Below are 139,033 nucleotides of genomic sequence, written 5' to 3' on the forward strand. Positions count from 1 at the left end.
GTTCAAAACCAGTAGCAAGCACACTCCTTGAAACGTGAAATAGTGATACAAATTACCCCACCATATGATACAACTCACCCAAGCCATGGGGCAAGTTGTATCAAAAACATTGTTCTATTCGGCAGACTGTAGAAGAAAAACTGGTAGAGGTAGCGGAAAAGTTTCTTTGCACAAAAAAGCAGAAGAATCAAGGAAGGAGATAGTATGGAAATAATGAGTTTATCACGGATAGTTACGAGGTTATGGGTCTCGGAGTAAAAACTGATACAACCCACCCCACTCTCCCCTAAAGTTTTCTTAAATTTTAAGTAAACTTAAATTAATAAATTAAGTTAAAGATAACCAAATTGCATCATATCGCATATCATTCGATTCGGCTGATCACCAGGAACACAATGATACCATTTTTTAAGCTCTAGCATCATTATGTGCCAAGTTATTGGCAAAAACGTCATTTGACCTCAGTTGACGTCATTTGACCTGACCCATGGATAAGTAGGTACATCAAACAAAGAAGCACCAAGTGACCTGCTGTTAATTACTGTGGTTTCAAAGCACAAAAGTGATAGAACGAAGCGGATATCTCCAGTATTTTCCGAATTTAGTATTTTCCCTTAGGCTTAACATTACGACCTAATGACCTCTAACTGACCTCAGGTCAGTGACCTCAAAAAACCCGAACTATATGTTATACAACTCGGTGAACTTAGCACATCCTGAAAGTTTGAAGGAAATCAGTGCAAAACTGTGAGTTGGACAGGTGCAAAAAGAAAATTGAAATTTTACCATGACCTTGTACCGGTTTTTCTGACCTGGTGACCTGACCCAAGGTCACCCACACCTGAAATTTTCAGGTCATATGTAAAAAGGTTGCCCCATAGGCTGTGCCAAATTTAGCGGCGCTGCGCGCCGCCGTTTTTACGCTATCTTCGAAAAACCTTAGGGGGGGTCGCATCGAACCCCCCCCCCTGCCAGGGCGAGGGTTAACCTTGAAATTTGACCTTTTTCGACCTGAAAGTGGCCTGACCTAAGCTATCAGCTCAAAATGACCTCGAATGACATAAATGACATTGAAATCGAAATCTATGGGCTAAATGGACCTTAAAACATATGGCACGTGACCGGTGCATGATATAAGATTTCCGTCACCACTCACCTGTGATCACCTGACCCTGACCTGAAAATCAAAATACAAGTTTGGTACACTCAGGGTATCTAAAGCATCTGTTCACGAGTGTGTAAACCAAAAATGAGCCTGATGTGACTTGTAAGCAGGCGGCTAGAGCCCAAAATGTGAACAAGCCAAACATGAATAATTTTTACTTAGGCCTGACCTGTGACGTCATCGGTGACCTCGAGGTCAATGAAAGTAGGTTTCGCATGACAGTTTTTCCGGGACTATCAGATGCCGTTTGAACTTTGACGATCGTCCCAGTAGTGTCGGAGTTAGGAGGGGGCTATAAAGAGCCCCCCCCCCCTCCCCCAGTATACGCAGTTATACGCAGAACATTTCAGGTAGAGCGGGCGCGGGTGAACATTTGACATTTTTGTTGCAAGCGTTTTTTTTTTTTTGGCAATTGCTTTCGCCACCAAGCTTTTACTACGTCGACAGTTTTACCCAGCATCGTGTTTCACTCAATGAGACAGTCGAATGAACCTATGTTGACCTTAAAAGGTCATCTTAAAAAGTTCGATCTCAGGTACGCGTCGAGAAGAACGCTCCTCTCCTCCCCACCCGCTCTGAGGTGGTTGCAATTACCCCCGGCCGGGTTAAAGTTCGACCTATTGTGTTCTCCAGGCGCCCTGGGTGACCGCTGCTGCTCGGCTGACGACTGCGGACTGGTCTCGGGACGGCACCTCTGTGACACCGCCGGCCGGTGCGCCTGTCTGGACGGACTGCGCGGCCTGTTCAGCGCCTGTCTGCTGGATCCGGAGCGCGGACAGTTCACCGACCGCGTGGCCGGCGCGCCGCCGAGGCTGTGGTCGTCCGCTCTCATGTCCACCTCCAGCTCCTCGGCGCAGGAGTGCCGCCGACTCTGCCTGGACACGCCGCGGTGCCTTTCGCTGCTGGTAACCAGCCACAGTGACTGCAGGCTGTTCGACGCTGTGGCCGTCCCCGCGACCGAGCCAGTCCAGTACGTGACTGGCTTTGAAGTGTTTTTGTTTCACGGCGAGTCGCAGCCCGGGGACGGGTTTCACGAGGACGACCATGGGCGGCTTTTCAGGTACCTGTCGCAGCCGATGACCGTTTACGAGGCACACGCCGCCTGCACGGAGCTGAACGCCATTCTGTACCCGGCTGTCAACGTGTCAGACATGCAGTACGTCTTCAACCTCCTGAATCTGACGGCCGGGCTGGATCCGGAGCCGAGCGCGTCGCCGGAGAACGGCTCGGCGACGACGCCTGGCTGGGAGCTGGAGTCGGTGCCGGTGGATCGCGGAGTGCTGGTCGGCCTCGACCGGCAGCTCTACCTGCAGCAGCTGCACACCGCACACCCGGTGGTGGCCGTCACCGAGCTGCCGCACCTCTGGGACGCCAATGACGAGGCGCACCGCCACGACACGCCGCTGTTCGCCAGCGACGGACAGGTGGTGAGCGAGGCGCCGTGGCGCCCCGGCGCGCCGTTCGCCTTCGACTTCATCGCGGCCGACCTGCGCCCGGAGCCGCCGCGGCTGCTGGACGTGCCCGACTTTATGCTGCTGCCGGCCGTCTGCCAGCGCGTCCCCGGCTACATCGACACGTTCTCTCCGATTGACGGCACCATGAACACCACGCTGCAACTGCCGGGGGAGCGCGCGTACCAGCTGAGGGCTGTTCTGGTGGCGGGCGGCGCCGGCCGGCCGCTGCCGCTCCGCGTCACCGGTTCTCTGAACCGCCTCACCATGGGGTCGCTGTGCGCCGAGCTTGGGCCGCTCCAGGCGCCGCCGCGCGGCGTCAGCCGACTGGTCAGCTGCACGCGGGCCGTCTACGCCCACTTCGTCCATCTCCGCTATGAGGACGACTTTTCGGGCGAGCCCGTCCACTGGCCTCCCATCTCTGTGTACGGTGCTATAGTGGAATAGCCGCACGGCGGTGGCGTGGCATATGCATCATGCAACCTGCCAGTCCGGTTGCATCAACAGGTGGTTTGTCAAAGTGTGCATTATTCTGACCTGTTATCACGTTTATGGGCTCGTCAGGGCGAACGTGTCGTTCTAGCCAGTCGCATAATTATTTTATATTTCTTCATTGGTTCATACGTATGAAGCACATGAGTAGATTGGTCCGGGTCGGCATTTTAGGGTGGGTATCGCCCATTTTTCGCTAATGCCCCGTTGCGTTGTGCCAGTGCCTGGTTACATAAGATTTTTTTGCGAGTCTCTAGATCAGGTAATCTGCCATAATTTCGATGCAGTGCTCTTCGTAGCGTTGAATGAAATGATTATATTTATTTCAAGACACCATTGGCATGTTTTGCAACATTTCGGGCCAAGTTAGGCGGGTTCGCAACAAACGCTATGTAAACTTGGCTGGTGTACCTACGCTTAGCTCACTTAGCTCGTAAGCCGCTCACGTGACGATCCGCATCAGATCAGTGGTCAGTGTCTACAAGTAGGTAAATATTATGTTGAAAGAGACACATCTACTCGCGTCGTTGGCTTATTTGTGTGGTGTGTAGATGTATCCACATCAAGACCGCGTAGTAGGGTGTCCCAAAAAAAACTTTTTTGATAATTTTTGACCGGCTGAAGGCAGGGGTGAAAAATTGTATCGTTTTGTCGTTGACGACGACAACCGATAAGACGATCTTATAGCGACCACACCACGCGCAGCGCCTGAACTGATTAACTCCTTCCGCTTAATGCGGTTAGAAGCGCACAATCCATCCGCCTCTGCCCACGCAACCCAATCGCCTCTGCCCACGCAAACCATTATCTGTCCCTCCCCATCACAGCTACTCACGCAGTTCTCGAGTCCGTTACCTCCCGTACGCGGCGGCATCCCAGTGGAAAATTTCCTGGTAGCTACAGACATATTCCAACTCCCCGTAGCTATTTAGTATATACTGCGTCGTTCGACCATCGTTCGGACGGCCGATCGGCGACCCTCATAAAGACGACCAATGGCATACCAAGTGGTCGCCGTGGTTGTCCGCTGGCAACACGTGTCTGGCAAATCTAGTACATTCCAGGACTCGGCCGGCCCCTGCCCGCACCCTTCAGCGCCGCCCCCGCCCGGCGGCCAGTTAGCGTCCCCTCCAATCCGCCGGGGCTCCTTTTGTGACGTCAAAACCCACCCCGGTGGCGCCTGAGGGTAGGTCCGCGGCGGGACATCTTGAGTGGGACCGTGTCAGTGCCGGACGCCGGTAATGTTTTGATGAGGCCGAGGGGAGGGCACGCCATGTCATGCCCACGAGGATAAAGGACTTCCGAGGTCGAGGGACACGGATCGTCGGGCAATTGAGCCTGACGGCTGAGCGCCCTGCGCGAACAAAAAGGAGGGGAATTATAATATATTCGCACGCAGGGTCCGTGGCGTCTGCACGACTGAAGTGTACCAACCTGAGCACGTTTTGTTCAAAGGTGAGAGAAGTCGACCAGTCGCACTATCGAAGGGTCACCGAAAGGGTCAAAAGGGTCAAATATTTTCCGCGGCGCTGTATAGCTCTATATAGAGGTTGGCTCCCGAGTTGTGCGTCCGGTGTTATAAAAAAATTGAAAGGCAATATCTTTCAAATACTTTGTGAATGACCTCTCCTTGAAATCGTATGTAGGATATATTTTACAAAAATATATCATTTTGAATTTTGAATGTGATTTGACAAAGATCCGTGATCGAAAATTTATCATTTCTGTATTTGACTTTTTGTAAAATATATCCTACATACAATTTCAAGGAGAGGTTATTCACAAAGTATTTTAAAGTACAAATGCTCCTTGCACAAGCACTAAGAAGGCAATATCTTTCATTTAATGACCTCTGGTGACCTGACTTTTGACTTAGCCTAAAAAATAAATGTCACATTTTCGCCCTTATTTAAGACGTTCTTTCGAATGCCGTTTACTGCTTGTCACTACGTGACCCAGTATCCGAGTTAACACTATTAGTGGCAGGCTCCTGGCTACCCCTATTAGTGGCAGGGGGGGGGGGCTGTTTACGACCCCCCCTTGATATCTCGAGATCTAACGGGCCGATTTTCAAAATTCAAACGGCATTCGATTTCGCTCAACGTGATCTACATTTCTACAAAATAAAAATTACAAAAATGTCAATAGGGGGGTAGAGGGGGGTAAAAACGGGTAAATTGCAGACACATTTTAGACTGTTTATCACGGTCAGGTTTTTGAACCAATCTTAACGCAACTTTTGCCGATCGATAGAGAATGAACCAGGAATTCACATGGATCCTAAAAATATGCATTTTCAAAAATCATAGGCGGATACAGATCATTGAGATTGGGGGTACACAAAAAGTATAGTAAATAAGGTTTTTGTTGGTACTGTTTCTAAAAAGGGTGGTAATGGTCTTGTTATGTTACAATTTTCTTATGAGAGAACGACTACAATTGTATTGGTCATGCATAGGCGGTGTCAGGGCACCTATGTTGGGAGGTAAAACATAACCCCCCTTTTTGGACGCCTGGATCCGCCTATTATAGCAAAAACGTGTCAAAAGAGGATGCACAATAACTTTGTATATGTTATCACATGATACCTTTCATTCACTGTTCGTAAAACTGGTGCATACAGTTATAATACATCAGCATCGTGATCTTCGCCCAAATGACTCGCCTCACGAAAAGGACCCCCCGATTCCCAGTGCTCTGGAGCCGCCCCTGGTAAAGTTATGAACTTGAAATTTTCAGGGAATGTGCCCAATTAAGTTTTAGGAAAAGTCAGAAAATTTCAGCATCGTAGCTTCAGCGGTTTCGGAGATATTCCCGAAAAACCTGAGGGGTGGATGAAAACAACCCCCCTGCCACTAATAGGGTTAAAAGGGCGGGTGTCTGACCCCCCCCCCCTCCCGAGCAGTGCGTCGAAATCAAGGACCCTCAGCGGGGCGCGGGTTAGACATCTTGAGTTGACAACCAAATAAGCCCGTTTGCCTTTGGACGACAACCACCGAAAAACTTTTTTCAGCCCTGGCTGAAGGCTGCCCCCATTCCACTTGGCTGGGATATGATGCTGACAAAATTTCAAGTGAATCCGAGTACGTTTAGAGGTTGCGAGCAAATGAACATTTTTATCTCTTCGTAGGTGCATTTTAACATGGCTACTAGGATCGCATGCATGGCATGATTCAGACGGGACAGAATCGTTCGCACTTTTTCCCTCCAGTCGTTTCAGCTGTTTCTTTGGTGGTTTCCGGAGGTTGGCCACAATTTTCATCTTCAAACTGTCCGCAAGGCGACCATCGACGAGCATCATTCCAGAAACCATCGTTAGGCTCCTGATGGTGCCTGAAGTCGCGGGCAAGGCCGCGACCACTTCCCTTCTCTGCAGCTGCGTCTCGGTCGCATCTTTGTTGCCGGTTAACTTAAGATGAAGATCGTCCAGGCACATACACCGGATCAGGATATGGTCAGGTGTGTCGTCTCCTTGCAAACAGCGCACCTCACCGCTGAGTACCGCAGGTCGGGACACCCTGGGCACTGGGCAGGTCCGCGCCGGGAGGCGGCCGATCCGGTGGATGTACTGGTACGACATACCTACTGCAGTATCCAGCACGTAGTTGATGCCGATAGGCATCCACCGCCTAGCCCTTGCTTACGCCAGAGACTGAGGTGGAGGTCGGCATCCGGTCTCCCCAGATCCTCTTGAAGAAGGAGTCTGGCCATGTCATGCGTCAAGCAGTTGCAGCCGCCCCTGCTCCGGCACTTGTGATGGCCTTTGCTTCTGCCGGCACCTCCTGCGGGAAGCCGGCTGCTTCTCTGACCAGCTCGTCGTCCCTCTTACGGTCCTACTGCCTAGGCTGAGACGGAATATGACGATCTCCAATTGCCGCCATGTTGAAGCAGCATTGGCATTCCTCTCGAAGACTTTGTAACCTCCTGGTCCATCCATGTTCCTGCTGACGACTCTGGTGGTGGACCCAGGTTTCATCGCGAATTAAACCAAGGAGTTTAAGGAAAGACGACGCAGCCTGTCACATGGTCAGCCATAGAGCAAGGGCTCTTAATATCGTCAATGATGCCGCCGAACGGGGAATCTCGCTTATCTAGCGGTACAACACCACCACCAAGTCAGAAGAGCAGAAGCAATACCTGCTTCAGCTAGTGCATCACCATCAGCAGGCGCAGCCCAAGAAAATCAAGGATGGATAGACAAAGAAAGTGTTTCATAGATAGTGCAGTGCTACCTTCTGCTGTAAAATTGTCTAAATGCCCTGACTTGTCATGCTTGTTCAATCGGTATATACCTACACATATTATGGAATGGGGTTTGCTCAGTTAAAAAGTGCACAAGCTCGCAACCTCTAAATATACTCTGATTCCTCTGAAACTCGACCAGTGTCTTCCTTACCGGTAGTGGAACCGGGGCAAACTTCAGCCCCTTGAATATTTCATAGTTTTGTTTTTCCCATGTATGCTTGGGACACCCTACCGCGTAGGTATGTATGCCTATGTACGGTATCTACCTACCTACAGTACTTACCTACATACATCACTGCATCTCATATAGGTGGAATTTGGAGCGTTGTGCCGGGGTGGGGAAGCCAAGGCGCGACAAATCCCCCGCTACCCTAGCGATGACCTTGTCATGCGCCGTCTATTGCGGCTCCAAAGCCAAGCTGGCGTGGAATTAGGAGAGCTCGGGCACCCTCAGCTGGGCACAAACTTCCATCTATGCCTATCTGTGTACATGTATGGGCTACGGCTAGCAACACAAAATGAGTCACTCTCTGGTCACGCCTAATTTAGGCACGATAAGCGAACCCTGAAGGCTCATAGATAATTGTACACTGTATGCCAATAGGTACGCGAACGGAACCAACGGCATTGTGCAGCGAACGTCTTTCGCTCAGTATAATATAACACCAAAATACGTGTCCTTGGGACGTGGCCTTGCTTTAGCAAAGGTGATGCAAAGCATGGCTCCTGCGTGATGTTTTCCATAGACTTCGCAGACCCCATCCAGCCCTACCAATTCATTAGCCCTATGGCGCTGCATGGTGAGAGCGGCTTTATTGCTATTGAATATGATATTGCTCCGTTGTCCATACAAAATTCGTGCTCGGTTTACATTTATGTGTATATGCGTAAATTAACCCTCGCACATTATATGGGGTCGAACGGACCCCTTCGGTTTTTCACAAATGTGTCGCGCAAAAAGCAGCTCATCGAGACGAATCTTGCAGTACCCCTGAGGCCCTGAGGCCCTGAGCTAACCCTCGCCCATATTGGAGTTTTGCCAACCGCGAACGTATGAGGGGAGGGGGGTCCGCTGCTCACTCCCTTGCCGTTTCGCCCCTGATCGAGATAGGGCTTCGCGGAAAAAACGAGCGTGTTGCTCGTAACGAGCAACACGCCAATGATACCCATTTCAAGTTTCTAGGTCATTGGTTGACCTTCCAGGTCAGGTCAATGACCAAAAATTTGGGGAAATCGGGACCTGTTAGAAAGTGTGGTGGCAAAGCGTGGCTGCCATGTGGTTTTTCGGGGTGCTGATCACGAATATCATGTTAGTTTTGATCACAGATGATGTCTTCATGTATTTAGACCAGGTCGGGTGATCGTTGGGCCGTAAACGCTTTTGATTTGCGCTAGTCTCAGCTCAAGCTACAAAACTGCTATTACTGTTCAAAACCACCATATTAAAAGTGAACTATTTCCTTTGAGCGGCTGGCAAAACACCATTACAGGGGAGGGTTTAATATATATAAAACGTTTTTATACGACGTTTCGTATATTTTCTATAAAAATATGGCTAAATTAGATGGTTAAAATTTTCATGACGTCATTGAAACAATCAGGAAATGTAAAAGATATAATTTTTGTTAACCTTGATCTCTTTCGTGGTGTGCTTGGCTGTTTTGAAAATTCCGTGTTGTAAATGAGTTTTTCGTCGCGTCTCAGAGTGATTGGGGCGTTCTCGATGTTTTAAATTTTGTAGCCTCCTGACATATATTTACTAGTTACTCAAACGGCGGGCTCAAGGTGATATGGCTGATGCCTTAGCGTGAGTTATTTGGAAGAAAATGTCAAGATGCAAGCCATCAACAAAGTTTGTTCCAGCAACAGTTGCATGGTCGCTGCTGTTAGGATGTACAGGAATCTATTTCTATTACCCGTAAGTATGTTTATATTGCCTTGTTTTAGCTTGTACATATTGAGGCTGGGGGCATGAGCATCGGCCTTAGTGTTTTAATTGTTGTGGTAAGATGAAAGTAGGTAATTTGAATTGGTATCACAACATGCTATTATGCACTTATCTAACATTTTCTGCAAATTAGCTGCAACATCTTGCCATCAAACACTGGAAAATTTGATGCTAAAACACCTCTTGGACAGTACACCAACCTGAGCTATGGAGCCTGGAGCCCAAGGTACACTACCCGTGATCCTCCAGGAAATCGTGTGTGTCCTGCAATTTGTCAGGTTTTGCAGGAGGGCATTGGTACGCAGATCAAGGTCAGCCAATGGAAACACACTGCTTTGCTACTCTGAGCCATACTGTGGGTCACACACGCTCAGTCAAGGAAGTCACATTCAGTCCAGGAAATGGTGGATAGTCTGGATTGTCCACACATTAACCCGCGCCGGCCCGGTGCTCTGAGATTCCGCGCTGGGTGTGTGTGTGTGTGTGTGTGTGTGTGTGTGTGTCTGAACCCCCCCCATCTAACTCGGCTCCTTGGCCACGTAGCGACACGTGGTAAGCGCCAATCAAAAGAACGTCTAAAATAAGGACGAAAATATATCGGTCATTTTTTGGGTCAGGTCAAAGGGGATGAGGACACGAAGGCACTGCAGGATGACCCAAACGTACTGTCCAGATGGTCCGAGGATTGGATGCTTCATTTCAATGTGGACAAATGCAAGGTGATGCATTGTGGTCGAACGAACCAAAGGGCCAGCTACACCCTACCTCGGGATGGACTTATACACCAATTGAAGACAACAGAACAGGAGAAAGACTTGGGAGTTGGGAGTGTTAGTGGAGAGCAACTTGAAACCAACATTGCATTGTCATCAGGCGGCCAACAAAGCAGCAGCGGCACTTAGAAGGATGAAAAGAGCTTTTGTCAATTTTGACAGAAACAGCTTCAAGGTGTTATACACAACATATGTGCGGCCTCACCTAGAATACTGCATGCAAGCAGTTGGTCCCTACATGGCCCAAGACTTCAAAGAACTCGACAAGATCCAGCGCAGAGCAACCAAATTGGAACGAGGGCTGAAGAATGTACCCTACGAGGAGCGACTAGAGCGGCTGAAGATATATGACATGAAAAAGAGGTTACGAAGAGGGGATCTGATACTGCTTTTCAAAATCATGAAAGGGATGACTAGACTCGATTTCAATAAGTTCTTCGAAGAAAACAAAGATGAATGAACAAGAGGACATAGCAAGAAACTGAAAGTAAAGAGAGCCAGACACAAACCAAGAGCAATGACCTTCTCAAGACGCAGTGTGCAGCACTGGAACTCTCTGCCGCAAGGTGTGATCGAAGCTGAAACTGTCGACAGCTTCAAGAACAGACTAGACCAGCACTGGGCCACAACCATTCCTGAGTAATTGCCTTTAACCACGGTTAATGACCTATGACCGATGTGGACATCAAATAGACCATCGTCTAATCCTAGTCCACTGAACCTATACCTATACCTATACCTATACCTATACCTAAAGGTCAGGTCACCAGAGGTCACCAAAGGTAAAATGTTGACTATTTCAACATTTTGGAAACTGCCAACGGCTATCTCGGGAACCGATAGAGCTAAAGCGCCGCGGAAAAGCGCATTCGACAGCCCTTTTACAGAACTTTCTGATTAATGTTCTCAGATTTGACCTCAGGTCAACGGTTTAGCCTCCAGAGGGCAAAAACTCCAAAAATAACCATTTTTACGAAAACCGGTTTTTTGGCAATAGATTTCGACTTAAAAGAGCCATTACATTACTTTTGCCAGCATCGTGTTCCTCTCGTCGAGACGCGTCGAATGAACTATAATTTGACCTTGAAAGGTCAACTTGAAAATTTGACCTCAGGTCAAGGTCATGACCTGACCGGAAAAGGTCATGTTGCATATCAGTCGATCCGCAACGTCGAGCCGAACACATCTAAGGCGTTTTCAGCGCTCTAGCACGCCTCTATCAGAAGTTATTAGCGAAAAACTGATAGATTCTGTTCGTGACCTGAGATGACCTCGGGGACATAACGAGGGGTCACAGTTGCCATTTTCCGGTTCAGTGTGTCAGTTGTACCTATATCTCGATGTTTGAGAGTGTCTAGAATGGCGTTCGTGCAAAACAGACGCTTTTCATTTTTCTCCCATTGACTTATAATGGAGAGGCCGCAAAATTGACCTGACCTTAGGTCACCGATATCAAAATTCCGAGATATACATTTTATAGATATAGTTGCTCTTATCAATCGCTGAAAGTTTCAAGGCAATCGATCAATCGGTGTAGCTATGACGAGCATTCCTATTTTTTCTGAGGTGAGGTCACTTGGCGTGACTTGGTGACCTGACCTAAGGCGACCTGGGTCTGATATTTTCACAACATGTGCGGAAAAGATGCACGAACAGGTGTGCCAAAAACGGCGGCGCGGAGCGCCGCCGTTTTTGAGATATCTGCGAAAAACCGCAGGGGGGGGGGGTGTTCAAACACCCCCCGGCCCGGCGCGGGTTAAGTTCAGAAGTCTGAAATTTTTCAGAATCTGCATGCTTGTGTCAGACAGGAGGAGAAAGTTCACAAGATATTCTAAGACCTACTGAATTCATTTCTGATACTTATTCCTGGGAAATTCTGAAAAGCAGAAACTGACATCACTTAAATCCTGCAAGCATTGAAACAAAGAACAGGCACATATGTACAGGTCTCGCTGGTTTTAGCAGTAGGTTTTGCACCTATAAAATTTGTTGTACTTCGGGCTATATCTCCGTAGTCTTAAGCTTTTAAGTGTTGAAGATGCGATCGACTTGTTGGTTCACAAGCCGGCCACGATCGTGAAAAATGGCTTCATCGTAGATCGATTAGTTTCTGAGATAGGTATAACCGGAAATGTAAAAGTGCAAAACCTACCACTTAATCTTGCAAGAGCCGTACACACTTTCTGGATGGCCACGCATAGTGTAGCCTAGGCTTTATTCATAGCTATTTGTTGTCTTTAAGTGACATTGATGTTGAAATCCAACCAATTCATAAGAGCATGAAAGTGATGTGAATTGTTTTAAAGCTAACCAAACCTAAACTAACCTAACAGTAACCTAGCCAATGTGACTGACTTATCAGTGATCATTTGATGTCTGTCTGTTGCAGGTGCCAGTGGCTTCTGGTGAAACTTTACCCTTGGGGCTTTGTCATACCTTTGTGTCAGGGTATCCTTTCTTTTTTTGTCATAGCAAACTTTTCACTGGCTACCTTCATGAATCCAGGCATTGTTCCGAGAGGTGAGTTATTCATCCTTTTTGCATTCCTCTCATTAAATATTAACCCTTGAGTTCTGCACTTTTATTTGATGTTTATTATGGGTTAGTATACCTATTGACTAAAATAAGTTTTGCATGGGTGCATCTATGCAAGCCTTTGGAAAGTAGTTTGCTCATATTCATCATTATTATTTGTATTTGGAACTGGTGCCTTTAAGTTATTATCCACATAAGTTGTTATTTTTATCTTAATCAGTGCTTGCAACTTGTAAACAATCTGTATCTGTGGATGATTCCAACTTCAACACCCCTTCAATACCACCTGATTGGTAAAATAAGAAGTAAGTGTATCCTGTCATGGTGTGACTTGACCTTTACCCGAGTGTGTATGTGGGGGAGGGGGGCGTTTTTGGCCACACCTAGCCCTGATCGGCGGCCGGCTAGTACTCTTGCCCGCGCTCACATACGTGCACGTTACCCCGGCAACGGGCTATTGACCAATAAGAAGCGAGAAAAGTGTTACGTCACTGCGATTTTTCATATACCTGTGCCCCCCGGACGTGACGTAGTGTGCTCGCGCGCGTGCAGGGTCTCTGCGATCGAAAAAGAGCTTTTTTTTTTTTGCTCGGTCGGCCTAGTGCCATACCCGAGCAGGGGGCAGTTACTCCGGCAATTTTCGCCGGGCAGCAAGTCTTACGTTAAACCGGTTTTAGCGGCGCCACTCGACGCCGCAATTGTCAAAAGCGGCGTGTTAGTATGCTTTATTATGAATGATGTGTGTAAAAGTGAGTTTTTATGTTGTTTATTTGGAGGAAATGGTTAGAATAACTTAAGTTATTTTTATTTCTGTTGGTTGGAGTTTTTATTCAAAAGATTTCGGTCTATACCATTGATATTTACTGAAAATACCTTCGCTTGAATAAATTGCAGATATTTGGCAACTGAAGTGTTAGGTAAGCCTAAATGATATGTAAAAAGGTAAGAGACACCCTGATTATCATTTGAGAAACGAAAATATATGAATTTTCCTTGTAAGACTCGCTCAATATGCTACTCCGCGGTTTATGCCCCGAGGGTGTCCGAGGGTTCCCGTTAGTTTGTCGTTGGCGCTCGGCTCGCGCGCGAGCCGACGTCACCGCCTGTGACGTCGGCTCGCGAAATACGTCATACCCTGCACACAAAATAGCCGGCTGCCGAACAGCGCTCGGGCCAGTTTTTGTGTGTGTAAAGAAAACTGCAGCGCGCAGCGCCACGATATTTGGTACAGCTTATGATACGTCAGTTTTGCATCGTGTGTAAAACTTTTGACCCCAGGTCACACAAGTTCAGGGCCCTGTTTCACCGGTGATAGCAGCACGCTGCTATCACGTTCCGCGAGCTGACGTCATGTCATGACGCCATACTGCTGACGTTATGGGCAGTTCCGGCGCACGATGGCCGCGACCCTGGCCGCGGCATTAAGTGACGTATGAGACTAATAGTAAGAGTTTACGCAGTCATTATAGTATATTTATTTTTAATATATATTTTTTTAAATATGATGTATTTAAAAGAAGTTGGGTTTAAGGAAAATTTGGACGTAAACTTCGAACATTTAGTTGATGACGTAAAACAATATTGCGGCAATCGTGCGCCAGAATTGCCCCTTACGTCAGCAGTATGACGTCATCACATCACGTCAGCTCGCGCAATTTGATAGTAACGTGCTGCTATCACCGGTGAAACAGGGCCCAGGTCACCGGGTCAACTTAAGTGGCCATGCCTCTTAAAAAACTTTGTAATTCATTCATTCCTGCGCTTACATCCTAGAAGTCTGAAACTCTGGCTATTGCATGAGGGAATCAGTGCCAACAATTTGTATATCCCGGAATTTTTGTATCGGTGACTTAAGGTCAGGTCAACTTTGTGACCTCTCCATAAGTCAATGTGAAAAATTTAAATGCTTTTCTTATGTCTGAAAACACCCGCAGACATCGGAACACATGTGAATATGACACACTGAATAGAAAACGCACCTGTGACCCCGTTTTTGCTCTCAGGTCATCTCGGATCATGAAAAACGGTTTTTGACAGACTTTTGATAGAAACATGCTGGAGCGCTGAAAACACACCATGGATGTGTTTAGCTCAACAATACGAATCGAATGATATGCAACATGACTTTTTCTGTGACCTTGACCTGAGGTCAAATTTTTAAGCTGACCTTTCCAGGTCAACTATGGCTTATTCAACGCGTTTCAACGAGACAAACGCGATGCCGGTATAATCAGCGTTATACAAGCTTGGAGTCAAAACTTATACAGAAAAACTTTTTTTCCGCAAAACATCCAATTTTGAGTTTTTGCACTCTGGAGACTAAACCGTTGACCTTCGGTCAAAGCTGAGAACAATATTCAGAAAGGCATATGAAAGAGCTATCGAATGCGCTTTTCCACGGCGCTATAGCTCTATTGCTGCCGACTTAGGCGCCTCTTTGTGAAAGGCTGTCAAAATCGAGAACAAAAAGTCGCGATGATTTTATCTTTGGTGACCTCCAGTGACCTCAGCGAGATTGAAAACGACCTTCATAATTCTGAAAGAACTCATAGCGAGCTATCCAGTGCTTTTTTACCGTTTCTTTCTAGTTTGCTTACTTCCCAAGATAACGTGGTGTGGCCAAAATGCACCCCCTCCCCCCACACTCCACCATGGTGAAGTTGGCTGAGAGGCCCACCTGGGCGCGGGTTAATGTGAAAACTAGAGCCAATGGACTGAATATCAGGCCTGTCCTATTGTTACTTGGTTGTTATGCAATGTTAAGATGACAATCTACCTATTTTCAAATATACAGTGGATGTGCTGATTTTTATGTGATGGTTTTCTCGTTCCCTCGCGGAGCAGCGTCATCCGACGAAGACCGGGATGACGACTTCCGGATGCCGCTATACAAGAACGTGGAAATAAGCGGCATCACAGTGCGCATGAAATGGTGCGCAACGTGCCAGTTTTACAGGCCGCCGCGCTGCTCCCACTGCAGTGTCTGCAACCACTGTATAGAGGTGAGCAATGAGCATTAGTGCCCCTGCAGTGTCTAACTTCTGTACACTGTACAGTGCTGACTGAGCTTGTATTGGAGCTCGTTCCGTGCCTAACTGTTGTACACTGTACCTACAGAGGTGACTATTGATAAGGTCTGAAGACACGGTGGGCGTCGGGTTGGGTGTGTATCCTTTAGTTCAGCTGATGAAACACATATGAAGGTGGATCGATTTGGCTGTAAGGGGTGTCAATAACAACCTCTGAGATATAGATAAGTAAAATGGTAAAATGTGAGAGATTAATGCTGCGCTGTTTCAGGATATGATTGATAATGTAACAATATTACACAATTTATTGGGCTCTTTATTTTTTTTTTTTAATTATTTGACCACTTCCCGACCGACCACGCCCGTTGGAAGTGATCGTGGTACGATCGGCACGACACCCCGCCGCTGCCGACACGGGCGCTGACAGTCCGTGTTCCGCCGGCAGACGTTCGACCACCACTGTCCGTGGGTAAACAACTGTATCGGCCGGCGAAACTACCGGTTCTTCTTCCTGTTCCTGCTGTCGCTGACGCTGCACATGGTGGCCATCTTCGGCCAGTGCCTGGTGTTCGTGCTGGACAGGAGGCACGAGCTCGGATCGGTCGACGTCATCGCAACGTATCCTTTATGAACCGGACGGCAGATCTGCCGTATAAAGGCAAAACCCATTATGATCGGGTGACCTTTGACCTGAGGTAATGGCCTCTGACCCGACATAAGGGTTTTTGCCTTTGCACGGCAGAGATACGCCGGCGGATGGACGGATGGACAGACTGTTGGACTGACACTCATTCTTTTTTCCTCATTCCTCATTCTTTTCCATTGGCTCCTCATTCTTTTCCATCGGCTGTGTGTTTGCGGGGTAAGGAATGGGGGAGGGAGCGGGGTAGAGAATCGTCTTGCAATGTCAGGGGATGTACTGTAGCTAGACGTGCTGGCTGTAGAGTGTAGAGCAGGGTTGGCATTTTTGCCGGCAAAAACTAGTTTATGCCATCTGCCGGTTTAAACCGGTTTTAACCGGCAGAAAGTGGCAAAAATTGGCAAAAACTAAGAAATATCACAATGCTATGCCTGGACATGAATTTGAACATGAAAAATTTTAAGGAGAATTCGGTGAAAGCTTTATGCTTTCAAACAGAAGTGACATTGACCATTGAAATGCTTCATAACTCAGAAACATTTTCAAGGGCTTTCCATAAGGAGCTAGTAAGTCAAGTAAGATGCCTTTTGGGGGTGGCAAATGAGCCAGTGCAAGGGTGACTGGGTGCGTCCTGCACAATCAGAAGTACGAAGGGGTACCTGCCACTGATATGCGCATGGCACCGCATGGCACCCTACTTACCGTGGTCGTCTTGCCCCACTCTCCCCTGCATGGAAATACATTCCGTTGTGGATGTCTACTGAGATGCATAGACATTTTAAGCAGGGATAAGTAATGAGGCAGCTTCAGAATGTTTAGTGCATCTATATAACTACCAGAAATGCATTTGTACATTTCAAATCCATTCCTAACTAGAAAAGTTGTAGGTTTGGCCATCTGAGTTTTAGCCAGTTTTTGCCAGTTCTTGCCACCAGGGTTTCTGCCAGCCGGTTTAAACCGGTTAAAACCACTGGCAAAAACCAGTTTTTGCCACCCCCTGCCAACTCTGGTGTAGAGGTACCCTTGGGTGCCATTTTATCATTGCTGGTGTTTTTGTTGGTTCTGTTAGATCACACTCGGTTGTACTCCCCGAATCTGTGTGCCTATTTTTCACGTTTTAGGCCGGGTAAAGCAAACTGAGGTTATGTCTCGCTCAGTAATATCTACCTACCTGTAGTTCTACAATACGAGAAGGTTCGGTTTATTGTCGGCAGTGCCCCCTTAATGGAAGGTGTTCCGCCGCTACTGGCTGGGTTGTCTCCAGCGGTTTTCGAAATTTGCCGTTCTACCTGCTTTGTCACCTAGTTTTATCTATGACTGCCGTTGTAAATGGACTTCAAGGCCTGTAGTCGGCTAATACAAATACAGAATACGGAATATAGAATAGGGCGCAAAATGACCTTTGTAGTCGGCGCATCCTTAAGTCCCAATAAACAAACCAACAGAATACAACAGGCAATTAGAGCTCTGCAATGGTTTCCTGCCAGCGTGGCTAGTGAACCACCATACGAGGGCTCCAGCCTTGCCGTGTCCTGCTGGCTCATGGGCTCTGCCACGCCGGGCACGCGGTGCGGTGCTGGCGTATTTCCGGAACGATAAGAGATCGCTCACGAGGTCGGCTCACCGGTACCGGCTGCCCGGCGCGGGCGGTGGGATTAGCTCAGGAGCCGGAATTTCTGACAGGTGCCAGTCGCCACCAGAAGTCCAACTCTAGTTCGGCGTCATGCTGTCCTTTTCTCGTATATAATTGTTACAATCATATTTGAATAGTTAATTTTCTTCCTTTCGCTGTATGGGGTGACAAAATGGCTGCCGTCCATAAAATGGTTTTAGTTTTATACCATCGCTAACTACCTATTTTTTTTTTCTTAAAAATAAGTAGCGACCCTTCAGATCATGTGCTGGTTAAAGTTACACTCAATTAACAAATTGCGAGCTCACGCATCACTGCATGCACGTCTTAGGCATATCTCTGTAAACGAGTAGTATATATTTGCCATATCTGTGATACTACCTACGTCCGTCTGTATATTACATGCTCCCCTCCGCGCCTTGGGTCTCCTGGACTGTGGCCTCTGCGTCTACCGGTGTCACTTGCTCCCATCATAGCGTCGCGTTTTTCCTTGACTGTGGCCCCTCAGTCTGGCGGTGATGGTGGTGATCGGCCTGCTGTTTGTCCCCATCATGGGTCTGGCCGGCTTCCACACGGTGCTGGCCAGTCGCGGCCGCACTACCAACGAGCAGGTCACGGGCAAGTTCCGCGGCGGGTTCAACCCGTTCTCGCGCGGCTGCGGCGCCAACTTCTGCCGCACCCTCTGGGCGCCACAGTACCCCGAGTGAGTACCGGGTACCGTTAGTACAGTAGGTACCCCGATTGAGTACCGAGTACTGCGTGTACAGTAGGTACCCTGAGTGAGTACCGAATACCGTACAGTACCCAGAGTGAGTATCAAGTACCGAACAGTACCCCGAGTGGGTACCAAGTACCGTGCAGTATCCTGAGTGAGAACCCAGTACCGTACTGTACCCAGAGTGAGTACCGCGTAACGCACAGTGCCCGAGTGAGTACCGAGTACCGAACAGTAGGTACCCCAAGTGAGTACCGGGTACCGCACAGTACCCGAGTGAGTACCGAGTACCGTACTGTACCCCGAGTGAGTACCGCGTAACGCACAGTACCCGAGTGAGTACCGCGTAACGCACAGTACCCGAGTGAGTACCGAGTACCGTACAGTACCCCGAGTGAGTACCGAGTACCGAACAGTAGGTACCCCAAGTGAGTACCGGGTACCGCACAGTACCCGAGTGAGTACACTCGGGGGCAGATTGATGTTCCACCACTCCCTACCCATCGGGCTCCCATGGCTCCCGCACTGGCTGCTGCCAGTGTTGCCTGCTCTCAGCACTGGTCAGCACTGCCTGCCAGTGCCAGTGCTGCCAGTGCTGCCACTGGCAGCAGCCAGTGCTGAGCCATGGGAGCCCGATAGGTAGGGAGTGGTGGAACATCATCTGCCCCCCGAGTGTACCAAGTTCTGTACAGTACCCAGAGTGAGTACCGCATACCGCACGTATGACGTATCGCACAGTACCCCGAGCGCCACACACTGCACAGCTTCTTGAGTGAGAACAGGGTATTTCCAAAGTTTGTATTTTGTAATATTGCGACACATTGCCTGTTCTGTGAACGTCGATCGTGCCTTTTAGTGTTGCGGTGGAATTAATGCAGTGTGTGTCGTAAGAGTATTTTGACGCGCGTTTTCTGACGCGCTTTCAAAGCTATTGTCGCTGCAATAGGGACTAGGGTTTCGGTCTGAGAAGCGCAGTGGCTCCCATTTCCATTCAATCAGCGTGGTCTGTGATTAGTGTGGTGGGAAATCGGTCCGTAACGGGCTATCATCGAACCGGGCTGTGTCGCTGGTATGTGACTGGTTCCATTTGACCCGTCTGACCTGACCTGTGCGACTTTATGCGAGCCGTGTGACCGTCTAACCAGTGCGGCTATGTGTACTGTCAGACTGTCTGGCCGGTGTGGTTTGTGTCAGCTAACCGGCGCTCTCTGTGCCGCAGTGTGATGGCGCTGGCGCGGCGCGCCCAGCGGCGGAGGCACCAGTACACGCTGCCCACGTCGCCGCAGCTGCCGCCGGCTGTCGCCGCCGACCACCAGGTCAAGCTGTATATCGACAACGGTAACGGTGTACGGGGCAAAGGCCATGCCGCCCGCTACACGCAGGTACGTCAGGTACGAGCTCGGGGCACGCCACGCATGGCCGCCCTCCTCCCCGCCGATCACTGCACGCGTCGGCACGCCACAGATCGAGCCGAGCGATTCGGGAACTGTGAGCATGTGTTTCGGTCTGTGTGGGGAGTTTAGCTGTATGTCTGGACGACTAAGTTGGATTCCTAACAATGCACTCGATACCGATGCATGTGGGTGTGTGAGGTTTGTTGTGCCGCCTGTGTTGCATTGACACGGCGCAGTGCCTGGTGTCCTTTGTCGGTATTTTGCCTGGGGAGATATGAGGATTACGATTGGCCGCGAAACTGCCACCGGTGGGGACCGGAAGGCAGAACTGGTGTGTTGTTCGTGGGTCTGGATGGCCGACAGACGCTCGTTCTGTCGGTCGTCCGCGCCATCTCCCATACGTTTGGGCCAGGCTATTATTGGCCGTTGGTTTCCTGTAACTTGTTTGAGTTTTGATTGCTGCTTCGGGGCTACGCACTTCTTGATGCGATGAACAATGCCCGGAGCTAAAAGCAGCGCTTTTTGTGAAGTTGTTCGCTTGGAAAGTTTTCCTTTTTGCTTCAATTTTAATCCTCGAGCGTAAACTTGTCCAATATCCAGCCTTTGCAGTTGTGGAAGTTGAGTTTCAGCGTTAAGTGCCTGCATTCTTTCAACAGCACGTGTTTGTGGTCGTTTGCATTTATTTGCTTCGTTCAGTTAACCGGTGTGCACCATTTGTTTCGTTCCCTTCATGTTCAGCTCCGGAACGTGAAGATTTGTCATTTGTTCAGTCTTATGTTTTGTCTGCTTACAAGCATTGACGACAGGAGTGCTGGCAGCCAGCACGGCTCGTCATTCTGTGGCGTCTGCCTTGTTTGTGCCCGTCTGCCCGTCGTTCTTAGCTGTCTGTGCGTCACCTCGTCGCCTGCCTGCTGCCTGTGTTTGTCTGTCTGTCTGCCCCCGCCTGTGGAGACCGGGACCACCAGCACCCGGCCGAGCAGCCGACACCTCTGTTCGCGGCGCACGCTCAGTCCACCCCCACCCCGCCCCGCTCGTCTGCACGTTCCAGATGCGCGCTGCCGGCTCGGCGGCCCGGCCGGCCGGGCGGACCGCGTCGCCGGCGCGGTCCGCCGTGGCCGCGGCGCCGCGCCAGGCAGTGCCCCGACCGCCGCTGTCGCCGCCGCGGCCCGCCGTGCCCGAGGTCTCTCACCTGCCCATTTGGCACCAAACGGCCGTCTAACGCGCACTGCCCGCTTCCTAAATTGTGTGGTTGGCCGCCGCCCGGGTGAGTATGGGCGGTGTCCTCGACTGGAAAGCTCTGTGGCTGTTCAGTGATGTAGCGTGGAGTGGATGTCTTGCTGGTCAAGTCGGCAGTGATCTTTTTAGTAGATCCCTAAAATGTCAATTTGGATGCCATGATACACGGGTTCTTTCAGCATGTGTGAAAAGAAGCTGTGCGAAAGGCCTGTTTCACTAAAAACTTGTATTTACAAGTGTTTGTAGTTTACAATTCATAAGTATTTTTACCAACTACGTAAAAACCGATTTCACTAAGTTTCATCGCCGGTGACACCTCCGATAAGAAAATGCTTGCAAATGAACTTGTAAACAGTAAAATTGTTTTTAATCAAGAACTATAGCATGTTAAAGATATTGCTTCTTTGTATCAAATATTGTCTAGTATTCATGTCAAAAGCTGCCTAATTAAATTATAAATAATGATGCTGTTGGAAAAAGATATAAATGATAGTTCACATTATCCTATTATTGAAAGAAAATAACACGCAAAACATTTGACGGCAGAAGACTGTTGAATGCAATTATGGCGCGCGAATGACAAAACATGTCGATATTTTAATACCGATTATTTTGCTTCTTAGGGTGTGTGCTAAGTAAAAATTGAGCATGAAACGACTCAACAAAGCATAGTTGTTCTAAATATATGACTGTTTTGCATTATTGCACAAAAAGTATCAAAATTCCGAACGTCAGGACCACTGGAATTTCAGGTTTGTAATTACGATGTTTTCTTTCAAGTTTCTGGTCTTCGTGAAACAGAAAGTTTGCGATTCCCATGTTTTCTAGCAAACCTTTTCTTGTAAAAAAGTTTGCAAATTTTAAACTCAAAATTCATATTCAAAGGTTTCGTGAAATCCAAATCTCAAATGTTGGTAATTATTTCTTGAAAACTCAAGCTTTTTCTTTGTAAATACAAGTTTTATTTGTTAGTGAAACAGGCCTCAGATATGGCGAAAAAATAGATGTCCGGATAATTTCGTTACACCCTGTAGATAAATAAAGAAAGCAACTTTTTTAAATCAAATTCGTGTGGATCTGAGAAAGCAAGTTTCACCTTTTTGCCTTGCAGTATCATAGAATCTCTTACGTCAGTAATGTCTGTCTCCATCTGTACCGCAGAGGGGGTGATATCGCCCATTTGTCCCATCGGTCGCGCGCTTGCCGATGAGAAGAACCGATTGGCCATGTATCAACCGAACATGCTTGGTTTCGGCCGTGACCTTTAATTTTCATCCCCAGGCGGCTGACCTGCGCGACGCCGACCAGGACGCTGGCATGTCTCAGTCGCGCGACTGTGAGCCGTCGCCGCCGCTGCCGCACAGTGCCTCGCGGGCCAGCGTGGTCTCTGGAGGCCGGCGCTCGTGTGGTGGCGGCGGCACCGGACCGGCCGGCACGGCCGGCTCCCTGGAAAGGAGGCCGCCGCCGACGCACGGACGCACGCACGCTACGCTGCCGCGCGCCCAACATGCCAGGTAAGGCGGAGGATAGAGTCATCGCGGGGCATCAGTGTGTCTTCACTCATGCCGTTCGTGTTTGTTTGTCGTAAGGACGAGCACAGGGTGTCTGTGCGCTCTGTTGATCGGTTCGTGTGTGCTGCGTCGGAGGGACGGATGCCATCATTTTTCTCTCACCACCCCTAATGTGACTATCCATGGCACTTGGCAGGGACGGTCGCCGATCGCGCAGTCAGACGCCCGAGTCGGCGTGCTCGCCGGACGGCGCGGCGCCGCTGGTCTGGCCGGCCAGTCCGCCGCTGTACATCAGTCCGGCGCGCCGCTCCCAGCCGGGCACGCCGTGCGGCGGCCGCCGGTTCCCGCACACGGACGGCCTGCCGCCGACCATCTACAGCGGCGCACCGCGCACCACCGCCAGCGGCCTGGCCGGGGAGCCGCCGCCGCCGCCGGCCGGCGAGCCGCGCTACTGGGCCGCGCCGCCGGGCCGGCCGCCTCGCGCGCGGCGCACCGCAGACGCCGGCTACGAGATATCCGTGTAGCGGCCGCCGGGCCGGACAGTACAAACGGCCCGCCCTCCGGTCTGTCCCGCGCCGCGCCGGGTCGGCCGGGCCAATCGCGCTCGCTGTGTGTGTCGGTATGTGCGCCAGTGTGGAAGGCATGCGTGCGTTCATGCATTCTTCCATTGTAGCATACGCTTATACAGCTTCGCGCACACATCCACTCACAAACTGCCGGCATATTCGTTGATCTCACGCCGGTGTGAATGCGTGGGAAGTTGGTCTTTCGCATCGTATTAGCTTTACAGGACAATAATTTGTTGGTTGTTTTGCCGCTCCTTGCGCGTTGTACTCTGTGCGTATGTGCGCTGTTTGTTGGTGTTTGTCTGGGCGCTCAATGTCTCGGGTGGCGGCTGTCGTCGGTCGGCGACCCGACCAGGCTCGGCCAGCTCGCCACCCGGCCAACTCATCTCATTCCGCGGCGCGCCGGTGTGGTCTCCAGCGTACCTGACGCCGCTCTTGACGCCGTGCGCCGGACCGGTCAGTGTGCCATCGGCGCTATATGTGGACGCGGCCGTGCTGCCGATTGAATCCGGTCCCGGCAGCGGTTATATGTGGTCGGAGGTTGGCCGCTCGCACGTGCCATCCGGTGGGGGGATGGGTGATCTCGGGGGGGGGGGGGGGGTGTAGCGATCTGGGCCGCCGGGAGTCGTGTGATAATCGACTCAATCCTCATACTCCGGTGGGCAGCTGGCGCCCCGCCCGTCGGTGTGGTGGGGTCGGCTCGCGCGCGGTCTATAGGTGTCTGTGACTGGCTGGGGCGCTCGTCACTCGCTGTTCTGTTTCCGCAGCCCGTGAGCGGCATCTGCTGTGTACGGCCGCGCCGCCGAGACCCATCAGCTACGTGTTTTGAATATCACTAGACGAAATACATTACCTCAAGCTCATCTAGACTGAGTTTTGCTGCCGACCGGTGACGACAGATCAAAAATCGAACACCAGCTGCATTGACAGCTCGGATCGACGATTCTCCGAACAACCTCGGGCTCGATGATAACGGCGTGTATTTCTAGGAACCAACCGTTCTGTAATCAGTCTGTATCTGACATGCAACGGATTCGACAAGGGGACGAGAAACGGGCGCTGAACCCTCTGTAGCGGTTTCTCTTCCTGGCAGTGTACCCGAGATAGTCTTGCACCATACGCACACACGACCCTACGCACGGGTGTGTGTAACACAGTCTTCTGTCGCCCGTACTACTGACAACAAACCATCGCACGGCCAAATCCTTCCAGCCGATCTCGCACACCCCAATCACAGCTCTGTTCGTAGCCAGCGACCGGACTGGCCAGCTTAACCACCAATCTCATCACATTCACAGGAGCAAGGTACAGCATTACAAACTCGAAATGAAGCTAAGCTCAGGCTCCCTCTCCTTCTACAAACGTACGTCCCTGCCTCGGACATCCCGGATGACTTAACGCGCAACAAAACTCACCGGGTACCTTACTGACGTGAGATGCACTTGCCCCTGCGATAACGTTGACCCGGAAACCGCCCCAGGCGCGGCGCCTCAAAAGTCAGTGGTCCACTACCGACGACGGGCATTCCTGTTACGACCGACGCTGTCCAGCAGTCGGAACATGTCGTCATCGTCGTCCTGACGCGGCTGCCGGACACACAGAATGTGAACGTTAAATATTTAGTCGGGTGATTGTCATTAGCGGTCACAACATGAGCAAAGGACGGGATACACGAATGCGGAACGGGTTTAGCGGGCACGTATGGGTATATCACTGTAAAATGAGCACGGGAGTGGCATGGACATGGGATTGTCATGGACATTTGGACATCGGCTGACCTCAACTCGGACAATGAACACCGTATGGAAGAAACGTGGACCCGGGAAGCGTTTCAGATGGACGCTTACGAACATGGTATAGAGTATAGACACAGGGAAGTTGTTTGCGAAAAGCTGAGACGCTATAACCCGTGGTTTGAGAAACAACCAACGATCCGGTGAACGGCATAAAACACTACCGTAGACAAAGTCAAAGAACAGAAGAGGAAAACATAGGAACATAGCGAGCGGCAACACGATGTGTTTTGAACGCGTACGCTGCTCAAAGTAAACAGTACCTACCGTGTAATACGTATCATCCACTGTCAGGCATAAAGGGCATCATATTCTACTAGTAAATTTGTGCGCGACACAAATCACATACTAAGCCGCTGACCGGGACGGAAGACGAAAGGAGTAAGGACAAACAGTCACGGCACAGTAAAGGAGATCCAAACAGGTCATCTATCACCGAATAACAAAGCCCCACTTTATTTGACACTGCCATTCCCTCTGGTCAGTGATCGAGCTAAAATAGCAGGTTTGCTGAGCATGGTTTGCTTCAAGACGGCGACTGTTGGTGCACGTTTTCCCGCACCGTCAGCCAAAGTTTCAAAATCGTGCGTCACCGCCTACCGCATTATCTGACCTGTAAAACTACAGGGTGTCTGCTACAGAAGCATTTCGGCTTGTATGCGAGACTTGTTTTGGTACCGTTCGGATTCGGTCTCATCGATTTGAAGAAGACCGACATACGAGAGAACAAGCCATCCATGGTGTCTTTGATCTTTTTTGAACCGTTTACTTAACCGATCTCATATGACGGGAGCCACAAATCTGTTTTATATCTCCCACACTTTGATCTACACTGTGCCTCCGGTGGCGGTGGAACTTTTTGGCCAGCTCGGCCTCGCCCTGCCGTGCCGAGGAGACAGACCGGCGCCGCGTCCGTCCTCACCAGGATGCCCCGTCCCGGACCGCCGGTCGGAGAGGAGCTGCTCCGGGCTCCGGCTCCGGCTCCGGCTCCGGCGCGGGACGCGCTCCACCGGTGGCTGGACCTCACCTCTCTGCACGGCGCCGGCCGCCTGCTGCCGGAGACCAGCCGCTGGCGGCCGCAGCGGCTCGTCTGGCTGCTGCTCACCGCCTTCAGCCTGGCCATGGCCACGGCGCAGATCAGCCAGCGCGTGCAGTTCTTCTACTCGAACCCGGTGACGGTGGATATCGAGTCGGCCAGCCGGCGACAGCTCACGTTCCCGGCGGTGACGGTGTGCAACCAGAACTGGCTGCGGCTCTCGGCGCTGGCTAACACCAGCACCTACCACTTCTGGCGCACCTACTGGGACCCGCACCAGCCGCTCACTGAGGCAGACGTCAACCGAACGTTCGGCCCGCTGACGGACGGCGACCTGGAGTTCTACCTGTCCTTTTGGTCCCACCGGCGCCGTCACCTGGTGTTCAGCTGCAGCTGGCATGGCCAGCACAACAACTGCGGCGCGGAGCACTTTGAGCGCACGTTCACCGATTACGGCCTGTGCTACACGTTCAACTCGCACGCGGCGGCACCGCTAGTGTCGCGGCGCAGCGGCTCAAAGTTCGGACTCCGCCTGGTGCTCAACGTCGAGCAGTACGAGTACGTGCGCGGCCCCGAGATGACGGCCGGAGTGAAGGTGTTGGCCCACCACCAGCAGCAGCCGGCGCTAATGCAGAACGCCGGCTTCTACGTGCCGGTCGGCTTCAAGGCGGACGCGGCGCTGCGCCTGCGCACTCGCTCGGGTATCCGACCGCCGCACGGCCGCTGCGGCGAGCGGCCTCTGCGCTTCTACCGGCGCTACTCCAAGGCCGGCTGCGAGATGGACTGTATGTTCGAGCACATGGTGGAGCAGTGTCAGTGCCGGGACGTGTACCTGCCGGCCGGGGCCGGCGGCGCCCCGCCGCTCTGCAGCCTGCGGGACTGGCTCCTCTGCGCGCTACCGGCGCCCGACCACTACCACGCCGCCGGCCGCCAGTGCCGCTGCCCAGAGTCGTGTCACAGCCAGCGGTTCGACGCCAGTGTCACCTACTCCAAACTATCCTACCGGAACACGCCTAGCGTGGTGGCCGGTCACCCAGCCGAGTACAAGGCGGCGCGACGCCGCTTCCTCCACAGCCTCAACACACACGAACGGCTGGCCCCGGAGCGGGTGCGGCGCCGCCGGCGACTAACGGAGCGTATCACAGCCGCCCTGACCGGCTTCCAGGCCGCCCTGGACGCCTGCTTCGACCGCGCGCAAGTCACCGTCCAGGAGTTCAGCAGCACCTTCGACGGTCTCTGGCACCAGTTGGACGTGCTGCTGCAGGTGACGCGCATCCTCAAAGGCGCCTACGAGTCCTTCATCGTTTCTGAAGCGGTGGAGCCGTGCGCGCGGCTGGTGGACGCCAGTCGCTCGGCCCTTGTCACTCTCGGACGGTACGAGATACCGACCGCGGCGGCCGGGCTGGCGGCGGTCCCAGCAGAGGCGCGGCCGGCCGCCGCCGCGCCGGCCCGCACGCGGCTGGCGTTCGGCCGCGGCACGGTGGAACAGATGTCCGCCTGTCTGGCCGAGGTGCACAATCGGTCCACAGTGCGCTACCCAGGCCGGTACGGCGTGCTGCGCCGCCTGCCGCAGTACGCCGACGTCATGACTCGCATTAACGAGCGTCACTCGGCGGCTGCCGAAGCTCTGTCCACCGTCCGCGGGGCCCTTTCTGCCCTGGAGGGCGCGCTGGAGGACGACCCGGCTCTGTTGCCGCCGCTCGGAGACCGGCTGGCCGAGACGACTGAGGCGGCAGCGACGGCGGCCGACCGGCTGGCCTCACTGCTCCGACACCAGTACCTGGTGAGCGCCGTGCAGAGCGAGCTCGAGCGAGAGGTGGACGCGCGCGGCGCCGAGCTCGCCAGCCGCCTGCAGGAGTTCAGCCACACCATCGACCTAACGGAGACACTCAATACCACCCAGACTGACGCCGGGGAGCTGTCCGAGCTGCTCCGGACAGAGCTGGCCGAGTTCTGGGCCGGCCGCGTCACCAAACTCCAGCTGTCAGAGTTCTTCACGTCCAGACGCATCAGTGACGCCGTGTCGGCACTTCAAAACACCCGCACCGGCCTGCTGACCAAGACCGCCACGCTGCCGCTGACTCGTAAATCGGTGGACACGAGTCTCAGTCACCTGCTGGCCACAACGCGCACCAACAGCTTCAGTCGCTCGATCCTGGAGAACGCCACCAGCAGCACACTGCGGCAGCTGTACCACTTTAACATAACGGTGACACAGACTCTGGAGCGCGGCACACAGCGCTCTCTGGAGCAGCTGTCGGCGGCTCTGCGCACTCTCCTGGACGCGCTGCAGCTGGCGCAGACTGACGCCGCCGAGTTCCTTCAACAGACCGAATCCCACCATCAGTTCATCCAGGACAACTTCCTCGAGCTGAACGTGTTCTTTTCGGCGTTTGACGAGGAGCTAGTCAGTCAGCGGAAGGCGTACACCTTCACCAGTCTGCTAGCCGACATCGGGGGCTCGATGGGCCTGTTCGTCGGCGCCAGCCTGCTAACCTGCGTGGAAATGGTCGAGTTCGTGGCCATCTACCTGATGCAGCTGTGCAGGGCCGGCTGGCAGCGCTGTCGAGACGATCGGCACCGACGACAGCGCGCGGCGCGTGTGACCCCCGACCGACCGCGCATCATCAAAACGATCATCACTGATGTCTGGATGACGTAGACAGCGCATCCGAGGCGATTCTAGCGCGCTAGTTACTTTTCAGTGTCACATAGTCATTATAAGGTCACACTTCACAGATTCTCCTGACAGCTTTCCAGCAGCAGTCGACGTGAAAGAGCTCTCTTGAATAACCATCACTTGTGTGCTACTGTTCCCCCGGTACAGCTTATTCTATGGTATTGAGCGGTCCAGCCAAAGTTGTTTCGGCCCCGCTTACCACCAGTTAAAAAATAGTTTGCGATTTCACTGGCACGTTCCCTCGCAGTTTCTGCTGACAAGTCACAACACATATTTATCAAATCCCGCATGTCATTAGTCATGCAGTGAACTTCGAGTTAATAAACCATGCACAAACACACCAGCACAAGTAATCCCTTCTAATCCCCTCCCGATCGCGGCCCGTCAGTGACCCACCTCGTCGCCTGGAAGATCATCCTCCCCGTCTGACGCGTCGTGCCGTCCCAGACCGTTGGTGGGCCGGCCAGCCCCGTTGGTCATCGGCGCCGCCGAGCGCGGTCGGCTGCCGACGTACAGGTCGGAGCCGCCGATAATCCGCGGACACAGCGGCGCCTGCCGCGACTGGAACCAGAGGGAGGGGCAAGTGAGGTCTCCGATCACGCCGTTAGGTTGGCGGACTAACGGGGAAGGGCTGCAAGGACAAGCGGGCAAAGGTGACGAAGGCGAGCGTTAGTCCGGACCATGTCCCAGAACTGTTCCGAGAGATTACCAGTCACTGCAGCCCTTAGAAATCGGGAAAAGTCACAAATAAGCTTCTAAATGCGAGGAGTCACTCATTGTAGCATATATTCAATGTTCACCCACAGACAATATAACTTACAAGAACCGGAGCCATCGAACAATTTGTAGATACACGTTGCTCTGACAGCTGAAGCTCCCAGCGTTCTTTGATCACACCTACCCTTTTGAATCGTTTGAAGTTGGGCCCGCTGATCGAAGTGTCGGCGGCAGTCGAGTCCGTTTGCGGCCTCCGGGGACAGATGAGGTCGGAGATCTGTAGCCGAATACAGCTGTGGACCAGGCTTGAGGCGTCGCCGTCCTCCGTCACTGACATCTGGCGGTACACGAGGCGACTACATTGAAATACAGCTCCAAATGTGCGTGCATACAGTGAGCAGTGTTAACTCGATCGAATAAAAAAAATTCAGTGTAGTAATGTTAGCAAGCAAAGCGTTATGACGAGTGCACCAGCAATTTAATAAGAATATCAGAAAAAAAGTATTCATATAGAACACAGCCGAACTATCACAAGATTCAAAAACATATTGATAACAATCAACAAACGTAATTCACTCATCCCATCTCAGTTGTAACTAAATCTACATACAGCACATTTCCACCCCGTTGACAGCGCCTACACTAAGACAGCGCCGTCGCCCCCCCCCCCCCTTCTTCAACTCACCTTATCCCGTTTCGGCGGCGTCACTGTTGCGTCTTCTGCGGGCGGGGTCGGGGGCGGGGGCGGCCCCGTCCGGCGGCAGGAGCTGATCCAGCCGTCATCGTCCCCCGGTGGCTCCGTCTTTACCACAGCTGTCCGTTGTTGCTGACCTGACGAACTGGCGTTCGGCTCCCGGGAGGCAGGCGTTTCCGGCACCGGCGAGGGGCCCCTGGGGGTGGGTAGAGATAACAGACGGGCTGTCAAATGCCGAGGTTGGATTCAAGCAAACGCATGGATACGGAGAGCAAAATAAAAAAAACGACATTTCAATCTCTGATACCAGCGACCAGAGCATATTCACATGTCATTAGTTCAGTTTGATGCATAATAGAACCTGTCGTTTGCCTCACCTTTTGATATTGGATGCGGCCGCGGGGGCAGACGTAGTCGCCGGCGCAGGTGACGCTGGAGCCGGGACCCGGGCCGGGCGTGCAGGCCGGTGGCCCGACTCCAGGTCAAATTCAAACAGGTCCTCATCGGTGGCAGATGTGGAGCGCGGCCGGGCGGTCTCGGAGAGCCGGGGCTTCTTGAACAGCGGCTGCGGCTCCTCGGCAGGCGGGTCCCGGGACCTGGGGAAGGTGGCGGGGAGTCGTACAGAGCAATTTACGCAAAATAGCTACAAAATGGCACGCTTCACCTATACCGCTGGTAGTACTTATACGGCGTCTGGACGGAGTTCACGCAAAAAGTTTCAATAAACGACCTACAAGTTTCCGATACTCAGTGGACAAGGGGGGGGGGTGGGGTCAACAAGTAGCCAGCTAAACTTCATCCACTAGGGTTCCTCAATCCTCACCATCCACCACTAGTTCCAATTATCCGGAAAAATCCTATACTACCCAACAAAATCACCACTAGCTTTATCTGGTACTAACTTCACAGTTCACAGTTACACGATACACTTAAAGGAATATATCGTGTTTACTCAGCGGATTTCGTCACTGTCCAGCACCGTCTACCAGCGATCATTATCCACCACATGAGCCCATCGCTCACCTGCGCGTGACGGGGGTGGTCGCGGCCAGCATCTCCAGACTGGGCGGCGCCGGCCCGACGGCAGCCTCCAGCGTGGATGAGCCGGTCTGCTCTGGGTCCCGGCGCCGCCGTTTGGCCTCCGAGCCGGACAGCCACTCCGACTCCGACGGCCGGGAGGAGGCCGGGCTCGGAGGTATCGCGGCTGCAGCAGGAACTACTCTGGAGGCTGGAGTAGCGGGAGCGGCAGGGGCGGCAGGGGTGGCAGGAGGGGCGGCAGCAGCGGCGGCAGCAGGGGCGGCGGACGGGGTCCCAGCGCCGCCCGTGGCCGGAGTCGGAGGTGTTGGCGGAACAAACCGCCGCTTCTGATGCGGAGTGGCGGCCGCCGGTCCCTGGGACGCGGCCGGCGGCTCAAAGGCCGACTGGGTCTCCTTCGCTAACACAGTGCCGATCTGCCGAAATGACGGAATTCGTAAGTCACTGAATATAATACACCTAAATCCTGGTATATATGAAGGTAATAGGTCGAGAGAATCAATGATACCACAGGTATCACCACAGACGTCATTATGAAACTTGATTTTGTAACTTTTTCTTTTACGTCATACTCAATAGCTGAATGGGCATACGCACATGACAGAATATATAGAGGATTCTTCATGGCTCCGAGTGGAAGATAAGGATATCTTTTCCAAGCGGGTTACTGAAAAACCGAGCGACGAAGGAGCGAGGAAAAGATATCCGATCTTCCACGAGTGAGCCATGAGGAATCCTATATCTTTCTATGTTGAGGTTTATTCTTAATTTATTAAATATTATATTTAAATGTATTCATCTATGTAAAAATAGATTTAGAGTAGTTTGTTTTTAATTTCATAAGTTTCATACATTAACAGCGATTAAAAATGCCGTTCGGTTATTGACCCATCATCACTTGAACTCTTGATTTTTGACTATGAACCCTCGAGACCTTATCTTTGCATCTCAGAAAGATGCAGAGATAACAAATTCTTATCTTTGCATCTCAGAGGAGTGCGAGATAGAAATATCTTTCTAGTTGAGGTTTATTTGCCATTGGGTCTACAGTGCAGGGATATTTCTATCTCGCACTCCTCTGAGATGCAGAGATAAGAAATTGTTATCTCTGCATCCCTCTGAGATGCAAAGATAAGGTCTCGAGGGTTCATAGCGAAAAATCAAGAGTTCAAGTGATGATGGGTCAATAACCGAACGACATTTTTACTGGTTGTTTATGGATGAAACTTATGAAATAAGAACAAACTACTCGGAATCTATTTTTACATAGATGAATATATTTAAATATGATATTTTATTAATCAAAAATAAACCTCAACATAGAAAGATATAGGATTCCTCATGGCTCACTCGTGGAAGATAGGATATCTTTTCCTCGCGTGTTACAGAAAAACCTCGCTCCTTCGTCGCTCGGTTTTTCAGTAACCCGCTTGGAAAAGATATCCTTATCTTTCACTCTGAGCCATGAAGAATCCTCTATATGCACTGTACTGTAGACCCAATGGCAAATAAACCTCAACTAGAAGATAAATACATGTTTTCCGTTATTTAATGAGTTTACCAGGAGGCAACACTACAACACTCACATCCCACAAATCACCCGCCGGAGTGAAAGACATCAGTCTACCACTAACCATGCTCTGGCTCTGAGTGCTGGCGAGCGGTGGTACGAAGGAGACGCTGTAATCGAAGGCCGGGTTACAGTCGCGTTCCATGGAGATTCGCAGGATGGCCAGCCCGATCTCCTGGTCCTTCACCATCCGGCGCCGGGCCCGCTTCAGTACCGCTGCCACACGGGGGACAGCTCACGGTCATGGCGTGCGGTAGATAGGACAGAAAGATAGCGGGACGGTTCTAGTCACGAACTGATGATAGCTGGAACCAAAGCTGCAGCTGTCGGGTGATCTCGAATATGTTGTTTCATTTTAGGTAGGTACCTATTTTGGTTTTGAAAGGAAGACAAACTAATCTTTTACCATTGACGATGAATTTAACTAAAAGAGGTTATTCACTGGCATATGATATTCCCCATCTTTTTGCTATTATTGAGCTCACTAAAGGCGAGCCCTCACCTTTGAGTTTGTTGACCTCGGGTGTTTTGAGCTCGGTATGCATTATGATCACGTCACTTTCGGCGAGCTCCGCAGCCTCCAGACCACAGCTCGAGAGAAGTAATGCCGTTCCGCCTGAACAGAAGACAACACACTGAATACAGAGACATTTAGAAACCAGGGCAGCACACTATCGTCTAGCGAGAGAGACGCAGAGTGAGATTACTATATAGTACGAACACTCCCGAGACAAGGTATACAATATGACTACATGTAAATAAGAAACCAAAAGAAATAATTCAATTAGGTATTGTTTGCGATATCCTGATCCCCTGGCCGATCAGCGGTCTACTCACCGGCCATCTCGATAGCTTGCTTCATCCGCTTCAACTGTGCTTCCTCCGCGAACACAAACCGCTTCCCGAAGAACAGGGTGCTCCGCTCCTTTGCCACCTACGGAGGACAAACGGGGCATCGAAGTCCCAGCACGATCAGAAAACAACTTAATATCTTTGACAACGTAGACAGATGCCCGACAACCTTCTCGAGCTAATGAGAGACCAATGCCCTGTTCGGGTATGCGTAAGCTACCGCATAAATTAACTGAATTGTTTGTAATCAGCATTGCATTACAATCGTACACATAATGATAACCACTACACCACCATCAAACGCTCAGCATCGTCCGTCACGGCATCCTTCACTTGTTCGTCTCTCCACTGGGCACTCCACTCAAGAGTCAACAAATCAGAACCCCCTTAATCTAAGTTCTACCACTTTTTCTTCTTACCCCGATGGTGCAGCCGCTTCCGACCAGGGTCGGCTCGTCCATGACCGGCTCGAAGTCGGTCGGGTTGACGTCCGGTGACATCTTGGATCGTGCGCACGTCAGCATCTCATTCAAATACTGAGCCGTAACCACCGGAGTACCGGAGGCTAGCGCCAGCACCGCCTATCACGAGAATGGCACACAATGGGTTACACGTAACATGGAATAGCATCGGGTAACATCATAAAGTTCGCACAACGACGTTGCAAGCATCACATTGCACCATCGAACCTTTTATTGATTAGTGATTCATTGTCCATCCCCATTGAAACCAACTAACTGATGGCGGATAGAGCCGTTTTGAGTTGCAACTTGTGACTGACCTTGACGGACATTTTGAAGGAGTTCATCACCAGGTAGTTGACTGTTGGCCCCCACTCGGACAGCAGCGTACCGCCCAGCTCCTCCAGCACCGCGTTCAGAGCGGTGCGGTCGGAGGGAGACAGCAGTGAGATGACCACCGCCAGCGGACGCCAGCTCAGGCTGCCGCCGCGCACACAGAGCTCAGTCAGCGCAGCAAACACGAGCCATGGCGCCCACAGAACACGGGTCAGTGAAAAAAAAAAGATCTTTTATCAGAATGCTGCCCAGTTGAAAGCTGTTCCGACGAGCGAGGTTAAGGCTGCCCCGACGACGGAGGTCGTATCCTTTCGCCCGTAACGTATGCAAAATATCGATAAAACTGACGGTTAACGACTATTTACAAACTGATAATAGACCGCAGAACCACCAGCGCGTCGCAAGCACACCCGATGGCCGGACTGAAGTTTGTCACTCATAACCCTCATTTCACTGGTTCCTTACGTCCAGGAGTTCCACTGGAGTCCGAAGGTGACGACGTCTCCGTCTGACAGTGTGCAGTCGCCCTGAGGCTCAATACGCTGGCCGTTCACAGATGTGCCGTACTTGCTACGATCCGACAGAGTCACCCGGCCACGCGATGTGGGCGACGCCTGGAAGATGGGGCGATCCAGTGAGGTGTCAGACGGTCAGACCAGGGATATATGACCAAAGCAACTACACATTGCCAACGAATCACCCACCTTGGTGTTGGCGAGGATATCTGACAGAACCATCAGCTATCACTATGTACCAATCAATTCAAAATATGGATATGGATTAGTTATTCCTGGATGAGACACTCCGCCGATTTTCCGACCACGCACGACGGCGAGGACGTAGGCGCCATTTAGCATTGCGTGCTATGGGCGGATCGTGTCTAATGGTTCCGTATGTGATAGTGACTAAATGGAGCCATAATTATTGTCAGAAAGGACTAAAAATGTGTTCAAAGTGTATGAAATCGTGTCTTACGAGCTAAAGCTCGCTAATTTCGCTCTCAAATTACGCTGTACGCTGCTGCCTGTCCCGTAGCTCAGTTGGTAGAGCACCGGACTCCCGGTAGTGAGAGCCCGGGTTCGAGTCGCTCCGGCGCTCGATATTTGAGACTCCTGACGGGGTTGGTCTGCGGTTGGTGGGAGCATCCGCAGCCAGTTGAACTCAGTTGAGTGGGACAGGCCACGTCCGGCTTTGAAGGGCACGTTAAAACTTTGGCATCTAAATTCTCCCGTTACCCGGAATTGCGCGATCGGGCGGCAGGAGTCGGGGTCTACGCAATAAGCTCTGCTTAGGGTGGACCTCGGCTCTGTCAATCCGTCCATTCAAAGATTCGAACTAAATTTATCTAAAAAAATACCGCGTTTTCAGCACACAAGCCGGTGCGGCGGCCGCCGGTGCACTCGCCGCTGATGTTTCAGCACTCCGCCACCTCCGGCCGCTTGGTCGCCGGAGCTAGTGTTGGGGAATAGGGAGTGTCCTATCCAGGAATACTTCATCCATGATATGGACATGGGCCTGCTAGACTGACGCAGACTGAAAAAATGTGGGCACCATGTTTATGATAATTGAATAGTGTATGGACAAATTTTGATTACCTATCAAATCTTCATCAGCATGAAAAAGATATAACAGTGCTATATCTTTTCTTTATGATTATGTCACGCTGATGAAGATTTGATAATTGAATGCATCCATGCACTATTCATATTTCTACTTGTCTCTATCAATATACATGACTGATTGGTTGGACCACCAATCAAAGGCAAAATGCAATGGAAAGAACTGGAATTGAATGCATTGTAGGGAGAGCTAGTGTTTGGTTACCGTCTACAAAAATATGTCATTTCACTGCAACAAACAAATTAATTGTTAAAGAACCAGTCACCTGCTTCAATAACCAAAACTTACAGAGCAGGTGGGTAGGTATCTAAACATACTAATGGAATGAACAGCAAGGAACAACCAGCAAATATTCCACAGCTTAATCAGCTGCACTTTCTAAATTGCAACAAACCAGTTACCCTATTCATAAAAAAATAAAAGCATTCCAAAAGGAATGAACCATGCCCATCCATCTACCTACATTTCTCATGAAGCAAACCATTTAACAACAATTTCAACTTTACAAGGCACAGAAGCAGATGGCAAATCTTCAACAGGCATGAGGTGTGGCACGGCTGAGAGTAGCCGGTCGCCACTTGAACCGCTAGCAGTGTATACCGCTAGTAGTCCACCTCTCGTTGTGAGAGGGAGTGAAAGGATTGTCAAGGCAGAGACTACCATCCGCCACCGTCGGCACCACACAACTCCAAGGGAGGAGGAGACTCCCGATGTGGGCCCGTGTCGGTAGCTCTGAGCTTGACTAGGATGAACGAGTTACCGATCGTGGATCGTACTGATTTATTGAACAAAAATTGGCACACTATATTTCTAGCAAGGCTACCTTGCATAGGTAGTTTCAGCGTCTAAATGGTAATATTACAAATTCCAGTGACAGTTGGACAAAGAAAAATTACTCCACACCTGCGCTCCTAGATTACCCTCTTAAGGCGTGACAATACAACAGCTACGGTTACAAGAGATAACATATAAGGCAGAAAACAATCACAAGACATATGTGTCAATCAATCACTGACATCTGCGTGCATCAAAAGGATTTACTAGTTTACGACGCCGCCGCTGGGTTGCACACGCTACGGCGCCGTCGCTAGCAACGGAGCGCTGTTGCACAAGGTCGACTGGGCCTCGTCAGTCCAACGGACGGGCCGAGCGCTCTTGGCGTTGCGTTGTGTGATCAGCCGGTGCAGAGGGCGAAGCAGGGCGGCGGCGTCGGGCATGAATCGGTGGTAAAACGTTACCATTCCGATGAAACGCCGAAGGTCGCGCTCGGTGCGAGGCAGCGGGAAGTCCCGGACGGCTGCCACCCGGTCCGGCAGTGGGGCGATGCCGTCACAGTTGACGTCGTGTCCCAGAAAGTTCAGCCGCGGAACGCCGAAGACGCATTTGTGGACGTTCAGTACCACGCCGTACGCGTCCAGCTGTTGGATCACTTTTCGCACGTGTCCGATGTGCTCCGTCTCCGACGAGCTCGCGATCAGTATGTCATCGACATATGCGAAACAGTGGGTGCAGTCGCGCAAGACCTCGTCAATAAAGCGTTGGAAGGTCTGGCCGGCATTACGCAGGCCGAAGGGCATGCGGACCATTTCCCACAGGCCGAAGGGTGTGGTGATAGCGGTCTTCGGCACGTCGGACGGCTCCACGGGTATCTGGTTGTAGGCCCGGTGGAGGTCGAGTTTGGTGAAGATGGAGCAGCCGTGTAGCTGAGAGGCGAAGTCCTGGAGGTACGGGAGAGGGTACCGGTCGGGGACGGTGGCAGCGTTGAGAGCCCGGTAATCCCCGCACGGGCGCCACTCGCCAGGAGTGGCCTTCGGTTCCAGGTGGAGCGGCGCAGCCCAACTGCTCTGTGACGGGCGGATGACGCCGAGCCGGTAGAGCTTGTCGAACTCTCGGCGAGCGACAGCAAGCCGGTCAGGAGCGAGACGGCGAGGGCGTGACTTCCGGGGCGGGCCCGTGGTGACGATATGATGCGTCGCCGAATGGCGTACCGGAAGCGGACGGGAGGTGTCGGCCGTGACGCCCGGGAACTCCGCCAGCATCGACTGGTAGGGCGAGGCAGTGGGTCGGAGACCCAAAGAGGACACTACTGCAGTGGTGCCCCTCGCTCTGACAGTTCCATTGTCCTCACACAGCGTGCACCTCCTCACATCCACCGAGAGGTGGTGATGGGCCAGAAAGTCGGCGCCGAGGATGGGCACGCCGACTTTGGCCACCACGAAACGCCACGGCAGAGGCGAGCCACCATCCAAAGTCACACAGTGGTCAAACAGACCGATGACCGGCACGCTGGAGCCATTGGCCGCGGTCAGTCGGGGAGCCTGTCCGGCGGCTAGCACTGCGCCTCGCGGGAGCGCGTGAGGAGGCAGGGCACTCACTTGGGCCCCAGTGTCTATCAAGAATCGGCAGTTCAATTTAGTATCGTGCACATAAAAGAGCGGCGCCAAGTCCGGTGTCGGGCCTGATGCGGGAGGCGCAGGCCGGCTCAGGCCTCCGAGTTTCCCGCCGGCGTCCACGCACACGGCCCAGTGCACTTTCGGGCCCGCGCTCCGTATGTGCGGTGGTACCAGCAGTAATCCTCCCGCCCGTCGCGGGAGGGCGAGGCTGACCGGGAGCCACGCCTAGGCGTTCCTGGCCGCGAGCGGCGACCAGCAACTGCCCCCTCCAACCGCCGATGGGAGGTGTCCAGCCGGCTGATGACGGCGGACAGGGAAGCGATGGCGGCAGCCAGATCTCCGTCCCCAGTCGTGGCCGCAGGAGCCGGGCTGGAGTTCGCACCTACGGCGGAGACGGCGCCAGTGGGCCGAGACGCCTCCAGGAAGCGGTCAGCCGCCTCTGCAAGCTCTGCCAGCGGAGTGGCCTCCGGCAGGAGCGAGAGAGCGGCGCGGGCGGACTGCGGCAGCCGCTGGAGGAACAGGGTCCTCAGTAGGCCACTGTCCACCGACGAGTCGCCAGCCGTTGAAAGTTGTCCTCTCATATCGCGAAGAAGCTGGGAAGGCGACCTGTCGCCGAGCTGTTGATGCCGGAGCAGGGCCTCGAGGCGGCTGGCACGGGACTGGGCGAGGCGCTGGCGGAGGGCAGTGCACAGCCCGTCGAAGTCTCCTGGTGCACTGACGATAACGTCCCGTACTTGGGCCGCCACGTTGGTAGGCAGATTTGCCACCAGCAGCTTGAACTTTGTGACGGGATCGGCAATGCCAGCCACGTCGAACGCACATTCCACTTGGAGCAGCCAGAGGTCCGCCTCGTCCGGGGCAAACGCCGGCAGTCTGAATGAAGCAAGCGGTCGCGCCCGCTCGTCCGATGCAGCCGTGGTGGCAGGAGTGTCGGCCGACGCAGCCTCCTGCGAGGTGTCGCCCTCCATCACGGGCATGGTGTACACGTCACCGTACCGCGCCGCGTCCCCGGACCGGCAACTCGTCTGCCCACTGCGCTCGCTGCGCTACCGTGGTCCGGGGGTTAACACTGTACACTGAGAGCCCGAGACGACGCACTGCTCATCCCGGACCTGGCCGCTGCCCACTACGCTCGCTGCGTTACAGAGGTCCGGGAAGGCATCACAATCCGCTGGCGTGTTGATGGCGTACCCCCAGTCAGCGGCGAATCCTGCGTGCCGCGGCGAATCCTGCGTGCCTTGGGGGTCCGCGCCGCAGCGAGAGAAGGTGGAAGTCCGAAAGTGGCCGTCTGGCAGGTGAGCAGGCCAGTAGTGGTCCGTACCACAGCGGGGCCAGTGAGACGGCCAGGAGTAAGTGTCTGGCAGGTGAGTCCAGAGTCGGGTGTCACCAATGTGGCACGGCTGAGAGTAGCCGGTCGCCACTTGAACCGCTAGCAGTGTATACCGCTAGTAGTCCACCTCTCGTTGTGAGAGGGAGTGAAAGGATTGTCAAGGCAGAGACTACCATCCGCCACCGTCGGCACCACACAACTCCAAGGGAGGAGGAGACTCCCGATGTGGGCCCGTGTCGGTAGCTCTGAGCTTGACTAGGATGAACGAGTTACCGATCGTGGATCGTACTGATTTATTGAACAAAAATTGGCACACTATATTTCTAGCAAGGCTACCTTGCATAGGTAGTTTCAGCGTCTAAATGGTAATATTACAAATTCCAGTGACAGTTGGACAAAGAAAAATTACTCCACACCTGCGCTCCTAGATTACCCTCTTAAGGCGTGACAATACAACAGCTACGGTTACAAGAGATAACATATAAGGCAGAAAACAATCACAAGACATATGTGTCAATCAATCACTGACATCTGCGTGCATCAAAAGGATTTACTAGTTTACGACGCCGCCGCTGGGTTGCACACGCTACGGCGCCGTCGCTAGCAACGGAGCGCTGTTGCACCCGCTACAGAGGCATGCACATTTTCAGATGCACTTGATCCAGATCAACACAATAACATCCTTACCACATCCTCTTGCCTGTAACTGATGTGTATACAGGCATGCGTGCGGCTGATGGACTTGTCATCCTCCAATCTGATATCAGTTCGTCTCCCCACCAAGATGTCACGGTTGCAGAGTAGGTAGTGTGTCACTTCTGTCAGGAAAACATCATAGTGATTTAGCCAAAGATATCAATGTCAACAGCAGTAAATAATAAAGTACTAATATGCAAATGATCATTTAATTAATACCAATTCAAGTCAAAGTTGGCTATCTTGCTTTGAGCTAGGTAGTTCACTCACCAGGCGACTTCTCATTTCCGCTAAGGACCCACATGACTACACCGGCTATGAGCTAGATCAGGTGGAACTTCAATTATTCCTTCGCATTCACTAAATAGCATAAAAAATGTCAATTTATCCAAATTTATGCTCAATTGACATCAGTCAATCGTCAGTCAATATGTCAGTCAATCGTGCACGTGGTACTGTGTGGTACCGCGGTTTGTTTGCGCCGTAATCGAAACTACTGCGCCGCACTGCAAAAGAGAAAACTATTTTTTGTATTCTATTTTTGCCTCTACCAAAGTTTATTCATTCCCAATAAAATTCAAAGAAACAGTTTCGAAAGAAGCAAAAAGGCTAAAAAGTATGAGTATGTTCTATTAAATGTGTAATATCTTTTCAATTCGTGATAGAAAATAAATTAGTAGCTGTGCTCCAGCTGGGATATTTTTTTGTGTCCAACAGCTTTTATTATATAGAATGATGACGTAAAAATAAATGACGCAAATGCACTTTTGTAGGTATTCTGCAAAAAATTATGATTTTTGCTGACAAATGATGAAAAAAAAAATATTTGAAATATTTATAGAAGTAAACAAAAACTAGAATGTTGAAGTGATTGCCTTAAGATAAAAACGTCATCAATGTAGTTTGTATTTTGGAAATCATACGACCTCAAAACAAGTGTCGGGAAAAGGTTGTAGTGGATTATTTTGTCATTTTAACTGCTGGATTTCTAAAAATTATAACACTTTTTGTCAGTAGATTGATTGCCGACGGCTGCGTAACACAATTATATTTCCTTATCTGGACCTGGTAAGTTAAACAAGATCAAGATGTGCGTACTGCGTAGCTCTACTGTAGGTGAACAGGTGTTTTACCTATAATAAGTCTGGCAAACCTATAAGAAAGAATGGATTTAAGGTGCCTCGGTCATTGATGCATGTGTATTTATATTGTGAGGGCATATTTTCTCTCACAACTTTTCACACAAATTTCTCAAAGCCATACATTTCAAGTGCTCAAAACACGTGCAAAGTGATCCAGGCGCCTTAATTGCGGTCTTTCTTAGGTTTGCCAGACTATAGTGCTTAGTGCACTCCATAGTCCATAATCTTATTACTCCAGCGAAGGCAGTCAGTACCAGTGAGTACCTACCTATAATTCCAGCTTTTATTTAAAGAAAGTTGGTACCAAGTTCAGACATGTAAATCAAGTTAAGCGATTCCTTATAGTGCAAGAAGATCTTCAACCAACATTACTGAATGGGCGCCAGTAGTACCTATATATTCCCTGAGATTGAGATGTGATGTTGATGTGCATTTGCTGCGAGAATGGGTAATCATAAAGCAGGCGTCCCGCGTCACACTTGTTTTTTTTCAACCAAGGAGAGGCACTATACTCACTACTCAGAGATGCTTTCTAATCAAACCAAGCCTAACCATACCTGACCTAATCTTACCTACAACCTAAAACCTAAAACCTATCACCTAAAACATAAAACCAACAACCTAATCTAAAGCACCTCTCCTTGGTTTAAAAAAATACAAGTGATGCCTTCTTTTCTACTGCTGTGAGAGTGCAAGATTGTGGAACTTGAAAGTGGGGTACCTAGGTAGGGTACTGGTACTCGTATCTGGTACCTACATAATACTGGGTATGGGTACCTTTACTGATGCCCACCAGATTGTGTTGGTGCTTTGCTTGCTGTTGTGTGCAGCTGTGTGTTACACAGCTGCACACAAAAAAAAATTGAGACTCTTACCTGGTTCTCTTACCTGGTTGGGTTCCCATTTGTGTCGGAAAGAAAAGGCAAGGTGGAAGGACCGAAAGGAATTGGAAGGAACCCTGAATGCCAGACGCGCCAGCCCAGTTGTGATATTCTTGACCATTAGTCCTGGGAGTTTTGACTGGTATTGTGCGTCTTCCACAAGCTCGTCAGATGAACACAGTCACATTTCTACACGCTTAGCTACGAGGAAGTAACCTACATACCTATAACTACTTACAAAATCAGCACTGCTCATCCTCAATCATATCTGAACAGGCTATTACATGCATGTACCTCAATCATTTTCTTAAAGCTAGCTATGTTGGGTGCACGGACAGCATCCTCAGGCAGTGAGTTCCAAACAGCAATGCATCTGACAGAGAAAAAGCGCTTTCTAGTGTCTGTGTGGGTGAGAGTGGGGAAAATCCTAAAGCAGTGGCCCCTAGTCCGCTCCTGTGGAGGGCGGTCGAACAGGTCATCTCAGTGTTCTAAAATTGGATATTGGTTGGGTGTGCCGATGAAGAAAAAAAAATCCTAGGATGAGAAAAAAGAAAGTAAATAACTGCAGCATTTTTGTAAAATGGTGTAATGCCAATTTTTATGCTAACTGATAAACCAGGATTTCATGTCAGGATCTTGACAGGGTGTGGAACAAAAGGATGTGGGTGCATCAACTGTCAAGTGACAAGTGAACTGGCTGTTGGGAATACATGAAACTCTTTTCAGAGATGAAGTAAAGTCGGTCATTCACATTTTAGGGATGAAAATATTTTCCCCATTAGGTGTGATTTGCCACCAAAAAGGCTGAAAAATGAAACACTGGGTCATCTGGACTCAGGCACGATCTACCGTTAAACAGCTTCCAACATTGTATCAAGTCCGCACGAATGAGCCTCCCTTGGACAGAATACAGGTTCAAGGACTGTAGGCGATCTGCATAGCTTAATCCATTCATTCCATCCACTCGCTTTGTCCACTTCCTCTGAACATTTTCTAAGACCCGCAAGTCTTTCAGATAACCTGTATGCCACAAGCATGAACAGTATTCTATAACAGGTCGGATATGAGTAGTGAGCAAGAACAACATAAATGCGCGAGACCTGCAAACGGTAGACTTAAGAAAACTATGGGCCAGACCGCTAGCCTTGTGTGCAACAGTCCTAATGTGCTCGTGAAATTTAAGCTGCGAGTCGACAGTAACACCAAGATCAGAGTGAGAATCTACATGTGGGATTTGCTGTCCATCAAGGAAGTACACCGGTGAAGGCAAGTTAGCGCGGGGCCTCGCAAAGCGGAGAACTGCACATTTCTTTGGGTTCATTTTCAGACACCACGATGCTGCTGTGGTTTGCAGTGTATCAATGTCTTTTTGTACTTGGGCAGAGGATAACACTGGTGAGGTTCCTGGGGCATGTTTCACACAGGCATAAAGTTTCAGGTCATCTGCAAAAATTTTATATTCACTTCTCAGCTGTGATGCTACGCCGTCAATATAAACCAGGAACAACAGGGGCCCAAGGACAGAGCCCTGCGGTACACCACTGCTGACAACCCTAGGTTGGCTTATCATGTCCTTCACACACACACCTGCATCTGTCTGCCCTGGAGAAATGAACGTATCCAGTCAATGAGAGCACCTGTCAAACCAATCGATCTCAGTTTGGTTATCATGAGATCGTGGCAGACGACATCGAACGCCTTACTGAAATCGAAGAGAATGACGTCAGTCACGCCACCAAGGTCCATGTTTTTAGACACTGTGTTATAAGCTAGGAGTAGCTGGTCCATTGTACTTCTGCCAGCCCTGAAACCGAATTGGTTTGAGGTCAGCAGTGAGTTCGTTTCCAGGTAATTACGTATCTGTGTGCAAATCAGGCGTTCCATCGTTTTGCACACAACAGACGTCAGACTGATAGGTCTATAGTTTAGTGGATCAAACCGGGAGCCCTTCTTGAAAATAGGTATAACTAGGGATTTTTTCCAGCAAGAGGGTATTCGTCCCTCTCTCTGTGATCTCGTGTATATAATCTGTAGAGGGTAGGCGAGGTCATCAGCACATTCCTTCAATACCTGTGGATGTATTCCATCGGGGCCCATGGCAGAGTTAGGGTCGAGATCTTTGAGAGCATGGCGAACATTCTCTGTACATACTTCTACATGGCTGAGAGTCCCGTCGAAGGCCTGGTGGGGCGAGGGGTTAGTGGGGGTGACAGTGGTGAATACAGAGGCAAAAGATGTTGCAAGTAGCTCAGCCATAGCTGTGGGATCATCAGTATGGTGACCAGATTGCAAAAGCAAGGGACCAACCGCTGGTCTGCCAGTCTTCTTGTTTCTTATATAAGAATGGAGCAGTTTGGGGTTGTCCTTTGACCTGTCAATAAGACTAGATTCGTAATCACACTGCGATCTGGCGGCAAAATTTCGCAACTCGCGGTTTACAGATGAGAAAAGCTTATATGCGGCCAGTGTACCAGTAGAGCTTCTGCCAGATTGCTGCCTCACCCTCTTGTACGTCTGCCAAGCTGCCTGGCGCCTGTGAATTAAGGAAATCGGGGGTCTTGTTTTCCAGGGTGGTTTAGGGGGATTAGCTTGCTGTGTTGGCACATGTAGGTCTACCATCTCTGAAATGATGGCTGTGAAACGGTTAAACGAGTCCTCCACATTCAGGTAGGCCAGCTCGAAGTCCCAGTCCAAGAGCTGTAGTGATCTACGCATTGAAGCATATCGAGCTTTGTGCCAGTTTCTCCTGCGGGACATTGTCCTCCCATGAGGGTCAGCAGCAACATTTTCAAAGACATAGTCACATATCGTCGGACAGTGGTCACAACCTGGGAGAGGGGCTTGTACCATAAGTTGACCAATACGGTCTGGCTCAGATGTGAAGACCAGGTCCAGTGTATTGCCTGACCTCGGGTAGGTTGGCTGTGTAACCCACTGCGTAAGTCCAAGAGAGTTAAATATGTCAACAAACATTTGGATTGTCCTCGATCCTCCTGAACTATTAAGTGGATTTCCATGGCACCAGTCAAGTCCAGGAAGATTGAAATCTCCTAACAATATCACTTCCTTATCACTGCAGAAGTTACTTAGAAAGGAGCAAACAAGTTCGTTCTCAGTGTCAGAATAAGAGGGAGGTCGGTAGACTACAGCAACAAAAACATTATAAGACACAAGACAGAAGGTGAGAACATTGGGAATTGGAGCTTGAACATTACCAACAGTGATGTTGTTATGCACATAGGCACATACACCATGTTTGTACACTGTACCATTAGTATCATTTCTAATGAGATTATAGTTAGGAATGTTTACAAATGAGTCTGGAATGTGCTGGAGGAGATGAGATTCAGTAACACAAACAATGTCAAGTTTTGACGAATCTGCAAAATCAAAAAGCATGTTCACCTTGGAGCTTAAGCCATTGAGATTGACCTGTGAAAGACGAATCAGGGTAGATTTAGGCAGATCATTCAGTTTCCCGCGACAGAGGTGGAAGGGGCATCACGAGCAGCAGCAGCAGCCTGAGCCTGGGGAGGGTGATCAGCATTGTCAGCTCTAGCAGCCGAGGAACCCCCTGCTGTCACTGAAGAGGCTTGGTGAGATTGCACAGCTCCATCTCCATCTCCAGTTTGGGGCTCCTGGGCCTGCCGCGCCTGCCTGCGTCTCAAGTACTGCTCAGTTCTCTGGGCATAAGTCAGGTCCCTAGATATGAAGATGCCTCTATAGTCATCAGAATCCTTTAGCTGTTTGGCTTTATCCAGCAAGAGCTTTCTACTTTCATCATCAGGGATTTTGACTCTGAAGAAGTTACTTTGGCCAGGGATAGCCAGTACCTCAGAAGCTTCTACTCTAGTCCCTGTGTGATTCCTGGCAAACTCAGTGAACTTGGCCTTGAACTCAGTGGTAGATGAGGCAGGCAAACCCTTGATTACGACAAAGGCACGGCGTTTGTCCCGTTCCTTCTGCTCCTTCATCTCCTCCCTAATGAGGGCACGGTAGTCCTGAGAGGGGTTAGTGGCAGTGATAGGCTGGTGTGGTAGGGGATGAGGAGCAGCGGTTTGTCCCTGCACATTCACCAAAGCAGCATCGTGGTTGGGGAGTTGGGGAGTTCTGGAAGAAAGCTCCTTGACTTGAGAGGTGAGTTCCTTGATCACAGCACACATTCCCTTCACCTGGACATGCAGCTGTTTGACAGTCTCCGCGAGGTGGGGGTCTGTGTGGCCACTTGGGGAATTGCCCCGAGCGGTCACCTGTTCGACCCTGCATTTCATGCATATAAATTGAATCCCTGCCCCATCATACTTTAATATAGCATTAATGAGCTCCAGCGGCAGTCCCGAACACATCTGTGATCCATGCACCCACTGCTCACACTTGTCACATCCCACAGGGTCACATCCAACAGGGTGCAAGGACAGGTGTGGCAGGTTGCGGTCTGAGACTGGGCGTCACAAGGGTGCTGCAGCAAGCGTGCAAAGGAAATAGCAACCAGGCTGACACTTAGTGGTACTGACAACGAGGCAAGGCGTGCAGGCGTGCAGACGTGCAGAGCAGGGGTGGCAGTGCAGCAGTCCAGCTTGCAGTTGCAGCATGCAGTTGAAGGCGTGCAGCTGGGACATTTACAGAGGGATCAGCCGAAGAGTCTTCTTTCTCTGTCGACGTTTGACTTCGCACTCATCCACTTCCCCCAGCGCTTTGTTTTCTGCTCTACTACCAGGGGCTCCGCCACAGGGGGGTACGTGGGGGTCCGGACCCCCTCAATAATTTACCTGGGGGGTACAGTACCCCCCAATATTCCGAATACCTATAAGCTTGTTTTCGCGTAAGAATGACTAAACCATTCACAGAATGTGTTGAATAATTTAGAATGTGCAGTGTTGACAGTCGCAAAGCTAAGGAATTCAAGATCTAGAAATGTAGAGATCCCTAAAAATGTGACACATGAAGCGCTCAACTCTCGCCGACCTATATGTAGGTACGGGAGTGTCATTATTCTGCCATTTTGTTATTAAAATGAATGCGTTTAAGATTGCTATAGGATTAGCTCAGCATGCTAGAATTCGGCTATAATTTCGTGAGAGAGGTCCAGCTTGCAGGACACCTAGACACAATACCCGCTCCAAAAGAGCTTCAAAGCGATCTGAGAATCCTTTTTCCATGTGAGGTCAACCGATAGTGTTGGGGGAAGGGGGTTAAGCCGGTCTTTCAAGCACCGTACTAGTCTAAGCAGCCTCACACCGTTCTGAGGTAATCTGCAATAATCTGCACAGGACTCTGAATGCAAGTCGGTAATTGCAGCATTTTGATATCCATTTTCAGGTCGAGGTAGGTCACTCTTTGATCACAGAGACTGAATGTCAGTCTCTAAGGACTCCATACTGCTATATGTATGAGGGCAGGGCTTATCAAATCCCTTCAACGACTCCTAAAGCCCTGCGCTTTCCTTTAACTACGGCCTTGGAGGACCCGGCACTGGCCTAAGAGCCTACATATATATCTGAGCGCCTATGAAGGTCCCTGAGTTCCCAAGCGCATGCCAGTCACTGAGAGCCTAATGTGCTGTCTGATGGCTAACACCGCCCTTGGAGCGCGCAACAGCGGCCTCCATTGCTCAAAAACGTTGATTTGAGAGGCCGCCATGTCGGTGTCAATGGGCTCTGCTTCTCGGTTTTCGATTTCTTGTGCAAATTGAGCCTTGGTTTTTCGGCTCAAAGCAAAATTATCCCGATAAAATTATTAAGTTTTCTTTGAGCTCTAGAAAAAGCGGCAATTTTTCATCATCTTCGGGAGCTGCAGGGAGAGGAAAAATTCGCACAAAATGCCCACCCTGGATCCGCCAGCGAGGTTTTGTGTTTTCGGTCGGACCCCCCCAATCCCAAAACCGTGGCGGAGCCCCTGTCTACTACTGACTACTGAATTGCCGAGAAATAGTGTTTTTTGTTGTCTCTGTCATCACCATTATTGATATGGATCATCCATTGACCTATAGAAGTCTTATTGAGGTCAATGGGATCATCATAGTGTGGTTTCTGGGCTGTTTTGTGTGTCATGTGAATTTCTGCTTAGTGCTCAGTGAAGGCTATTACAGAATGGCTGAAGTGAATACCAGGGGTAGATAGAAAGTGACACAGATAGTGTGCTGTTATTTTCAGAATATCAAAAGATGGACCCTGCTGGAAGAGGTGTCAGCAACGGCTACTATGGTGATGACAGTGGTGGCAGGGGAGGGGGTGACAGCCAGCAGCAGAAGCCCAAGGATGACTTTGAGGACTACATGTGGATGGCCAATGAAGAAGAAGTGGAGAAAGAGGTGGGGAGCATTTGAAGGGAGCAGGCTAGGTACTCTATCAGCATTGTACCTATGTTTGCTTTTGTGTGCAGGTCTGTCAGGGCAGCAGCTGCCTTCAAAAGCAGAAGTTACCTACTAATTTTTTGGATATTGGAGGGCTTCAGATACTGGGCACTGGGCAGGACAGCCAATGTACAAATTGCCCCAGGAAAAGAAAGAATTATTGCAGTCAAGTGCTCCATTTGTTTTCTTTTCATGTCTTCATAAATTCACTCAAGCTACATATTCTTGTTTATATATTTATCTCAAACATTTCAGTCTTTCCTGATGATAGCAAGAATCAAGCACATGATCATGGTTTAAAATATGAAACTTTTTGTCAACTGACTCATAAAGAGCTTGGATAGGTATTCTGGCTGATCTTTTGACCTCATTGCTCCTGATTCGCTCAGATGCTGAAGCAGATTGAGGATGAGCAGATAGCTCAGAAGTGTTTCAGTGAGATGCTGGAGGAAGAAGAGAGGCTCACGTCCCGGCCAGGAGGCTTTGATCAATCAGACATGTGGCAGACAGGGTGAGTGAATTCCTGCAGCGGTTCAGCTGGCTTTCCAACTTTTTATTCCTGCCCCATTTAGTTTAATCGGAATCCCGACGATCGATATTTTATGGTTGACGTGATGCAGCACACGACGGGCACCGGACTTCTGGATGATGTAAACGGACGAATGGTGACTCAAACTGGTAGACCTATGCTGAGTACACATGCCACAGACAACCCTTTAGTTACTGAGCAGTGAGCATCAGAGTGTGTGCTTGACATCGTGCAATCATGAATCAGCTCCAAGCTGTACGCGCGAGCGAGTGTGTCTTGGGGCATCGGATCGTGTTTCTCGGAAGCATATGAGGCATATGGTTGTGGAGCGCGCACGGCCGGTTTTGACCTGTACGTGTCACTGGGATACTCAGGCAGATGGGCTGGTCGACCGGCTGCCTGCCGCCGATGGAACAGCCGGATCAACAGCAGCAGCAGCAGCAACAGCAGCCGTGGAGCACGTGCCAACCGGGCGCTCAGCAGCCAGCGGACACCCTGGCGCGCGACATCGGCTCCCTGTCAGTCAACGACAGGCCCAAGGTATGTACGCTCCCGGCTGGACCGAGTTGCGAATATCACATGTCATGTATACCTACTGTATAGAGGCCATTTTTACCAATAGAAAAATAGCCGTCTGCCGGAATTTTTTGCCTAAGGACCACAGAGCGTAAACGTGATAGGAACGTAAGCGGATAGGGCTTTCGCGTAGGATCGCGCTTACGCTCGGTATGTGAAGCGGCCTTTGGGCAAAAAAATCCGGCGGGTGGCTATTTTTCTGTCGGTAAAACTGGCCTCTGGTGACCGGTTTTAGTAAATATGTAGTTAGGGTTTGCGGGCTCAATGATTCACCGCCGCCTTATGCCTAACTACTACATGTGCGCGTGACTAGTTTCGATGGATGATTTGAGCACGCGGATATTATTTCGATGGACAATTACCTGAAATACGTTTTGGTTTCTGACATAGTGCGACCCTTCATAATGCCCGGCCCTGTAGAGGCAGTGGCACACGCCCTTGCCTTGTTTAGTATCGTCTCAGCGTTGTGCTGACCGGTCCGTCCGCCCCGGCCCAGGTGGAGCTGAACCCGCTGGCCGCCGAGTTCGTTCCCGGCCAGTCGTTCCAGCCAGCCTCCGGATGAGAGTGTCTGTACCGGCACGGTGACCGGTCGGCCGCGCGCTGAGCCGCGGCGCCGGACCGGGCCGCGCCGGTGACGTCACCGTTCGGTGTGACGTAACCCGTCCCACGGCGCCGGCCCGGGGCGTCGGCCGGCGCCCCAGCTCCGGTGTGGTGGCCTGTCTCGCTCCTCTCGGCTCGCTCAGGTGTCCGGACTTAACGGGAGTACAACTTGCCAGCTTCCGAGCCCCTGCGCTCTCTCGGGGGCGCCGCTGGCGGTAGGTAGCCAGGCGGACTCGCCTGGGACCTCAGCCGGCGTCTCCCGGGATCGGGACGCGGCGGGTGTCTCCATTGGCCGTGTCTGTCGTTCTCTGTCTCGATGGTGCTGTTAGGTGAGTGGGAGCGGTTGGAGAGCGGTGCGACGAGCCCAGTCGGCCCCGCTGCCGCCGCCGGCACCGCCGTGTGGTACGGGTGAGTGACGGACGTCTGCGTGCGAACCGGGTGGCGGTGCGAGTAACTCGTGTTGTGCCGGCTGTGTCCCAGATGGTGAGCTGATGTGAATGGTACGACAATAAACTCCCAATCACGTTAGTGATCTGGCATAATATCTCGACAATCGTCGCCGATGAATTTTTATTCATGTTTCGCTTTTGTTTTCTGTTGTTGCGCGTGTCACCGTCCGGTTTCGGGCTGTTTTCGACGCTGACTGGCTGAGTGGGCTGTAGCGAGTGGCGCGAGTCATCGTTCATGTTTGCAACAGGGTGCTGCGGTCAACGACCTGGTGGTACAACGGTCCCATATCTTTTAGATATATTTTCTGGTTTTGGTTGTCGGGTTTGTGCTGGATCTCCTGTCCGCGACGTCGCAGAGCCAATATAAATATACTTAGACAAGAGCTGTGTTTTTTGGCTAGTGTTGTGTATTTTGACAGCTGGTTCGGAAACTCCAACCAGCCACGATTGGTGGGCTTACTACCTCACCAGTTATATGTCACTAGGATCGCGACCCTCGTCTACAGAACACAACTCCGGCGCGTCAGTACCATCTCTCAGACGCCGCACCGCCACTATCAGATGGGTGTATTGGCTACCAGCCGGCGTCGCAGACGTACAGTGACACAAAATGGAGCGGAGCAGAGCACGGTCTGTAGATCCGCCGGTCGCGGAGCAGCACAGCGACCCGACACGTTGGGAGGTACTGAGGCCGAGAAGATATAGTCTACCTCCCGTGTCTCCCTTCCCGCCGGCCGTCTAGCCGATTGATGGATCTCGGTAAAGGAGTGTGAAGCCTCACTTCTTCCGACCTCCTCTCTCCTTCAGCTGAAGCTGGATTGTACTGCCGTTGGCAACGTTGTAATAGGCCAGTGTGTTTGAGTCCTTGAAGAAAATGCCCTGCAACACAGATCAAACAAGCATCGGTCAGGGGGGTTGAGGTCACAAGGTACGGGACCAATTGTCAAGGAGACCTGCAGAATGCATCGCTGAACGGTAATCAACCACATCGGTGAAATATCACTCAAAACATCACCTTGCCAAGTTCCGTTCATAATTTGAATCGCCTCCGAGCCATCAGCAGCCGTGATGTGACCTTCACTGACATCAAAACTCTTGCCCCACCCTGACCATCCTAGGTCAACTGCCGCTGTAATTCATACGCACCTCTCCCAGCAGCTTCTGTTTGCCGGGCGGCAGGCCGGTCTCGTCATGCAGCCTCGCCTTGACCACGGAGACCAGCTCGGTGAGCGGCATGGTGAGCGACAGCGCCTGGCCGCTCAGCCGCCACTCGGGCTTGTCGGTGACGGTCGGCACGGCCACGCAAAAGGTGACGGTGCCCTGCGGGTGGCGCGCCAGCCACATCTGCTCGGGCACCAGGCTGTCCTCGGTGCGCGCCCGCTTATTGGGCGGCTCGTCGTCACCGCCGGCCACCATCGGCTCCGGCGCCATCTGGGGGGAGGGGGGAGGGGGGGGGGGGGCGTCAGAGCCGTCAGTAGGGGAAATACGCCAGTGGAACAACACGTGTCGGGAGAACGAGGCCGACCAAACAGGGTAATGAAGACAGGGTTCTGCCCTTTTATAAACGCACTGAGCAAGCTGGCGCTATATCAGTAATACATATGTAGATACAAAATACAACTATGGACCAGTCACTCCACTTTTATCACGTTACATTAGTAGATAAAACAGCGAGCAATGAATTCCTTCAGCATATAAATAGCCAGTGAATGTAAGTTGGTGCAAACATCAAACAGTATTGTCGGCGATCAAAGTCTAAACAAAAAGCTTTCTCGCTAAATGATGGCGGCGAGTTTTTCTCACCTGCATGGGAGGCCGTGGCGGCCCGGGCTGCATCTGCGGGATGAAGCCGGCCGGCATCGGCTGCATGAACATCGGCCGCGCGGGCACTGAAACAGCATGGTGATGAAGCGCGGTTAGAGTCGGGACAGTGAGCAACGAGAATGTGCTCAGCTGAACCGCTCACGGTACACGGAAAGGACAGGTAGCCAGAGGATACCAGGGGAAAGAGTTTTGCGAAACGAAATAGAGGTAGTGTTGCATGAAACGATAAGCTGTGAAAGGAAAAGGTTGTCCATCTGGGCCTAAGTTAACATCCACAAAATAATTATGGAGCGATTCGATAAAAAATAGGAAGACGAGAGCAATCAATACATTTTTTGAAAAGTTCCAAATAATTTAGGCTAGGATGTATCGATCAGCCCCAGTTCCCCTTATCGAAACCGTTTGCTATCACCCAAACTACCAGACACTAGAGTGCAGTGACGCGTCGCCCCACCCGCCCCTCCGCTGCACCGAGGTACTCACAGACGACGGGCGGTCGGGGCGCCATCATAACTCCCTGCGGCGCCATCTGTGGAGCCATCAGTTGCGGCCGCAGCAGCAGCGGTTGAGGAGGCTGCGGCGGCTGTGCCGGCGTCAGGCGCGGCGCGGGCGGCGCAGGCGGGGGCGGCTTGGGCGCCTCGCGGGGCGGCGGCGGCGGAGGCGGCGCGGGAGCAGACGTGGGCGGCGGCGGCGGCGCCGGTGCCTTGGGTGTGGGCGGCAGCGGCGGCGGCGGCGGCGGCTGCCGGTCCCGCTCCTCACGATCGTCCCGGTCGTCGCGATCGCGCCGGTCGCGTCGGTCGCCGCGGCCGCCGCCCTTCTTGGGTCCGATGCGTTCCGTCTCCTCCATCAGACTCCTAGCCTTGTTCATGTGGCTGATCTGCTGGTCCAGCGTGATACTGGCGCGCGCCGCGCTCCGCGTCGACTCCACGCTCGACGAGTGGCCGTCCCAGATGCTCTGAAATAGGCCGGGCACAAAGGTCAGGAGGCGACGACAGGTTCCATTGCTGGTTCCAACCTAATTTCGTCCTTGGAATCAGACGCCACAAACCTAGTCAGTTTCTAACATACGATCAGTTGCTCTCTAGCTATCGACTGAGGGACAGAACAGCCACCCAGACAACCAGTAGACAGCCTGCCCCTAGGCACGTCCTCCGAGCCTCACCTTATCATCCGCCCTCTTCTCCTCTTCGCCGATCTTCTTTCCGATGATGGTCTCCTCGTCTCCGGCGCCGAAAATATCCGTTCGCCGCTCTGCCAGGTTCTGCAGGTGGGAGCCGATGTCGCCACCTGGTGGATACATGGGTTGAGTCAAAAGACGAAAAGAGACGCCGACCTAGCTGAACCTACCATGTCAGAAAATGCATATAACACTTATCAGTTGCTTTCTATATGCGGCTTATGAAGCGATTATGGCAAAAAGTGTATAATTAATCATTTACGCAAGCGTGTAAGGTTGCAGCAAACGGCATTGACTTTAAGACTTCAAATCCAATCGCACTGGGCTAGCCCCAGCCCATAATCATCCCCAATCCCGTTCCCCGCGCTCCTTGTGTCTCACTGACCGGTGGCAAAGACGGTCTCCTGGTTGACCTTCTCGTTGAGCTGGCGGTCGCGCTGCTCCACCCAGCGCGGGTCGAGCAGGCCGATGCGCATGTGTTCGGCCACCTGGCTGGCCGGGATCCTCTCTCCCGTGATGGGCGAGATCAGGTACTCATCCGGAGCGGGGGCGCGAGACGGCTTGGCAGCAGCTGCGGGGAAACACGTCGGCCAGCTGTGATGGGTACATTATTGCAGGGAAACACAAAAGTTCAACAGTTGAAAAACTAGGTGTGTGCAGATTAAGTTCAGACAGAAGGAATCGTGAACTAATTGAAAGCTTGAGAGACGCAGCGGATAAAAGCTTCTGAAGGGGAGTTAGGAAACGGGTTGCATGGCGTGATCCTGCCATCTGACAATAATAAATGTTTTCTAGTTGGATCCATTCTCATGAGCAAATCGAAACTTACCAAACCAAATGCCTCGCATCACCTGGTGCTTACCTTTGGGGTCGTACTTTTTGATGACCACCTGGTCGGGTTTGGGCGGCATGGGCGGCGGCGGCGGCTGCATGCGCGATATGGAAGGCGGCGGCGGCGCCTGTCGGCGCGGCTCCTCGGCCTCCTCGTCCGAGTCCTCCTCCATGTCCTGCACCTGGGTGTTGTCGGCCACGCCGCGCTCCGGCTCGGCGCGCCCCTCCTGCTCCTCCTCCTCGTCCTCCGAGGACGACGAGGAGCTCTCCTCGGGCTCCGGCTCCGGCTCGGGCTCCTCGTCAGACATCTGCATCTCCTCGCCGTCGTCGATACGCTCCTGAGGACCGAGCAAAAGGCAGCTGTGCATGAACAGCAGATCGCCCGAATACAGTGGTAAGGCAAGAACGGGATTAAATGCAAACTTAGCAAGTAGTCATGGGCCACTGCAAATTTGCGTGTTCCATTCATATTGCAACACTACATAATCTCTCAGTTCCCTTCGATTGGTTATCAATTATCACTCGTCACTCCACGTCCCCACTTCTGTCATATTCCCCGTCCCCACCCCTTTCACCCCACCCTTCCCCGTCCCCACCCCTCTATCCCTCCCACCAATCCTCGTCCCACTGACCTGCATGAGCACGCGCTGTCCGACCTGTGCCGGTGTGGTGGGCGGCGGGAACTGGCCCTGCTCCCACGGCTGGTAGTCCACCGTCTCCACCACCACAAAGTCGTGCCAGTCGATCTGCGCGTACGAGATGCGCTCGCGCTCGACGGCCTCCTCCTCGCGGCGTTTGCGCGCCTCCTGCACCCGGTCCCACTCGACTCGGTAGCGCACCTGGTCCAGCACCTTGGCCGGTGAGTCGGCCTCAGCGTCCAGCTTGGCCATCAGGTCCTTGGGCGGGATCAGCACCTGAGGGACACGGCGGCGGTCAGAGGGGCGATCAGGTGGGGTCGGTTCAATCGCACGCCAAAACTTATGAAACAAAAATATTATCCACATGCTATTCGTCCGATGCATCGCGAAACAGATATATAACAACAGTATATAGTATATCGTGTAGCTTATCCTAAGCAGTACATGATTGCGTAGATCGATGTGCAACGACTCGCTGAGTAATCTCCTGGAGGATTTCCAATTGTTTCTCGTCGTAAAGCCCCCATCCCGGAAGCACATAAAACACTGGTAATGGGATCCATTCAATCGACTACTAGAATGCGGTTCTATGATAATCACTGACCAAGCCTCATGGCGACAAATGCATTGGAGGAGCGACATCAAAGACAGAGTGCCAGTCGTTGAGAGAGTGAGTGAGTGAGTGAGAGTGAGAGTGAGAGTGAGAGTGAGAGTGAGAGTGAGAGTGAGAGTGAGAGTGAGAGTGAGAGTGAGAGTGAGAGTGAGAGTGAGAGTGAGAGTGAGAGTGAGAGTGAGAGTGAGAGTGAGAGTGAGAGTGAGAGTGAGAGTGAGAGTGAGAGTGAGAGTGAGAGTGAGAGTGAGAGTGAGAGTGAGAGTGAGAGTGAGAGTGAGAGTGAGAGTGAGAGTGAGAGTGAGAGTGAGAGTGAGAGTGAGAGTGAGAGTGAGAGTGAGAGTGAGAGTGAGAGTGAGAGTGAGAGTGAGAGTGAGAGTGAGAGTGAGAGTGAGAGTGAGAGTGAGAGTGAGAGTGAGAGTGAGAGTGAGAGTGAGAGTGAGAGTGAGAGTGAGAGTGAGAGTGAGAGTGAGAGTGAGAGTGAGAGTGAGAGTGAGAGTGAGAGAGAGAGAGAGAGAGAGAGAGAGAGAGAGAGAGAGAGAGAGAGAGAGAGAGAGAGAGAGAGAGAGAGAGAGAGAGAGAGAGAGAGAGAGAGAGAGAGAGAGAGAGAGAGAGAGAGAGAGAGAGAGAGAGAGACAGACAGGGGAGGTATTGTTCGATGGCCCAGAGCCTGCTCGACGCGGGTGGCACGGATAGCTGACAGTCTTGGATGTAGCAGCTGGTGGGATTATTCCACGTCATTGATCAAAAATGCCCCAGAGAAGATAATCCGTATATGCAGCCTTGACATAAAACATTGCGCAATCGGCGAGTCCACAGACTGACGTTTTCCCCCGTCCTACAATGCATTATTCCGCTGCAAAGCAGAACGTTTAAAAGTTCAGTTGCTGACTCAAGTGTTGCTATCGACCAAATCGAATCCATTTAGTTCTCGAGCATGAAAAATGTCCTTGAAATAACGGCACAGTACTGGCATCTAATGTGTTTAAGAGGATTTACTAGGGTAATTCACAGGGTTTAGCATTTTTAGGAAGATAAAGAAGCTGGTCTATCCAATTAAAATCACCTTCCCTCTGATCACATTCGTCCAATAATACAAACCGCGTGTCATTGCGGTTACCAGTAGCAGCCCGTTCTGCGAATTAGCAGCATAAGCCAACACTGGGCGCTCGCGCTACTGCCGAGGTAACCAACCGATCGTGTCGCGCATCCCTCTCCCTTCCCCGGGACGAACAAACCGACATGCTACTCCTCTTGGATTGCGAGACGTGCGAATAATGAGCTGGAGGTGTAATCTTATCTTGACAATGGCTACATCGGTAAAAACCGTGAGCGAATCGACGACGCAGCGGGGAAGCAATGGTGATCGAGCATCGAGTCGCATTGTAAGTAGTTGTATAGGGAGAAGCACTCTCAGTATATGCGAGTAAGACTAAGATAACATAACGGATAGTCAGAAAGTCAGCAGTTGCAAAAGTATAACCTGCCTCTCTTTGGGATATTTTGAAAGCAGTGATGGAAAATAAAATCATTCGTAAGCTAGTGATGAAAATATCAGTTTTGCGCAGTCGGTTGCCCTGTACTTATTAGATAAAAGCCAGACGGCTGGTCTTGAGGAATAAATAACAAGGGAGAAAAGATAACATAAATGTGATTAAAAACCTAAAACTGATGCCAAAAAGCATTCTTAGTCTAATTCTTTTAGCCAGTTGGTAAATATACTTTAGCATGAGGCTTAGATTTTAAATCACATTTATATTTTCAATCAGGAGCCTCAAAGCAGCGCTATCTTTCATCATCCAATATAAGAGAAACGATAACGTAAGAAAAGAGGAGTAATTTGGATACAATATAATCACACAGAATCGAAAACAGGTGTTTCGAGGCCCATTAGCAGCACCAATTCCAAACAACCTAAAAAAGCGTAAAATAGAAATAGCATAGAAATATCGTACAAGCACAGCATCTCCAACATGGAAAGCGGCTCCAACTCGGAAGTGATAGACATTCTACAAGCAGCTACTTCGATAAGCTGGCCATTAATTTACCAACAAGTATTAAACGTCCATGATTTCGCGTTCCAGTTTGCATTATGCATGAACGGACCGTGGAGAGCAGCAGCATCCCAAGGACGGGGACTGGGAACGAGCCCGCGGCGCGCGGCTTAATCCCGGCACTCGACCAGTCGGTCAGCTACCGTTCGTCTCCGCCTAATCCTGTCTGTGTGTCTCGGCGGTCAGCGCGGCGGGCCATCTCTCAGTCGGAGACACACTGCCGGACAGGCAGCACGTCCAGCGTTCAGTGTTATCGGTATCGGTTCTGGGATATTTACACCGTTCAGTGCCGGCGATATAGGGACACTGGAGCACACAAGTCAAAGCCGCAGTCCTGTGGCTCCTCTGGTTCCCAGAGCTCAGTGTTGTGAGACGATTACAGATCAGACAATTGCAGGAGCCGCCTGACTGTGACGGACACCTACTAACCATGACCACCGAAGTGCCTCGTGTGCTCTGCATGGTCCTGTTCTACAGCGTCGTGCTCGCACCAACAGCGGCGCTGGGCAGGCGCCCTTCGCGCGCCTGCGCCCCCTCCCAATACGCCTGCTACTCGGGCGGTCAGTGCGTGGCCAAGACGGCCGTTTGCGACACGGTGACCGACTGTGCGGACGGTTCAGACGAGATCGGCTGCAGAACGGACGCCAGGGCGGCACTGGGAATGGGTCAGCTGGTCGGACTCCAGGGAGGTGTCGGTACTGAGCGCCGCCGGCCGGCCGGTCCACCCTGCGAGCCTGGTACTCTCTGTACGGAGGAGACAGAAGAGACAAAGAACGCAGCGCCTACAGCGACTTTCCGCAAGACACCCAGCACTAAATCTGTCTGCACAGCTCAGCAGTTCGCCTGTGTCGCCGGCGGCTGTATAGACATCGACTACCGCTGTGACGGTGACGCCGACTGTCGTGATGCCAGCGACGAGACCGGCTGTGAGCGCGTCACCTGCGCCGAGGGTCTCTTCAAGTGCGCCGACAGCGGCGTCTGCCTGCAGCCCTGGCGGCAGTGCGACGGTACGGCCGACTGCGGCGACGCGAGCGACGAGGCCGGCTGCGAGCGTCGCTGTGCCGCCGGTCAGTTCCACTGCGGCGCCGGCGTCTGTCTGCCATCCAGCCGCGTCTGTGACGGCGCCGACGACTGCTCCGACGGGAGCGACGAGCGCGGTTGTCCGCTCTGCGGCGTCGGTCAGCTGCGCTGCGACAACGGCGCCTGCGTGCCGACCGACTGGGTTTGTGACGGTAGCGACGACTGCGCCGACGGCACAGACGAGTCGGAGGCCGCTTGTGCCGCCGTGAATGCCACCTGCGCGCCGGGCGAGTGGCGCTGCGGCCGCTCACAGCGCCGCTGCGTGCCGCGGTACTACCTCTGCGACGGCCACCGCGACTGTTACGACGGCGCCGACGAGACGCCGGCGGCGTGCGCGGCGGCGCCGGCCGCCCGCCTGCCGCCATTCGACTGTCTGAATGGCACGCAGCCCTCGCGAGTGGACGCTCGATGGATGTGTGACGGCACGCCGCACTGCCAGGATGCCAGCGACGAGGCGCCCGCAGCCTGTCGGACGGCCCAGGCACCGTGTTCCGCCGATCAGCTGCGTTGCGACGGCGCCGAAGGCCGCTGCGTATCCGCCGCCGCCATCTGTGACGGCTTTGACGACTGCTCGGACGCCGCCGACGAGACGGTCGCCGCCTGCGAGCGGTTCAACGTCAGCTGCGCGGCCGGCCAGTTCCGCTGCCGCAGCGGCCAGCGCGCCTGCGTCTGGCGACAGTGGGTTTGTGACGGTGACGACGACTGCTCCGACGGCAGCGACGAAACGGCCGCAGCCTGTCGCGCCGTCGGCGTCGAGCCCTACTCCAACAAATTCCGCTGCAACCCTGACAGCTTGCACGAGGACGCCATCTACATCTCCAAACGGCAGATCTGTGACCGTCGTAACGACTGTCCCAACGGCAGCGACGAATCACCCGAGGCATGCGACCGGCCGTGCGGCGCGCGACAACTGCGCTGCGACTCCGGCCACCCGCGCTGTGTGGACCTCCTCAGAGCCTGTGACGGCCACAACGACTGTGCTGACGGCAGTGACGAAACGTTCGCCGTCTGCTCCATCACCGGCCACCAATGTTTCGCCGGTCAGTTCCGCTGCCGGGGTGCGCCGAAACACTGCCTGCACCGCAGTCAGGTATGTGACGGGGACCGCGACTGCCCTGACGGCAGTGACGAAACTCCGGAGGCCTGCCGCGCCATCAATATCACCTGCGCCGACGACCAGTTCCGGTGTGCGCGCTCCTACACACGCTGCGTGTCGCGCTTCCTCATCTGCGACGGCCAGGACGACTGCAAGGACGGCTCGGACGAGACCGAGGCGCTGTGCGGCGCGCGGCCCGCCTGCGCCGCCCACCAGGCCGCCTGCGGTGCCGGTCAGCCGGCCTGTGTGTCCCGCACAGCTCTCTGTGACGGCCGTCCCGACTGCGCCGACGGCTCGGACGAACAGGGCTGTCCCGGCGGCCGGAACCAGACCGCCTGTCTGCCGCACCAGTTCCGCTGCGCCGACTCCAGCCGCTGTCTGTCCCCGCTCTGGGTGTGTGACGGCGACGCCGACTGCGGCGACTCCAGTGACGAGGCGCCGTCCGCCTGCGGCCAGAGCGCCGTTACCTGTTACGCCGACCAGTTCCGGTGCGTGTCGCCGCCGGCCGCCTGTGTGTCGGCGCTGCTCGTCTGCGACGGTGAAAACGACTGCGCCGACGGGAGCGACGAGGCTCCGGCCGCCTGCGCTGTGCTCGCCGTCCGCTGTGCCGCCGACGAGTTCCGCTGCGGCTCGGCGCGGCCGCGCTGCGTGCCGCTCAGCGCCGTCTGCGACGGCTTCAACGACTGCTCGGACGCCTCAGACGAGACGGAGCTGGCCTGCAGCAAGGCGCCCATCGGCGGCGGTCTGGCCTGAGAGCCTCGGGTGACTTGGGCGAATGTACCGTTTTGGCGTGCTCTCGTTTCCCTCCCTTGCTGCTGCTGCTCTCGCTTACTTACTATCGATGGCCATTTCGAGCGTCGATATACCTCTGGATTTTTAGCAGCAGGATATCGCTATTTCATCCATTCTCCAATTGATAATGACTTCGACCGTTACTTGACTTGGCCGTTACTTGATATCGACCAGTTACCAAGGATAAATTGTATTTTATAATAAGCTTTGTGCTTTGGTACGCAAATGGTTGCCTCTGCAGTTGTTCCCAAGCCAGGACCGCAGAACCAGAAGTGCGACCTGAGCGGCTTTGAGAGACGCGAGGACGCAATAGGGCCTGAGGGCTGTTCACGGGCCCTGTGTGCGGTCGGACCGCACACAGCCTCGAAGCTCCGCCCACTTCGTCCCTACGTCAGCCTTCCGTCACCGCACACAGCGATCGCTGTGGCCGGTCGGGACTGGCCACAGCGGACCGTCCACCGCACGCAGCCGTGACGTCAGAGCCGCCTACCCCTCCCCTACCCCCACGCCTGCTGGACGCTCCGCACACAGCGCACGCAGCAGTGTGCGGTGCCCGTGAACACCCCTCTGGACAAATAAATCAACTGATGAAAAACGTTTGTGATTGAAAGTGAACTATGAGTTTATAGTTAGAAAATAAATCATATAACGTTGATGGAAAACTCCCAGAATATTAAACTAAAAGAATATCATAAACGATCCAGGTCTGCAAATCCATCACTACAAGAGTTCGATAAACATGAAACTGATTACAACAAACATAAAAAGCAACAATCTGCAAGCAAAGCTACACAGAGTTTCCTGGCCATCATGCTTGACAGCAACACGCCGGTTTGAAACATCCACCTTCAATCAATGAATAAGCTCCAACCTCTTTGCTGGATGTCCTTCAACGCACGACATGACACCGCCAACCGTTCATCGGAAGCACCCGATGAGTAACGACCCAACGCCGGCAATAAAGTTGCCAGCCGCATTGTTCGCTGCGGGGGTCGTAAGCTGTCCGCAAAGCTATCAGTCGTAAATCCATCGGTCCATCAGCCAGTAGCCCATTCGGAGAGGACGCGAGCTCTGAGTGGTGATTATCATACAAGGTAGCGCTGAATTCAATCCACCGAAAATATGGCAACTCAATGCTACTTGAGAGGAAGATCACTTACGTATGATGTTATCGAAACCATAAGATAAGAAGATGACAGGCTGATTAATTGATCCTGACGATAATTTGACACCCATAGATTGAAGGCACTAAAAATCGGCTAATGACGATGACAACCGCTGCCATATTTTCGAAGATATCAAATTTACTGCTGGATAAGTGGGCGGTCGTGATCCAGGGCTTCCCCGAGTCGAACATGCAGTAAAAATAGTTGTATGCTACGTAGGAGGACAGAAAACGGAGGATGGAGCAAAGGCTTAACCCTATTCCTGGCGGGGGGGGGGCCTCAGGAGCCCCCCCCCCCCCCTGAGGTTTTTTGGTTATTTCTCCCAAACGCGTTGAGCTAGGAAGCTCAAATTTTCTGACTTTTCCTAAAAGGCTTCTACGCAACATGTCTGAAAATTTTGAGTTGATCTGACCTCAGGTCAGGTCACCAGAGGCGGTTTGGTGACCCTACCTCAGAAAAGTTTGCAATCACGCCAGAGCTAGAGTTTTTGACCGATCGATTTCTTCTCTTCAGGGTTTAGTTAGGGTACCAGTATGTGCAATTTGTATATCTCGGAATTTTGATATCGGTGACCTAAGGTCAGGTCAATTTCGCGACCTCCCCATTATAAGTCAATGGGGGAAAAATCAACTCCCTGTTTTTACCACTAAAACGGGTCGGAATGGCCCCATATACCATACATGACTTCATATACGATCAACCTTTACTACCTTGAGGTCTGTTTTGCTGTTGGGCAGCTGTGAGGTCATGTGACGTCATCAAAGGTCACCAAAGGTTTTTGGCCAATAACTCCGTACAGGAACAAGATACAGACGCGTGGATGGTCTCATTGTGTTCAGCTCGTCAAGACGCATCGAATGATATACATGATGACCTCGAGGTCACGTGACCTGAGGTCAACCTTTGACCTTGACCTTTCGAGGTCAACATATATATCATTCGATGCGGATTGACGAGAGGATCACGATGATGCCCTTAGTTTGTTCCTATCTTGACTAATTCGAAAGTTATTCGAGAAAAACTCTCTCCATATCTAGCGCCGCCATTTTGACTTTTTCGACCCCTGTGACGTCATCTTTGACCTGACCTGAAAATGACCTTAGTAAAAATTGTAGATCTTGGCCGTGCGTATCCGATGCCGTTTACCGCTTGTCGCTATCTTGCTTCGTTCTCGAGATCTCAGGGGGGGGGGCCGAATCGGCCCCCCCCGCCAGTTTCTTGTCCCGGCGGAGCCCGCCAGGAATAGGGTTAAGATTTACAATGATTATTAATCGCTATCCAAGGCAAGGCCGGCTAAACCGCGGTATTAAGTGAAGAACCCTCCTTCAATGTAGCAAGGAGTCACCTAATTATCATTTTATTCCAAACGGATCCTGAAAGCCTGCCGCCGCCGGCCTCCGACCAACCTTTCTGTACTGTTCCAGCAATAAAAGTGAAGTGAAGTGTGATAACGAGTGACCCACACTCTTGTGTACTGCTCCCGCACCTTGGTGAAGCACTGGTTACAGTCGCGCCGGACCCACCTTTGTGTACTGTTCCAGCAGCTTGGTGAAGTACTGGAACAGCGAGTGCTGCGGCCGCAGGAAGTCGAACTGGTAGTTACGCTGCTCCCGGTTCATCAGGTTGGTGAGGAACTGGCGACCGTTCCGCGCAACGAACTGGGCAGTCAGCTTCACAATGTCGCTGCAAAACAATTGCCAATTAGTATGCATCGAGAGTGACAGCTTCATTATAAACAGGACTGAGGTTGGACGAGAAGGCCGTGCAGGTGCCCACTGCACACCCTACATGCCGCACTCCGGCCTAATGATGCGTCAGCTGGGTCGGTCAGCTATTACTAGCCACTATATCCCACTCACAGGCCACAGTCTTACAGGGCTAAGGTGATGGAAGACCAGAAGAAGACCAAGACCAGAAGAAAATGGTATAAGGTTCGTTTGGGTCAGCTCAATATGTAATGTATACCTCGCTTGCAGATCCACTGAGCAGAAAGATGACAGGTCAGGTCAGGTCAGCTCCGTTCGGGTCACGCCGCACTCACAGGTCGACTGATAAGATGGGCAGCGGGTCGGGTCGGGAAGGGTCGGCTCAGGTCAGGTCAAATCACGCCTCACTCACAGGTCGACTGAAGAGATGGACGGCGGGTCGGCGGTGAATTCGTATGCCGGCGGCGGCTCTGTGACCACCAGCTGTTTCTCGGCCGCCGGCCGGAACATCTCCTGGCCAGCCCGCACCTGGGTCCCAGCGGCCGCCGCTCCGCTGGAGGCCGCCCCGCCGCCGGGAGCCGTCTGCGGCGTCAGCTGCAGCGGCACCAGCGGCTTCAGCGAGCCCGACACCGGCTCTGGAGAGACACGGAGACGTTACCGGGGGGGGGGGGGGCGTGGTGAGACGGACGGGGTACCAGAGCCGTCCTCAGGGGACACAATGTGAAAGGTATACATGACAAGTTGCTCAGCAGCCAGCAGAAGGCGCGGAAACAGAAAAAAGAATTGTTGCATCGTCACGCCCCGTGTGGATTGTCCATGATGGTAATTCATAGATACATACATACATACATACATACCATCATTGATTGAACCGGGTATGTCCATAAATAACTATTCCAGCCAAGCCACAAGTCAGCTACAAAGGTAACACACCACAGAACAAAGGGACGAATGGGTCTCTCGGTCCCCATCGCCGCCCTCACTAACCTGCTTTGCCCTCCCGAATCTCCTCGACACGGTGTTGATAGTAGGCATGGTACGGGTCGCCGCCGTTCAGAAAGTTGAACTTGGGATTGTTCAGTTCGTTCTGACGAATTCGCGATTCGAATTCTGGGCCATTTCGGGCCACAAAACTGGCCGTCTTGTCGACGATGTCTATTCGTCTTGGCTAAGGAAAGTATCGCCATAGTTGTACTGCTTGCACCGCTACACTCCATGACAAGACACACACGTAATGACGGTGTTATATTCTCCAGACTAGCCAAACGAACAAAAAAGTGTACAAGATATATAGGTAGACAAATATACAATATGTAAATAAAGGTAGCTACTTAAACCTTTTATAATCTGATATCTAACACATTGAAGTGTTGCAACTGCAATAATGTAGTCTTTCAGGAACTATGGATTATTATTTTCATATAGATAGCTGAAATGCACATGAATCTAGTTGTGTGTGCCAATAAGACTTATGATGACTTACTGCTGTCAAAAACAGTGGACTAAGGTGATACGTACCTTTGAGCCATTCCATTTTCAGGAGGAAGATGGTTACCTTGGAATACAGAATGGTAATATTTAGCTTAATTCATATTTCACTATGTTGCCCTATTTCATAAAACTTTCATAACATGAAAATTACAAGCGGGATGTGCTGAAAGGCAAAAGCAATTAACCAATTATAGAACATGTTCAACACAACATTTAGACTTACAAACGTTTAGCTTGACCTACTAAAATGTACCTACCTATGTGGTTCACACATATCCCAAGAAACAAAACAACAATAAGATTTAAAAGTTATTTGGGCGAATTGAATACTAATACTACATAATTATTCGCATAGCTACTAGCGAGAGTTAACCCGCGCGGGGCTGGGGGGGGGGGGTAAATTTTACCCCCCCTCGCGAATTTTTGCGATATCTCAAAAACGGCGGCGCGCAGCGCCGCCAAACTTTCAGTACCTTTTCTTACATCAATTTGACACGTTCCCTGAAAATTTGAGCGAAATCCGTCGGAAAATTTTTGAGAAATTGACGTTTTAGTGACGTCATGTTCGTCATTTTCGCCTCAAAAACGGCAAAAGTTCAAACGCCGCTAACATCTTCATTTTTTAAGGAATCAAGACGTAACAAAAAAGGTTATACGTAATTTTACTTTGTCTATCAAATGGCTATCTCGGTTTTTTGAAAATTTTGGATTTTGGCCTAAATTTTTTCAAAAAACTGACTTCTTTGGGAAAATCATTATAAAATCCAAAATTTTGAGTCTATCGAAAAAACCGGAATATATGTCAGAGAAGTGGTCTATGTGCACCTACATACCAAATTTTAGAAGAATCGGTTCAAAAATGTGGGAGTTATTCAAAATTTTATGACGACACGACACACAATTTTTTTGAAAAATGACTTTTTTGGAAGTTCTAGACCTCGTACGGAAACAAAAATAGCACCATTCGATTCGCCGTGAAAAACTGCATCAGATAGACACCTTTTTAGGCCTTAAAAACCAACTTCAAAATTTGACCTCACTTGACCTGACCTTGACCTGACCTCGACCTGAAATTCATCCAGAGGGGGTCCATATCACTTATTGAGTGTGCCTATTGAATTCTATGAGTAAAATGACCCATAAAACATGTGTCGCACATGCCCTTTTCTATATTTTGTTTTTTGGTGACCTGACCTGACCTGACCTGACCTTGACCTTGACCTCTGAATGATATTGTATGCAACGAATATTGTCTTGGTAGCCTAAGAACACGTTTTGGGCGATCAGTCTCAGTCCATGACTCCATTCTTCGGCAACTACGGTGCAAGGCCGATACCGTAGAAACTTGCAATTTGTACCCTTGACCTGACCTTGACCTTGACCTTAAACTTGAAATTAAGTACATGTTTTTAGTAGTTCGTGATGAGAGCTTTCGATTGGCGTTTGAATTTTCCAAATCGGACCGTTAGTTCGGGAGATAACAGGGGGGGGTAAAATTTACCCCCCCCCCCCCCCAGCCCCGCGCGTTCGGCTGGAGACCCCAGCCCCGCGCGGGTTAAGTAAGTTCAATGGTCTCATGCTCAAACACGATACTTCCGCCTAAATACCGCCACTTTTCACCAGTACCTGCGCCTCAGCTCGAGGCGGCAGTCCACCGTCGAAAAAGGATACTTCTAACTTCTGGCGGCGGCAGGATGATGCCGACCACATGTTTGGGCTTGTGCACCTCCTGTGTGGAGGTGTCGGGCGCGTCGGTATCGGCCGCCGATCCGTCCATCAGCGCCGGCAGCTCCTTGACCACCCGCTCGCCCGACTCCGGGTCCGCCACGGCCGGCGGCATGACTGGCTGGGGGAGGAGCGCAGAATCACTGTCAGGCAGACTATCAACTGTGGTGGCTGGCTGAACTGGACCAGCAGAGCAACAGCAGTTGTCATGGTAGCAGATAGACAGTGGTTACCAGAGTACATCTTACTCAGTGAAAGGTCGATGTTTACCCGACAGTTAACATGAATGAATTACACTGAATTGGTGATGTATCTGACTTTGCAAGGGATTAGCAGCTCTCAACACTGCATGTCAGACTAATGCAAGGACACAACACAGCTTTGCTGGAGGTAAATGTTGACTTAGAAATTTGGGTAGGTGGGCTCATAAACTGTAGTTTCACTTACTGCTTCTGGTTGAGAAGTGGATACCTGGAACTGTGTAGTGTAGTGCACCTATTAAGCTACACAATATTTACCTTGGAAATAAAGTATTGAAAAAAGGTAATAGGTTGCCAGTCCTAACTGGGCAGTCTTTAGGCAGGCATCAAACTTGTTTGTAATGGAGCAAGGGGCTGAAGGCAAGGCACAGTGGCAAGTGGTGGCCTGGAGCTCAAGCCTTGGCTTCATCCATGAATGGCCACCCTGTGCATGGATGACCGACTAGAGTCCAACTGACTTTGAATTGGGCGTATGGGTGCCAGCAGTCAGTGCAGTTGGTCATATGCCCAGATGGATGTGGTTCACCTGCATCCATCACACTTGGCTATTTAGCAAAATGCGCCCTGCAGCTGGCCGGAAGAGGGGGGGGGGCAGATTCTGCACCCTGTCTAAGTTCCAAACAGATGGTCATTGAAAGACAGGAAAAATGGCAATGGAAAGCAGTGCTCTTATCCAGATTCCAGACAGATCTTTCAAGCACAAAATTTCTTGCCCAAGCAGGCCACAACTCACAAGTTGGTTCAAGGTCAGGTCAATAGATCTACATTCTACACCAACAAATAACCAAGTTTCTAGATTACTTGCTAACATGGCTTGGGAGCCCAGCTGGCAAATAATGGAATGAGATTGATCACCCAAAATGCATACTTAGGCTATCAAGACAACACCATGATGTATTCCATAAAATAGTGGCTGTTCCGGACTCCGGAGATGTGGCCGCAGGGCATGCAGATTGCAGCAGTAACCATACCTGAATAACCAGAAAAATTAACAATTTAAGTTAAAAACGTATAACTCAAAGAATCTAATAATTTACAACCTTCAAAAATTTGAAAAAAAAAATAATTAAAAAGTGCTACAATTCAAGTTATGGTCTCAAAGTATGTCTATGTGCCGTCTATTTACCTCCCCCGAACATCCACATGTCCAACCAAATTCCGAATCAGAATTGTCCACCCATAAAATGTCATGAAAAGGTTGTGGTCAGGTCAAGGTAAGGTCCTGCAGGGTCAAATTTAAAATTGGTTTAGGAGACCAAAAAGGCATCTAATTGATACAAATTTTCATGACATGGGAATGATGGTATCTTCATTACCTACCTACCTACTGAACAAGGTCGAGAGGCTTGGACGTAAACAAGGGCGCACACAAGGGGGGGGGGGCACACGGGCCCGTGCCCCCCCCCCCCCCATTCGAGTTGGGGGGCCCAACTCGAAGGAAGGGGCCCATTTGAGGCGGCCGAAGGCCGCCTCAAATGGGCCTCTAACTAATCCTTAGACCACCGAAGACCGTGTACAACGGGCCCTCAAATGGCCCTAAAGGGCCCTCAGATGGTCTTAAAGGGCCCTCAGATGGTCTCAAAAGGCCCTCAGATGGCCTCGAAGGGCCCTCAGTTAGCGTCATAGGGCCCTCATTTGGTGTCAAAGGGCCCTTAGATGGTGTCAAAGGGCCCTCAGATGGCCTTAAGGAGCCCTCAGATGACCTCAAAGGACTCTCAGATGGCCTTAAAGGGCTCTCAGATAGCCTGAAAGGGCCCTCAGCTAACGTCAAACGGACGTCAGAAGGCCTTAAAGGGTGTCAAAGGTCCCTGAGCTGGCGTCAGAGGGCCATGCCCTTGCGTCAAATGGCTCTCCGAAGGCTCTAAAGGGTCCGTAGCTGGTGACAGAGGGCCCCCAGCTGGTGCCAGATGGCCCCCAGCTGGCGCCAAATAGCCATCAGAAGGCCTCAAACGGTCCTCAGTTGGCGTCAAGCGGCCCTCAAAAAGCCTCAAGGGCCCTTAGAAGACCTCAAGGGGCCCTCAGAAGGCCTTAAAGAGCGTCAAAGGGCCTTGAGCTAGCGTCAGAGGCCCCCCCCCAGCTAATGTCAGAGGGCCCTGAGCTAGTGTCAAACTTAAAGTGCCCGTAGCTGGTGTCAGAGGGCCCCAGTTGGTGTCAGAGGGTCATCCATTGGCGTCTAATGGCCATCAGAAGGCCCAAAAACGATCCTCAGCTGGCGTCCAACGGTCCTCAGCTGACGTCAAGAGACCCTCAATAGGCCTCAAAGGCCCCTCGACTGCTCAAAGGGCCCTTAGAATGCCTCAATGGGAACTCAAGAGACGTTAAACGGCCCTCAAAAGGCTTGAAAGTGCCCTCTGCTGATGGCAAAGGGCTCGCACCTGAGTCAATAAGAGCCTTGTCAAAAAACGGACCTGAGAAACCTTGCCGGCCCTGGTTATCTGCGGGACTCCGACACTTACCTGAGTGGCCCCCGTTTACTGAGGGGCCCTGGTTATTGATGGGGTCCCTGGGAGGTCGCCTGGTTACCAGAGGGGCCCATGGTCACCTGGTGGGCCCCTGATCAATTGAAAACCCCTGGTCATCTGAAACGCCCCTGATTACCTAAAAGGTCCCATCACTTGGATTCAGTGACATAGCAAGGGAGCGAGGGGGTACGTGCCCGTTCTCGGGTTTAGGGTTCCTTCGAAACCGAGGGGCCCTGCGGCGCCAGTTGGTAGCAGAGGGTTCGCGCTGGCCGCACTTCAACTCGGAAGGACACCACAGGGCTTGTGGGGGGACGTTATTGGCTACTATGTGGCCACAATTATCTTCATAAAGGCCCAATGCCGGTTTCTGAGAGACCTCGCCGGCCGCTCAGGGCCCTAAGTAGTAACGGCCAACGAGAGATTGGCTGCTATGGCTCCACATCCGTCTGTGATAGACACACGGTCCACACAAGTGTTTCTAAAGGCACCCACAACGGCAACTGCGAGGCCCCTCGCCCCACCTCCAAGGGACCCCCACCAGCGCATCTTAAGGGCCTACATCGGCGGCTCTGAGAGTCCCCACACCGACGCCTCTGAGGGCCACATACCAGTGACTCTGAGGGCCTCTTACCAGCCTCCGAGTGTCCTTGCCAGCCTATGACGGGCCACTTTCCACTTGCAGGCCATTTTGCAGGGCCACACACATGCCAATGATGGCCCCACCAGTGTCTCTAAGCCCTAAGACCCCGCAACGGCGCCTGTGAGGACCCAACACCAGCGCATCTGACGGCCTTTCACTGGCACCTCTGGACGCGCCACACACCGGTGACTCTGAGGAGCTCGCTCGCTTCGCTCGCTCGTAAAATACCATTAAATTAGGCATTAGTGTACCTGCATTAGGCACACTCCTCGGGCATAAATGACACTTTTGCTTGCCAATTTTCCACATTTTCTCATGCAAAGACCGTTTTAAAGAGACCCGTCTGCCAGTGAGACTGGACCCACCGTGCCTCCCTCCTCCCATCGAAAGGTCCTGGGTACATCCTTGCCTGAGCTGACCCCGGGCGCCCGGGTGACTCGCGGGCCCGGGGTCAGGTGACCAGCAGGTGACCCCCTCTTGGGCGAAATTCTGGGTACGTGTCCGACATGCATCGTACATAGTCCTGTTGATTTGATTCATTGGTTAAGCATTAAATATAAGTTATAAGCTGGATCTCTAGTCTGTGATCCCGCATCGTATCAGATATAATGACATTTCATGTCGATGTGCCTAAAAAAATATGCGAATATACGTGAAAAAGGAGTGCTGCTCCCGCTCCTACACATCCGGGCCAAACAGTGACCGGCCCCTGCTTCTAGCCACCCGGGGCCGGTCGGCCGGCCGGCAGTCAGTCGCTGCCCGGGGCTGATTTCTGAGGGACCTGCAAAAATGTTAATTAATGAAATGTTTTATGTAATAAATTAGATGATTAGGTATATGTACCGGCTCTGAGTCGCATTTGAGAAAAACAGCCTAGCGTAAAAATATATATGTTTTGAAAATTAAGCTGGTACCGAAATAATTGTTTTACCATGCATTGACAAACCAATTGCTCAAGCTTCAAACCAACCGAAATATAGCCCCGTGGGCCGTATTTTTTTTTTGGGGGGGGCCCTTCGGCATGGGGGGCCCAGTTCGAAGGTCGTGCCCCCCCCCCCATTCAAAAATCCTGTGTGCGCGCCTGGACGTAAAACAATAATGATTCCACAAATCTGTAATCCATTCCGTATGTACTTATGCACACACATAGCATGCATAGCTTACCGATTTCCTCGTGCTATAAAATCAATATGCTATCAAAAACAATAAATCCTTCCAAATCGTTCACGCCTCACAACACACGCGCACAGAATATATACCCAGGAAACGTTCATTGACGCGAGATGCAGATCTGGCGCATCTGTGACATCTCTTGTAAAGAAAGCGACCACCAAATTGAATTTTGTAGGAATACGTGCTGGATTAGTTATAAATGTAAGCTGCGGGGTAGAAGTTACCTGCGTCGCTGTCACGTGCCTCTCTACAAAACTTTTGCACTCAAATCAGCAGAAATCTAAGCATAATCTACTCATACGTTGCTTAAAGTTATGCCCAAGACTATATATAGGTTATGCCCTTGAGTAGTGGTTAAAACTACCACACCAGTGCAGAGCCCGTCACCCGTGACCCGTGAAGTCGACTCAATCTTGCCCAATTTGCACATTACTAGCTTTGATAACCTCTCATTCGTTTTTTTTTAAACTTTCCTACTCATTCAGGATATCGAGAAGGTAGCTAAATGCCACTCTCAGTGGTCCAATGTTGCCAATAATACTTGGGGTAGCAATTGTCGGCATTGTGACCCAAGTAGTTCATCTTCTTCGACGAAGAAGACTGGCAGGCGTTCTGAGAGGACGAAAAGCTGTAAGGACGCTACTATGCGACTCCTAGGCCTGCTAACATTTTTAGCCGTTTGCGCTGTTCGGTGCGAGCCAGCTACCGAAGAACCTGCTAGTGGTAGCAGTAGCGACCACCGCTGGAATAAGACCCACACCGCCCCAGCCATTCACGCCCAATTCGCCCTCATCTCGCTGCTGGAAGTGAGCGAGTCGCGCAGCGAGATCGTCTTCTCCTGTTTCCTAAAGGCGTCCTGGATTGCCGACCAGGCGCACAGTGGTCAGGAGGACCCGTTCAAACCACGTCTCATTCCGGCCGGCGCGCGGCGCGTGGACAACGCCGGCTTCCTGACGCCGGTGGTGTCGGTCCACCGAATCGGCGAGCGATTCCACCAGGTGGCCATGGTGACGGTAACACAGCCGTGCGGCTTCGACTACGGCCTGTTTCCGTTCGACACGCAGACGTGTCTCATCCGAATCTCCCCGGCGCGTGCGGACGCCACACTGGCCCGCTCCGAGAACGCCTCTGACGTGCAGGTGGAGCCCGGCTACAACTCGTTCCAGCACGAGTTCACAGCGCGCGTGCAGAGGGCCGAGGACTGGTCGCCGGTGGGCGCGGCCGCCGGCGCCGGCCAGCCGCACGAGGCGTTGGCCGTGCGCGTGCGGCTGCGTCGCCGGCTGTGGCCGCAGCTGGTGCGTCTGTTCGCGCCCAGCGGTCTGCTGGTGATGGCCAGCTGGCTGGCGGCGCTGATCCCGGCCTCGCTGATCCGCAGCCGGCTGCCCATCACCATCCTGAGTCTGCTGACCCTGCTGCTGGCGTGTGACACGGCGCGGCAGAGCGAGCCGGCCAGCAGCGGGCCCGGCACCGCCGGCCACGTCTGGGAGACCGGCTGCCTGCTCTTCTCGCTGGTCAGCGTGCTGGAGGCCGTGCTGGACATGCACCTGCTGGTGCGCGCCGTGACGCGCGGCGACCCCGCCGCTGAGAGGACCGAGAGGCGCGGCGCGCGCATCTACTTTTGGACGTACTCGCTGTGCTGGACCGTCTTCTGCCTGGCCTACTGGCGTGCCTATGTGCCCAGCTGGCGGCGCAGCCTGGACGATGACGAGTGACAGTGACGAGCCGTACGGACTGTAACGAAATCCGTAAAAAAGACACCTTGTCAAGTCAGTCACGTTGATATCAGCATGTTGATCGTTGTTTGTTAGCGATCTCGCAAGTGTTAGAAGCCGGGAGTGTTGCCGTAATTATTGTTCCCGTTATCGGTGAGACACTGTCCAATGCTTCATTATTCTATTGAAAACCACATATATACAAATGTTGCTGCACTATGGTGAGGCACGGCAATAGTAATTCAGCGCGATGGCATGGTAAAAAATACCACAGACAGGTGTATGACTGCCTCCGACAGGCTCGTCGATGAGAGACCGGCGGGAGCCAAGGGGCGCCGCCGGCCGCCGATCCGACTTGGTCGCGATCTCATCTACAAAAGGTGCGCGCACAAGGCCTGGCACGGCTCAGAAAATAAGACTGAGATCACAGACACCGGTAAAGTAACGGCACAGAAACATTGCTCTCATCAGGTGGACATCATCAGCTATCACCGACAAAACAAAACAATAAAACAAAATCGTCAAATGAGCATGCAATATAACAACTATCATGGCGGGAAATTCACCGTCAACAATCGTATAAATAGCATCTAAAATGGAGGCGATCACAGGCCGAGCCACCGCAGGCACAACAGTGGAGGAAGCGGGCAGTGGCGGCGGCCGGTGTTACCGTACCGGGTCGCGGTCACGCGGCGGGTACAGCGCACCGGGCGGCGGAGGGCCGGCGGCGCCGGGCAGGTCGGCGCGCCGCAGCGGGCCTGGCGGCCGCGCCACCGCGCCCGGGCCGCCGAACGGCGACGCGCCGAAACCCGGCTTTCCGAAGCCGCCGACCAGCTGGAGTCCGCCGGGCGGCGGCGCCGACATGGGCGGCGGGGGCGGCGCCGGCGGCCGCGGGTACCCGGCCATCGGCGCGCCGTACATGCCGGCCAGCTGCAGCTTGTGGTCGAGCAGCTGCCGGTCGCGCTCGAGCGCCAGCCGCTCCAGTTGCTGGTGGCGCGCCAGCTCGGCGGCCGGCGGCTCGCGGTAGAGCAGCGGCGCCAGTCCGTTCAGCTGCATCAGCTGCCGGTCCCGCTCCAGACTGCGCAGCGGGTCGCTGCCGGCCGACAGCGCCGCGTACGGGTCGAGCCGCGGCCCGGCCGCCGGATCCAGGCCGTACGGCAGCAGCGGGCGGGGTGCGGCCGCCGCCGCCGCCGCGCCGTACAGCTGCGACAGCGGGTCGGGCCGCGGCGCGTGTCCATTCAGCTGGTGTCGGCCGGGCGCCTTCAGCTCCAGACCGGCCGGCCGGTCCCGCTCGTCCGTCTCCCGGCGGCCGGCCGGCGACTGGGACGGCTCGGCCGGCTTGCCGCGGACCGGCGAGCGCGAGTGGTGTCGGCGCGGCGGCGTGGCGGCGGAGGCGCGCCGCTCGGCCGCGCGCCGCTCCCGGTCCCGCTCGGCGGACGGACTGTAGGCGCTGCTGCTGCCGCCGCCGAACGCCGGCGGCCCCAGCTCCGGCTTCAGCGAGCCGACAGAGATCACCGGCGCAGGGGGCCGACCGAACCTGCGGACAACGGACGGCGGTCAGCGGGCGGCGGCGGCGTCACCGGACACAGGGCACACTACCAGCCTAGATGGGTTTGTACAGTAAACTCATACTGCGGGCCGATATTAAAACTACCTCCCTGAATATCATAGGATCGGCTATTTATCAGCCGTAGCCGTGACTCCGAAGCCGACCATCGGCCCTATGACAGCCGGCACATGACTAAGCGTCAAGGAATGGAGGCACGTCGTGCCACTATCCACTAACTCAGCTGTCGGGGAGGGCAGTGGCCGCATAGAGCACAGCTGCTCTCGTAGCGGAGCATCCGCCGTCCTACAAAAGCATTTCCGCTAAATGGTCCATTACCGAAAACCACCCAACCGAGCGCCGATTGTCGCCATTGTTCCGTGCCGTGGATCACGCAGCGAGATCTCTACCATCTACAGAAACACGTCACCCCGCGTATTGTTCACCGTACACAAACCGTATGCAACGTGCAGATATGCGGCCTATCCGCTCACGGTGATAACCATATGAGGGGAATTGTGTTACCTAAAACATTGAGCGAATAGTTCACAAATTGTTGGTCGGTGCCCGGGGTTTTAAATGTGAGGTGAATAGTTGCGGGTAAAATAGAGTTCATGAAATGATTTCCGAGAATGGTCGAGACTGGCACAATTATAACCTTACTAAACAGTGGAACAATGTTGCAGAAGCATGAACTATAAACGAAAATAATTTATAACCACCTAGTATTTTCCCTTCTACTAAGGTACTTATGGTTAAGAATTTTCAAACAACCGGGAAACAGATAAGAGTTAAAAGAAAAATCCATATAGCGAAAAAGGACTCAATAAAAAAAAAACTAATGAGCTTCTGAAAAACATTTGGGATTCCAAAAGATAAAGTAAAATAGGTATGATAGCGCTAAGGTTGCCAAAGGTATCATGATGAAAGTGAACACTAATCGCAATCGATCCCCAATCGTCAGACAATTTAAACACGACCGCCGGGTGCGTATTAATGTTGAACTGCTGACATTTGAGAAATGTGCGCGACTCGGTAAAATGGCCAGTCATCAGCCGACATTTACCTCTGAACGACACGTCAAACTGCTACTGGCACCGCTGTCAGACTAAAGTGCGTCAAAGACATACCGGATGTCGCGGCCCGATCATAGGCGACCCACTCCACCAGCCCCGCGCGACTGCAAGGATCCGTCACTGCGCGGACGTGCGTACCTGGCCCATGGGTCCAGTGCGCTGAGGCCGGGGTCGGCGACGCTCCTCAGTGGAGAGGGACCGGGCCCGGCCAGGCCGCGGTAGGCCGAAAACTCCGGCAGGGAGGCCTGCAGCGGCGCCGTGGCACTGGAGCCGACCGGAGCCCCGCGCGGCGGCGGCTGCAGGCTGGGCCGAGCTGCACGAACAGAGGAGAGGACCGGTTAGCATTTAACACGGAATATTTCCAACAAACATAAAACAAAGCAAAGCACAAAATTGTTCCACAATACACAAAGACAGAAGAAAAGGCATTGTGTTTCTCAAATCACGAAAATAAACCATGTGTCTGCTAACATCCTCTATTTAACGTCTCATGACTGCCGCAAAGCCCTCCTATACCCCACCCACCACCCATCGCGACCCCCTCCCTACCCATCACCACCACCCTCCAGTCCTCACCGAGCGCCAGGTGCCGTGACGAGGCCGGCTGCGAGTGCAGCTGGTGGGCGCCGAGCACATCCAGCGGGCCGGCACCCGCTGCGCGCGACGGCTGCGGCGCGGACGCCATGAGCAGCGGAGGACCCGCCGACGCGCCGCGCGCCGGGTCCAGGCCGCCGCCGCTACCCGACGCCGCCTTCCGCTTGTTCTTGTAGATCTCCCAGGCAATACGCACGTGCATAGCGTTCCAGCGACCCGTTTTCTGCAGCAGAAGACGAGAGAGCCGAATGTTAGGACAGGACCATACACTTACAGCCTTGGTAGTCATGACTCATGTCCATTATGAGCGCTTCATCATCGGGGACCGTTAAAGGGACCCTCCCACCTTAACATTAGTTTTGAGTTGAGATAGCCAAATTGGTGGCCATGACCTGCAAATACCGGTTTGGACACTCACAACATCGAAAAATGCTTTAATTCGAAGATATGGAATTTCAAACTTGCAGTTTTCGGATTCTAAGGGGCTAATGCATTGGAATGCCCCCTTAGAATTTGTGACGTCAGCGGAGATCTAACGATTTTTAAATCTTAGACTAAAACCATCGTTAACACGTGGTGGTATACGCTGCTTTGCGCGCAACGCCTGCCGCACTTTAGGGCTGCCAAATTATTGCTTCCAAATAAAGTCGCTAGTAACAGGGGAGATTGAGATCCCAAAAAGTAAACAAAAGTAAAAGCCTAATATCTTGAAAACCAGTGAATATTATTCGGTGAAATTTGGGTAGATATTCGTTTTCGCTCTTTCTGAACCAAGGGACATCACTTTCATGCCAATTCATTAACTTTTTTGAAGTTGGGAGGGTCCCTTTAAGTTTCTTCCCGTTGGGCGTTGAGGGATGATCAATTATGAGGGGGAGGGGCACGAAAGTGATGTCACCGGCCTATTAACCCCTCCGTCCACTTATCAAGTGCCGTTGTCCCAGGGGAAGAAAAGAAAGGTTGAACCGGCCGGATTTAGCGGTTCAACGTCCATTAGAAATTGTCCTATCATCACAAAGCGGTGCTACGCTGATTCAGCGTGTCGGCCAGCGGTGTCGTGATACGACTTTGACGCGGCTGTGACATTCGCCGGCGCGGACGGTGACACACGACGGACAGATTCGAGTGGTCAAATGTCGCGCGCAGAGGGGGTAGGTGATGTCGTCAGCCGGAGCGCAGAGGACGAGAGACCGACGGAGGGAGAAAGGCTGACGGGTCAACCGCGCCGTCCGGGTCAGGACGTGGTCGTGACGTCACAATACAGGTCAGTATGGGACAGTTGTCATGTGACAGACGAGGAACATCGTCTGCCTCCGGTGACACAGCCAGTGCCGGCGCCAGGTCACCAATTGACATAAATGCCAATGACGCACGTCGGATTATTGGAAATTCAAATGCAAACGGATTGCTAAAAAATAGCAGTAGAACTAGAGACGAGTGTCACTGAAAAGTTAAAAAACTTTTCAGTTATGCAGGACATGAGTGAATAAAAATCCAAGGGGCTTGTACTTTTCAACAGTGGTTCCCTCTTCCATCTCAGATATGAATTAACAGCATAGGGCAAAAGCTTAAAGCTCAAGGCAACAAAAAATTTACCCTACGCAAACAGAAAATGTTATCAACGTAATTAGTTACGATTGAACGTCATTTACGACAGTGAATAACTGGCGCTTTTACGGCTGCAACAAAAAAAAAAATCACCACAGTAACAGAAAATATTCCCGATGGGCTCAGTAATCGAGCGACTGAATCTTCTAACTGAGCTTCTCAGGTAAACATACTATTAACCTTCCAGGCGGTGGGGCGACATTTTTTGCCCCCCCCCCCTTTAGTTTTTTTTCTCGATACATCTCCAGAACCGCTGCGCCCATCATCACCAAACTTTCAGTACCCTCCCGTGAATAGCTTTTACACATTGTGACCAAAACTTTTCCAAAGGCTATGATAGGTTGGCCGCTAATGTCGTCGGAGTGACGTCATTTCTGCCATTTTTGACCCACAAAAGGTTTCGCGGGAAGAGCTGTCAGGCCTATAGCTTTAGAAATACAGAAAAAAATGTTTCAGACATTAAAGGTGTAGAATCAACAGGGCTACAAAACTGCTATCTCGGATTTTTTTTTTTTATTTTGGCCCCTAATTTTTTTGAAAATATTAGCCGAAAAATCCCATTAAGTTTTTGAATTTCGAAAAAACCGGAATGTATGTGATAGTTCCTACCGCCTTCTATCCACATCCCAAATTTGAGATCGATACCTCTTTTTTGGCCACGTTATAGCGAAAAAACTGTTCAAAATTGATGACGTCAAATTTTCAAGCTCAATTTTTAGCGATTCTAGACCACTTAGCGCAAAACAAAGACCCCCATTGAACTCCCCGTGACGAGCTGCATCGAGCCAATACCTATTTTATGCAAAACTATCACCTTTGAAATTTGATCTGTTTTTACCTGACCTTGACCTGACCACCAGAAAATGACCTAAACCGTACCTGATGGTCTTATAACCAGCAGCAGAGTTGTAAATGAAAAATTGGCCATAAAACATGCATCGCACAACCTTAGTAAAGTTGGGTTCATGTGCTGACCTTTGGTGACCTGACCTGTGACCTGACCTGGTATTAGCAGTGACCTCTAATAGCAACATATGTACTAGGCACTAGCCAACTGACGCCCTATCGCTGGTTTTCGACAAAATGCGTTTTGCTCGATGGTATAGCGCATTCCCCAGAAGACCCGTGAACGGTGAAACATTTTATCTTTGACTTGACCTGTGACGTCATCGATGACCCCGAGGTCAATGAAATTTGGTTTCCCTCGACAAATTTGACAGGGCTATCGAACACCGTTTAAACTTTACGGATCCGTCCAATAGTTTCGGAGATACGGGGGGGGGGCAAAAAATGCCCCCCCCCCCCTACACCGCGCGGAATGTGGCCGGGAGGCCCACCGCCTGCCGGGTTAACCCATCATAATAAACCATCACCCTTACGAAATATCAGTACCTCTTAACACCAGCCATCAGCCACATCATCGGTCACCCATCAATTATATAACCCGTGACAGCGGTGTCTGTCAGCTGTCAGTAGAGCAGCGACCTGCCGAGGTTCTGAAGGTTGCACTGGCCGCGGTGCGCCGCCGTCGGCCGGGGGTCACCGAAAGGTCACCGGCTCCGGTCACCGGCCTGTCGCTGTCACCGCTGAATTACACTGACACGACGGCCGGCGGGTGTATGACAGGCGGCCGCCCCCGCCCCCGCCACCGGTGGGCGGCCGGTAAAGGTCCACAGGTGGGCGGCGGACGGAGTGAGCCGGGGTACGACGGACCCCGGGTCTGTGTCAGCGCCATGGCAGACCATGACTGATAGACGGGGCCACCAGTCAGCGTTTGATTTGTGCAAAAATACCATGCCAGGGAAAACAGATTATTTATAGAGTAGCGAGACGATGCAGTGCATTCGCATAATTACGCTGGCATGTGTAGGGTATGAATCAGCTGTCAGTACATCAAAAGTGATCAATAACAGCGGCAGATGATAACGGAAAGAGGCACGATGTCCTCTGTATCCGTGTTTCCGTAAATTACGCTCCGTACCTCCTGAATTTCAATCATTTCTCTAGGCAAGATGCTCTCCCTTAACCAAAACAGTCATCAGACCGGGGCACACGACAGCGGCCTGCGGCGGCGGCGGCGGCGGCGGCGGCTCACCTTTGGCCCGGCCGGCTGGAGTCCCACGCCGGGCAGCAGCGAGCCCGCGCTGACCGAGGCCGCCACCGACGCCGGGGTTAGACCCGAGGCGAGGCCCGGCGTCAGTCCGGGGTTCAGTCCCGCCGTCAGGCCGTGCGCCAGTCCCGGCGCCAGGCTCGGGTTCAGACCGGGCGGCAGGAGTCCGGGCGCCAGGCCCGGAGTCAGGCCCGGAGTGAGACTCGGAGTCAGGCTGGGCGCCAGACCGGGCGTCAGGCTGGGCGGCAGGCCCGGAGTCAGACTCGGAGTCAGGCCGGGAGCCGCCGAGCGCGGAGTCAGCGGAGTCAGACCCGGCGGCAGGCCGTTCCGGAACAGGGGCGAGTGAGCGCCGCCCATTTTGGGCGTCGCCTTCACCTGCGAATGAGCGAAAAGCAGCCGGTCAGAAAGCAAAACAATATACGGAAACGTCCGCGTCCGTTACAGCAGTACTCACATCGAGTTACTACAGGCAAACCATTCGTCAAACATTGTTTGTGCATCGGTTCATGACCACGGGCTAGCTACTTACAATACAAATACTGAGACAATGTCCATTCAAACAGTTACTGCACATTGTTATGTCGCCGAACAACGAGTTACCATAGGTCTAAACGGCCTTTGCAGCACGGGGTCGCCTACAGAGGCAAAGCTGAATCATAATTTACCAACAAGCAAAAGGTTATTCATCGGCTGAATCTAAATGTAAAATGATGATTCGAAATTTGCCCACAGTCGAACACATTTGCGCCCCCTCAGTCTCGCTCGGCACGGCAGCGCACTCACCAGTGGCGGCACGGGCGCCGTGACGCGCATGTCGGACGCACTGCTGGTGCCCGGCTGGTGGTGCTGGTGCTGGTGCAGCTCCGGCGGGCCGACGGCCAGGCCACTGCGCTCCTGCGACGCTAGGAAGCGGCTGTTGAGCTCTCGCCGCAGCAGCTCGGCACTGTCTGTGGACGGGTGGCCGGGGCGCGGTCAGACTCGGGAGGACGGGCGGCCGGGGCGCGGTCAGACTCGGCGACTGAGCCGCGGACTGCGGCCGGCGGCTGTCACAGCGACACTGACGGCCGAGCGGGGCGGCACCGGCACCGCCGGCCGGCCGCAGGTGGGGGACGCTATCACTGCATCATCGGCACCAGGCCGGCACTGACACCACCCCGCCGGCAGCGAACACCCCGCACTGACACCATCGAGCCGGCAGCGGCCGCCCTTTGCATCGGGCAACGGCCTAACACACCGGACACAGGCATACATACCTAAGCTATATAGGCTATATCACCACCGTACCCACAAAAAAATGATCCATTTTTCCATCTAGTCAAATGAAGCTATAAAAAATGTGCATAGGCGAGTGTGCAGATTGATTTCGTGATGTTTAGGTTTACATAAAAATATCAATAGACTGAATAAAGACAAGCAGGCCGTTAAAACTTAAAATCTGCCGTGCAAAGGCAAAAACGCATAACTAACAATTTTGGCAAAATTTGTTTTTTTACACCATTCGATTCCTCTCAATGAGCTACACATGCTCATATCAATATTAAAGTCTATGCGTCATTTAATAACTAAATATTTCATATATAAGTTTGGAAAAAGCACACACAACACAATTAGGCAGGCATCCACAGAGGCAAAAACACATAACTGTTACATATCTACTCCCTGCTGGTAATCGTCTGGATTAAATAATCCTCCTTCCAAAACAAAAACGCATATCTGTTGCAGATATGCGTATTGTTGGTCTCCGTGTGCAGTAATGTCTTTGCATTCCAAGACAAAAACGCATATCTGTGCAGATACACGTTTTTGGCTTGGTAAACAGTGAACGAGCAACGTAGATGTGCGTTTTTGTCGTGGTGGAGCGATTGTCAATTATGTTCATTCGACGAACTTTGCAGATATGCGTTTTTGACCGCTTCTCCTGAGCGGAGGTATCGTAGTGAAACACGTGATTCTTTTTTCGATGAGTGAATCAGCCGTGAAAAGGGAAAGGCTCGTACCTAACCAATATTATTTGCGAATGTAAGTTCCTGAATCATTGGATTCCACTATATTATCACAATGAGGACAATGAGATGATCCATTCCATTCAAGTCGGGGGCCCCCTAATCATTAGACCGCCGAAGACCGTGTTAAAATGAGATGAAATAAAGATTGAAAAGACCGGGAGGGCCCATCTCGTTCCCCAGCAGTCTTATATGAGTCCATAAAATGCCTAGTAGTGCAGCCAGGGTGATTGTGGTGAAATTGCAATGGCACTCAAAAGGCCTCAAAGGGCCCACGGATAATGGCACTCAAAAGGCCTCAAAGGCATAGAGATCTTATATACATAGAGATGACATGCACTTAAAATCGTGGCGATTCAGTGGGTCTTTTTAAGCAACTTATTTTCAGTCAGTAGCGTGCCAATATGGCTGAGGCATTGTTAGTCTGAAGAAATTATTACGTAGCGAGCGAAGCAAGCGTAGTCTTTCGTAGATTAACGGAAATTTCTGAGTATGAGCGGCCGGCCGGCCGTGGTTACGCTTTTGCGAGGCTTATATCTCAGCAACCACTTGACCGATTTACATTTGATGATTTTTCTAGGGTAGCTTCATTCCTTCTACCAAGTATTGGACTATTCTCGATGCATGTGGGTGACCGCTTATGCACGTGCCACGTGCAAAACGAAGAGGTGTCAGTTTTGCAATTGTTGCAATATCTTGGTAACTACTTGGCCGATTGCGCTGAAAGTTGGTATGTAGATAGGCACCCACTAGGCAATGCATATCCATGTGCCACAGTTGGGGTGCTGCTGCACGTGCGCACGTGCAGGGGTCGATTCCAGATCTCGAGAACGGCTGAACCGATTGTGCTGAAATTTGGTACATGGTTAGGGACCAGTTAGTATGGTGCCGTGCAAAAGTCAGTTGTGACCCATTTTGCACGTGTGCACGTGCAGAGTGCCGCTTCCAGATCTCGAGAACGGCTAGGCCGATTGCGCTCAAATTCGGCACATCGCTAGGGACCGGTTAGTAGGGTGCAGTGCACAAGTTAGTTGGAGGTGTCCCTGGCAAATTCGCTTGTCCAAGGCCCACCCTCTCGCTCGCTCCGTTGGTCGCCCCAAAAGGCGTTTTACTGGTTAGAAATATTGCTGTTCTTTCCTGGCTGATTTCATTCCTGAGGTAAGCAATGAAATTTGTAGCATGATTTCATTTTGTGTTTTTATTGAATTCCTTAAAAGCTCGCCTAAAAACATTCTCTCTCATTCAGGCTCTCATCAACCCGGCAAGCGGTGGACCTCCCGGCCACCTTCCGCGCGGTGGGGGGGGGGCATTTTTTGCCCCCCTCCCGTATCTCCGAAACTACTGGACGGATCTGTAACATTCAAACGATGTTCGATAGCCCTGTCAAATTTGTCGACGGAACTCCAATTTCATTGACCTCGGGCTCACCGATGACGTCACAGGTCAGGTCAAAGATAAAATGTTTCGCGTACGTTAAAAATAGGACGTACGTTGCCTAATATATATGTTGTTATTAGAGGCCACTGATAATACCATGTCAGGTCACAGGTCAGGTCACCAAGGGTCAGCACATGAACCAAATTTACTATTTACTAGGGTTGTGCGATGCTTGTTTTATGGCCCCCCTGACATGGTCCCCCTCCCAAAAAAAGGTTACAGGTCTAAGATCATTTGGGTCAGGTTCATGGAATTTTCAGGGTAGGTTCCTTGAGATTTGGTCAAGTTTGGCGCTTTCGGTCAACCGTCGTGAAAACGGCTGTTCTGAACTTTTCTGAGCACCGTGCAAGCTCAAATATACATATGTTGCATGTTCCCATTCAATGATACATTAACCCTCGCCGGAACTATTGGTTTTCTACATACGCGCCGGCCGGGGGGGGGGGGGGTGGTACGATTTCCCTCGCCGTTTCGCCCCGCCCCTGATGAAGCTAGAGCGTCGCGGAAAAAAACAAGCGTGTCCTCCGTTACAAGACGCAGGGACTGGAACCCGATTTTAAAGGTAGTGTGCCACCTTTGAAAGATTTCCCATTTTATTTTTCCTAGGATAAGAAGCTTCTGTTTTTACCTAATATCGCAAAAAAATCAAAAATGGGCCTGGAATAGTGCCTTTTTTCGCCTAAAAGTTTATCGGTTTTTCGATATGTATAACAACTGTAGTGGTCTGACCTGCAAACAGGCGTCGGCAACAATCGCGAATGCGGCGCACATGTGACAATAAGCAAAGGTCATTATAGAGTTACGACGTACGGGAATGAGTTATCAGCTGTCTAATCGTAGACAACACAATGTCGAGCCTTAAACTGTAAGCCTGTAAGCTTTGGGCGCGGTCTACCGAACCACCTAACAGGCGTGTTCGAAACCGCAGGAGATGATGATGAACGGGTTTATCGAAACTTGATTGGATGAGCATATCGGTAATAGCGATTTCAGTGTGTGCATTTATTGTTCATAGTGGTGTGAAATGTGGTTGGGGTACGACCGACAACCCGTCGGGGCGAATTTCGAATTTGAAAGAGGTCATGTTACATAGTACTCGAATCGGCAGGTCTTCCTGAGTTTAGTGGTGGCTTTCCCGACTCGCTAACTCAATTTGATGGGGAGTTATTGATGAAAAACTCTAATGACCCAAGTATATAACTGCAATGAAAACCGTAAGCCTCATGCTAATAATTATATTCAAAATAGGGCCAAGAAAATAAGACATGTTGGCCAAACTGACAAACTGACTTTTGTCAAACCGTCTTACGGTTTTCATTGCAGTTATATATTGTGTAATCATGGAGCCTCAAAACCGCGCTTTCTTTAATCAATGACCCAAGTGACCATAAATGACGCCACGCAATGTCAACAATGCAAAAGTGAAGCATCGGACCTTGCAAGACGTGCAAGAAATCACGATTCCATGTGCTGGAGACAGCTTGAGATAGTTCTCGGCGCTAACATAGCAGTTTTCATTTTTCCCCATTGACTTATACCTAATGGTGAGGTCACGTGGCCGACCTGACCTCATGTGATTTTTAGGGAAAATCCGAGATATATGTACAAGTTGTGAGACCTCTGGATGATACTACATCCTGTAAGTTTCATCTCCCTGTGAAAGTTCCTCTGGCACTGACGGCGTTGCGAAGTTGTGACATCTGAGGACTGTGCAGAGGTTCACTTATGACGTCACAGGTCAGTGACCTGACCTGACCTGAAAATGCGGTTGGTGTCACAAGATGCGGCTTGGATCAAAGGTCAGGTATGCCAAGTTTCAGCTCTCCATCGCCTGCGTGTTCGGAGCTATCGTTAAAAACCCTATATGGGAGGCGGCACCCGCCCCCCCCCCCCCCCCCCCCGTCGGACGGCGAGGGTTAATGATACATGCAGTACCTGATACGAGCATAAGGTTAAAACATGCCTAATTTCATTTCAATAATAACGCTCGAAAGCGTCACAGCTAGACAAAAAAGAAAAACTGTACTTAAAAATAAGCGGATGTGAACACAATCTCCTTGACCGAATCCTTACAAAATGCAAGTCACGGGCCATGGCACCCCAGAAAACCTTGCTTAAAAAGACCCACTGAATCGCCACGAAATCAAGTGCTTTAACATAGGCGTGTCATCTCTATGTATATAAGATCTCTATGCTCAAAGGGCCCACGGATGGCGTGACAGGGTCCTCGGATGGTCTCGAGGGCCATCAGTTAGCGTCAAATGACCCTCATCTGGTGTCAAAGGGCCCTCAGATGGCCTCAAAGGGCCCTCAGATGGCCTCAAAGGGCCCTCAATTAGAGTCAAAGGGCCTCATCTGGTGTCAAAGGGCCCTCAGATGGTGTCAAGGGGCCCTCAGATAGCCTGAAAGGGCCCAAGATGACCTCAAAGGCCTTTCAAATGGCCTCAAAGGGCCCTTACCAACGTCAAACGGACCTCAGAAGGCCTTCAAGGGCGTCAAAGGGCCCTGAGCTGGCGTCAGAGGGCCCTGAGCTCGTGTCAAACGGCTCTCCGAAGGCCTTAAAGGGTCCTTAGCTGATGTCAGAGGACCCCCAGCTGGTGTCGGAGGGCCCTCAGCTGGCGCCAAATGGCCATCAGAAGGCCTCAAACGGTCCTCAGCTGGCGTCAAGCGGCCCTCAAAAAGCCTCCAGGGGCCCTTAGAAGGCCTCAAGGGGCCCTCAGAAGGCCTAAAAGGGCGTCAAAGGGCCCTGAGCTAGCATCAGAGGGCCCCAGCTGTTGTCAGAGAGATCTGGGCTGGCGTCAAACTTAACCCTCGCCGGACCTATTGGTTTTCTACATACGCGCCGGCCGAGGGGGGGGGGGGCGGGTACGACCCCCCTCGCCGTTTCGCCCCTGCACAGTGGCCCTTTTTCAGAATTAGCACGCATAAATTCAAAATATTTTTTCTCTTCTTTTGAGTAAAAAGCAGTCTAATCGTGTGCAAAACATTCCAAACTATCCGATGGTGCCATTTTTACCTCCTAAAAAATAATTACCTTTGGTAAAACTGACCGCAAAGTCGAAGTTTGTCGAGAGGCGGGCGGACACCACCGGCGGACCCTAAAAAGTAGGGTGAGATGAACATCAATTTGCAAGACTTTCGATGAGAAAATATTAAAAGTTAGTGGCATGGCTGTGAAGCTGAGTTTACGTAGAAGCCCCAGAAACCACTATTTTCATTGCATAAGCTCAAATAGACCACTTTTGCCGAATATTGTGGACACAATAACAGGACAATTATTAACTGGAGATGGCGGCATACATATGAAGCTTTATGTTAAGTAGCACACTCTGGAACATATCGTATTATACATCGTTCGAATCGCCGATCTCTTCTGACCATGTCCACCAAAGGGCATCGCGCCATTTTGCGCCATTTTGCTTCTACGGTGGATAACGTGAGCCAGTTCAGTCCGCGAGCGGCTGTGGCTCCTGTTCGATACGACTAAGCTCATTGACCTGGCTCGAAGCTGGTGTCACCTGGTGTGCGCCTAAATGTGGCTTGACTTTTGCCATAAGATGTGCTAATTGAAATGTTATGTAGGCATAACGCTGTGCCCAAGAAAAACTGTCCGATTTCTTGTCGCGTTTGATGTCCAAGCCGCACAAGTCCCGTGGTCGGCTTAAGATCTAACGTCAAAAGCGCCTATGAGTTTGTATTGTTCGCGTCGCGCTGACCTTAGTTGCTGCCCGGCCGGGGCCGACTAACGGTGGCTGGCAACAGCTGTAGATGCGGTCATGTGACGCCCTGGGGCGTCCTGGCGGTCAGTACAGCGCGGTCGGCTGGCGGGCTCGCTCGCCACACTTGCGTTCGGAGCGGCCTGGGCCGGCGAGCGAGCCGTACGAACGTGCGCCAAATCTTGGGCCGAGCGGCCTGTCGCTGTTGGGCCGAATCTCCTTGGGCAGTTCGTTTCTTTTCTTCTCTTTGCATTGGCAGGGAATACGTCCTTGATCACGTGGTGATGTCTTGCACCACTTTCAGGTAATGTGGGAATTAATGCGTGCTAATTCTGAAAAAGGGCCACTGTGCCCTGGTGGAGCTAGCGCGTCGCGGAAAAAACGAGCGTGTGCGCCGTTACGAGACGCAGAGATTGGTACCCGATTTTAAGGTCCTAGGTCAACCGGTGACCTCTGAGGTCAGGTCAAGTGCCCCAGGGTACGGTTCAGTTTTTGGTGAATAACTTCGCAAAAAACGGCCGCAGAGCCGCGATTTTGGCAGCATCGTGTTCGCCTTGATCAGGCGCGTCGAATGATATACTTTTTGTCCGGGTCAGGTCAACTTGGGGTGTTGACCTCAGGTCAAGGTCAGGTCAGCACCCCCAGGTCACGAAGTTGGTCGAAAGAGGTCATGTCGCATATCATTCGATTCGGCAGGTCTTCCTGAGTCCATTGGTGGCTTTCCCCGACTCGCTAGCTCAATTTGATCGGGAGTTATTGACGAAAAACTAATATGACCTTGATGACGTCATAAATGACGTCACGGAAGGTCAACATTGCAAAAGTGACGCATCTAACCTTGCAAGGAGTGCATCAAACCACGATTCTGTGTGCTTGAGATAGTTGGAGATCGTTCCCGGCGCCAGAATAGCAGTTTGAATTTTTCCCCATTGACTTATAATGGTGAGGTCACGAAAATGACCTGACCTCATATGACCTCTAGGAAAAATCCGAGATATACAAGTTGTGAGACTCATAATGGATACTAGATCCTGCAAGTTTCATTTCCCTGTGACATCTCTGGCAGTGAGGGCGTTGCGAAGTTGCGACATCTGAAGACCGTGCAGAGGTTCACTTATGACGTCATAGGTCAGTGACCTGACCTGACCCAAAAATGCGGTTGGTGTCAAAACATGCGGCTTGGATCAAAGGTCAGGTATGCCAAGTTTCAGCTCTCTATCGCCAGCGTGTTCGGAGCTATCGCGAAAAAACCCTATGGGGGGGGGCGGCACCCGCCCCCCCCCCCCCGCCCCCTCGGCCGGCGAGGGTTAAAGAGCCCTTAGCTGGCGTCAGAGAGCCCCCAGTTGGTTCAGAGGGTCCTCAATTGGCGTCTAATGGCCATCAAAAGGCCCCAAACGGTGCTCAGCTGACGTTAAGTCACAATGTCCCAAAATTTCTCGATTTGGGTGGGAAACGACATCCAAATGAAATTTATTTCCCACTCTCACCACCAATTTTTAAGAACAATTTTCCACTCCCAACCAAGAAAACCTCGATTTTTTACCTATAGAAAGAGCAGTTGTGTGGATGCCCGGTTTAGCATCAAGCATTCTACACCTTAGAATAAAATGCACGTTTTTTTTTTGTCATTTTTCACTCTTTTTGGATCTAATCGAATCAGCAGTTTTTCACTCTCTCCCCTCTTTTTGGTGGGCAATTTTCCCCTCTGACACCCAAGACAAAACTCAATTTTGGGACACTGCGTCAAGAGGCCCTCAAAAGGCCTCAAAGGCCCCTCGGCTGCTCAAAGGGCCCTTAGAAGGCTTCAAAGGGAACTCAAGATACGTCAAACGGCCCTCAAGAGACCTTAAACGGCTCAAAAGTCAAAAGTCTAAAGGCTTGAAAGGGCCCTCTGCTGGTGGCAAAAGGCTCGCACCTGACGTCAATAACAGCCTCGTCAAAAACGGACCTGAGAGACCTTGCCGGACCCTGGTTATTTGAGGGACTCCTACAGTTACCTAAGAGGCCTCCGTTTACTGAGGGGGCCCTGGTTACTTGAGGGCCCCTGGGTACCAGAGGTTCCCCTGGTCACCTGGTGGGCCCCTGATCAATTGAAAACCCCTGGTCATCTGAGAGGCCCCTGATTACCTGAAGGGTTCCTTCCTGATCACTTGGATTCAGTGGCATAGCCAGGAAGCGAGGGGGTACGTGCCCGTTCTCGGGTTTAGGGTTCCTTCGAACCCGAGGGGCCCTGCGGCGCCAGTTGGTGGCAGAGGGTTCGTGCTAGCCGCGCTTCAACTCGGAAAGACACCACAGGGCTTGTGAGAGCACGTAATTGGCTCCTATGTAGCCACACTTATCTCCATAAAGGCCCAATGCCGGTTTATGAGAGACCTTGCCGACCTCTGATGGCCCTAGTAACGGCCAATGAGGGATCAGCTGCAATGGCTCCACATCCTTCTGTGATAGCCCCACGGCCCACAGCAGTGTTTCTAAAAGCCACCACGACGGCACCTGCGAAGCTCCTCACGCCACCTCCAAGGGACCCACACCAGCGCATCTTAAGGGCCTACATCGGCGGCTCTGAGAGTCCCCACACCGACGCCTCTGAGGGCCACGTACCAGTGACTTTGAGGGCCTCTTACCAGCCTCTGAGTGTCCTTGCCAGCCTATGAAGGGCCACTTTCCACTTGCAGGCCACTCTGCACGGCCACACACATGCCAATGATGGCCCCACCAGTGTCTCTAAGCCCTGAGACCCCGCAACGGCGCCTGTGAGGACCAAAACCAACGCATCTGACGGCCTTCCACTGGCACCTCTGAGCGCGCCACACACCGGTGACTCTGAGGACGGTGACTCAGAGGAGCTCGCTGGCTTCTCTCGCTCGTAAAATACTATGTACCTTAGACATTAGTGTATATTAGGGACACTCCTCGGGCATAAATGATACATTTACTTGCCAATTTTCCACATTTTCTCACGGCAAAGACCGTTTTAAAGAGGCCCGTCTGCCAGTGGGACTAGACCCACCGTGCCCCCTCCCCCCTTCCCATCGAAAGGTCCTGGATACGTCCTTGCCTGGGCTGACCCCGGGCCCCCGGATGACTCGCGGGCCCCTTCAAGAGCGGGTGACCCCTTCTTGGGCGAAATCCTTGGTACGTGTCTGACGTACAGCCCACCGCTAAAGTAATGTAGGGTTTTACCAATCTCAACGGTTGGTTTTGACTGGCGATTATTTAATGTGGAGTGATCGAAAAGAAGATGTCAATAGCTAAAGTTGCAGCTGCAAGGGTGACGATACATATAAGCTACCTTCAAAGTTTCATTGTAGTCTGGCTAATCGTTCCTAAGCTTCAGAAGCAGAACATACCCATGACTGAAACCCCACATTACTTCTGCTGTGGACTGTACATCGTACGTAGTCCTTTTGATTTGATTCATCGGTCAAATATTTAATATAAGTTATAAGCTGGATCTCTGGTCTGTGATCTCGCATCGTATCAGATATAATGACATTGCATGTCAATGTGCCTAAATAGGTAAATACGCGAATATGGGTGAAAAAGAGTGCTGCTCCCGCTCCTACACATCCGGACCAAACAGTGACTGGCCCCTGCTTCCAGCCACCCGGAGCCGGTCGGCCGGCCGGCAGTCCGTCGCCGCCCGGGGCTGATTTCTGAGGGACTTGCAAAAACGCTTATTAATTGAACGTTTTACCATGTTTTACGTAATGACTTAGATGATTAGGTATATGTACCGACTCTGAGACTGTGTCCCCTTTGAATAAAACATGCCAGCGTAAAACAAATATTATAAATGTTTTGAAAATTAAGCTGGTGTTTTGCCATGCATTGACAAAAGCTAAAGTTTCAACGCAAATAATTCATCCCTCAATTACTATATTAGCGTGAAATGTTCAGTGCATGATTTCTTTCAGAAAAAAAAAAATAGTGGCGCATGTTGCCGCGTAAGCATCAAGTCAATTGGCCCAAAACTTTGCTAATAACAAAAGTGTACCGTGTAAACAATATCCCGCCGCCTGGCGCCTCAGCGGCCGTTATCCTAATATAAGGCCTTGGCTGTTATTAGCCGCCTAAATTAAAGACTGTGCCGGCGCCGGACATTTCCGTCTTTGCAATGCGCTGTAACCGCTGATAATAATCGATTCGCTTCTAAACCCCAATGGGGCCTTGCAAATGTACTGGCAATTTAATGATCAAAGAAATACGAAAATCGGCCGGTAAAATTTTGAGTTACGAGGGTTTACCTATGCACAAAATTGCGGCAGAAACTTTCCGCGTCGGCTGATCCCGCCGTAACCGGAACAGGGGGGGGGGGGGCATAGGGACCATGCCCCCCCCCCCCTGGAGCCCAAAAGGGCCCCCATCGCGGTGTCATGAGTACGGTAAGGGGCACAATAAAAGTAGCGTATAAACTATAAAGGGCCCCTCGGGGCACTCCACTGGGTTCGCGGGGCCTTTCGGGCCTGAGACCTTGCCGCTAGGGCCCTCTGGGCTCTCTTCATTGGTCATAAAAGGGCCCTTCGGGCCTGAGGCTTTGCCACTGGGCTCTTGGGGCCCTCTCCATTGGGTTCGCAGGGGCCCTTCGTAATTTTAAGGTAGTTAATAATACGTATATAAGCAAATAAATACGTCATGAAATTAAGAAAATGTTGGGTCCCTTCGCTCACATGGCCCCTTTCGGTTTGATTGCCCCCCTCCCCCCTGAAGAAAATCCTGGCTACGCCCCTGCCCTTAGACGGCTTACATGACCCTCAGACGGCTTACGAGGCTCTCATGGGCTGTAGGGGCCTTTGGCGGTCTGAAGGACCCTCATCCGACCTACGGGGACCTCAAGACCGCCTTCAGAACCGGCTGAACGACTCTATGAAGCTATTCGTGGGCCTATCTAGCAGGGACCCATGGACTGCTTGCCCCTCAGTTCTAACATTTTTTATCATTTTTTTAATTTTTTTTTAATTTATTTGGGCCCCCTCCAAAAAATAGTGGATGAAATCCGATGACTTTTTGGATTTTGAGGGGGTTTACCTTGGGCCCCTGAAAGTTTGGCCCCCTGCTGGAGGAAATCCTGGCTACGCCCCTGCCCCCCCCCCCCCCCTGGAAGACTGGAAACGCGCGGATAATGTGAGTTGATAAACGCCGAATCGCGATTTCGGCCAAACACGGTCTTGAGAAATCAGTCACAGCTCAAAGGTCATTTGGGTCAAGGTCATCAGATTTTTTCGAGTAGGTGTAAAATTTCTAAATTCAAGGGCAAGTAAAGTTTTGTTGCGATCGGTCGCTTTTTGCGCGAGTTATTCTCGAAAAACCGAGGGGTCCATTCTCCATACGACCCCTCCCCCGCTCTACAAGTGCGAGGGTTAAAAGGCCGGCAACCTTTTTACGGAACCAGGCACTTGCGTGAGGATCCACGACAGCGCCACAACATTATGTATACCAACGCACAAACGTCTTACCAGCTATGTGAATCTGCATCTCCCGTATTGATCACAGGGTGTGGTCAGTTACGTGTGCATATGTATGTACGGGCATAAGTTTTGTATGCACGAGCCACGAAACAACAAGCGTATCATCCAATATGTTAGTTGTCTAGTTCGATAGGACGATTGTGGCAATTATGCACATCTTACTATACGTCTTTTTTCCAGCTAGCTGGTGGCGTCTGTGTCCAATGGCACGTGCGCATATCTCCCAATACGCGTATTTGCCTATAGTGCTACTGCCTTGTGCCGAGTGGCAAATACGCATATCTCCCGTTGTGTGGATTTGCCCAGATACGCGTTTGTTGTTGGCATGGGTCACCCCTGTAAAGAAAATATTGCAATGGCAGAAAAACTTTTATGTAATTATATGAATATTTATTACTTTTGGACGATGATACGCATGTATGTACATAGGTAGAGCGCGTTATTCTGTTTCAAATGATATATATGTTACAGGGAGTATGCGATTTCAGTTAGTTTGCAACGACCCTAGGGTGGTTGTAACCTCCCTGAACGATCAGTTTGTTTGCAACGACCCTAGGGACGTTACAAAATAACTGCTCGTTCCGGGACGTTGTAACGAAACTAGGGTCGTTGCAACCTCCCTAGTTAGAATGCAACTAACCTAGGGTTGTTACAAAATAACTAGGGAGTTTAAGAATTCATCGAGTCTCGTTTCACAGGAGGGCCGTCAACAATCTTGTCCAATGAAAATCTTGTTCAATCTAGTTCAGATTAAAAGAAAAGGAGAACAAAATTTGAACATCCAACTCAGGAGTATTTCACGACGGCCATCTAGTACACATTTTGTGCAGATAAGGTACACATTTGGTGGAGATTTGTTCAAATTAGATGGGCATTCGCCAGGAAGCCCTTCGTAAAAACGGCTATTATCCGCTCGTTTCCAGTCTTTTTGTGATTGTAAACGTTCAAAGTTCAAACATGTGAAATGATGGTGGTCTCATGCATTATGGTGGGTGTCAAGGTCACGTGAAGGTCAGGTCAAGGTCATTGACCTTTGATGACCTTAGTCCACTTCTTCTGGGTTCATATATTTTTAAGCTAGTTTTTAGCTGATTTCGAATTTAGCACCCATTTGAACATTTACGAAGTAATTTTGGCGCCTTCGTACCATGTCACGAAGCTGTCAGTGGTGGTTGATACCTACTATGGACAGCTAGCAAGACGCCTACTGGTTGACCTGACCTGACCTGACCCGGCCTGGCCTAAAAACATCAAGACATCATCGGTGATCAAAGCTAACATGAAATTCGTGATCAGCGCCCCGAAAAACCTCGTAACAACCTAACTCTCCAAAGTTTCAACAGGTCCCGTTTTTCCCGACTTTTGAGTCACTGACCTGACCTGGAAGGTCAACCAACAAACTAGCCCCGTCCTGTGCGTTTGCGGCTAGCAAAACACCAATAAGGGCGAGAGTTAACCCCGCAGGAGCTCTTGGTTTTCTACATACGCGCCGGTCGGGGGGGGGGGAGGGTAGGTACGACCCCTCGTCGTTTTTCGCCCCTGATGGAGTTAGAGCGTCGGGGAAAATCGAGCGTGTGTGCCGTTAGGAGACACAGCAACTAGTACCGATTTTAAGGTCTCAGGTCAACCGGTGACCTCTGAGGTCAGGTCAAGTGACCCAAGACACGGGTTCGGTTTTTGATTCGGCAATAACTTCTTTAAAAAAAAAAAACAGTCGCAGAGCGCGATTTTAGCATCAACGTGCTCACCTTGCTCAGGCGCGTCGAATGGTATACTTTTTGTTCGGGTGAGGTCAACTTTAGGTGTTGACCTCGGGTCAAGGTCAGGTCAGAGACCCCTAGGTTGCGATATTGGTCAAAGGAGGTCATGTTGCATATTATTCGATTCGGCAGGTCTTCCTCAGTCCATAAGTGGCTTGACCGACTCCCTAGCTCAGTTTGATCGGGAGTTATTGAGGAAAAACTCGTATGATCCTAGTGACGTCATAAATAACGTCACGCAACGTCAGCAATGCAAAATTGAAGCATCTTGCCTTGCAAGGAGTGCATGAAATCACGATCCGTGTGCTTGATACAGTTTGAGATCGTTCCCGGCGCCAGAAAAGCAGTTTTCATTTTTCTCAATTGACTTACTAAACCACCAGCGACAGCTTCGTAGCAAGTTGCATTGGCACCACAACTATACGTACTTCTCAAATGTCTCAAGGAATGCTGGATTCGAAATAAGCTAAAACAAAGCCCTTAAAATCGTAAAATTTGAAACAGTCACCCGAAGTCAAAAAACGTCAATGACCTTGACCTGGACGACAACTGACAAGTCAACTTGAAACCCATCATGATGCATGGGACAACCATCAGTTCACATGTTTGCACGTTTATATGCAATCACAATAGAAGTCTGGAAATGCAATTTTATGTGCGCTAACATAAACGGCAAATCATTTCGGTCTACCATGGTCTCAGAAATCAGACCAAAGGTCAAAGGTCATTGGTTTTTGGATCATAAACTGTATAGGGAATGTGTAACCAGTAACGTAGATAAGTTCGAGGACACTCAAAGTTTCGTCACGATTGGCCGCTATTGGCGCGAGATAATCGCGAAAAAAACGAGAGGTTTTATCCGACCCGCACCCCTAGAAGTGTGAGGTGAGGGATAACCCGCACACGGATAGCGACGGATATCCATCACACCTATACCCCAGTAACTTTATTTTCTACATGTAAGCGATATAGGTAATGCAGCCAAAATTATCACAGTTACGTGCTTTGTCCCGGGCACCACATACACTCCTGAGCTGAATGTTCAACTTTTGTTCTCCTTTTCTTTTAAACTGAACTAGATTGAACAAGATTTTCATTGGACAAGATTGTTGACGGCCCTCCTGTGAAACGAGACTCGATGAATTCTTAAACTCCCTAGTTATTTTGTAACAACCCTAGGTTCGTTGCATTCTAAATAGGGAGGTTGCAACGACCCTAGTTTCGTTACAACGTCCCGGAACGAGCAGTTATTTTGTAACGTCCCTAGGGTCGTTGCAAACAAACTGATCGTTCAGGGAGGTTACAACCACCCTAGGGTCGTTGCAAACTAACTGAAATCGTATACTCCCTGTAACATATACATTGCTGCGCTTCTGGTCAATGGAAGGCCACAATGACCGAAAAACACAAAACTCGCCCCTGTGTAAAATTTTGTGCTGACAGAAAAATGTTAGATATGCGTTTTTGCCTTTGCACGGCAGAAATGCATAAACCAAATATACAGAAGCACAATGCATAAAAATAAACAATGGCTAGGGTTCTAGTTCAGCTGAATGGAAAGAGGAAAGGTTACATAATGTTTCCACAAATAGGTTGCACGGCGCCCCAGCCGGGGACAGAGGACATATGACTGCGGCGCCGCCCCTACTCTACTGGCAGCGGTCATCCCGGCAGTTAGCAAAGTGAACTGAAATTGTCAGAGCTACTGCAATGAGCGTGACGAGATCGCACATTCAACCAGAAATACACTATATGTGAAACCATTGTGGTCGTTCAATGAAACTCTGCAATCCCGTTGAAACAACTGTCAAATTCAGGTTCACAACGCTGTTTAGGCATAGAAAAATGACCACCTGCACTGCAAACCGCTGGTTACGGAGCGAGCGAAGCGAGCGTAGTCTTTCCTTAGATTAACGGAAATTTCTGAGTATGAGCGGCCGGCCGGCCGGCCGGCCGGCCGGCCGTGGTCACGCTTTTGCGACGCTTATATCTCAGCAACCACTTGACCGATTTACACGCGGTAATTTTTGTAGGGTAGCTTCATTCCTTCTACCAAGTACTGGACTATTCCCGATGCATGTGGGTGACCCCTTATGCACGTGCCACGTGCAAAACGAAGAGGTGTCACTTTTGTAATTGTTGCAATATCTCGGTAACTACTTGGCCGATTGCGCTGAAAGTTGGCATGTAGGTAGGCACCCACTAGGCAATGCATATCCATGTGCCACAGTTGGGGTGCTGCTGCACGTGCGCACGTGCAGGGGTCGATTCCAGATCTCGAGAACGGCTGGACCGATGGCGCTCAAATTTGGTACATGGTTAGGGACCGGTTAGTAGGGTGCCGTGCACAAGTCAGTTGGGACCCATTTTGCACGTGCGCACGTGCAGGGTGCCGCTTCCAGATCTCGAGAACGGCTGGGCCGATTGTGCTCAAATTTGGCACATCGCTAGAGACCAGTTAGTAGGGTGCCGTGCACAAGTCAGCTGGAGGTACGCCCTCGAAATTTCGCACGTGCAAGACTCACCCTCTCGCTCGCTCCGTTAGTCGCCCCAAAAGGCGTTATACTGGTAACTCATTTATGATATAAAAAAGTAACATAGCATACAGCGAAGTGGTACGTTACATGGAGATATCCGCGCCTGACATCACAAAGCGAATGAGAAGCTCACAGCATCATACTGATAACTACAACTTCAAAAGAGTTTGTTCCCCACAGTATCTCATTGCCTATGTGATTTTAAAGAGGACATGAAAATCAAACACCAGCGATGTACATATCTACGATTTGAATGATGAATTGCAAATTCCCAGTTCCTCTCCAGAAATGGTTCTTTTTTTCAAAATGTTATATGGCTAGAAAGCAAGAGACCACGTCTCCAATTTGGACACCACAATTTCACCTATTTCACCTCAATTCCATAGGAATGAGAAGAATTCTTCAATTATCATCTAAAAAAGCAGAAAACTTCTTAAATTACTGTTACGTACCATAATTGACGTCGTCCAAACATATTATCTAGCACTGTCATAAACGTTTTCTTAGAAGTTAAATTTGAGCATTATCATTCACGCATCCCCGATTTCAACATTTCGATAGTTATGATATGACGACAGATATGACGGCGATGATTAGAACGCCTCAGACAAATGTAAGGAAGACGATCAGTTCCCGGCGTTGATGGCCACTTACTGGCTGGTGGTGCCGACTCGGGTGCGAGTCCGACGGGCGGGGGCGGCGCGGCGGCAGCGGCGGCGGCGGGCGGCGGCCCTCGGCCGTGGGCGGCCGGCAGGGGGCTGACTCCGAGCCCGGAGTGCGGCCCGGGCCTGGCAGACGGCGCCGCCGAGCTGTCGGCAGATACAACTGGTCAGCGGCGACAGTATGGATTGGGACACAGGCCACGCAACAAAACAACACACAACACTCAGCAACGGCATTCCAACACACAGGACTAGGGCACGATATAGGCATGGATGTGCTACACACTACACAGTTTGAAGCAACAGTTCGGATGCAGAGACAGCTTCTACGCCGAGATGCAGTAGGAAAATAGCGAGACAAACATTAACACACAAGTCGAGCGGAGATTATTGCCTATCCGAATTATTCTTAACATCATACACCATGCTTGTCATACGCTGCAGAACAACCCAATTACGGTTACATCGTGAAACTAAGAACTATTCATTGCACCACCTGAGGCTCGTCATACCCGACTACAGACCCTCCTCGTCATTATCATTGTGGCCCGGTTTGTCCCACTGTTTGTCCTAAACCCAACGTCGTCGCTCACCTGAGGGACTGGAGCCGGTCGGGCAGCGGGCTGGCCCGACTCGACACCGAAGCCGGAGACTGACTGAGTCGCGCCGCCGGGCTGTGACGAGCCGACAGAGACGCCGGGCTGTAACTGACCGCCTGTGGATGCCGGGAAACAGACGGTGGTGATTAGTACCGAATGGTGTTCCAGGATAAATCAGTGATAATTTCGGTGTCGGTGCAAAACACAAAAGACGTCCCTGCAGTTTTCCGTGGACATTGAACATCTTCAATCCACCAGCTATACAAACTACAGAATACAGACTAGTCATTGCAGACCACCACTCGCACCAGCAGGCGCTCCACAGCTGATCATCCCGAACGTACCTGTCGTCTGGATCCGGCAGGGGGCGGCGCCGGCGAGCCGCCGCCATTCGCCAGACTGGTGGCCGGCGGTGACGGTGTGGCCACCAGGTCCGAGATGCCGAACTTGAGCCGAGGCGGGGCGGCCGGAGGTGGCGGCGGCGCCGGGTGGCCGCTCGAGACGGTCGGACGCGCGCCCTCCGCCGGGGTCTGACTCGGCTGGCTGACCTGGCCCCCACCGCTGGAATGGATGGGATGACCCGGATACCGGAGATGGTCCGGCGGGGGCGGGTGGGCCGGATGATGGCCCGGGTGGCCCTTGTAGGCAGGGTGCGCCGAGTAGTCGACGGTTGACGGGTGCGGGAGCCGTATGGGCTGTCCCAGGTGGCTGGGGTGGCCGGCCGACGGCGGCCGCGGACTGGTGTGGTTCGCAGGGGGCGGCCGCGGCCCGGGCTGCTGGCCCGGCCGGGGACTGGGGTGGGGACTGGGCCGGGAGCCGGGGCGCGGACTGGGGTGCGGACTGGGGCGGCCGCTCTGCGCCGACTGTCTGCCCGGGTGGGCCGCCGGCTCGCTGGTCCTGCCCGGGTACGGGCCGGGGTGGTGGCCCGCCAGACCCGACAGGGCAGACAGCGGGCTGGAGCTGCTCGTCGCCGACGGGTACGGACTCAGCCGACTGGTAGGGGCCATATGAGCGCCGGGAAGACCGGCCAGCGCCGGATGGCCGCCCGAGAAGCCGGGCAGGCCAAACACCGGGCCAGGGTGACTGCCTAATAAGTCAGGATATGGGCTGGGAAAGCCTGCTGCACTGGAGACGGGACTCGAGTAGCTCAGTCCCGGTCTGGAGCCTGACAAGCTACTTGCTGAGGTAAGATACTGACTGACAGTTGTACCAGGGTACTTGCTCGTCTGCAAAGACGGATGCTTGGCCATTGCTGAGTAGGAGCTCGAGTGGCTGGGGACAGCAGAACTTGAGCTGGGGTGTCTACCAGACAAGGGATGGGAGTCATTTGGATGCAAGTAGGAGCCACTATGGCTTGATATAGGTATGTGAGCAGATAAGCCCATATGGCCAGCTAGTCCAGGGTGGCCCGTCAGGCCTGGGTATCCCACGAGGCCTGGGTGACTGGTAAGGCCGGGGTGGCTCATCAGACTGGGATGGCTTACTAGGGCCGGGTGGCTGGTCAGACCTGGGTACATGGAGAGAGCGGGGTGGCCGAGCGAGCTCGGGGGTCGGCTGGCGGAGGGGCGGCCTGCCGGCCGGGACGAGCCGTCCCGGTGTGCGGCCATCGACTGCTGGGCGCTACCCTCGCCGGCCCGGCTGGCCTCGGCGGACGCCGGTCTCATGTCGCGGCCCGGCCGGCCCGACCCGGCCGCCGCCGGGTCCGGCTGGCTCCTGGCCGCCTGCTGGTGGCGCGGCGGGCCGCCGGCGGCCGGGTGTCGGCTCGAGTGGCCCCCGGTCGCCGGCGTCTGGCTCGGCTGGCTGGCCGCGGTGGCCAGCGCCGGCGGCTGCTCGGGCCGGCCGGCGGGACCGGCGTGGAGGCCTGGCTGGTCCATCAGGCCCGGGTGCGGCAGGAACCCGCGGGACACCAACTCGGAGCCGCCCGCACCGGTACCGGTATCCTGCCGGCAAACAGTACGTTGTGAGCACGTCCTTAATCAACTCGAGAACTACTCAAAAATAAAATAAACAATTTTCTAGACATCAGTGACGATTGAAGGTGGGTGCACGTAGCAGTGCTTAGCTGGCTAAAACTCGGCCTTACGCAATGTAACTTCAAATGCCAGAGCAGTTGTAAGAATATTGAGATGAAAAGGGTTTAATAAACGTCAAACTAGAAACAAAGACATCACGCAAACACCTAGTGTGACTAAATTCAGGCCAGCAAGAATATGTTTGAGCGTTACCTGTCGGCTGGTGTGCGGCTGGGCAGGAGTCGGAGGGCCTTCACCGGCGGGTTCATCCTTGATCGTGATCGGAGACGGTCCGGCGGAGCCATTGGTCATCACGGAGGCTGCAGTCGCCGCCACCGGTCCCGGTGGCTCTCCTGAAGGGAACGGAAACAACGGTGTGGTCATCCTAGTCTGAGAAGAGCAGCTGGGTGATCGAGCAACTCAGTCTGATCATGACTTGAAGCGAAATTAATCAAACACTGGTCACTGAAATGAATGTGTCAGCATTTACTGGAGCAGAGAAGAGAAACACAAAAGTTGAGACAGTCTCATGGTAACATTCACCATGTTAGCACAATTCAATGAATGATTAAATGAATGATTAAATGACTGAAATTCAATGAATGAATGATTAAACAATGATACCTAAATTAATGTTTTGAGCAATATAAAAGGAATTAGTGGAAGTCATAAGGAAGCATATAACAAGAAAAGTCAGAACAGCAGGCATTTGAACACTTACGCTTGCTGACTGAGTGGAAGATCTCTGAACCAGCATCTGAGATCTGAAATATCAGCAAACGAACATGAAGACAGGATGCATTTCCACCAAATAACTTGGTCAAATAATTTTTCTGAGTAACTTTTTGCTATTTGAAGTGCTACAGGCTGAAAAACTTCAATCCTTCACTATAGCTAGGCAAAATGCTTCCTCTGACACCCTGAGTAGATACCTGAGATTTGGTGCACCATATTCTGATCAAGAGTTCATAGTTTCTAAAGAATGCTAAATGTTGACTAGTTATCTTAACCCTCGCCCGTATAGTGGGGGGGGGGGTCGAACGGACCCCCCCCATAGTTTTTCGCGAATAACTCGCGTAAAAAGCGGCCGATCGCGACGAAACTTTCAGTACCCTCGCGTTCATCAATTTCACACCTACCCTGAAAATTTCATGACCCTGACCCAAATGACCTTTGACCTGTGGGCTGTGACCTACTTTTCGAGACCATGTTTTGCTGGAATCGCGATTCGGCGTATGTCGGCTCGCATTAGCCGCGCGTTTGCAGTCTTTTCGTGGTTTCAAGCATTCAAACATGTGATATGATGCTGCCCCCATGCATTAGGGTGGGTGTCAAGGTCACCTGAAGGTCAGGTCAGGTCATTGACCTTTGATGACCTCGGTTCACTTTTTCGAGTTTTACATGTTTCTAGGCCAGTTTTTGGAGCTGAATTCGAATTTAGCAACCATATGAACATTTACGAAGTAGTTTTGGTGCCTTCGTAGCATGTTACGAAGCTGTCAGAGGCGGTTGCCACCTACTACGAATACCCTTACTGGTTGACCTGACCTGACCTGACCTGACCTGGCCTAAATATATGAAGACATCATCTGTATTCAAAACTAACATGATATTCGTGATCAGCACCCCGAAAAACCCCATAGCAGCCACACTTTACGACGTTCTAACAGGTCCCGATTTTCCCGCCTTTGGGATCATTGACCTGACCTGCAAGGTCAACCAATGACCTAGGACCTTAAAATTGGGTATCATCGGCTTTCTCTCGTCACGGGCAGCACGCTCGTTTTTTCCGCGAAGCTCTAGCTCAATCAGGGGCGAAACGGCAAGGGGGGTCCAACGGACCCCCTCCCCCCCCCCCCTATACGTTCGCGGCTGGAAAAACACCAATACGGGCAAGGGTTAAGATGACAAGCCTTTCAAGTCAAACTTAAGGCTGGCCAATTAAAAGTAAGTTGGGTAGATGCAGTATAGTAAGTTCCAATATGTTCCACAGATGTGATAAAAAAAAATCGAAGTAAAATTTTTCAACCTTGCATATGACAAATAATTAAACAGCTTTGTGATGTTTTCAATAGGTACAAAAAGCAACGAATTTGAAGTTTTAATCAGCGACTTTCAACAGATGCTATAGCTGAGCACATATGGATCCAAAAAGGTGGGTATTCTTACCTTGCCATCATCACTTGCACTATGATCACACTGAAAACCAGAGAAATTATAGATTAGTAAACATTAGGAACAGTTAAGTATTGTCTTGCTTTAGCTTTAGTCATCACAAACCATGGTCTATGAGCCTTGCACACATAATTATTGGTAAAGGTATGTTATTATTGGTAAATTATGCTAGACCTCTTATTAAAGGCAAGAAAAAGGTTAAAGAGAAAAATATGGTTTTATATATTTTGATATCGCAGTACTTGTGGTCACACTAAAGAATGCCAGGTAAAAACTAAAAATAGGAAGGCAACAATTCAAAAATTAATCCTTTATAAAAAAAAAATCTTAAATATTTGATTGAATGGGAATGATAATATCACATTATGTTTTAGCAAACTCTGATATCCATGCAATTTGCTACAAATAACTTGACAACACTTGGGTAGTGATGTCAAAAATAAAACTTACAAAATACCCATCTCCAGAACTAGCACCAGGATCCTGAAAAATAAACAACAAATCAATTATGGTAAGCCAGCATGGCAGATATATATGGCAGAATAGCTGAAATCTGCCTTATGCTGATCTTTATTGAATTGTGATGTACTAATTGGAATTAGACTAAATAACAGATGCCTTGAAAGACATAATTACACCATGTGGTAACAAATTACCTTCAAATGCTAATTGTAATAATCTAGAATGTGGGAATGTGAAACAGTCAAGCCTAGAACAAGCAATAATTAACAGTGATTATGTGAAACAACAGGAAAAGTTATAATCTAATTCTTTAAAAAAGATGAATCACAGCATCATTTATGACTTAAGGTGTTCATTGTCATGCAATGCAAAGAGTACCTGAGTGTGATCATCATGGTGCTTTCTTTTCTTTGCACTGACTGAATTCTCTTGAGTTGAGAGTAAGGGATCTAAGGTCTTGAACCCCTTCTTCTCAGCCAACTTCACAGCTCTCTAAAAGGGTGCAGAGGTACCATGAAAACATGTGAACATCATCAATCTGAAGGAACATCTAGTAGGCTGGTACTTTTAAACATCTTAAATAACTATTCCCAATAATCAAATGAATTGTCAAAATTGAGGAGTAGCAATTACTTCACAATATTATGAATGCTAAAGATTCAGCAGGTAGCTCAGTAAAATGAATAGATAAAAATGGACACCTTTTCAGTTACATTGCACTGACTAACAAATTACTAATTCACAGTAAAGGTATGTTATTGTTGGTAAATTATGCTAGACCTCTTATTAAAGGCAAGAAAGAACAAGCCTAGAACAAGCACTGACTGAACAGACAAGGGATGGGAGTCATTTGGATGCAAGTAGGAGCCACTATGGCTTGATATAGGCATGTGAGCAGATAGCATGGCTTATCTGCTCAAATACCTATATCACAGTAAAGGTATGGAAATGTCACTCAATAATTAAAAAATGGACATGATTGTTAATGAACACTTGACATGTACTGTAGTCTGGCAAACCTAAGAAAGAATGGGTTTTAACAGCCCCAAAACATACTATAGCCTGCTGCAGCCATTGATGCATGTGCATTTATATTGTGAGAGCATATTTTCTGTCACAACTTTTCACAAAAATTTCTTCCAACCATACATTTCAAGTGACCAAAACATGTGCAAAGTGATTCAGGTGCTTTGACTCCATTATTTCTTAGGTTTGTCAGACTATAGGTACTGGAAATGTCACTTAACAATTAAAAAAAAAATAAATGAAAGAACAGGTGGTAAGGAAGCTTACCTCAATGTCACTATATGCTTTGAATGAATAAATAGCAAAACCATCAATAATATCTTCTTCGAAGAGAGGTTCTTTTAACTTTCGCTTCCTGTTGGGAGGCCTTGCTGGTCTTGGTTCCAATATATCATCCCCCGTCTCATTTCCATTATCAACATCTTTCACTCCAACTTCCTTCAGCTTTTGGGCCCGTGCCCTTCTTCTGTTTCTTTGCCTGTCTCGGTCCATCACACTTGAGTATATGGACTCATAAGCCCGAAAGCGATGGGGCAAAGTTCAATATCATACTACGCGAAGTTCCAAACACATGATTAGAAAGTCACCTCCGTCCCTTCGCGGTCAGCTGTGGAAGAGGAAAAGCACCAATTCAAATTAATTTTCCAAGGCAATGAGTTTTCTGTTTATGTCAAGGTGCCTAAATGGCCGCTGCAGACAACACCAAAACCATGAGAACACCTTCATCTAACAGAACACATAAGAAAAGATGAGAATGATTTTACACCACATATAAATACAAGCATATCAGCCTCACCCTATCAATATTATTTTTCGAAAATATCACACGCTGAATCAACATCCCAACAAAGTCCACGCATTTTGTTTTGCTTTAGTTTAATGGCGGAAGCAGCCCGGCGACACAAATGTGAACTGAGACAGGCGGTATACAAGCTTCTTTTCATTTCAAATGGATAAAATATCCGAATAATACTTGCGAAACGAATCTCGTTTAAATAACATAACGGATCATAAGATAGATAACCATAAATTATCACCTAAAAACCACGTTTTGCCCGACCGTATTCTTTGCCTGGATGTGCTCCTGATACAATGTTCATCCGCAATCCCTTTCCATAGAAAATAGTGACATTGCACTGCGAGATGAGTTGTTTGTAAGCTAAGAACTTCGTTAAAATAAATATTTTTTGTCGTTATTTAATATTTTAAGCCTATGGAAATATCGAACAACTTGGTTATAGAAACCGTTCGGGGATAAGCAAAGCAAAAATATTGGAAATGTCGTTTTTTTTAATTTATTGAATGTGGTAGCTCCAGGATGTTGCCAGTAACGGCGCAAAGAAGGCATTCCATTTTTAGAAGCGACCAGGAAATTTTATTCAGGCATCTTTTCCAGTTGTGGAACCGCTGAATGTGAAGCGTTTTTTCGCTAGAAGAGAAAATCTTATAATTTATTTTCCTTTTGGGCAACTTCACAACAAATAAACGAAAAGATACAATGCGCTTAGGTGGTTGGGTATACTAAAGGCCGCGGTACAATGGTTCCATGACAACTGAACCAGTGACAACTAGTGGTGTCAATTTCAGAAAACCTTTGTCCAAAGTCCGTCCGATGTCCAATGCTTACGTCGAATATCCGTCCAAAAATGTCCAAGCCAGCCATTTGTCCAAAGATGTCCGAGTCTCCGACACCTACGCAATACATAGTTAACACTCAACACTGTTATTTAATTTGCTTTTCATGCACCGTTACCAGCTCAAAAGTGCTAATCATATGGAAAGCTGAGCTTTCTAATAGCCAATCAATGTTAAACACGATTACTTTTTTAAAAATGTTGAGGTGTAGCAAGCGATTGTCCAAAGTTGTCCAAAGCCTGCTGCCACTGTCCAACCGAATTCCGAATTGGACATTGGACAAAATCGGAATTCCGAAGATTCAAGTTCCGATTGACACCACTAGTGACAACTGAACCAGGACAACTGAACCAGTGACAACTGAACCAGGGACAACCAGTGACGTACCCAAGGGGGGGGGGCCCCTCAGGCCCCAGGATATTTTTTAAACACTGGATAAAACGTCTTTTACTCGGAAGAAAAATTGATATTAAAGTTTCATTTATGTGCCCTGGGTACCCGAGGGGCTACTGCAGTCATCCAAGGGCTCCCAGTTTCCTGGGCCCCTGGTCGCCTAGGGGGCCTCTGGTAGCCGGGGGCCTGGTCTCATGGGGGCCCCTCCCAGCTAACAATTTGCCGTTGTTACAACGTCGTTTAAACGTTGTCAAATGGTTACCACAACGTCCCGATTTATCGTTGTGACAACGTAATTTTGTAGACTCCAGACAACGGCGTGACAACGTCATCCGACCATGCATTTGAATGTCATCACAACGTTTCTGTAACGTGGCCGTGACGTCCCAAAACTGTCCTCACAACGTCCCGCCAACGTTATGAAATGTTTTCTGTAACACTACCAACAGTGTTTCTGGAACGTTGTCACCACGTTTCCGCAACGTGACTACAAGGAGTATAGAACGCTTTGGCAACGTCTCTGCGACGTTTTTGTCACGTGCGCACCACGTTGTCGCTACTTCGCATTGCCGTCCCTGCGACCCTGAGTAAACGTCCTAAACATTTTCGCAACGCCCTCTCAACGTGTTCGCTACATACTCAGAATGTGTTTCCGACGCTCTCTTCCCGTTCTCTAGACTTGTAAAAAAAGGCATGTAAGAAGTTTATATTTCAATACATCATACAGGTCAATTTACAACAAACAAACAAAACGACGGCGGCGGCATCGGTGATGGGGCATGGGGCCCAGGGGCGCCCCCATGGGGGCGTGGGACGGAATTGGGTTCTACCGGCTCTGACGCTAGCCGCTAGCACGCCAGAACTGGTGGAAGTTCACTTCTTCACTAACCCTCGCTGGGAGGATCACTCGGCGGACCGTTAGGCACCGGCTCATTTGCGGCCTCGATGTCCCTAGGCAGCTGGCAGTGCCTGACTAGACGGTCTGCGCACCCCCCGTTCCGGTCGCAGCTTCCGGACAGCCACTTCGCTACCGCATTGCCGACAGTAGGCCTGCCGCAAGGCGCGCTGACGAGTTGCAGGACGTCTGCGGGAAGACATGAGGGAAAATCAGACATTCAATTCATGAAAAAATCACAAAAATACCTGCACCACTTTCCGTAACAGTGCGACAGGCTAGATCAAACATGTCAACACCTTAGAGGCTAGAGCTACAATGAACTGTAGCCTAGACCGCACGATATTACAAGGCACAATCTTGCAAATGCTACTCGTAAATGGTACTTTGACTTACCAGTCAAAACAACAATCGCATCAAACGCAGACAACTGGCGCTATCTTTCATCTTCCAGCTATCTCAGCCGCGCCCGCCGCCGGCCCTCACTGCTCGCTCGCGCCGCGTAGACTGCGGCTCGGCCGGCTGGCTCTGAACGCCGGCCGGTGACACTGACGTCACGGCCCCTCAGGCGAGGTCAGGGCGCGAGCCACCGTTCGCCTGAGTGGCTGCCCGCGTGGCTTGCTGGCAGCCGCGGATAACAGCCGCGTTTACATAGGGATAGTTGCAAGCCTGTAGCTCTGCCTGTGATGTTGCAAAACATGCCGATGACGCTTTGCAATTTGCACATGTTATATATATATATATATATATATATATATATATATATATATATATATATATATATATATATATATATATATATATATATATATATATATATATATATTAGAGAGAGATAGAGAGAGAAAGGTATCAGAATTTACTTGTAAAAACACCGCTAATTTACGTTTTTACTTGTAAAAACACCGCAATGAGCTTAAACACCGCTAATTATTCAGTACCTTGATAATGTCAAGGTTGTGAAAAACCGTTTTAACAACGTGTTGGCGAACACCAGCTGACAACGTGAACAGTCCAAGTGTTAAAATATGTCAAATTTAACGATGAAAGCTTAATATGCGCATTGAAAGTCAAAGGAAATGCATTATATGGCCATATATGTCACCATGCATTATCAAAATAGAATGCTGCAAGTGCGCGGTTGCTGCAACGTACCAATAAAACGTTGCCACGACGTTTTACCACGACTTTCGGACCAAACCATGGCTTCACAACGTTCAGAACGTTGCTACAACGTAATTAAAACGTAATTTCGCAACTTACCGAAACACGACGTTGTGACAACGTTGTAGTAACGTTTCCTGTTAGCTGGGTGGTCACCTAGAGGGCCCCTGGTCGCCTGGGGGCCCCTGGTCGCCTGGGGGCCCCTGATCGCTTTGGGGACCTGATCGCATTGGCCCTAGGTCGCCTGGAGGGCCCTGGTCGCCTGGGGCAGTGGGGCCCCTAGTCATCTGGAGGACCTGGTCGCCTGGGAACCCCTGGTCGACTGGGGGCCCCTGGTCGTCTGAAAGTACGCTTATCACCTGATTGATCCCAAATCATCTGAGTGGCTACTGGCTACTGGATATAAGTAGTGACTGAAGTAGGCACTCATCTGAAGGAGCCAATATCTTTCACGGTGCCGGAGATATCACAGAAAAACAAAAAGGCTAAACTGAATACCCCCCAACCTTGGCCCCAAAGGCGTCATTGGCTAACACAGGGATGTGGGTCGATTTGCAATCGCATTTCCTCCTAAGTCCTATTCCTCCAATTAATACAGAGTGTCCCAGAATTACCCAAGCATTTATTTTCTGGCTAAAAGTACAATTGCGCTCGATTCCTAGTGAAACATATAATAGCCGCGTTTACATAGGGCTAGTTGCCAGATAGTGGAATTCCGATAACGAGACATCCATTCCCCACTATTATATTATATACCTACATATCCGGCATTGGAGGATGTTCAGTAATTGAGGCGCTCGCTCATAAAATGCCGTGCGCCGTGCGTTTCATGCACACTCCTCAAGCAAAGATATTTTTACTTTCCAATTTTCCACATTTTCTCAAGGCTTAGACCGTTACAGAGACCGTTTTAATTGACTTTGATGAAGTTGAACGCGAGAAATCACAACCAAATGCTACATAAGGTTGTAAAGAACTGAATTGCGTTTTCCCACACACGTGGCGTTTTCTCACCTACGTCTGCAGGAGAGACCGGACCCACTATGCCCCCCCCCCCCCCACCATCAAAAGGTTCTTCATGACTCCCGGGGGCCCCCGGGGAACCTGGGGGGCCCTATACACTGTGGGGGGCCCCTTCGAAAGCAGGTGGCCCCCTCCTGGGCGAAATCCTGGGTACGTGCCTGGGGACAACTGAACCAGTGACAGCTGAACCAGGGACAACTGAACCAGTGACAACTGAACCAGTGACAACTGAACCAGTGACAACTGAACCAGTGACAACTGAACCAGGGACAACTGAACCAGTGACAACTGAACCAGTGACAACTGAACCAGAGACAACTGAACCAGTGACAACTGAACCAGTGGACAACTGAACCAGTGGACAACTGAACTGGTTCAGTTGTCCACTGGTTCAGTTGTCCGCTGGTTCAGTCGTCCACTGTTTCAGTTGCCATACTGGTTCAGTTGTCCACTGGCTCAGTTGTCACTGGTTCAGTTGTCACTGGTTCAGTTGTCACTGGTTCAGTTGTCACTGGTTCAGTTGTCACTGGTTCAGTTGTCACTGGTTCAGTTGTCATACTGGTTCAGTTGTCACTGGTTCAGTTGTCACTGGTTCAGTTGTCACTGGTTCAGTTGTCACTGGCTCAATTGTCACTGGTTCAGTTGTCACTGGTTCAGTTGTCCACTGGTTCAGTTGTCCACTGGTTCAGTTGTCCACTGGTTCAGTTGTCCACTGGTTCTTTTGTCACTGGTTCAGTTGTCCCTGGTTCAGTTGTCACTGGTTCAGTTGTCACTGGTTCAGTTGTCACTGGTTCAGTTGTCGCTGGTTCAGTTGTCACTGGTTCAGTTGTCGCTGGTTCAGTTGTCACTGGCTCAGTTGTCACTGGTTCAGTTGTCCCTGGTTCAGTTTTACTGGTTCAGTTGTCCCTGGTTCAGTTGTCAGTGGTTCAGTTGTCTGCCTACCGGTACAATATATAATTCTGTAACAGTTTAGCCCGCCCCCGCTCGCTTCTTTTCGTTATCCGAGCAGGCAGACGTATCGGTTATCAATCCCATAGGCGGCGGAACGGGGAGGGCACCGGGGCACCTTGCCCCCCTTTGATTTTGGCATTTTAACATTAGCCCTACGGGCGTTGCATGGAAAGAATGGGACCAAAAGTCGGCAGTGCCCCCCCCCCCCCCTTAATTGAAGGTGTTCCGCCGCTACTGATCAATCCTGGTAGCAGAATAGTGAATTGTTCTAAACTTTTTGTCTCAATCGCCAGTCCCTCCTCCCAGCCCCAGTTCCACCCAAAGTTCCTAGTGGCACAGCCCTCCCGACTTCTTGCCATCGACTCAGCCCCCCCCCTCCCCCCCCCCCGACCCAATGTTAGATCCGTTTGGAGACCGGTCTGTCGTCTGATCTCTGAACTTCTTTCAGATCAAATGCAGATCGGTGTGAGACTCCTTCAGACTAGTATTGCGTCCTGAGGCTGAGATCGTTTTAGGCTCCTCGAGTCTTTACCTACATAGACTGGCAAGTGATCTCAGACGGAATGAAGGCTTCCTGAAGACTGAAACAAATTATTCGGCAGTCAGGAAATCGCACATGAGAGCCCTTTTTAAGTTCAAATATAATTAGATCCCATTCGCATGCACCTCCGTGCCTGCAACATGGTGCGAGCGAGAGCTAAATAATTTTAAGGGGATGTTATTTCCTGAGTCCTTACTGCATAAATAATCTTTCAGCATTACGGGCGTCAATGGACAATGTATCATTTTTGTTTTGCCAGGCGACTCCCGCAGACTTTGGGAATTATTCAAATCTCGCATGCGCTGACGCTAGGCAGGTATACAGCGTAGGTATACCATTTAGGCACGACGGACGATAACTAAGACAAGCTCGTCTATTTTTTCCTCCAAATATTCGTCATTTTCATGATGCTTCGCGGTTACAATTGTGTTTTTTTTTTAGATGCATTTCGTGAAGGCAACGGTGTAAGGAATAAACAAGGAAATGACGTGCATTGCGCAAGACACAGTTTAGGTCAATGGGATATATTGGGCTTCAAGTTCAGACACGATCCGGAATATTTTTTCAGTCAATGGCGGTCGGGGATCTTTATTCTTTCTGATTGTCAGCCAGTGTACCTAAAGATCGCTTTGGAATGTATCGATTTCGAATCGAGGCATCTTTTAAAACGACGGGCGCGATTTCGCTGAGTTGCGCGCTTTTTATGTTATTACGGCGTTTCCTTCGTCGTTTTATCCAATTATATTTTATATTTTATATTTACTAGGTACTTATCAAATGGTCGCACTCGCATTATTTTGTTTTATGGTCGTTTGTCGGTCTGAAATTCACATGCCCTTTCTATCCACGCAAAATAACTATAATGGCAACGACAATCACTAATTAGCTATTCTAAATATACACAATTAATTGCCTTCAGATAGGATTTAAACCCGCCGTTAGGGCCCAGGGGAGTGCCGTTTCGTACTTATGATTCTCACTGCTCAGTAGGTGACAACATATTTCACTGACGACAGACTGCTTAAATATAAAAAGCACCATATCCAAAGCATAGTCGGGACGATATTCAAATTCGTATCAACTGGATGCGATGGAACTCGTACTCAGACTTGGAAAAGGGTTGATCTTCTCGTAATAAAACGTCTTTTGTCTGGTGAAGGGCACCATAATTCCTACTTTCTAGAAGGGCGAAATGCCATTGACCGTCCCCACGTTTAGCGCCGTATCGCACCGGGGTGGCGTGGGCCTGAGACTTAAGAGCCTCCCGCCCGCCCGCCGACCCGCCCACGAGCACCGACCCGCGCCCGGCCGTGCATTGGCCGCGCAGTCGATCGCGAGCGCCCGGCGCGGCGGGTCGGGTCGCGCCACCGTGGAGGTGTTCCTGTCGAGTGGGCTGTGTAAACCATGGCGGACCGACCCCCGCCTGTGAAGAAGGTGCCGCTGCATCTCCAGGTAGGCTTAAAAAGTAGCCTCACTTTCTGTCCAGGGACTTGCTTATTTGTAATTGTTATTATGTAAATGCGTACGGGTATTGGGCATTTTTCTAGATCATGATATGAATAGACATACCTATGTGCTTTGCTGCTATACATAGGCGTCTCATCATCATAAAAGCACCATTCTTCTTTCGACATTTGAGGCTTTGTATTCGATCCTTAACAGTGGTTCAGAACTAGGTGTAATCAACAATAAATATTCAGCAGTATTATCTAACGTTTTCTTACGAATATATATATTACATAGAAGCTTTGAACATAAGTACTATGATTTCATTGTTTTCCGACGTTTGCTTCGCACCAGATAATTTTCTAAGGGAGAATGATATAATTATGTATTAAACCGCGAGTAGGTAGAACAAAACGTCGAGCCGATAGGCGAGACGTTTTAAAGATTTTTTCTACCTACAAGTGGTTTAATAATTTCATCCCGTACCACCGATATCTTTCAGGCGTATACAAAATACGACATATTTCACACTAGACATCTACTAGACGTTTAACAGTTTGTTAATCGTCTAGACGTTCAGTAGCGGCGGAACACCTTCAATTAAGGGGGGGGGGCACTGCCGATTTTGGTCCCATTCTTTCCATGCAACGCCCATAGGGCTAATGTTGAAATGCCAAAATCAAAGGGGGGCACGGTGCCCCGGTGCCCTCCCCGTTCCACCGCCTATGTAGACGTTTAACAAATCAGTTACACGACATCTGATATTTTTCTCTCTTTGCACGCGAAGCAATTGCATACGGTGCGGGATCAATACGATTTTAGGTACCTAGGTATCATTTCATCAAGCATGTGTAAGTCCTGAGCAAACCAGCCCATCGTATTGTATTGTATTGTATTGTATTTACGATCATGGGCGATCCACACATGGCGTGGCGATTACTGCCCAGAGTCTGAGTCGGGTATAAGCATGCAGGAACAGAGACCAGTCGAACAACAACACACACACACACACATACACGCACACACAGGAAGACTATATGCTACGATTACTAACATACCGTGTAGGTACTTATATACATACAAGACGAGTGCCTAATTCAGGCCATCACGAAGGTCTATCGTTTTTCCACAGAGACTTGACAGCGCGTGCGAATTTAGAGGGTGGCAGCTGTGAGAGGTCGGGAGGTAGGTCGTTTAGGAGCTCGGCGGCACGGTAACTGAAACGCCGCTTACCGGTTTCTAGTCTGGGACGCTGGAGCTGGAGAAGGTTGTCCTGACGTGTATTTCTATTCCTGGTTGAGGAGTCCCGGTTTTTAGCAAACATAGAGGCAAGTGCTACCGGTTCGCCGTAGTGTATCGCCTTACGTGCAGTGGCCATGGTTTGAAGTTTGTACATAAATTCGGGCGGCATCCAGTTGAGTTTCTCGCGCAGGTCAGTGACGTGGTCGAATTTGCGACGGCCAAAAATAACTCGAGTAGCGAAGTTCAAGATCTTTTGGAGTCGATTCAGGTTCTTTTTTGTACCATTTCCGTAAACTGAGAGGCAGTAATTTACTCGGGAGATGACTAGAGATGTGACAATGGTTTTGATGACCCCATCGGGAAGACAGTGCCGCACATGGGAGAGGCCGATGAGCAGACCCATACACCTCCGGCTGAGCTCAGATACATGGGCTTCCCAGGTCAGACAGCTGTCAAACACCACGCCGAGGTTTCCTGCCTGCGCACATGGTTCCAGCTCCGTGTCACGAAACGATACGACGACTGGGGGCAAGTGTTTTAGATTTTGACGGCTGCCGAATATCATGAGTTGCGTTTTGCTCGCGTTGACCTTCAGGGCGTTAGAGTGGAACCATTTGTTCAGTGCTTCTAGTGAGGCCTCCATGCGCGAGATAAGGCCACTTACATTGTTTTTTGGGCCACTCACTAGAAGCTGGGTATCATCTGCATATTGGAAAACGCATGCGTCGTCGGCGTGAAGCGCCAAATCGTTTGAGAAGATCGTGAATAAAAGAGGACCCAGGGCCGAGCCTTGAAACACGCCCATAGTGTTAGGGAGTGGTCGTGACAGAACCCTGCGCTGGAGTCCATCGGTCATTGAAACGCTTTGTGTGTGACCTTTTAGATATGCTTTAAACCAAGGAGTTTCGATGCCGTACAGTGCGAGTTTGTCGAGAAGGAGTTTATGATCTATGACATCGAAACATTTGCTGAGATCGATAAGGCATAGGAAAGATATGTCTCCCCTGTCCGTGGCAGCTAGGATGCGGTCGGTGACGGACAAAAGTGCTGTTTCAGTTGAGTGTTGGGGTCGAAAGCCATGCTGACTAGGTGCCAAAAGGTGATTTTGAGAGAGATAGTGTTGTAGCTGCTGCTGGATGACTCGTTCAACAACTTTCGTGATAACTGGTACTAGAGAAATGGGTCGAAAGTTGCTGGGGTCAGATGGGTTTCCGGATTTGAAAATGGGATGGACTATGGAATGCTTCCATTGCTCGGGGATGTCAGATTTCGAGATGCAGGTGTTTATGATGTGCTGTATGACGCTGCCAATAGCCAAGAAACTGGTTTTTAGCATGCGGATGCACACACCGTCCGCTCCGCAGGCGGCTGAGTTCCGCATACTGAAAACCGTGCATTCGAGCTCACCGAGTGAGATAGGCCTGGGCTGGAAACCGCATGCGCCGACGCGTGGGAGCCGTGCGTAAGTATAGGTACCTGTGTTTTGGTTTCGGATCTCGGTAGCAATACGGGGGCCGACGGACACGAAAAATGAGTTTAGTTCGTCAGCGGTTACATCGGGTTGAACTGTTTTATTTTCTTTTTTACCAGCTATGACTGATTTGATTCCCTGCCACACCTTGTTGGGGCCGCGTTCACTAATTTCCCGCTGAATCACGTTGCGCCGGTCACGGCGAACGGCAGAACGAACTGAACGATTCAGGTCTTTATAAACTGTAGATTCCCGACCATACAGACGTAGTGCGGCGCGCCGTTGGGCCATGATATCACGGGTGGAGGCTGAGACGGGGGGAGCGGTGGGGTTTCTAATGGTCAGGTTCTTTAAAGGGGCATGGTCATCTAGGATGGGTAAGAAATTAGTCAGAAAAGCTTGCCATTTGTCATGCACGGTCATTGCAGTGAACACTTCGTCCCACTCTGTTAATCCGAAGCTGCAACGTTTATCAGCAAAAACTTGTATGTTACACTCTATTGTATTCTATTAGATCGCCGGTCACTTGGTCGCATAGTGAGGTACCGGGGCCATGGTACGGCCGGCTGCTATTCTGGGGCGATGCCTGGCAGCGAGGGGCGGAGACGGGGGCCGCTGGCAGCGAATGTCAACAGCCGCCTGGCAGGGCTCCGGCTCCGTCCCTGACCCTGCCAGGCCTATTGAGCTGCAGGGCCCGCAGCTGAGCTGACTGGTCAGAACGGGCTGCCAGCCAGCTAGGTGGGCGGGTTCCGCAGTCACCCCCCTCTCAGAAGCCCCCCCCCCCACCGCTGGCATTCACACCTGATAATTATTGTTGTCAATCCGCCAAGTTCTCTGAACGAACTTGGTCGGCTAAGCCAGGTCCAACAATGCCGTGTTACCTACAAAGCAAGGCATTTATCTCGAGTTCTTAACACGTCTCCCAGTTCTCAACCGGACGCACAACCAATGTCGTCCCGTCTGACATTGCCAACAGAGCGCCCAAAACCGCCTGCTCATCAAAGGCGGTCGAGTCGTCAACGAGGACCGCATCTTCGACGCCGACATCTACATCGAGGATGGCGTCATCAGGTAGGTCCAGTCCATTAGTCCAATCAGCGTTAAATAACCGCGACGTTGATAAAGTACCGTACTCTTTACGTGCCTTAACCCGCGCCCTGCTGGGGGGGGGGGTGTTTGAACACCCCCCTTGTGGTTTTTCGCGAATATCTCAAAAACGGCGGCGCGGAGCGCCGCCGTTTTTGGTACACCTTATCATACATCAATTCTACACATGTTGTGAAAATTTCAGACCAAGGTCATTCAAGGTCAGGTCACCAGGTCACTTGAAGTGACCTCACCTCATAAAAAGTTTCAATGTCTGTCATAGCTACACCGAGTGACCGATCGCTTTGAAACTTTCAGCGATTGCTAAGAGCAATAGCATGTACAAAATGTATATCTCAGAATTTTGATATCGGTGACCTAAGGTCAGGTCAATTTTGCGACCTCCCCATTATAAGTCAATGGGAGAAAATTGAAATGCGCCTCTTTTGGAGGAAAGACATTATAAACACTCCCAAACACCGAATTACAAGTGGTTTAGACACACAGAACATGAAAATGGTGTCCGTGACCCTTGTTTATGCCCTGAGGTCATCTTAGGTCACGAATGGTATCTAACAGTTTTTCGCAAATAACTTTTGATAGAGGCATGCTAGAGCGATGAAAACGCCTTAGATGTGTTCAGATCGACGATACGGATCGACTGATATGCAACATGACCCTTTCCGGTCAGGTCATGACCTTGACCTGAGGTCAAATTTTCAAGTTGACCTTTCAAGGTCAAGTTATAGTTCATTCGATGCGTCTTGACGAGAGGAACACGATGCCGGTAAAAGTAAGCTCGTACAAGGCTTGGGTCAAAAGTTATTGCAGAAAAACTGTTTCAGAAAAAATCGGCTATTTTTGCAGTTTTTGCCCCCTGCAGGCAAAACCGTTGACGTTAGGTCAAATCTGAGAGAATTACTCAGAAAGGGCGTTAATAGGGCTATCGAATGCGCTTTTCCGCGGCGCTGTAACTCTATTGGTTCCCGAGTTATGCGTTGGGTTCTTGGAAATTTTCGACATTCGACCTGGAAATCGGCGAAATTTTGCCTTCAATGACCTCTGGTGACCTGACCTTTGACCTGACCAAAAAATTGACCGAAATGATTTCGTCATTATTTTTTACGCTCTTTCGAACGCCGCCTTCCGCGTATCGCTACGTGGCCCAGGAGCCGAGTTACAAGGGGGGGTGTTCAAACACCCCCCCCCAGCAGGGCGTGGAAATCCAGGACCCCCAGCCGGGCGCGGGTTAATTTCCCGATCACTTATAAAACGGGCAACTCGGCTGTTCTAATCTCCAGACTGTATGTGATAACATATACTTTTACAAGCTAGACTGTTTGGAAATTGCCCGGCTACTGCCACCGTTTACCTCCCTTGCGCGATACAAAGCGAGCGAGCCAGACAACGTGGTACATACGATGCAATATCGCTCTACCATTGATTCCGTGGGTGATATCGCACAATGCCGACGGGTTTGTCCGTACCTGTTTGTGCGATAGCCTACCACATGGATCAGCACCTGAATACTCGCGGGTGTCACGTTATTTACATTTAGAATAGCTGCAAGAGCCAACAAAACTTTTGACTCCCTGCCCTCGATGCCGAAACATCATGCGTGACATACATTTAAAATGTGGTACATGATTGAAAACAATCCATGGAAATACCGATGGAAAATAAGAAATAGCGATCTGGAAAACTTCGACAGCTGGGCTGTGTGTGTTTGTAATGGCAGATTTACGAATAGACGTGATACATTTTTATTTAAAGACGATTATCGTTTGGTGTTGCTGTTCCTTTAGCGCTACTTCTCTACATAACGTTCCGTGTTCATTTACAGGCAAATAGGGCAAAACCTTATAACGCCAGGAGGGGCACGTGTCATCGAGGTCAACGGCAAATATATAATGCCAGGTAACACACTTCAACTCTCACTCACGATGTTTAATAATTTCTTTTCTTGGTAAAAACGCTTTACATTTATTTAACCGCTAATATTTCTTACCGGAAACTCGTACGCTGTGCCTGTTTGATGTTCCCTAAATCGTGCGTACGTATAATAAGATGCCGCACCCTGAAAATCTTTGAACTAATTTTAGTGCCTACCTTCTTACCAGCTCACCATCTTGACATTTTCTAACTTGTGCAACGTTTAAATAGTTCGCAAGCATTTATCCGAAACTGTTCTGTTTTACGAGTAACTTATTGTTGATTTATATAGTATATGAGGTGTGGTTTATGTCTATAGTGATAAACGCTGCGAATTCGACGTCCCAATGAATCGCAAACAAGCAAACAAGCAAATAATGGTTAGTATAACGAAATAGTACCGCCACAAAAATATGCAGACACTGAATTTCAATGACGTCCAGACTCCCAAAGTTATTTCAATAGCGTGATGGTCAGAACTGGTATTTAATGGTTTCAGTGGCACACGTGATTTAGCCCGAATGCAATTAACAGACACTATAACAGACAGTAAGGTCACCTGACAAAGTATTTGCTTACTCGTAACCGTCTAGTGTTTTCACAGCCTTGCTCCCGGCCATGCCACCATGTCCGTCTCACCCCTACCCTCATGTTGATGCCGGTGCCTCTCCGCGCACCCCTTGTTATCGGCGCCACCCGTGTGACATCCTGTTTATTCTCGCCCGGAAATCTGAGCTCGTCTCCAGCGGCGACAATAATCAACCGAACTGTTTATAAGCATAAGCAGAACGGAGTCGCTGCGATACCAGATGTGCGTAAGGTCATTCACCCACGGTATACCTGCAGCGCGGCTGCAGAACCTGATATCAGCTGCACGCTCACCCCAGGGGAAATATCTGCTATCTACGTACTTCCGGCGGCTGGCGGCTGGTGATTGTTTATGATCTGCAGCAGCCTGCCCTTGATCTCAAACGTGCTAGTTAGATTTTAGCCTTTTAGTTTTTTCCTCATTGCTAATAGTGGTAAATGTCAGCTTACTTTGTTGCTTTCTGCTTTGGTGTTCTGGAAACCAGCGGCATGATGTTATGTGCTCTTGCCCTCTGTACGATTTGTACGCCATTAGCTTCCTTGATTAGAAAAGAGTCACGAAAAATATGGCTACCTATTCCGAAGAAACATGCAACAGTGTGCGGTCAGCCTACTGGGCTTATGGCAGTAGTACGTCATGACTTCATTCACAGAGGAAAACCTCCAATATGGTACCCAGTAGCGGAAAAAAAATCTGCCAAAGAACGGATAATTTGCAGTTTCTACGTTGAGAACATTTCGTTGACCGTATATTATTTAGGGGAAAAACTGAAAATCAGCCTTGCTACTCGCTGGCCACTGAGCATCTCACATGCCCTGAGCGGAGGCCTAATTCCCTCCCTGCTAACCAGGCGGGATCGACACGATGACGCGCCTGCAGCAGCCGGCCGACGCGGCTGGAGCGGGCGGCGCCGCCTCTGCCGACGATTTCTACAGCGGCACGCGCGCGGCGCTGGCCGGCGGCACTACCACCGTGCTCAACCTGGCCGCGCCGCGCCCCGGGGAGCCGCTGGTGGCAGCCTTCGACAGGTGGAGGGAGCTGGCCGACGAAAAGGTCTGCTGCGACTACGGCCTGCACGTGGCGATTACCTCGTGGACTGATAAGGTACGCCGGCGCGCCCGACTTGGGTGCCAAGTGAGTGAAGTGACCACTTTTATGCTTAACGAACACGGGAGTGCAGTCGATTAGACAACATTATTTATCCCACAAAACACGTTCGTTTATCGGCTCTGACCGAAATTCTAGCCTTTCTTTTCACTGTGCCTGACATTTGATGCTGTGTCCCTTATCTTCTTTCCACTCTGTCTATAACCGTACAACAAATGATGTTCTCTGATCTAGACGGCGGCCGAGATGTCTCAGCTCTGCTCGGAGCGCGGCGTCAACTCCTTCAAGATGTTGATGGCCGACGTCCACCAGCTGTCAGACGCCGACCTACTTAAGGTCTTCACTCACTGCAAAAAGATCGGCGCCATCGCCCAGATTCACGCCGAAAATGGAGACGCTGTCAGAGAGGTAAGTAAGAGAGGTCAGAGAGGTAATTTGTACGCTTTTTGATATTCCACTCCAACATTTAAACTTAACCAGAATAGTTGGAAGCATTGTATCATCAATGATTGCCTATCAGTCACGAATATCGGACATCAGTTTGTAAGACTTCAGGCGGAAAAGCGTATGACGGGCTAAATGCTTGGTCTGGACTCTGGAGAGGTCTCGACCGCGAAATATGTTAAACTCATGCTGCCGGTCAGGTAATTTATGAACTTCTAAGAAGAAATTTCAGTGACATTTATGCACAAATGATCATGCCTCAGATCGATTTTGCTTTATGAAACGAGGTGGCTTCAGGAGTAAATAAACGTTTGCTATCTCTTGCATCTCTGTCTTTTGAAATCTGAACGATCCGCGAAACAAAACACTGGAACCATGCTGTACCGCACGGCTTGAGATGTAGGTATATTGAGCTTAAAGAAAATAGCGGCCCCCGGTCAACAGACATGGTAGCCCAAATCTAGTCGGATATGAAAATTCTTCTAAATCCATAGACTTTAATGCTAAATTGACTATATTTGAGAGGGTTTTATGAAGATACATGACCAGATAAAGAAAAAAGCGAGATGCTATCTTGTAGATTAAATCGTCTACTATCTGCGACTTTTGAAGTGTTTTTCAATCTGAGGTACGGAAATCGTGTTCCCAAGAGACTGAAAGTATCCATGCTTTACATTAGACCCAATGGCAAAAATTCGGAATCTGACGAAATTAGCCATTTTTACGTCGGATTTATGAAAATTCTATCCAGGATATATAAAAACCCGAGATGCTATCAGGTGGGAAATTTCATTGTCTATTACCGCTTTTTGAAGTGTTTTTCGATCTGAGATCGGGAAATCGTGTTCCCAAGAGACTGAAAGTAACCCTGTTCTACAGCAAGCCAATGGCAGAATTCTAATATTTGATGGAAGATATCTTAGATGATAATCACCTTACTACTAATGGCAATGCTTCATTGGAAAGCTCAACACTGACACTATCATCGGTCTTGCATTGCTATTCCACAGAGCAACAAGAAATAACGTTTTGAAGCCTTTGAATATTGACTTACTTTTCATCGACGGGCTCGATCCCCATCACCACCAACAATTTTCCGGGAAGTCAGGATTTTGCAGATATTTAAGCAGAATTGCAGAGCTGTGTTAATATTACGGTACTTAAATATACATTTTAAGAAAACTGTTTTTTTTTTCTTACCATGAGTTAGGTCTCAGAAATAGCAACATGTCGATATAATGAGGAAAAATAAGTACAAATGATCGCGCAAGAGAGTATCCTTAGCTCCCTAGCAACCACCTAGCAACGTAAGGCAAAATAGTTAACAACTCCTGTTGATATCAGGTACTCAGCCTTGGAAGCACACTAGACGGTCACCATACTGGGCTTCATACTGAATTTTGCATACCAGAATGGATGTTTCCAACTAAAATTAATTTTTCGCGAATTTTATCTTTGTTGCCCTACTATTTTTCGTAAAACCGAGATATACAAACTTCATGATATCAAAAATAATATTGTGATAATGAAAACCGCCATATAAAACAAAATAATTGCTGATATCATGCCTACTAAACTTGGTCCTACCCCCTAATTCAATATACCCTGGAAAATAGTTCACTTTTTAACATGGGTTTTGAACTGGAATAGCAGTTCCGTAGCTTGGGCTGAGACGAGCATAAATCAGGTGCTTTTACAGCCCAGCGATCACCCTAGGCAAAGATATTCTATTTCTCGTCCCGAAAAAGGTGTCTTGCGTTGAGGATGTGTGCCTTGCATATATTTCCATCCAGTATGAAAAGAGCATGGGTCCCGAAAATTCTTCAGAAAGTAGAGAAATTATCTACGAGAACTCTAGAGAAATTCTCGTACTGATCAATTAGGACATTCAGGGGAACATTATCAGATCGAGCAGATCGCCCAAATGCCGGTGGCTGCGATAATTTCTCTGTTTCTGAAGAATTTTCGGGACCCATGCTCTTTTCATACTGGATCGCGTGTGCCTTACAGAAACTGAAAAGTTCTTCCTATATCAAAATATAGAAAATAATCTTTTGTTATAAAAAGGTTTTATTTTCTTTGCTGATTATTTTGAACATAAAAAATCATAAATCCGTTGAAAAAAAAATTCGTGAAAGTGAACTATTTCCTTTAGTTATATCCTTATCCCTAGATGGCGCGAGTGAAAAGCGCCTGAAGATATGCTGTGCCGCAACACTGTGCTGTACTTTACATACTCGCCGACAGATGTCAGCAGCAGTGTACGCCTGAGGAGATACTGTGCCGCGCGACACATTAGAGCTGGCAGTTTACAATTCACACAGCGGGCAATCAAAGCAAGTTGGATTCATGTTGCGGTGTGCTCAATTACGTGTGCCTATGCTAGCTGTAGAGTATAAAATAGGCACAAACTCTGCAATGTCCGAATAATTACCTGCGAATATGGCATGAAAAGATAGGACACTGGAAGGTGGGAATTTACTATATACAATTTACTATCTACTGTAGCTGCCAACACTTGAGCTTCCACAAAGTATAGAATTTAGCATTTTAGTTACAATGTATTGCGCTATGATTGCGCCTATATAATAGCAGTGCTTGTTTATACCGTGCTGCTGACTAGTGAAATGCATAATGAAATGAAACATTATCGCTACCCAGGGAGTATTAAAAAAAAAACGAAACGGCTGGAACCGGCTGCTGTCCATAATCTGCTGCCTGCTGGACCGGTCACTGGTCAGGGAAGCGAAGCCCTTCATACACGTGGGATAATGTCTTGGTCGGTGGGCCGGTGTTAGCGCTCGGTCGATAGTTCCAACCTGACCCGACCCAACCCGACTTCAGATGACATCGGGTGTCTGAAATATAGGACCGACGTGCCGCTGTGCCGAAAGGAAAGTCATCCCGAACGTGATTCCGGTGGGGGGGGGGGGGGTCATCTAGGTTCATGAGCGTCTCAGCAATAGGGGAAGTTGGGGCAATGCCGGAGTAATTGGGGCAAAGCCGAAATTCGAGATATTTCGAAAACCGTAAGACATGGATGCCACCTGTCAGTGATGCTCTGAAGCTTAAGTGACTACAATTATCGCATGTTTGTTACGAGTCGTCATTCGGAATACTTCGACTGTGAGGGCGCCAAGAGCGTTTTCAAGGTACGTTTCCCTTGTACTACATGCGCCTTTGAAGCTGCATTTCTTACTCATTATGCTACCGTTTGTCTGGCCAATTCGGTCAAGTAATCTTTAGCATGTCTTTGCATAAGTGTGCTGCCTATTTGAAATTTATACAGCACGTTGAAAAGTTATGGGCCTGCAAATGAAAGTATGGCAGGCTGGGGTAATGCCGAAAACGTGCGATTACGCACGTGTTAAAAGCACGCAACGTGGACTTTACTGCTGTAGAATAGCAACGCTTATTTTTAGTCACACAAATTACACTTTCAACCGACACAACGGCCTGTTACCTATAAGGAATGATTTACCTGGCATGTTCTTATTATATCACACAATTATAACTTCCAGTGTGCACCGCGTCCTCAAGCTCTTAAAACGCGTGTCAGCTTTGATCAATTCTGGATAAAGTTTGAGATAAAATGGCAAAACATCAATGTCGGCATTCCCCGTAGATCATTTCTCCCATTTTCGGCTTTCCCCGCAGTCCGGGGCAACGCCGAAAAAGTCACTTCTTTGATATTTTTAGTTTGTGCGCTTAACGGTATGCGAATTCATCAAATGCGCCTGGTATGTTTGAAAGACAAAAGACTGGCCTCTCGAATGACGCCAACAAGAATAGCTTATGCTGTCTACCTTGCGTGCTACGGGCGTCTGAAAAAAAGTCTTCGGCGTTCCCCCAACTTCCCCTAACTGCTGCAAGGTCATTAATGGTGTTCCGTATCTTGCCTGATGGATCAGGATAAGATATACATACATATGCCAAATTATGACAAACGGCATTCAGCCGTCACGATGTAGCTACAATGCGATCATTCTCCTTCTACGCGCTTATCAGTTACTATCACTTCTAAGAACTATCATATGGCCGACCAGAATCAAACACATGATCCGGCGAGCTACGGCTGCGTCTAACTCACCCGCGGCCCTTCAGATGACCAGCCGTCTGTTGTCGGCCGGGGTCACTGGCCCAGAGGGTCTGGCCCTGTCTCGGCCGGAGGCGGTCGAGGCCGAGGCGGTCCGGCGCGCCTGCATGCTGGCCGCTCAGGTGGGCTGTCCGCTGCACCTGCCGCACCTGAGCTCGCCGGCAGCGGTGGACGAGGTGTCCGCCGCCCGCCGGCGCGGTCATATCGTGTACGGCGCAGTGACAGCGGCCGCGCTGGCCACCGATGGCACGCACTACTGGAACCGCTGCTGGCGCCACGCGGCCGCGCATGTGGTCGTGCCGCCGCTGCGACCCGAGCCGTCCACTCCGGATCGCCTCGTCGACCTCCTGGCCAGGTCAGTCGGGAACGCTGCACGGGATGTTGAATTGATATTTGATATTGATATTTGAATTAATATTGATATAAAGTAGTTCGGCGTTTAAATTTGCTGGCAATGTCTTCATAACGTAATGTAGGCTTCGTGGTGGTAAAATTATCAAGCTCACCTTCGATTTATTTGTGAATTATTTATCGTTGTATCCTTCTACATATTTTACAAACGGCCTTGTAATATTCTATCACACCGTTCCGTGCTTCTATCCTCAGGATACTGAAATCCTTCTCCTCCACGCCGCAACCCCCCTCCGGGCTGGACAGGCAACTTTATCTCATGCGGGCTGCTCCCTTGGAGCGGCACCGCTGCTCCCGAGGGAGCGCACCCCGGGCCCGTAGCCGGGTGCAGTGAGTGCCTTGGGGTTGGGTGGCCTGTCCTCTGGACGGGCTCAGCCCCGGCGACTCACTAGGGTGCCTGCCCAGACCAATGTCTCCTCCTATATCCTATCATCCTCCCGGCTCTGAAATGGTCTCATTGGACCGAAAGGGCCTAACCCAACAAAACAAACAAATATTCTAAATCCCGAAGCCACAATATGTCGTCTTTTCCCAGCAACGACCTGCACTGCAGCGCCAGTGATCACTGCACGTTCACCTCAGAGCAACGTGCCGTGGACCGGGACGACTTCACTAAGATCCCTCAGGGTATCGGCGGCGTCGAGGAACGCATGGCTATCGTTTGGGAGAAGGGCGTTGCCCAGGGCAAAATCGACCCGATGCGCTTCGTGGCGGTCACCAGCACCAATGCCGCCAAGTTGTTCAATCTGTATCCCAAAAAGGTAGGCGTACCGAACGATATTAGTGCACTTCTACTTTGCAAGAATTTAGTAGATGAACCAGATATTTACCAACAACTTAGTCTTCAAATATGCTTTTATCATTTATGTATTGTGGCAGTGGTAATTGCCTGCTTATCTCCACTTGTTTTTAATACCCGGTACATTTTGATTGAATATATGTAGCTCAACTCTCTTTTGCATACGGTCCAATAAACGGTGGTTGCTTTCTCTCAGGGCGTGGTGGCCGTGGGTTCGGACGCCGATCTGGTGGTCTGGGACGGCGAGACGAGCCGCGTCATCTCCGCCAGCACGCACCACCAGCGCTGCGACTTCAGCGTGTTCGAGGGTCAGACGGTGCGCGGTGTGGCCGAGTGGGTAGTGTCGCGCGGCCGCGTCTGCGTCGAGGAGGGCCAGGTGCGGGCTGTCCAGGCGGCCGGACGCTTCTTGCCGATGGCCGGCTTCGCGCCGACTGTCTACCTGCGCGTGCAGCAGCGGGACAAGGCGAGGGTGCCGCGCCCGGTGGACCGCAGCAGTAGTGCCGCTGCTGCCGACGGCGGTCCTGCCGCTCCGCCCGCGGTCGCCCCGAAGGAGCCGCCCTCGCCGGAAACTGAGACGGACGGCACAGCGCCGCCGCAGCCACCGTCACCGGCGGCTGGTGATGGCGGTCATCAGCCCAGCTCACCGGATACACCGGATTCGGGTGAGAAAGGGTCGCTAACGGCCCGTCACCACTTCAGTTCACCAGATACACCAGATTCGGATGAGAAAGGGTCGCTAACGGCGGTACCGTGTGTGAGCGCTGGCTAGATCGACCATGTTCAACGCAGCTTTGAACAATAATGATCAACAATTAATCGATAAATGTAGGTAACTAGTACGTACAATAAAAGCGGAAAAATAAGGGAAACATTTATTACGTTCGAGCCTTGATGCATTGATATGGCATTAATTTACAAGTAGATACTTTTATATTTTCTTTTATAATCATACCGTGACTTGAATAAGTCTCAAGCAGACTCAGGTGATATGGAATAATATGGTAACTTATATTGTAACCAATGCATTAAAATGGTATTTTTCATATGTTCTCTGAATTGTTTGACAATTTAGGCATACGATACGATAATACTGGGCATCCATGAATTATGGCCGTGAGATATATATTGCCGCGTACCTATATTTTTTTGCTTATTTATTATTCAGTGCAAGTTCAATTTGTGGATGTGATACGCTATTCCACCTACCTCCTTTGACGAGACGCGTAAATCGACATTCGCGTCTGACTGTGCCCCAGGTGACATCATGGGCAGCAGGGTGCCGAAGAGGACCGCAGTGAAGGTGCACGCCCCTCCGGGCGGACGGTCGGCAGGCAGCTTCTGGTAGTCCGGATCGTCCGATCTTCGCCTGATCCGGATCATGTCCGAATGACGGAGTTCCGAAGAGCTGATTTACCCGATCGGTCAAATGACATAATTTATTTACTAACCCATCCAATGCTATTGGCAATTGTAGGCCTCCCATCCCAGTGGCTGGAGTAAAGACCCGTCGGTCCGGGTAAGTGGTAAGCAAGTCACATTTTGTGATGCTCGCTGATCGCTCGCCGTGCCGTGCCGTGGTGACGTTTGGTTAGAAGGCATCGCGGGCCGGGTGCTAGTTGTCGAGCCTCGCTTTGCGGGTTGAGTTTTTTTTCAGCTTGTTCCAAACGGCAGATTTATTGTGATGCGATGCGAGCTAATTTTTTTTTGTCGACCATGTTTTCCTGGGGTGATAAGATATATAGTTATGAATACGTTTGATAAGTAGGTGACGTTTATGTCTTTTGGTCAGCTCATGTCTCTGAATCTGTTCGGATAGGTACCTACTACCTACTAACGCCCCCACTCGTTTGTTGCACACAGGCCCCAGAGCGTAAGCCGCGTATCGATCGGTTCGGACTTCAGCCGATTGCTGAATGCTGAACATGGCTTGGAAGTTGGAACGATGTAATATATTATGAATGTAGCTAATATATTTTTTTCTCAAATAACGGTTGAATTTAGCGACGATGTCACCATCGTTGGGCATTACCTACTACTCGTCTCGGCTATCTTATGCCTATATACCTAAGCCTTGACTGTTGGAGGTGAGTGGTGACAAAGATATAAATTCGGCTTCGTATTCCATGCAGTTGACTACTACGTCCTCAATGTTTTGTGAGATCAAGCTGGCCATCGTTGAGGGGCCTTTTTCACCTCAGTTGCCGGAGCCAATGTTGCTCCGATCTCCCCGGCTTCCGGTCTCTGTGACGGTGGATGAATATACATTATACAAATGACGGCATGGCGCGGGAGAGCCGTTCAATTTAGTCCCCATGAGCCGCATGGTGAGAGTGAGTGCCCACTGTGCAGGCTCATCTCTGATTTTTATCACCGCTTGTTCTGAAATCGGGGGAAATCATTTGTCCTGATTGTATCGGTCACTGCTGGCTTATTTCCATTACCGGATCCGGCCGAGGGTACCTATGGTAGGTTAGCCAATCCACTGGCAGGCGGTATTGGATCGGGTGCGTGGACGTGATGAGTGGGTTACTACCCCCAAAAAGTTTTTAGTTTTTTTTCAAAATTTCTAGAACCAATCGGGTCTCACTTTCGTAGGTATACCTACTTTGCTATCCAACTTTAAATTTTTTCTTCAATAGGTAAAATTAAAAATAATGGATGAATAGGGTAGGTAGGTTTGGTAGGTAGGTACCTACGTACACTCGGGGGCAGATTGATGTTCCACCACTCCCTACTCATCAGGCTCCCATGGCTCAACACTGGCAGCGGCCAGTGGCAGCACTGGCACTGGCAGACAGTGCTGAGCAGTGCTGAGGGCAGGCAACACTGGCAGCAGCCACTGCTGAGCCATGGGAGCCCGATGGGTATAAGGGGGAGGTGGAACATCAATCTGCCCCCGAGTGTACCTACCTACAGCCCACCTACACTTTTGGTTTTATTATTTTTCTTGAAAAATGACCAAATATCGTCAATTTTGGATGTTTGAGTGTAGGGATCATCTATGCGATTCGTCATCTATGCGATTTGTCATTTCATGTTGTCATTCTCATTTATATTGTCACCGCTTTATTAATCAATCTGTTATCTGTTGCCAATTGCGCGTCAAGTTTGTTTGTTATTTGTAAACCGGCCTGGCGCTGGCCTCAACCTTCCTAGTAACCGCTGTGCCATACGCTATAGAACATATCGTGCAAAGGTCTTTTTTTTTTTTTAAATTTTGTCTTCCCGGCATGCCTAAGGCAACCGCCAGGGAAGGGGAAATTACTAAGGCTGGCAATGAGCCAGATCTTTCGTTTTACTTTACTTTACTGTCAGCTATTTAATTCTGACCCAAGCAAGAGAGAGAAGCAAACTTTACTTTAATTCGGCTCATGTGGCGTCCGATTAACAAGGCAAGGGTGTCCAGAAAGGGGTAGAATATTCATACTTGCTGCTGTAAATCTTGCTGCTGATGGTGTGAGGTGTTGCAATGTGTGATGTTTGTTGTGGGATGTATTTACCAGGAAAAGTCCTAACTAGAAAAAACCTGGTGCCTAAGTCAAGGGGCAAAAACTGTCGAGTACAGTAAAAATCCCCGCAATAGTTACGTTACGTTATATCTCTAATGTGGACAGTGAAAGTGTGATTGCGCAGGCTGTTCGCAGGGATCGGCCAAAATAAAAACCGGCCTACCGAGTGAGACAGCCAGCGGGTTATGGCAGCCGGTGTGACCCGGGTGCCCCAGTCATGTCCCGCCCGTCTCAGGGGTACAACTTTGACTGGAATTTGGTGGCTCTGGAGGAGTAGCCGTGAGGCATAGCTCGACTCCTAGGCAGCGATGTTGGTAGGGCTAGTGGTTACCCGTTGGAGGAATTCTCTGAAGGAAGATACGGCGTCCGCACGGCGGCACCCCTGAGGCGGCCGCTGCCCGTACGTTTAGGAGCCCATTGTCGTGACGTCATGCCTGTGACCAAAGGTCGCGGTAGGGGCTCTCCCGGCAGCCGGACGGTGACTCATACGTTGAGCTTGTTTCTCGCCGCGCCTGCGGGCATATTGATAGTACTAGGGACGGCCAGCATATGACCGCGGCTTTCGGCGACATTGTCAATTCGTTTCTCGACTCTGCTGTTCGCTACAAGACAAATACACATAGAAAACGGCTCGGGCATTTGGAGAAGAGCGGCTACTCTGAGGCGAGGGAAGAACACGGAGATTCACACAAACGACCTGACTAGGTTGCACCGGCCACAGTCGACCGAGGTGGGCTTCCGCGCCCTTAAAGACGCCTCTGACTGGCCATTGCGCTGACACCCTGGTCGGACCACGGTCATTGATCGGACCCTGCCACTGGTTCGTGCTCAGGCTGCCTTAGCGGGTAGACCTGCTCGACCAGACGCCCCACTGGTGGGCGAGTGCTCGGTTCCGACTTTCACCGCCGGTCCAACAGCGTTCTGCTGGTTCCCGCCGATCCGGTTACGACACCGCAAGTGCCGTACCGACTCGGGCGTCCCAGGTGGGCGTAACGGTTACCACACCAGTTCGCGACCCCCAGGCTCTGTCAGCCGTCGTACGGCTCTCGGACGGACACTCTAATAGATCAGCCACAGATCAATAGGTTGTCACAGACCGTCCGTCCAGCCAAGCGCTACCCACAGCGCAGTACGACATGAGGAAGCGCAAATGCACCAAATATTATCACCCCTAGGATCTACCAGTGCCCGGACGCTTATGAAATAACCACTTTCGACCATTGGGATAGCCATTATGCCTATGCAATAGACCACATGCCCGTTGGAAGCCGTTGAAATGTGAAGCAGGACGGGCAGATGCCGTTCAAGCCGTTGACTGGGAAAATTTATGATCCTGAAAACTGAAGGGCACAATAAAGTATCTTCTTTTCATTGATTCAATGATTCATCACTTCTTCTCTCATCTATTTCCAGTCATAACTTATATTATTTTAAATTGTAATATCATAACATTTATTGATTATGTAATGGTAAAAGGACTTTATATTTAGTAGCAGCTTTCTTCAAGGGTAACGTACGCAAAATTATGCTACGCCTAAATGAGTTTTCTTTTTATTTCATATTGTCTCTCGAAATGATGTTTTGATTCATTTACTAAGCTATTATTTAGTTTGAAGTTACTTTAAAAGAAATTATCGAAAAAGTAAATTTCTGTAGCAAACTATTTCTTATAATAATTTCATTGTCAACTGGCGGCAACCGACGCGCAGTTTTCTCGACGCCATGTTGTGTAGCGTGGTCGGCGAATCTGTGTCGCAGTGATGGCTACCCAAGATCGATGGTTTTTCTCGAAAGAAAAGCTTGTAAACACCCCAAGCAAGAAGGATGGGATAGATATGAGGAAGGAGTTGTTCTACAGGCAACAGGCGGCAACGCTAGTGCAAGATATGGGACAGAAACTCATGGTGTATCCTTTGCGTGCTGCGCTTTTGCCGCATTTTTATCAGTCTTTCATTTATTGCTTAAAATTGTGTTTTATCGAGCTTTTAGCTATGTAAAATCGTTGAATTTGTTTTCTTTAATATCACTTGTATGTTTGTTATTGGTCTTTAACTTGGTTGTAATGTTTTGAATCTTTCTGCCATAATATCGCCATGTTTGTCGTGAATCCTTGTCAACTTTCCAGGTAGCGGTATTCCATTTTTCAGAATTTTGGGTAGAAAATGAGGTAAAAGTATACATTGAGTCCAAGTAACTGTAGTGTACAAAGATAAAAGTTTTCATATTCTTACATTATTTGACATCCTGAATCCAAAAATGATACTTATATGTCTTGGAAATAAAAGAAAAAACATAATCAAACCTGACCTAACCTTACCTATTTACCTACAACCTACAAACCTACAACCTAAAACCTACCAACCTAAAACCTAAAACCTACAACCTAACCTAACCTAAAACCTAAATTTTTTGCTGTTACATATTTGTATCAATAGCGTCACAATTGTCCACTCGGACCTAATATATACTAATACCGTTAAAGGATGCTGCCAGGTTGATTGTGTGGTCTGTCGATACTAAAATATTAAAGGGACCCTCCCACCTTCAAAAAAGTTTATGAATTGGCATGAAAGTGATGTCGCTCGGTTCAGAAAGAGCGAAAACGAATATCTACCAAATTTCACCAAAAAATATTCACCGGTTTTCAAGATATTAGACTTTTACTTTTGTTTACTTTGTTGGGATCTCCGCTGTTTCTAGCGACTTTATTTTAGAAGTGCGGCGTTTGCGGCAGATGCTGCGCGCAAATAGCATATACCACCGCGTGCTACAAAACGTTTTAGTCAAACATTTAAAAATTGTTAGATATTTGCGCTGACGTCACACATTCAGAGGGGTATTCCTAAGCATTAGCCCCTCTGAATCAAAATGCTGCAATTTTGAAATTCAATATTTCCGATTTACGGCATTTCTCGATGTTGTGAGTGCCGAAACCGGTAATTGTGAGCCAGGGACCCCATTTTGGCTATCTCAACTCAAATCTAATGTTAAGGTGGGAGGGTCCCTTTGAGTAGGTTAGGTACTTTTGTTTTAATTTTGCTAGAATATAAAAGCTCATGATAGTTAAGATAGCTTTAAGCTATTTCAAAAGGATATTTTGAAAATTGTTCTTTTTACACTGGTGATGCAGTAAGTTAGTTCAGTAGGCATGTAAATTGGTGTGGTGTCAGATAGGTGTTAAGTTAGAACACGCCTTTTCCACAAGAATGGATTTAATGCAATCTTCTGATAGGGCATAACAAATTCTGCCATTTTTATGCTTTATTTGAGATTCTTTTTTATTGAAGTGTCCAGGATTTTGAACAGACTTGCATCTTACTTGATATATGAGTGGTGAACCTGAAGTATTATCTTTTTTCCATTGCCTGTTTTCATTGCTATTAGTGCTCTCTCCAGTGAAAGCTCTTTGTGCTTATGTATCTTTGAAAATCTCCCTAGCTCTCAGTATAGATATTTCTTATTTTTGTTACACTTATTTTATTATCATCAAATTTTCTGTTACTATAAAATGCCAGCTTTTGGAACAATCTTGGTCTTATATGGTGTACAAAAATTGAAATAGGTAGACAGTTTCAAGTTGCAAGTTTTACTGTAAAATTTGCACTTAGGTTGAAATTATTTGCCTCCTGTTGATTGCAGATAGGTAAATGTTTTTTTCTTGAACCTGCCTTTTGTCAAATCCGCTCATGACATACTTATTACAGCATACCTTATCAAAAATTTTATGCAAGGCTGCCTTTCTTACGGGTCTGTGACATTAAGCATATACAAATTGAAAACTGAAGGATGGTTGTATGTAGGCTTCCCTCAGAGGTTGGGCAATGGTCACACCATCAAACCCAATCATCAGGGATGTGTGTAGGGATTTTGTGTGATTCAGAGAGGAAGTAGTTGCTTCAGGAAGCAGTTGCTTCCTGTAATTCTCTTTTACTACTGGAGAATCCCAACATTATATTTTGGCTTGGGTGTGAAAGGGAAAAATTTATCACCAACAAACAGACTAGTGTTGAAAATTGCTGGTCAGATATAGACTAAGTTCAATCAGTGGGAAAAGGATCAGCATAAATTTCATTGGTAGAATGTAGAGTGTAAAATGACCATCTGTTACGGCAGGCAAAAGATTCGTTTCATAGGATTTATCTATTGTCGCCTCTTTGATGTACGTAATAACTGAAAAATACACATAAATAACAATCAGTCCATAAAAACGATAATTGATACAAATATGACGCTCATTCATATAAAACATAGATTATCACAGCCAAAATTATGAGAAATAAAGCAAATAAATGGTTAAATCAGTAACGTAACAAGTCAGTAACATATTGGCAAATCATTTGGATAATAACATAATCATAAATATCATCTATTCTGTCACATACTCTCTCCTTCCTTTGGCATAGCCCACGTGTCAGATATCTCAGCGCCGTATCACTGGCCACGACGCGCAGTGCGCCACGCAAACAAATCAAGGGCCGCGTTCGCCGCGCTATTCCTGGGGAAACCCGCAAGCAAATTGTAATGCGGGAACATGGCTCCCCCAAATTTGAACAAAATTTGCACTTCCTCTAAATCTCGACGTGAGATCACATCGTAACACCCTAACACCCAACACATCGTCACGCTCCTCTGGCGAGTTCAGTTTTGCACGCGCACTCACTGATCGCTCACTGATCATCCCACTCACTGATCAATATAGTCCGTAGCAGATCACTGAGCACTTTGTGCTTCGATTGGTCGACCTGACCAATCCACATCAGGCTTCCTCGACGGGGAATCACGTACAGTCCCTCCGCAGGAGAAGCACAAGGCGGTGCACCGGCCTCTCGTACTCAGAGCCGCCCAGGAGCACGCGAACCTTCCGCACCAGGTGGTCGCCGCTCGGGTGCGTAGCGACGACACGCGCCAACGGCCACTCCGAGCGCGGGCGCTCGTCGTCCACGACGAGAACGATGTCGTCAACCTCGATGTTCTGCACAGCCCTCGTCCATTTGCGTCTCTCTTGTGCAGCGTAGACGATCTCCCTTCTCCAGCGGGCCCAGAAGTCGTTCGCCAGGTGTTGGATGCGCCTCCACCGCTGGCGGGCGTACAGGTCCGGCGAAGAGAACCTACCAGGAAAGGGAAGAACTATTCTACTTTTCTGTGTAAGGAGGAGGCTGGGGCTGAGAGGTTCGAGTTTGTTAGTCTCAGACATATCAACTACAGAGATGGGACGGCTATTGACTATGTCCTCTACCTCACACATCATGGTCCGAAGCAGCTCGTCGTCCAGCTGCTGTCCGTTGGTGACCAGAAGGCTGGTCAGTGCTGATCTGGCACAGCGGATCATTCTCTCCCATATCCCGCCCATATGACTGGCATGAGGGGGATTGAATGAGAACTCGATCCAATCACACTGGTCCTTCAGCAAAGCTTCTGTGACCTCTGATTTCATCTCCTTCAGTGCAGCTTTCAAAGCGCTCTGTCCACCGACAAAGTTGCTGCCGTTGTCGCAGTATAGTCGCTGTACAGGTCCCCTTCTACAAACAAATCTCCTGTACGCATTGAGAAATGAGTCGGTTGACATAGAGTTGAGCGTCTCCAGATGCACCGCTCTAGAACTCAGGCAGGTGAAGATAAGTCCCCACCGTTTCACCTCACTTCGACGCTCCTTCACAAAGAAGGGGCCGAAACAGTCCACACCACTAAACGTGAAGGGAGCGAACGGCTCCAGCCGTTCGGACGGGAGATCAGCCATCTTTTGTCCACAGGCTGAGCCACGCAGCCTTCTGCAGAGCACGCAGCGCAGAACGTAGCTCGAGACCGCTGATCGTCCGTGTATGACCCAGTAGCCTTGCTGTCTGATCTCACCCAGCGTCATTTCTCTTCCAGAGTGGCCTGTCTTCTCATGACACTGACGAATGATGAGAGTCGTCACATGACTGCTCTTGGGTAGGATCACCGGGTTTGTGACCTGTTGAGGCAGGCTGGCCCGCCTGATCCTACCTCCAACACAGAGGAGTCCATTGTGTCTCATGACCGGGTCCAGTTTTCTCAGTGAGCTGTTCTTCTTCTGTTCTTTCAGCTGAAAGCTGGGCAAATCATCTTCCGTGTTGTCCTTCGACTTCTCGAGTGTTTCACTTCCATTGTGACACTGCTCTCGGACAAGAACCATCTCGTTCTTGAATGTCTCTTTCTGCAGCGACCTCAAGATGATTACTTCAGCCTCCTTGAGGTCTTGTACTTGCAGTTCATCCTGCGTCCGAGTTCCTTCACTGTTGTCAGCACGACGCTTCTTGCTCGCTTCTTGCAGCTTCCTCATGTACCGCAAGCAGTTTGCCACTGCTTTCTTCGCGGTGAACCACGAGGAAAATCGCTCCAGTCGTTCCAGCAGAGTAGGATACACTGCTGCAGGTGCGCTGCTCTTGGTCATTAGTGAAGCTGCTTTCTTCACCTCTGGGTCTCGCTCATCTACCACTTCTTCGTTGTCCACCAGCGGTAGATCTGTTGAGAGGGAGAGGAATGCTGGTCCATGCCACCAGAGATGATTGTCAACAAGTTCTCGCACACAACTGCCGCGAGAAGTCACATCAGCAGGGTTCTCAGCTGAAGAGATGAAGTGCCACTGATCGGGGGTCGTGTGGTTGTTGATCAGCTGCACACGGTTAGCAACATATACGTGAAACCTTCGAGAACTGTTCCGTATATATCCCAGTACAACTCGGCTATCGCACCAGTAGTGTTGTTCCAATGCCGGGATGCTCAGTTCGTGTCCCAGGAACTCACCGAGCTCAGCAGCCAGCACTGCCGCCGCGAGCTCCAGGCGAGGGACAGTGATGACTTTCCTCGGCGTCACTCTCGACTTGGCCATCACCAGGTCGCAGGTTACTTCATCGTCTCGGATAGCTCGTAGGTAGCTGCATGCGCCATATCCACACATGGAGGCGTCGGAAAAGTGATGCAACTCGTATCTGATCGTGCCGCTGCTCGGTCGCATGTTGGCTCCATACTGCCTCGGGAGCCTCAGAGCCGAGAGGTTCAGCAGCTCCTTCCTCCAGGTAAGCCATTCAAGGCCCAGCTCCTCGGGAACTGGGTCGTCCCATGTGCAGTCTTGGCCACACAGCTCCTTGATGATCATCTTTCCACGAAGCGTGATCGGCGAGATCAGCCCCAGCGGATCGAAAACAGAGCTGACACCTGAAAGTATGCCTCGCCTGGTCAGTGGTTTTTCAGGGATGTCGATGTTGAACAGGATCGTATCAGAGAACAGATCCCACCTTACTCCTAGTGCCTGCTCACAGAGCTCAGTCTTGTGCTTCAAGAGGTCCACATTCTGCAGCGTCTTGGACCTGGAGTAGATCGGGATGGTTCCCAGAACTGCAGAGTCATTGCTGGCGAACTTTCCAAGCTTAAATCCGCCTTCAGCGCAGAGTTTCGTCGTGTTCTCGATGAGCGAGATGGCCGTACTTGCTCGAGGCGTTGAAGCTAGCCCATCATCGACATAGAAGTCGCGTTTCACGAAGGCGGCTGCTTCCTCTCCGTGTCTCGACGCGTACAGCTCTGCTGTCAGGTTCAGAGCGTGCATGGCGCACGCAGGCGACGAGATGGCTCCGAAGAGATGCGTGGTCATTCTGTACAAGACAGGCTCCTCTTCCACGTCACCTCCCGGCCACCACAAGAATCTCAGTAGGTTTCTGTCCGGCGGTGTAACCACGACTCGGTTGAACATCGCCTCAATGTCACATGTCAGCGCGATCTTCTCCTTTCTGAACCGTGTCAGAATGCCTACCAGGTTGTTGGAGAAGTCAGGTCCCTGCAACAGTTCCCGATTGAGGCATCGTCCACGGTACTCGGTACTGCAGTCGAATACCACTCTGACTTTGTTTTTCTTCTTTTCAATGACGCCATGGTGTGGGACGTACCACACACGTCCATTGCTGGCCTCGATTTCTTCATCAGGGACGGGCTCGGCGTACCCTTTGGCCAGCATCTCTTCCATAGCTCTGACGTACAGGTCCTTGTAGTCGGAATCCCTCTTGAACTTCCTGCTTAGGGACTGCAGACGGCCCTGAGCTTGTTCAATGTTGTCCGGCAGTTTGGTGTTTGGCTCACGCAGCGGAAGTGGAGCCTCGAAACGACCATCTGCGAGCTGGTGCATACCGTCTTCCATTATCCTCAGGAACTGCTTGTCGTCTTGAGACATTGCTTTGCCCTTGTCTCTCTGTGGGTCAAAGTCAGAGTCAAACATTCTAGCGACTTGCTCTGGATGTAGTTCTCTGGCTCTTACTCTGAACGCGTAGTGTTGAATCCTCTTTGGGCCTGCTTCTGTCGAGATAAAGAGGCACGCAGAGTCTTCTAGTCCGTCAGTTTCCTCGGCCTCTCCCATGTAGCCAACCACACTCCAGCCTAGGCTTGTACGAATCGCCCACGGCTCGTCGTCTCCACCTGTGACCACTTCAAGCGGTTTCAGGGCCTTCGAGCAGTTGACACCAATGAGGATACCGATCTCAGCCTCGGGTCGATACTCTGGCAGCTCTCGGGAGACTTCACGTAGATGTGTCCACTCGGCTGTAGTCTCACGTCGTGGAATGAGCTGACGTTCGGCTGGGATGTCTTCCTTTGAGTATGTGGGAGGCAACTTTATCTTCTGGCTTCCAGAGAGATCTCGGATGGTGAAGCCCCTGATGACTTGACTTTTGGAGACAGTCTTCCCGGTCATCGTGTTCACTTCCAGAGCCACTTCTTCGCCATCCACACCCATTCTCTGCAACACAGAATCCTTCACGAAACAGGTGTCGGACTGTGGGTCCAACAGCGCGTACACGATCTCTTTGCTGGTTGGACAGTCTCGATGCTCAAGCTGGACGGGCACCAGCATTGAGTGTGTGCACTTCAGCCTCACACTTCTCGTGTCACTGGAGGTGACATGGAGCGACGTGGCCGTCGTCTGGGTTCCTGTTGAAGCAGAAGCCGTCCTGCTGTGCTTCAGAAGGCTCTCATCGTGCAGTAGAGTAGGGTGCAGTCTTTTGCACTTCTCGCACTGCTGCTTCCTCCTGCACTCTTTCCACCTGTGGCCTCGTCTTAGACAGCCTCCACACAGTCCTCGTTGCCGAACGAACTCCTGCCGCTCCTTCAATGACATCTTCATGAATGCTGCACACTGATCCATGGAGTGATCGTCCTTACAGATGACGCAGTACTGCTGCTGAAGCTGCAGGTTTTCCTGTCTCTGATTCACTGGCACAGATGTAAGAAGCACATGTGTGTTTCTTTCCTTCTTTGTCGGTGGTCTCTTCCTGTCTTCTTCTCGATTCCGTGACGTCACAGGAACAGAAGAGACTCTTGCCTCCTTGCTCATGAAAGAGACGAACTGTGAAAAGGGAGGATACTGAGGCATGGCACCATCTTCAGGTTCGTGTATCCACCTGTCCACCACCCGTCTCCAACTGTCACTCATGTACCTTGGCAGTTTTCTGATGACCATGTCAATCTCATGCATGCCTTCAAACATCTTCAGCTCTTGCATGGAGTTTGAAACCATCAAACACTGTTCAAGAAAGTCAGCCAGTTCAGTGAGTGACTTACTGTCTCCTACCTTCACCTCTGGCCACTTGTACAACCTCTTCTTGAACTCATTGGCAGTGATGAAGGCATTGCCATATCGGTCTGTCAGTCGTTTCTTGGCCTGCATGTATGCGTCCTCTGAGCTCAGCTGTAGGAAACCGAGAATGGAGTTCCGAGCATCTCCAGCAGTGTAGTGCCCCAAGTAATGGAGTCGTTCACTTGGTGACGAGCATCTGGCCTCAATGTAGGCTTCGAAAGCCTTCAGCCACATGTGGAATGTCGTGTGGTCGCCTCTGAAGACGCTTGGCTCAATCTGAGGCAGACGATCTCTCTGAGCCTGCTGAGAAAGAAGCTCAGTCAACACAGACACAGTCACTGGTCCAGTTGCTGGCTCAGGACCTGGGGGTGGAGATGGTTCAACTGCGGTCAGCTGCGGGTTGGCACAGTTTGTCA

At 50.4% G+C, this 139,033-nt stretch overlaps 6 protein-coding genes across 11 annotated transcripts; 3 read left to right on the plus strand and 3 right to left on the minus strand.

Annotated features, from left to right (window-relative positions):
* The first annotated feature begins 9,039 nt into the window (after positions 1-9,039).
* Positions 9,040-22,659, plus strand: LOC122372196 (palmitoyltransferase ZDHHC8B-like). Its single transcript, XM_043349104.1, has 8 exons — positions 9,040-9,271; positions 12,464-12,594; positions 15,454-15,611; positions 16,084-16,256; positions 18,420-18,614; positions 19,846-20,017; positions 21,069-21,284; positions 22,538-22,659. Exons 1-7 carry the CDS (start codon positions 9,180-9,182, stop codon positions 21,237-21,239), a joined length of 1,092 nt encoding a protein of 363 aa, XP_043205039.1. The 5' UTR covers positions 9,040-9,179; the 3' UTR covers positions 21,240-21,284; positions 22,538-22,659.
* Positions 22,660-24,296: 1,637 nt separating this feature from the next.
* On the minus strand, positions 24,297-41,170 carry LOC122372200 (nibrin-like). The gene is made up of 14 exons (XM_043349109.1): positions 40,817-41,170; positions 40,538-40,668; positions 34,973-35,121; positions 34,492-34,651; positions 34,130-34,291; positions 33,696-33,792; positions 33,361-33,474; positions 32,923-33,074; positions 31,277-31,704; positions 30,631-30,849; positions 30,245-30,449; positions 29,744-29,896; positions 29,239-29,403; positions 24,297-24,919 (listed from the first exon to the last, which is right to left on the minus strand). The coding sequence occupies exons 1-14, from the start codon at positions 40,848-40,850 to the stop codon at positions 24,842-24,844; spliced, it is 2,247 nt and encodes a 748-aa protein (XP_043205044.1). The 5' UTR covers positions 40,851-41,170; the 3' UTR covers positions 24,297-24,841.
* Positions 41,171-41,440: 270 nt separating this feature from the next.
* LOC122372201 (polyadenylate-binding protein-interacting protein 2B-like) lies at positions 41,441-51,456 on the plus strand. 2 transcript variants are annotated; one of them, XM_043349110.1, is made up of 5 exons: positions 41,441-41,614; positions 48,722-48,879; positions 49,311-49,432; positions 49,825-49,990; positions 50,523-51,456. In XM_043349110.1, the coding sequence occupies exons 2-5, from the start codon at positions 48,733-48,735 to the stop codon at positions 50,586-50,588; spliced, it is 501 nt and encodes a 166-aa protein (XP_043205045.1). In that variant the 5' UTR covers positions 41,441-41,614; positions 48,722-48,732; the 3' UTR covers positions 50,589-51,456. The 2 variants fall into 2 exon arrangements, with proteins under 2 accessions (XP_043205045.1, XP_043205046.1); XM_043349111.1 differs by lacking the exon at positions 41,441-41,614 and adding an exon at positions 41,682-41,944.
* A 171-nt stretch (positions 51,457-51,627) lies between these two features.
* Positions 51,628-71,880, minus strand: LOC122372198 (splicing factor 3A subunit 1-like). 3 transcript variants are annotated; one of them, XM_043349106.1, is made up of 13 exons: positions 71,792-71,880; positions 67,212-67,386; positions 65,037-65,204; positions 64,462-64,684; positions 63,867-64,026; positions 55,540-55,821; positions 54,939-55,245; positions 54,462-54,647; positions 54,062-54,186; positions 53,383-53,854; positions 52,879-52,964; positions 52,222-52,506; positions 51,628-51,954 (listed from the first exon to the last, which is right to left on the minus strand). In XM_043349106.1, exons 2-13 carry the CDS (start codon positions 67,378-67,380, stop codon positions 51,853-51,855), a joined length of 2,565 nt encoding a protein of 854 aa, XP_043205041.1. In that variant the 5' UTR covers positions 67,381-67,386; positions 71,792-71,880; the 3' UTR covers positions 51,628-51,852. The 3 variants fall into 3 exon arrangements, with proteins under 3 accessions (XP_043205041.1, XP_043205042.1, XP_043205043.1); XM_043349107.1 differs by having other exon boundaries at positions 67,212-67,382; positions 71,792-71,851; XM_043349108.1 differs by lacking the exon at positions 71,792-71,880 and adding an exon at positions 65,568-65,604 and having other exon boundaries at positions 65,037-65,217; positions 67,167-67,219.
* Positions 71,881-73,917: 2,037 nt separating this feature from the next.
* On the minus strand, positions 73,918-105,188 carry LOC122372205 (collagen alpha-1(III) chain-like). The gene is made up of 17 exons (XM_043349117.1): positions 105,100-105,188; positions 104,571-104,910; positions 103,656-103,769; positions 103,266-103,298; positions 102,810-102,839; positions 101,362-101,404; positions 100,854-100,993; positions 98,973-100,568; positions 98,623-98,744; positions 98,022-98,176; positions 81,230-81,393; positions 80,432-80,821; positions 76,711-76,951; positions 76,273-76,447; positions 74,920-75,049; positions 74,411-74,850; positions 73,918-73,930 (listed from the first exon to the last, which is right to left on the minus strand). Exons 2-17 carry the CDS (start codon positions 104,793-104,795, stop codon positions 73,918-73,920), a joined length of 4,011 nt encoding a protein of 1,336 aa, XP_043205052.1. The 5' UTR covers positions 104,796-104,910; positions 105,100-105,188.
* Positions 105,189-112,229: 7,041 nt separating this feature from the next.
* On the plus strand, positions 112,230-127,491 carry LOC122372207 (dihydropyrimidinase-like). Of its 3 annotated transcripts, XM_043349119.1 has the most exons (9): positions 112,230-112,357; positions 116,041-116,135; positions 117,994-118,067; positions 119,522-119,775; positions 120,013-120,186; positions 124,327-124,673; positions 125,265-125,490; positions 125,725-126,190; positions 126,785-127,491. In XM_043349119.1, exons 1-9 carry the CDS (start codon positions 112,310-112,312, stop codon positions 126,871-126,873), a joined length of 1,773 nt encoding a protein of 590 aa, XP_043205054.1. In that variant the 5' UTR covers positions 112,230-112,309; the 3' UTR covers positions 126,874-127,491. The 3 variants fall into 3 exon arrangements, with proteins under 3 accessions (XP_043205054.1, XP_043205056.1, XP_043205055.1); XM_043349121.1 differs by lacking the exon at positions 117,994-118,067 and having other exon boundaries at positions 112,253-112,357; XM_043349120.1 differs by lacking the exon at positions 117,994-118,067 and having other exon boundaries at positions 112,259-112,357; positions 115,991-116,135.
* Positions 127,492-139,033: the final 11,542 nt, after the last annotated feature.

The sequence above is a fragment of the Amphibalanus amphitrite genome, unplaced genomic scaffold (genome assembly GCF_019059575.1).
Source record: "Amphibalanus amphitrite isolate SeventyFive unplaced genomic scaffold, NRLGWU_Aamphi_draft 001329F_arrow, whole genome shotgun sequence".
Classification (NCBI taxonomy): domain Eukaryota; kingdom Metazoa; phylum Arthropoda; class Thecostraca; order Balanomorpha; family Balanidae; genus Amphibalanus; species Amphibalanus amphitrite.

Coding starts and splice junctions, on each gene's coding strand:
- LOC122372196 (XM_043349104.1), top strand. CDS start 9,180: ATGTCAAGATGCAAGCCATCAACAAAGTTTGTTCCAGCAACAGTTGCA. Junction 12,595..15,453: donor TCCAGGCATTGTTCCGAGAG/GTGAGTTATTCA, acceptor CTCGCGGAGCAG/CGTCATCCGACGAAGACCGG. Junction 15,612..16,083: donor TCTGCAACCACTGTATAGAG/GTGAGCAATGAG, acceptor TTCCGCCGGCAG/ACGTTCGACCACCACTGTCC.
- LOC122372200 (XM_043349109.1), bottom strand. CDS start 40,850: ATGTGGGTCCTTAGCGGAAATGAGAAGTCGCCTG. Junction 33,075..33,360: donor CGAGGTCAACAAACTCAAAG/GTGAGGGCTCGC, acceptor CCCGTGTGGCAG/CGGTACTGAAGCGGGCCCGG. Junction 24,920..29,238: donor ATGATCTTCCAGGCGACGAG/GTGGGTCACTGA, acceptor TGTGTCCGGCAG/CCGCGTCAGGACGACGATGA.
- LOC122372201 (XM_043349110.1), top strand. CDS start 48,733: ATGGACCCTGCTGGAAGAGGTGTCAGCAACGGCTACTATGGTGATGAC. Junction 48,880..49,310: donor AAGAAGAAGTGGAGAAAGAG/GTGGGGAGCATT, acceptor TGATTCGCTCAG/ATGCTGAAGCAGATTGAGGA. Junction 49,991..50,522: donor CAGTCAACGACAGGCCCAAG/GTATGTACGCTC, acceptor GCCCCGGCCCAG/GTGGAGCTGAACCCGCTGGC.
- LOC122372198 (XM_043349106.1), bottom strand. CDS start 67,380: ATGCCGCCGGCCGTGGCGGACCCGGAGTCGGGCGAGCGGGTGGTCAAG. Junction 65,205..67,211: donor GCCGCCGCCAGAAGTTAGAA/GTATCCTTTTTC, acceptor CAAGACGAATAG/ACATCGTCGACAAGACGGCC. Junction 55,822..63,866: donor TGCTGGAACAGTACACAAAG/GTGGGTCCGGCG, acceptor CGTGTCCCTCAG/GTGCTGATCCCGCCCAAGGA.
- LOC122372205 (XM_043349117.1), bottom strand. CDS start 104,795: ATGGACCGAGACAGGCAAAGAAACAGAAGAAGGGCACGGGCCCAAAAG. Junction 80,822..81,229: donor CGGCGCCCGTGCCGCCACTG/GTGAGTGCGCTG, acceptor GCTCATTCGCAG/GTGAAGGCGACGCCCAAAAT. Junction 76,448..76,710: donor GTCACGGCACCTGGCGCTCG/GTGAGGACTGGA, acceptor CTGTTCGTGCAG/CTCGGCCCAGCCTGCAGCCG.
- LOC122372207 (XM_043349119.1), top strand. CDS start 112,310: ATGGCGGACCGACCCCCGCCTGTGAAGAAGGTGCCGCTGCATCTCCAG. Junction 112,358..116,040: donor AGGTGCCGCTGCATCTCCAG/GTAGGCTTAAAA, acceptor CATTGCCAACAG/AGCGCCCAAAACCGCCTGCT. Junction 120,187..124,326: donor ATGGAGACGCTGTCAGAGAG/GTAAGTAAGAGA, acceptor GCGGCCCTTCAG/ATGACCAGCCGTCTGTTGTC.